This window comes from Talpa europaea (genome assembly GCF_964194135.1).
Source record: "Talpa europaea genome assembly, chromosome: 10".
NCBI classification, from domain to species: Eukaryota; Metazoa; Chordata; class Mammalia; order Eulipotyphla; family Talpidae; genus Talpa; species Talpa europaea.
Window position 1 is genome coordinate 26,664,504 of NC_140077.1, and position 144,179 is coordinate 26,808,682.

Sequence of the window (144,179 nt, forward strand, 5' to 3'; positions counted from 1 at the left end):
TTAGTACAGACAAACCCAGTTTAACCTGGAATGGCATCTGTTAAAGTGCTGAAAAACAGGTAATATTTAGAAAACACTGTACATTATTAAAGCTTTATCAAGTCAGAATGTTAAGCTTCTTTCACATTTTTTTATCCTTTTGTCACAGGCTTGTAGACAAGGTGATTTTTCCCAGAAAAGAAGTAAAACTTAAGAGGTCATCAGCTGCTTAGATGATTTTATGTTCAGTGGAGTTAGTTTCCTAAAACATTTATCCATCGACCATACCTTCAGGCCTCACAATCTGGTAAGTAATTAAATATTCAGGATAAGCCTGGAAGAGAAAGATTAAGTCAAATGTTAATAATTTTTTTGAAAGGTTTTCCATAAAGATTCCTAATCTTTAGGGAGAGGTTCTAATTTAAGTGTTATGGATCAGAATCATCTAGGGGCATCCAAACATCCTTACCTTGATACCAGCCCCTTAGATTCTGAATCAACAGGTCTACCATGAGTTCTGTTTGTCTTTTTTAATAACAGAGGGATTCTGATACATATCCTTAGTTAAGAATCCTACTCTAGAGATGCTTTTGACTGGGTCTTTGTCATTAGAGGCGGTATACTTTTATTTTTTTTGCTACAGCTAGATTAACTATTAAATATAGGATTCTTTTATTTTTTAATTTATTTATGCATACAAGAACCGGGGTGTAGGCCAGAGATGTTGGGGGAGAGAGGATTCACCAGAGACAGAGTGGGGAGCAGAATAGGCAGATCCACTGAAATACACTGCTGAGGGAGCACTGGGTGAGACAGGAGAAGGTTGCTGTGCCATGTGGGTTAGTTTCCTGGCTGGGGAGCGAACTCATGTTGCAGTGGCTGCCAAAAGCTTGATAATACTGACACTTAACTCCTTGCGCCATCAGGAAGACCCTAAATATAGGATTCTAATGAATTATATTTTTCAGTTAAAAAAAAAGATTTAGTATAATTAGCAAAATTTGAAAAAGGCCTGTAGGTTTTATATAATATTAATATTTTCCTTTTGGTAATTTTTTTTCTCCTAAAGTTTTTATTATTTATTTTTTGATTTTGATAATTTTAAGAAAATGTCTTTTTCAGAAAATACATATTGAAGTGTTTAGGGTTAAAGGAACATGCCTGTAAGTTGCTCTCAACCAGTTCAGAAAAAAATGTGCTGTGGGGATGGGGAGGAATGAGAGGAAGAGAATGATAAGAGACTGATAAAATGTTAACATTTGGAAAACACGGATAAACGTTTCCCAGGAAAACTTGCAAATTCTTTTTACTATTTTTGCAACTCCTCTAAGTCTGAAATTATTTAAAGTTAAAAGGAAAGAAAATCTAGTTCTTAAGCCAATATACTCTGCCAATTTAACCGATTCATTAAAAAAAGATTAAAATACCGCTCTTCAGCATTTTTGAAGATGAACAAATAAAACTGAAATACCTGTTCTCCTCTGTAAATAACATATTCAGCTAATGCTAGGCCATTTACGCTGGGTCGCCCAGTGACTGAATGATGTCCTGGAGGAGAATGTGCCATTTTCATTGCACTGAACTGCAGGAAAGACTTTCCCAGGGTTACTCGGCAAAAGAGCAGCTGCCTATTACATGAAAAGGAAAAGATCTCTCTGAAGACGGGCAGTTTATGGCTATTTGTGAATACTGTGTAAGTTTTTAAATGCACTTAAACATAAACACTTAAAATTGTTTTTATCACTTCACCCTTAACAGAACTTAGTAAGAATGTTTTCTAATCTTATTAATGAAAAAATTTACCACTTCAATGATATTTTCTAAATTCTGAAAAAAATCTTATATATTTGAAATCCATTCACTTCTAATTCTACTGCCACCATTAAGTCCAAATCACCAAAAATTATACCTGACTTAAAAGAATGGCCTCTGAACTAGTCGTCTTGTCTTTCTTCTAATTCCTGCCCAAATTATTTATTATCCAAGCAACCAGTGATTTAGGAAGAAAACAAAAAACAACCCCCGCCACCAATTGGACTCTGTCACTTTTTTGCTTAAAATCTTTTAGAGGATGTTCCCTGTACTTATCAATACAATGAGGTGGAGCTTAGGAATGTGCATTTTAATAAGCTCTCTAGGTGATTCTGAAGCTTGGTAATGTTTGATAAGTAATGAAGTGCCCAACTATAGAATAAATTTAATTAATCTTACTTGATTTTTCAAGTGGGGAAATATAATTCACCTAAGGATTTTATCAATTAGGGCCAAGTTATTTGAATGATTTTTAACAACTAATTTATAACCACAGTAAGTAAGAGTGGAAAGTAGTTACTTGATAATAATGTGATTTCTTTTTTTTTTTTAAAGAAATGCAGATTTTACAAATTGCGGTATCCTTTCTTTTTTTTCCCTTAAAGAATTATTTATTTATTTATACAAGCACTGGGTGCAGTCAGAAGCGCGGGAGGGTGAGAGAATTCACCAGAGCCGGAGCAGGGAGCAGAGCAGGCAGAAGGACCGAAGTACACTGCTGAGGGGAGCAGCAGGCGGCAGGAGAGGTCTGCGCGCCATGTGGGACCCTCCTCCGGTGGTCGGGAGCAGCTGGGGATCAAACCGGCACTGCAGAGGCTGCGGGCAGCCTCGCAACCTAGTGCTCAACCGCTGCGCCACCGGGGAGGCCCGATAATAATGTGATTTCTAAAGGGATTGATGTGGTTTATTCTAACTCCTGGAGTAGTAGTATCACAAACTGAAGAATAGAATCATATCACAGAGGAAGAAAGACTCCCTCATGCAGTGCCATGAAATGATTAATTTTCTTGGCCAGTAATGCCAAGATACTGTAATATTCAAGGGTTATAAGAAAGTCTGTTTCCTGTGCAATGGTATTTTCTACTCATTAAGTTTTAAAGCACCAACTGTTCTAATGACTGAGTTAAATAGGTCAAGTGCTTAGAACTGTGGTTGGCCTACACAAATCAATTAATAAATATTAGCTATTAGTACAACTGGTGAGAGGGCCAAAAGCAACCTGAAACATGTCTAGCCTGGATTTTTAAGTTGTACAAGGCAATGCCTTGCTCCCCAAATTTCTCAAAAAACCAGTTTTACTTAGTCTTACCAAAATAAATGAGACCAAGTAATCTCTTACCTGTGGCAAATGTAACAAGATCTGTCTTTGTGAACCGGACACCCAGTACCTCCTCCAATTCCATATACATACTGATTGCTTTTGGAAGAGTTTTCAGCAAAATAAATTCCAGCCCCAAACATGCCACCTATGTAGGCATGCCTTTCATCGAAGCCTTTATGGATAATTGCATTCACAAAGGGAGACCCTAAAATACATATAGGTGGGTAACAACAATTCAAAATTAGCAAAGAAGAAAAAAAATAAAAACTAAGAACTTTCAAAAACTAAATTCTTAAACTTAAAAACCATCACAATAAAGTAAAAAAACAAGATTAACATGCTAACAGTCAGCTCACTACTTTAAAATAAAGAACAATTTTAGAAGAATTGTTAATATCAATTAATGTTTCTATTGGATGGTAGTTTAGATGCCAAAATAAGGACACAGATTCAACTAGAGAAACAAGAAGATAACTTGACCAATGCTGCAGTTTGAAATTCTATACTTCAAATCTATACAAACCCAGAACCAAGAGTTTCATAATGATGTCTATTTACTTTTTCACAATCAGGAAAATACAATGAATTCCACTTTACAGAAATAGTGAAGAACAGACTTATTTATTTGCATTAATTTTGAAAAATCCAAGCCTTCTTTATTGTAAAACAGAAAAATCACTCATTATAACCATCAAGTTAATACATAAATATATATTATGCTTTGTGCCAAATTATTACTAATATCCAGGGTTTTGGAATGAGAAGTTTATTCAGATATTACACACCATTTCAGTCTACTATAGCCACTGTTTCACAGGATTGTGATAATTTTCTGCTATCAAGGACAAATGAAGGTATAGACTGGAGCTGTTTATCTTTGCTATAAACTTTATGGTAAACCTATTTATAAATCATCCATTGTAAAACATACACATCCAGGAAGCTAAAAATATGATTATGAATGTAAAATTTGCAAGAATCAGGTTTATAAAAAAAAATGCCTTGAAGAATGCATAAATACATTAATGTTTCATACCTAATCAAAAACTATCCTAATGTGGAGGAGGTGGTGGTGGGGTATGGAATCTTACCATGAAATAGCATTCTTTCATTTGCATGGTTGTGGTTTTCTTCTGAAACTTCTTTTCTTCTGTGAGTATATCTTTCCCACAGTTTCTTGTTACAAACTTTCTGAATCTATAAACAATAGCACCCAAGAAACAAAACAACCAAAAAGTCAAATCTTCAGGTCATAATATTTACTTGTTCACTTAAACCAAAAATGGACCACATACTTAGTAATAAAAAGGCAAAACTTTTCCTTGAGATGTAAACTGTGTTATTTTAATCAACTAAAAATACTTTGTCTAACCATAGAGAAATGTAAGTAACATTTTGGAAATCAAAAATTTCAAAGGATAAATAAAACTATGTAAGGGGCCTCCCAGGTGGCGTAGCGGTTGAGTGCTGGGTTGCGAAGCTGCCCGCAGCCTCTGCAGCGCTGGTTCGATTCCTGGCTGCTCCCCGGCCACCGGAGGAGGGTCCCACATGGCATGCAGACCTCTCCTGCCGCCCACTGCTCCCCTCAGCAGTGTACTTGGGTCCTTCTGCCTGCTCTGCTCCCCGCTCTGGCTCTAGTGAATTCTCTCACCCTCCCGCACTTCTGACTGTACCCAGTGCTTGCATAAATAAATAAATAAATCTAAAAAACCAAAAACAAAAACAAAAAAACAAAAACAAAAAAAAAAAAAAACACCAAAAAAAAAAAAAAAAACCCCACAAACAACTATGTAAGGCCACATGTGAAGGTCAAGAAAGATTTTAAAATACTTCTATTTTCATTTATTTAGAATTATTACTAAAATACCTCTAAGTCAGACATGCTACGTACTGTATTTGAAAGAGGAGTGTATTCTCCTCCTCCCATTAACTATAGTAATTACAGAAATATGACCTAGAGTTAGAACTAAAATGTGGTGTTTGAAGGTGTTATTGCCCCCTGCTGGTCCAACAGCACATCTGGAAACTAGTGGTGTCAATCTTTGCTCAAAATATTGCCACAGAAGTAATCAAGAAGCACAACTGGCATAAATAGATCTCATTTATGTTAAAAACAAACAAACAAAAAAAAACAACAAAAAGAGAAACTTTAAACATTGAAATATTTTTCATTATTAAAAATTATTATATATATTTCCATGAGTGGAAACCTCAAGATGTCATTCTTATGACATACTATGATATAAAGTAATAAAAATGAGGCTCCCAGAGCTTGAAACTTTCCTGAACATGTACTTGTTTTAAATCATGTAATTTCTAATAGTATAAGCATAGCAATCTCAATAAAGTTTTAGTATTCATTAACTCTCAATTATGACATCTAATATTACATTCATGATAGCATATTATTGTGAAATAGTGATACAGAACAGCTGAAAGATTTGATACTGTTGACTTTGGAGTTTAAAATTTAGGTATTAGGGGACTCCCTGGTGGCACAGGTGTTAAGGTCTTAGCATTATCCAGCTATCGCCAGCCACTGCGGCATGAGTTCGACCCCCCGGCCAGAGAGCCAACCCACATGGCACAGCAGACCTCTCCTGTCTCACCTGCTGCTCCCCTCAGCAGTGTATTTCAGTAGATTTGCCTGTTTTGCTCCCCACTCGGTCTCTGGTGAATAGTCTCACCCCCTGTCCCTCTGGCCTAGACCCCAGTTTTGTATGTATTAAATAATAAAAAAAAATTTAGGTATTAGACATTTGCCACATTTTAACTCTAGGTCATACTTTTATAATTATTATAGTTAATGCAAAATCATTATACATCTCAAGCAGTATATGCAAATTTTCTTGCTAAAGCTCAAGAAAAACATAGCAAAACAGGAAAAGCTCCCGAGAACAGTATCTAATACCAATAAAGTGTTAGGACTGACTAGAATGACTTAAAACAGGGGCCTCCCTGGTGGCGCAAGGGGTTATGTCTCAGCACTAACTTATTACCTTGAGGATGTTATATCTGTTGAAGATTCCACCTGCATGACCGCCATCCCTGTGTTCTCGGACTGTACTTTGCATCTGATGGGAAAACAATTTAAAATATGTGAACGTAAACTTTTATGTCGTTTCTGACTCCTGATCCTAAGATTCTACTCTTGAGAATACAAAATGAATTTTTACTATTTATGCTGTTTAAAGAATGAGTTCTATGAAAATATAGGTAAAACACTACAAGACATACATCTCAAAAACATCTTTAAAGACTCATCACCCAAAGCAGTGATAGTGAAGGCAAAGATAAACACTTGGGATTACATCAAACTGAAAAGCTTCTGTATAGCCAAAGAGACATTAACCAAAACAGAGAGACACCCCACTGATTAGGAAAAAGTCTTTGCACTCCATTCAACTGATAAGGGACTGATCACAAAGGTATACAAAGAACTCACAGGGCTCAACAAAAACAAAATAAACAATCCAGTCAAGAAATGGGCAGAAGAACTCAAAAGACATTTCTCCAAAGAGGAAATGAAAATGGCTAACAGGCATATGAAAAAATGTTCAACATCCCTTATCATCAGGGAAATGCAAATCAAAACCACACTGAGATACTACCTTACACCAGTAAGAATGGCACATATCAAAAAAAACAAGCAACAACATATGTTGGCGAGGATTCAGTGAAAAAGAAACTCTCCTACATTGCTGGTGGGAGTGCAAAGTAGTCCAGCCACGGTGGAAAGCTGTCTGGAGGGTCCTCAGTCTACTAAAAATGGAGCTACCTTACGATCTGGCAATTCCACTACTAGGGATCTACCCAAAGGACACAAAAACAGTGATTCAAAAGAGCACTTGTACACGTATGTTTATTGCAGCACTATTTACAATAGATAAAACCTGGAAACAACCCAAATGCCCAAAAATAAATGACTGGATCAAGAAGATGTGGTACACAATGGAATATTATTCAGCAATCAAAAAAGATAAACTCATGCCATTTGCAGCAACACGGATGGAGCTAGCAGGAATTATGCTCAGTGAAATAAGCCAGAAGGAAAAAGAATATAGGGGAACCAAATAAGACATCAGTGTAAAAAAAATAATAATTAACAGTACAAAACACAATAAAGCAAAAACAGACAATTATAAACCAGAGACATCCTGCAGGGGAAGAGGAGGGAGAGGGGTGAGAGGGAGGGAGGGAGGAGCACAGGGGACTGTGGTGATGGTGCACGGGTGCCTTGGGGAAGGAAATTCTAGGGGGACTCAATCTGATGGGGTGGGGGGAGCAAATATCTAAAAAAATGTAAAAAAAAAAGATAAATGTTAAAATTAAATAAATAAATAAATAAATAAAAGAGAATGAGTTCTGTAAGTTTATGAGTACTGTTTTCTAGAGTACAGTCAACCCAAAAACATTTATAGGTGAACTATATAATGCAAACTTAAGAAAAAGAATCAAATGAATGCACAGGTGACCGAAACATACCAAGCTAACCACTTGGCACAATAAAAAAAACAAACAATAATTTACTTGTTCCCATTGTTTTTGTCCAATAAAACACAATTTGTATTTCATTGACAGTTGGTTTCCTAAGCTCTAGAAGTCTCACTCAACTTTGTATTTCTGTGCTGAACTCACACACATAGGGTAGATGGTCTTTAAAGTGCCAGCACTATTCAAAGATTTCAGTGGATCCAAGTATGCAAGGCAAGCTGTAAGAAAAATTTCCTAGTAACATATTCTCTGTCTTGTCTGAGGTTAATGGGTTTTGCAACTGCCTTCATGACAGAAGGGAACATCAGGCATTTTGTTAGAAATCTGTTAGTATTAATTGTAGTATTGAATCAGGTCACTAAAATTAATATTTACCGAGGGAAGATACCTTAAAAGTATTGATTTTTAGAATGTTGATTTAGAACATTTTCAATCAGGAAAGAGTTATGGACAATTAAAAGTTATGTTCAAGTGGATCTGGAAATTTAGTTATTGAACCAACATTATTCTTAGGTATAAGAACATACCTCTTCCTCCACAGATTGAAATTCTTTATCATCAGGAGACAGATCTATGAGAATTGTTCCACTACCAGAGGTGTTCAGAGTTAAGTATGGGTTAAGACCTATCAAATGAAATTTGAAGGTAAAAACACATTGCCAATAAAACATTATCAACTGAAAATATTCACCTCATTTATCTGATGCTTGGTACCAATTTGTAAAAACTTTACTTTGGAATGATTTAGATTTATAGGAAAGTTGAGATATAGTACAAAGAGCTTCAGTGTATTTTCCCTCAACTTCCCACAGTACATCTGCCATAACTTATTAATTAAATCAAAGATGTTATTTGGATTTCACCAGTTTTTCCCACTAATTAATATCCTTTTTCAGTTCAGGATGCAAATCATAACACTGCATTTAGACTACTAATTTTTGACCCAACAAGTCTTAAGGGTTGTGTGGGGAAAATTCAGAAAATTTTTCTATTCTTTATCTCCTGTAATTGAATTTATCACATATTTTCTTCTTCAAATTATTTCCTCACTACACATGCCTCTTAGCATCTGGTCCCTTTCTTTTTTCTTTTCTTTTTTTTTGTGGGACCCTCGCTGGTGGCCGGGGATCGAACTGGAGCTGCAGAGGCTGCAGGCAGCCTTGCAACCCAGCGCTCAACTGCAGCGCTCAACCGCTGCGCCACCAGGGGAGGCCCTCCCTTTATTTTTTCTAAGTATATGGAAGAATAATGGCAGGTACTTATACAGCCTCAGGCAATTTAAATCAATCCTAGACTGTCAGTAAAGTTTATTAACTACTAAATGCTTATTCTAACCCATAATAAATTATTTAATTCAGCAATGAATTTGCTGTATTTTCTAAATGTTAATGGTCAAGAGTCATATTTTTGTATGTTCACTCTCACAAAGCTTTTTAAACAGAATTTCTTCATATATTTGTAACGCAATTTTCAAAACTTGCTGTTTTCTAGGTAGGGAGTCAATGCATAGTAGTTTGCCTCTGGAGATTATGAGCACTACTCTAGTTTTGATTTCTGATGAGTAACTCCTGCTAACATGCCAAACTCTGGTAACTTTTAAAAGAAAGTCTGCATTACAAAGTCTATGGGAATTAAAGAGCCCAGATAGAGGAGAATATTTTACAGAAAAAGGACTTAAAAAAAAAATAAGGACCAAGGCATTTTCAGACCACCCCATGAAGAGGTTTATCAGTGCTGAAAGATTAGGACAAATCACCTGTTGACTTCACTGAATAAAGGTTAACCCTTTGCACTCCGAACCACTCGACATAGGCTACCAATGTCCCCTGAGAGGGGACAGTGGAATGCAAAGGGTTAAGACTGCAAGGGAGCAATAATCTTTCCAATGAAGAAGGTGTTAACTTTATGCAAGAAAGTGACCCTTCTGTTCTCATCAGACACAGACTCTGTGATGATGTTTCTCTTCCATAAAGGAATGAATGTTCCTACCCAACTGTAGCTAGATGTATCAGAATGAGTACAGAAGCAGTTGTGGCATGGAGGTATCTCTGTCACTTGGAGGCAGTGCATTTGTATTCTAAGCTTTTGAGCACATCTTACTAACTGCATGTCAGATTCTATGGTATGTTTATTGAATAACACTGCCTCTTTCGTAAATAACCCTTGTTATTCACTACTCTATTGTAACTGCTATTCTATCTACTAGACTGGTCCACAACTGAGGGTTCTAGTTCCTTTTTATTTTTGATGCTATTTATACTGTATACTAACGTTCCTTGGAGTCACGGATTTTCCCTCCTCTGTATCTTATAAAAAAACCTCATTATCTATACTAGACACACCCAAGATTATTTTACATTTTAAGTATTTGGCTCTAATCCTTACCAGGCAATTAAAGCACATCTACCTTTAATTGGTCCAATCTCAAAATTCCAGTTTAAGCATCCTTTAGCTTGAACAATCTAACTTTTAGAGGTACTGTGTATTCGTTGCCAACAAATGGGCCCTACTCTGGCTAGTATACATTCTTCCCTGAAATTCTCTTGATTTTTGTTAGTGGAGGTTTCTTTTCAAACCCAGTTGTAAAGCCAGGATTTCAATTAAACAAGCTTCTCATCACAGGGTAAATCACTCCTTCAGTTTAATGATGAATGTAAAAACAAAAAAAAATTTTAACCTAGGACCCGGTACATATGAATTATAAACATCTGCTGGCTGAATGCAATTTGCATCTTCCTTAAATATGAACATTTAGGAGAAAAAAAGGTCATTTTTGTTTTTTAAATTTCTTCAGTTGCAACATTGTTTCCCAAGTATTTTCACCTCAAATATTTAGAATTTAGCTATTACACCAAGAGAGATTTACATTATTTATGTGCTGGCCTGAAATATAGTCTTTTAATATTTAAACAATCTATGGTTCAGATCTTTTGGAATCGTACAATTTTAGAGCTGCAATAATTTAAAAAATAGTTGAACAGAAATAACAACTGAAGCAATTCCAAATTTTTGAACAGTCCAGCTATTTTACTTAGGTGCACAGCTAACAACTGCAGTTCAGGAAGTTTAACAGTAGCACAATTAAGACTTAATTCTAGGTGTTCTTCCTAGTAAGCAGACTCTTACAGATTTTTAACTTATCAATTTGCAAGTTGAGGGGTACCTTTATGCAAACCGCTAAACTGGCAATAGCAATGATTCAAAAATTAAATACCTTGTTGTCCAGAGATAAGTCTTTCAACTCCTTTAATTAGTTTGTGTCTATGTCCATAAGCATTGATTCCAATCTCTTTCAGCTCCTTGTGCCCCATCTCAACTAATACATCCAAAGTGATCTTACAAAAGAGAATAAAGCTATTTAGAAGACTCACTTATTTGGTAGACATTCACATATTGGTGTCCTCACAATGTACAAGAGTTTACAAGAGTCCTACATTTACTTCAAATTATTTTGAACAGTTTAGAAATATAAGCAAACCAGTTATTAAAGGAAAATAAACTGAAAATGACAAGTTGCAGCTAATTAAACAGAATGCTGACTCATATGAACTACCAAGCGTACATTATTTTCATTTAGCACAATAAGAATCAAAATTGCATACCAAATGCACCATATTCGGGGCATATTATTTTTCCTTTTTCATTATCTCTTTATCTAAACTACTTACAGCTTCTTTGGACTCTAACCCCATGCTGATTCTTCTGACCACTGTATAAACTAACTCTTTTACCTCAAATATATTATTCCCATTTTGCGAAACTAAAGACATCTTTTTAACCCTGTTTTATTTACACATCTTACATCAAGTTTTCCCTGGACCATTTAGTTTACAGTAATCTTTTCTTTCTCTGAATTTATAAAACCTATGTCAAAAACTTAACTCTTGTTATGTTCTTATTGAAGATTACAATTACACTGATAATTCCTTAGGGGTACAAGACTGAAGTAACTTATTTTCTGAAGCTCCCCGCCCCCAACTCAAAAAAAAAAAAATCAGTAAATCTATTTCAGCAGAGCACATTCAACTTTTCCTTGAAGCTCCATAAAACACCAAACCAAGCAAAACAATTTACTCACCTGTTCTCTCTCAAATATATCCATCAGGTGCTCAAGCCCAAGATTCCTTACAAATTGAGTTATGCTAAAATCTACTCCTGGAACTGGAAAATTGCCAAAAAAAAAATTCACATCAGTATAATGTATATTAACATTATAACAAAGTTTTGTGATATTACTATATATAGGGAGGCTGTAAAGATGAAGCAAAATATAAATAGCTGCATGGGAAATAGTACTGAATAAAAACTGAAAAAAGGTATAAAATTCCAACAACATTAGAAGAGTTAATGGGGTACTCTCAGATTAAAAAAGAATAAATCTTCACTAAAATTTTTTTTAGCTGTATCCTTAAAGTAAAATTTCTAAGGGACCTCCCTGGTGGCACAGGGGTTAAGGTCTCCATGCTATCAAGCTATCACCAGTCATTGCAACACGAGTTCAATTCCTGGTCAGGGAGATAACCCACATGGTGCAACAGACCCCTCCTGCCTCACTTGCTGCTCCCCTAAGCAGTGTATTTCAGTTGATCCACCTGTTTTGCTCCCCCCTCAACCCCGCACACTTCTGGCCTACACCCCAGTTCTTGTATACATACATAAAAATAAATTTAAAAATCTTAAAAAAATTTTTTTTTCATATACAGAAACTAACATTTTATTGTATATCAATTACATATCAGTTGGAAAAAAAAAGCGTTTATCTTTGAGGCTGTAAGTTACTTCACAAAAAAGTTTATGAAAGTAAGTTCCACAATGTTGTACAGGATATATTGAATTCTGATTGATAAAAGGTAGAGAACAGCTTTATGAAGATTGCAGGCATATTGCCTTCCTTTTTAAAGAAGTTGGATATTTTGGGGTAAAACATTTACACGCGGTTAAAAAAAGCATTTCACAACTAAAAATACATTGAAAGTGGTAAAGAAAGGCATAATTAATTACTCAACAAAAGAGACTTCTAAATTTTAAAAAAAGCATAATTATATCTAAAGCTTTCAAAAAGCATAATGAGTTGGTTAACAGCATAAGACTCAAGTCTAAACTTGGAACGAGAGTGTTTGGGAGTTCTATTAGTAACGCTGAGACTACAATAAAAGGCTAAGACTTTAGGCTATACTAATTAATCTGTTACTAATAGCTGTATCAAAGGTTAAAAATGCCTTTTTAGCATTCCAAATGACAAATATGTAGTTACACTACCAATTAAAAAGTTATTTATGCATAATGTCTCACCCTCTTTTTTCTCCAAACTGGAAGCACCTTCTGTTCCACCTGAGCTAACCATGGAAGATAGCTCAGAAAAACTTCCAGATAAATTGTCGAGACTGCTGGCAGCGGAAAGACTTGATGGGCTGGATGGACCTGAAGACAGGGCATCTGTGGTGGGTCCTGGGCTTCTCACACCATTGAGCACTTGTGGTTTATAACATGAAGGCAATGCAGAAGGGGGCATGGCTGCTGTCAGGAGAGCACTGACGTCATCTGCCTAGGATAGATGTTAGAGAGAGTTGAAATCTGCCAAAAACCAGAGTTTTCAAATTTACCCCACTCAATAAAATGCATTTGAAATTATGATAAAACCCCAGCATATATGCACTAGAAATGATTAGGCAGTATTCAGCTAAAGTTATTAAATGTAAAAGAAGTTAGAACATCTCTTCTAAGACACAAAGAATCAAAACAAAACTATTAAATGTGGCAAAGTATGAAAAAAAAATTGATACCATGACTGAAAATACTGAAAATGAATTACAGAAATATTTAAAAAGCTAAGCGCTTTTAACACTGTTGCAATTGCATTGAAAGAAGTAATTCAACCCACATGGAACTTCAGCACACAGAATGACTTATATTTCTCAGGAAATACTCTGATATATTTGTTCCTCAAAGCTGAACATTTTTTTGAGGGGGCTAGGGGTAACAAAGATAATTATTTAAATCAAATCTACTAGAATGGAAAAAAAACCAAAATTTATTGGTAATCAATCTGTTTAATTAGCAACATATACCTTTCCTAAATCATACTTGCTTTCATTTTTAATCATTTACACTGACTGTTCCAGTCCTCACCCTTTTCTTCCCTGTCTGAGAACTCTTATGACATTCATAGTTTGCACATAACATTTGTTTATAATATTAATACGACTTACTGGGTACTTTTTAATGTAGCTTATACCATGCTAAGGATTAAGTACATTACCTTGTTTATTTCTCATTTTAACCGAATATATTTTATCCCCATTTATAAATGAGGTAACTGAGGCTTAGGGGTTAGGTAACTTGCAAGACCATACTACAAGAGGTAGAGACAGAATCCCAAGGCAGGCCGGTTTTGACTCTAAAGGTTCTCAAGAGCATGTTGCTTCACTGAGACTTAACAGTATCTTGTGATCAAACATATAGTTCAAAATTTCACTTCTAAGGTAGTCTGGAACTGAAAAGACATTTCCCTGAAGAAATAATGTTGCTAACATAGCTGGGTTGTCAGCCTGCTGAGAAATCTACTTAACCTCAATATAACTGAATTCTATCAGCTTCTCAATGTAACCAGAACAATGGTCTCTCTCTCAGTGGAAAGCAGTCTATATAAAAGGCCCCCGCCATTTCCCACTTCAAAAGGAATTCTCCTTTTCTCTTTACTGCTTTGATCAATGTCCTTAGTGGAAGAGGAAGCAAAATACGAACTTCTATAGAGAGCAAAATACGAACTTCTATAGAGAACTGGAGGAACAAATTTGTTTCATAAACAGTTTTAATGGGGTAAGCACAGGAGGAAGGGCAGTCTGTACTTGTAGTAGGCTTTGTGACTGCAGCCTAAAGGCAACATTCCCAGTTGGCGAAATTCACCAAAACTCATGGTATATTATTTTGCACCTTAAATACTATAACAGCACTCACTGAAGGCCTACTGTTTTGTTTCCCAATTAATGTAAAGCAATTACATTGCATACTTCTTTTTCTTATTTCTGTAAGTACTTGGCATTGATAACTGTTCCTTAATCTACATTTACTTATTATGTTCTAAACACAAAGATGTCCTAAATTTAAATTAGGCTAAAGAACAAATTTTGCCACATTCACCATGAAGACATTTTATATACACCAAGCATTGAGAGTTTTCAAAGAGCCCATCACTTACTGAAACTAAATCTAAAGGTGTTTGTCCTTCCTGATTTTTAAGAGTAGGATCAGCTCCATGGGCCAATAATAAAGCACAAAGCTGTGTTCGTCCCTTTTGAGCTGCTTCGTGCAAAGGTGTGAAAGCCCATTTGTCCGTGGCATTGACACATGCATTATACTTTATTAGTAAAGCTGCTACATCTACATGCTGTAAAAGAAAATACTCCTGTTACAGTCTGAAATATTTCTTTATCACACTTTTAGTTCTTAAGAAGCACCTAGCTATATACCTACTTTTTCCATTTTCAAACTTACTCTGAAAATGAAAAACTGTGCTTTTCCCCAACATCATAAAAGGACTGTTGATTAGAAAATTATGGCAGGCATTTCAGTAACTTGAGAAACTAGAAAATAGTTAAGAATTCTGTGCAGGAGGGGAACTAAATTGATTTTGACAATTTTTCATTTGTTCAAGTAATGTAACTGCTGAACATCAAGCAAGCAACCTTCTCAATTATTCAAGCAATGATACTAAAGATGGTCAATACTAGTTGTAACATTTAGGGCCATTATAAGTGAAAAACAATGCATCCACACATTCCTATGAATCCTAAGCGATTTTCTGGGTACCAACAAATAAATCACTTACATCTCAGAGAGTAAGAGAGAGGTGATACGGAAGATAATAAAATGAATGTGCAGCACATCACACACAAATTATAACAGATTCAGAATTGAAACCTTGAAGTTATTTATTTAATCTCTTTAACTCTCATTTACTTTTCTTGAAATGAGAAAGTCAAACTAAATTTCCTTTGAATTGCAATACTGATTTCCACTTTGTCAATTTCATAGTTTTTCTGAAGGTACATGAAAGAACTTACCCCATAAGATGCTGCATTATGTAAAGGAATAAGTCCTCCTTTGTCTTGGGCATTCACATCAGCTCCATGTTGTAACAAATACTCTGCAACTTCTAAATTATTATAGCCAGCTAATTTAGGAAAGAAGTGAAATCACTTTTACTTGTTAACATAAAAAGTTACATATATGTATCTATCTATGAACTATAGACATTTTTTAAAAAAGGAGATTTTATATAAATCAAAAATTGAAATTCTCCCCTGGAATCTATTAAAAATTTATCTTATGAAAAAAGTTGCCCACTGGCCTCAAGTATGAAGCTTGCAGTGATGACATTCATTTTATAGACTCTCAAAGCTATATTAAATTTGCTTGTATATTTCCTTTTAAAACATTCCTGCTAGAGTCCTAGCTTTGATGGTGTTATATAAAACTTCCTGATCTCATGTGCCGGGTTTCAAGGGTATAGAAGCCAATTTTGGAACACAAATGGCTGGCATAGCAGGACATGACATACCAGTGTTGGCCTCCCCAGAAAGCCACTAAAACATACTTTTTTTGCCAGAGAGAACTTAGAGGTAAACATCTCTGTAAGACTGGCAGCAGAGCCTGTTCTGTTCCCCACTCTGTCTCTGGTGAATCCTCTCAACCCCCACACCTCTGCCTGTACGCCAGTTCTTGTATGCACAAATAAATAAATCAATCTTAAAAAAAAAAAAAAAAAAAGACTGGCAGCAGAATCTATGTGTTGCTAAAGCCATGAAGTAAAACTTAGTTTTTTTAAAAAATAATGTGCCAAAACCTCTCAGCTGTTGTCCTGGAAACTGTCAGCTATCTCAGTACATACACTTACAGTAAAGTATATTTTGACATAAACTCACAGACTGAAAGCAAATCTGCAACTTAACTTGGCCAACATAAAACCAGTTATCACTTGAAACTTTATAATAGCTCAAAATATTTATTTACATTTATTTTCATTGTACTTTTTGTTTTTACTGAAGGACCTAAAGCAAAAAAAATTTTTTTATTAAGAAAATCAAAACTACCGTAGCAAAGTATTACACTTAAAAAAAAGTCTTTCCCAATCTCAAGGTATAATATGACATGAGTGGACAGAAATACTTTGAGAATACAACATATGTGCCACTTACAAAGACAACAGAGACTTAAACAGTATTGTTAATGTTCTAGGTTCCAAAGCTACCACAAAGATTTAAAGAGTCAATATAAATAACTATCCATGGTACAAGTCAAATCAGACATCAGGTCACACCCTATCTTACAAGGACTTGAACACATGATTATCAGTAGAAGTAGAAAAGCCTTTTTTCATCAAATTAGCATTTGTGGCTTATCACTTCCAAAATGTTTTAAAAAACACAAATGGAGTAGTGCCATTCTTTGGACAGTGGGGGGAGTCAAACATACAGCAGCTGGGAATTTAAAGATAAAAATCACTAAAATGATTTCTTGATCCCTGGAAACACACTCAGTTACTAACACTTTGAGACTAAAAAGAACTGAGAGAATAGACTTTCACTTTCCATATTACAGAAAGAAAACTGCATTTTTTTTCTCTTTTAAATCGTGTATGTAGATAAACTAAAGTCAAATGTGCCTAGAATGCAGAGCCACTGAAATAGTAACTGTAGTTCAGTTATTTTTTTTTTTGGGGGGGGGTTATTTTACTTATTTTTAAAGATTTATTTTATATACTTATGTATACAAGAGCTGGGATGTAGGCCAGAGGTGCAGGAGTGTGAGGATTCACCAGAGACAGAGTAGGGAGCAGAAGAGGCAGATCCACTGAAATACACTGCTGAGGGGAGCAGCAGGTAAAGACAACAGAGGTCTGCTGCGCCATGTGGGTCACCTCCCTGGCCGGGGATTGAACTCATGCTGCAGTGGCTGCCAACAGTTTCACAGTGCTAACACTTAACCCCTTGTGCCACCAGGGAGGCCCAGCTCAGTTATTTTAATGGCTCATCTTCAATTTAACATCTTCAATTGTAGCGTGATAAAGACTTAAGAAAAACTCAGGGACTACTAGATTATTCTTAGGATTCTGCATTAACTCTTTAATGTTCTTGTTATAAATAAAAAGTATAGTTATTACAAATTTAGTTAACATCTTATGATTAAACATGTATATTGCTTAGAATAAATGTAATCAATGTAAACATAAATATGATCTGGTATTTTGCTTTTATTTTGAAATGGGAAGTTTCTTGTTTTCAAGGTCCCATTTCAAATTAAAAGTTAACTGAACAAACCAACCACAAACCTGTTCTGAAACCCCAATGTTGTATATCTGCACTAAAAACAAAGGTACACTAACAATTCTGAGGAAAGACTTAGAACCAAAGTAATGTATACATTTAGAACCAAATCCTATGTTGAAGCCCTAAGCTCCAGCAACTTAGAATATGACTGTATTTGAAGATAAGGTCTTTAAGGAAGTAATTAAGTGTAGCCCATTAGAGTAGGCCCTGATCCAAGCTCATTGGTGTCCTTAGGAGAAAAGGAGATTAGGACAGAGAGGGAAACTGGGGATGTGCACACAACAATGATGAGGCCATGTTAGGACACAATGGGTGTTCATTATGAGCCAAGGAGAGATGCCTCAGGGAAAAACAATCTGACCAATATCTTCATCTCCAAAACTCTGAAAAAAATATTTCTATTACTTAAGACACCTGGTCTGTGCTATTTTGTTAAAGCAGGCCTAGCAAAGCAATACAACAAATAACTTGGGCAAGAAATTTATGTAACTTCTTAAATTCTTTTAAGATTACTTTTTTTCTGCTTGTGCTTAAACAGCTATCATCCCAAGAATGGGAAGCTTTTAGTTTCCTATGAGGAAAGGCTGGTTCAAGGAGGTATATTTTCAAGTTTCTGTAGCCAAAACTCACTTGCCAAAAATGATTCAAACAATACAGTGACCTGGAATAAAGGTTCCAAAGTACAGGGTGAGTGGCAGAGTGTCTTCCAATTGTTCTTTACATAATGTAACATACTAATACTAAAATGAACACAAAGATTAAGCATGGTTGTTCTAACAAATACACCAGTGTATAATTCATGGTGAAGATATTTTAAATTTTTAGATTTCTTACTCAGGTAAAATGAATCTTAGATGTCACCAGTCTAAACCTGTGAAAGTTCAATTGCTTACCTGCTAAATGTAAGGGTGTTGAATGTCGGCCCTGAGTATCACGGCAATTTACATTATCAGGTGAAGACAACTTCTTTACTCTGGCTAAACAACCCTTCTTGGCAGCATCTAATAAAGCTGCATCTCCCCTAAGTAAATCTTGGATATCTGTATCTCCATCTTTAACAAGATCCAAAGGAGTATTTCCATCCCTGTTTTTCTTTGTAGGGTCTGCACCATGCTGGGTATGTGAAAATGGAAAGGGTAGAATTGGTTTAAGTTTGCCCTTGAGAATGAGAAAACATGGAACTACACCAAAGAAAAATATTTTAATTCACAGAATGTAACAGAGGCAATTAAATGTTAATGTATTATTGTAATGAGTCAAAATTTTCAACATAAGGTATTTCATTAAAAATGAATTTTCATATTATTTGTAGTTTTCATAAACATTGAAATGCAGAATATATTTAACTATATTCATGTTCTGGCTAAAATATCTCCACTAGTATCTATATTAAACTAGAACTATCAATTTTATTTGTGATAATTGAATATGGCTTATAAATTACATACTCCGTCAACTATTTTGAGGTAAAGAATTAAAACAGGAAAAATAATCAGTATCACAAAAACCGACATTATTACAACAATAAACCTACAACAGTAAACATAAGTGCAGAAAAAAATATGAAATAGTGGGGCCTCCCCTGGTGGCGCAGCAGTTGAGCACTGGGCTGCGAGGCTGCCCGCAGTCTCTGCAGCGCCGGTTCGTTCCCCGGCCACTGGTCAGGGTCCCACAAAAAAAAAAAAAGTGTTTATGACATTTATTCTGAAATACAGGTAGAGAGTAAGATACTTTTGCTTGCCAACCCCTTACTAGCTTGTGTTCTCAATAATTATTAGAAATATTACAAACATAGTCTACATAATATACTGTCAACGATAGTACTTAAATATACCTGGAGAAGAAGTTTGCAAATTTCATATTTTCCTTTTGCTGCAGCTTCATGTAAAGGTGTAAATTTCCATAAATCAGCTACATTAACAACTGCTCCATGTTTAACAAGAAGTTCTGCAACTTCATAATGTCCATAAGAGCATGCATTGTGCAAAGGTACAAGGCCTCTGAAATAAACAGTTATATACAGATGATACATTTTTTGAGTTGCATAAAGGACTTCATTGTATTTCAGAGAACTTACATTTATAGAAAACATAAACGGAATTATTTGGGAGGGCAGGGAGGTAATATATTTTTAAATTGCACAAAATATAATGAACATCTATATTATTTAATATCTAGAATCAAGAATGACATTTTATTTTTTCTAGGTTTATTTATTCATGCATATAAGAATGGAGGTACAGGCCAGATATGCGGGAGGGTGAGAGGATTCACCAGAGACAGCAGGAAACAGAACAGGCAGACTGACTAAAATACACTGCTGAAGGGAGCAGTGGGTGAGACAGGAGAGGTCTGCCGTGCCCTGTGGGATTCTCGCTGGCCGGCCCGGATCGAACCCACGCAGCAGAGGCTGTGGACAGCTTCACAGCGCTGCGCTCAACTGCTTGTGCCACCAGGGGAGGCCGAAAATGACATATTAAAAAAAATAATTTTAAGATAAAAAGGAGGCATTCAAATATCCTCAATGTAATCTAAAAAATTTATGACATCAAAAATATCACATTAATATAATATAATCTCCTTGGTCTTTTTTTTTTTTAAAGATGCATTTATTTATTTATTTATTTATTTATTTAAAAAAAAAAAAAAAAACCCAAGAGACAATTCTGCTTTTTTTTTTTTTAAGATTTATTCATTTATACAAGCACTGGGTACAGTCAGAAGCGCGGGAGGGTGAGAGAATTCACCAGAGCCAGAACAGGGAGCAGAGCAGGCAGAAGGACAAGCACACTGCTGAGGGGAGCAGTGGGCGGCAGGAGAGGTCTGCACGCCATGTGGGACCCTCCTCCGGTGGCCGGGGAGCAGCTGGGGATCGTACCGGTGCTGCAGAGGCTGTGGGCAGCTTCGCAACCCAGCGCTCAACCGCTGAGCCACCGGGGAGGCCCAAAGATGTATTTATTTTTATAAGGGAACTGGGGTATAGGCCAGAGGTGCGGGAGGGTAAGAGGATTCACCAGAGACAGAGCGGGGAACAGAATAGGCAGACTGAGCGAAGCACACTGCTGAGGGGAGCAGCAGGTGAGATAGGAGAGGTCTGCCATGCCATGTGGGTTTCTCCCTAGCTGGCCGGGAATTGAACTGGTGCTGCAGAGGCTGTGGACAGCTTTGCAGTGATGCGCTCAACCTGCTGTGCCACTGGGGAGGCCCCTCCTTGGTCATTTTAAAATTATAAGGCATTGGGCCTCCCCAGTGGTGCAGTGGTTGAGTGCTGGGTTGCAAAACTGCCCTCAGCCACTGCAGCGCCAGTTCGATCCCCGGCACCCGGGTGAGGGTCCCACATGGCGCGCAGACCTCTCCTGCCGCCCGCTGCTCCCCTCAGCAGTGTACTTCGGTCCTTCTGCCTGCTCTGCTCCCCGCTCTGGCTCTGGTGAATTCTCTCACCCTCCTGCACTTCTGACTGTACCCAGTGCTTGTATAAATAAATAAATAAATCTTTAAAAAAATAAATAAAATAAAATAAAATTATAAGGCATTATGCAAGTAAGTCTTTAAATAAATGCTAACATTTATTTAATGAACTGAAATTAAGCCAATGGTAGGGAATAGAATTCTCTGAAAAATGAAAGAGCTATTATCATAAAAATATTTTCAGATTTTCCTAAAAAAGTCAGATAATGGAAAAAGGAAGTATGCAACTGTACTTGCCCTTTATCTTTGGCATGCACATCAGCTCCATGTTGCAACAAATATTCCACCACAGACACCCGATTATAGCCTGCTGCAAAATGGAGTGGTGTAGACTGGCGTCCTTCAATGTCTCTGCAGTTGACGCTCTGAATAGTACACAATTTCTGTAGGATGGAACACAGAACACATACAGTGGGACTTGTTTATATTCATTTAGTACAACTTTCAAATATCTGACTTATATACTTCAAATAAGTATTGTCAGAAACAATTTGCTATTTATTTTTATTTCATGTCATCATTTTTAGGAAGTCCTCTGGTCCTCTCATCTATGTATCATCTTTTGCAAAGCCAGTCAGTAAATTTTATCATAAACACTACTACCATTTCCACAATAGTAACCTACGTACCAATTATCATTAATAGTAATTTCCATTTTGTGGAAAATACATATGGAGGTACACTGGACCATTGGGGAAAGGAGCGTGCAGTCACACATGGGCACAGAACGCTCCCTACATACCCCTCTTGGGACTTAGAGAACAAAGTAACTGCAGTTGGGGTCCTCCTGGGCTCAGTCTTGAGCCCAACAGCTGAGGGAAGAACTGGTGAGAGAGAGATCTCACTATTACCTTGAAAAGGGTCAAAAAGGTTGTGTACTCAGTGCTTGCAGATTGGGTCTCTCATGTGTGGGCAGGCAATGGTGGTGGCAGTCACTGTCTACTGCCATTGCTGGGTGACAGGGCACACAGCCTGTTCAGATGCTCCATGCCTATCAGGGTCAACTGAGTCCTGAATATTGAGCTCTACAGACTATGCCTAGCCCCCCTCAACAGGAGATGCAAGTTTGGTGGGACAGTGACCTGCAGAACAGATCAGCAAGGAAGTGGGTGGAAAGTTAGAACAACTGAACCTCTGAACAGAGCTTACTATGGAGCAAGAACAGATAGCAGAGGTGACCACACTCACTGGATAAGACTGAGACCAAGTATTTAAACCTTAGCCTCCCTTCCTGCCCCTACCTACTCCAAGATAAAGGGAAACAGAACAAAACCTTCAGTGCCCCAAATCCAAAAAGGTGAATAAGGAAACATACATGCCTAGGCAGCAAGGAACATCAGAACACAAGAAAAAAGAGAAGAATGAAAGTTCTGGGATATATCTATATGTAGAAATGATAAAAAAAAAATAGAGCAAGTAGAAAATAAAAACTTTAAAGCAACATTATTAAAAATGCTAAATAAGCTACTGGAAGGTCAAAGACAGCTAGGCAAATGCAAGATCTTAAAAAGGAAATCCAGGAACAAATTACCAAAGTGATTGAAAATATTAAAAGAACACTAAAAGAGGGCCTCCCTGGTGGTGCAACAGGTTGAGCGCAGTACTGTGAAGCTGTCCGCAGCCTCTGCAGCATGGGTTCAATTCCCAGCCAGCCAGGGAGATATCCACATGGCGCAGCAGACCCTTCCTGTCTCACCCACTGCTCTCTTCAGCAGTGTTTTCGGTCCGTCTGTCTGTTCTGTTCCATGCTCTGTCTCTGGTGAATTCTCTCACCCTCCCACGCATCTGGCCTGTACCCCAGTTTTTTGTATAAAGAAATAACTCTTAAAAAAATATTATAAAACAACACTAAAAGAGACTGAATGAAATGTAGACAAATATGGAAAACACTTTAAGTAGAATTAAACTAACAAAAGAGAGAATTTCAGAAATGGAAGACACAGATATCCAAGTAGAAAATCACCCAGGTAGGAAGAGACTTAGGAAAAATGAGGAAACTCTATGAGAAACATCATGCTGAATGAGAAGAGGAAACATAAGGATAATGGGTAGGGCCTCTCTGGTGGCGCAAGGGGTTAAGATGCAATCTCTGAAGCAATCCGCAGCCTGTACCTCAGTTCTTATATGCATTTAAAAAAAAAAAAAAAAAAGGATAATGGGCATTCCAGATGAAGAGAGAGAGACGGGAGCAGAGACCCAATTCAAAGAAATAATAGCTGAGAATGAAATAAGCATGGCTGTTCAGTCAGCAGAGAGGAACAATAATGCACACAGAAATGCAGAAACTATTATTCTCAAATCTAATAAAGTAGACGTTCAGCCAAAAAAGGTAAACAGGGACAACAACGGACACTACATAATGATCAAGGAAAAATTTATTAAAATGTCATTACTATATTATAATGCACCTAAAACAGGAGAACCTATTTATATAAAGCAACTATTAATTAATAGACCTAAAACAACCTACTGACAAAAATACAGTTATTGCGAGAGAAGTTGTCACACCACTAAACAGAAAATTAACAAGGAAATAAATGAAGTGTTGGATGAGATAGACTTAGCAGACATTTACAGAGCTTTCCATCCCAAAAGAATTGAATACTTTCTTCTCAAGTGTACATGGAACATTCTCAAGAACTGGCCACAAAATATGTCTAAGAAAATTCATGAGAACCAAAATACCAGGCATCTTTCCAGATCATAACAGTATAAAACTAGACATTAACCACAAGAAGAATCTCAGAATAAACCAAAACATGTGAAAATTAAACGAAATGCTTCTGAATAATTCTGGGGTCAATGAAAAAAAAAAATCAACAAAATTAAAAAGTATCTGGAGATTCATAAAAATGGAGAGAGATGCTACCAGATACCACAGGATGCTCTAAAAGCAGTGGTAGGAGGGAAATTCATAGCCAATATAGGCTCACTCATATTTTGCTCTAAAAAAATCTAAAATTGACTGTGTGAGGTGGGTCCTTCTTAGGATTGAGAATATGTAGATACAGCAACATTGCTTCAAGTGGCTACTCCTGCCATGATCCAAATCAATAAACTTAGCTTTTTATAGAACTGTAACTGTCAGTTGCCCCCTCAAAGAAAAGTAGCACTATTGTGAAAAAGTTTTGGGGGCATGGGAGAGGAACAAGACTTTCCTTCCCTATTAATTTTAAGAATTAAAATAACATTACTATATACTGAAAAATTATTTAATTCATTAAACATGCTGATTTAATTCCTACTAGTTGAACTGAGGTAAACTTGCCCTTTCACGTAGGTAAGAAAAATATCTGGTATAGGCATTAAAATATTACATACAACTCTACAGAAAAAGAAATATACAACCAAGGAAAGGGTAATCTAGGGAACACTTGTAGAAGATGGGGAATTTAGGAGCTGAAGTTCGCTGCTCTGAGGAAATATATTTCAGATATTTAAGATTATTGGGGGTCAGTGGTCCTAAGAAGAGGCAACACCATATTACTGTATTCAAACACTGTCCTCACAAAAGTAGAGATGGCAGCAAATGAAGAAACTACAAGAAATGTGCAGTGACACTTGTTTTTTTCCCTTTGTTTTGTGTCATGTAAACAATAATTTGATATACCTTATTCTTTTAAAGGAAGATGAATAGGTTCTTTGAACAAAAATTGCTTTCTATAGACATGCAATTTATTTAAATTGTGATTCGTATATATTTACTGAGACATATGTGAAGCTAAAGTCTCTCATTACTTAATGATTCTTGTTTGTAGAAAAAAATCATTTACCTTCAAAAACAAGGCACATATAAAAAGCCTCTTCAGTATAACAATACAAATTCATTAAACAGTCTCAATAAAAGCCTTAAATTAAGAAAAACGTATTTTATCTTACCTTTACGGTTTCTACATCTCCAGCCTTTGCAGCTTCCAGCAACTGTCTGTCTGCCTCTGAATTACCTAATGGGATTCCCTCTAAAAGAAGTAAAGAGTGATTAATTTCTATTTATCAGGTGGGAGTAAGCTTTAAGGAAGAAATCTTAACTGAACGTTTTTTATAGTTTGGTAGATTTGTAGGAAATCTCCATAGTAATAGTGGGAAAAACAATTAAGGTTTCCTTTAATCAGTTTTGAACAAATTACATAAACATGTAAAATGTATGTTAACATGAATAAGTATAAAGCGATGAAGCAATATAAAGGAACACAAGATATATGATGGATGGCCTACTTCATACTAAGTCATGCCGAGTAGTGAAAAAGGGTAACAGTGGCAGAGATCTATGTTTTCCCATTAACTAGTTAATCTGAACTGATTAAGTCACTTGAACTCAAGACAGTTTTAGTTCTAAAAAGAGAGAAACCGGACTAGAACATCTGTAAAGACACCTAAATTCTGAAATTCTATGCTTATAGCTCATTTAAAATCTCATAGGGGGCTTCCCCGGTGGCCTAGGGGTTAAGTCTCAGCACTACCTCTGCGAAGGCCCACTACGATGGCCTGGGTTAGAGCACCAGCCAGGGAGCTAAGCCACACAAGGCAGAGCAGACCTCTCCTGACTCACCCAATGTTCCCTGTAGCAGTATATTTCAGTAGATCTGCTTGCTCTGCTTCCCAGTCTGTCTCTGGTGAACCTCTCAACCCACCGCCCCCATCCCGTACCCACCACATCTCTGGCTGACACCCTAGTACTTTTACACAAAGGCAAATAAATCTCAAAAAAAACAAACAAACAAACAAAAACAAACAAACAAACAAAAAAACTAATAGGAAAGAGAAAAATCAACCTTATATCTTAGAACAAAAGAAACTCCAAATAAACAAGTATAAAAAACTTCAAATGTATTATAAGAAAGTATAGGTGAAATTTTTTTTTGTTTTAAGAGCTACGGTCGACAGAATCAGATTTATTTATTTATTTAAAAGATTTATTTATTTATGCATTTGAGAACTGGAGTACAGACCAGAGGTGCAGGGGGTGAGAAGAGTCTCCAGAGACAGAGTGGGGAACAGAATAGGCAGATCGACTGAAATACACTGCTGAGGGGAGCAGCGGGAGAGTCAGGAGAAGTCTGCAGTGCCATGTGGGTAGCTCCCTGGCAGGGGATCGAACTCGTGCTGCAGTGGCTAAGGATAGCTTCACAGTGCTGCATCTTAACCCCTTGCGCCACAGGGAGGCCCCATAGGTGAATATTTTTTATCTTGTAGTAGGAAAGTATCTTAGAGTAGTATATCAAAGGTAGAACCAAAAATGATTAGAAAATGTCAGGTAGTAACAGAGCACTAAACAAAGTAAAAAGGCAAAGAATAAAATTCAAACATTGCAACATACATCTTAAAATGCAAATTCAAATGAGATTCTTTTTTTCATTTATTGGTGGGCAAAGAAGAAATGGAAGTATGTCTAAAAGCTGAATTTAAAAAAGCATCTACTACTTCTGTCATTCATCTACTTCTGTCATTCATCTACTATTTCTGTACACACACATTCATCCAAGGAAAATATAAAGAATCATAATACCTAATGCTGACTAAGTAGGAATGTGAAATGGTACATAATCTTTGTAGAAAATTTTTTAATGGTTACATATTATTCTTTGACCTGGAAGTTCCACTGTGATAATTTATTCTAAGACACTGCTTGGAAAAGAAAGAGCACTTAGCACAAAACTGGCCAGACTGTAAAATGCCCATCACTAGGCAACTTAATAGCATTAGTGTTATTGCCCCCCAAAATGACACTGAAAGGAATGCATAGTATATGGGGAAGTATAGGGCATCTTGAATGCAGTCTTAAGAGTTCATTCAGCTGGAGCAGCTCCTAGGTTTTATCAATCTGCCCCATCAATTCAAACAATATTATTCAAAATGGGGTTCCAGATCATATAGGATCACCAAGAGTCACTGTTTTAAGATACAAAAGGTTCAATCTGTTACATTTCTTTTCATTTGAGCTTTGAGATATCAAAGGCACTCCATTAAATTTTGTAAAATGTAAAAATACAGGCACAGGCTTTTTAAAATTTATTGGGCCTTATTTTTAAGCCGAAATGTTTAATCTATGCCAAGTGTGTAGATCTTTGATCAAAATATTTTGAAATGTAATGAATGAGTGCACAATAGTTACGTTTTTGTAAGTTAAATAACTGGTTTCCTTGTTAAAATTCTACAGCCCTTATTTTGGATCTAAAAAAAGGTAAAGAGGCAGGGCCAGTCTTGAATATATTAATTACCATGATTACTCTACCAAAGAGTCAGCTATACCTTTTTAAGATTTCCTTTCTTTAAAAACAAGCAGCAGGAGAGGGGGCGGAGCAACATGGCGGCGAGGAGACACTGCGAGTAAGATCTCCCATTAAAAAAAAGTTAATAGGGAGGAAAAGCGGCAGGTCCCAGTGAGAACTGGGACACGGAAGATAAACGGGTGACTCCAGCAAACTACCCAAAGAAGAAAGTGGCCATAAAAGAGGACTAGAAGGGAGGGAAGCGCAGAACCCTGCTCCCCTCCCCCGCCCACAGAGGCGGCACTCTCCGACCGGCAGAGAGGAGGAAAACAACAAACCAAAACGGCCAACAAGAACAAACGACGCAGCAAGCAGGACTGTGAGTGGAAAGGAACTATTGCAGCCACCACACCCCGTGAACGGGAGCTGAGGCGAACCCTGCAGGATTCGCCACGGCGGTGAGCGAACTGCTCCAGGCACCATTAGAGAAGAACAAAGACCCCGGGAGACACGCACACAGCCCGGGCTGCTGGTAAGCTTGCGTGGAAAAGCGGCGCGCTGGGCGCGCTTGAAAAGCAAGTGCAGACCGGGATCGCGGCTGCCCAGGTCCCCGCGCCTGCGACCTAGGCTTGCGGGGAGACGCGGAGGTCCTCACTGAGGTGAAGGTCCCTCCCTGAGTAAGCAGGAACCAGGTGCCCAGGCACGGGAGCGGTGCAAAAGGCGCCCTTCCCGCGCCACTGAACTGGGCTACAGCCCGCGTCCTGGAACTGAGGGCTTTGAACTGAGACCCGGGGCACGAAAATTCAGGGTGTGGGTTCTCCACGACGGTGGGGCACAAGGCAGACACAGCACCCCAAAGCTGTTGAGGTGTACCCTACCATTCCCGCTCTGTTCCCTGTCCCACGGGGTGGGGGGAGGCGAAAAACAGCCCCCCAAGGACAATAGGAGAGATCTCTGGCGCCACCTAGCGACCAGAAAAAGTCACTAACACCCCATAGAACAGGAAATTTCTTAAGACTGCTTGAAAAGGGCAGAAGGCTTCTGGAGGACCCAGTGGCCAGCCGGGAAGTTAGCCCACGCCAGGCCCCTTCCGACCAGCAGTCTGAGCCCACAGAGGGAGCAGGCACCCACGTCCGGGGCAGACCGGGTGCGCAGAAGAGTGTGCCTGAAACCGGAGGCGCAGGGACTGCATCCCGCTTCGCCATTTTAGAACAGGGACATTTCTTCAGTATAAACTGCCTAAAACCAGCAAAAAGCTCCCCCAGAAGACAGAGATGGCTCCTGGAAGAGCCAGAGGGGAGCGGAGAAGTTCACCCAAGATGCCAGTCAGTCCGAGCAACACAGTGTCCCAACGCATACGACAAATTAGAAAACAGACAGTAGGGAGTAGAAGAACCACACGCAACCTAACAACTCCTCAGGAAAGAAGCACACCACAAAAAGAAAACCACTCCCCAGATTGCAACGACAGCAACTTGGAAGAACTTCTGAGCCTTCCAGAAAGAGAATTTAAAATTGCCACGATTAAAAAAGTGATAGATCAGAAGAAGGAAATTGAGTCCCTAAAGAGGGAAGTAAAAGAAATGCAGGAGATCAAAGAATTAATGGAGGAACTAAAGAACTCTGGGAAAAGCAATGAAAGCAGAATAGGTGAAATGGAAGAGCGAATAAGTACTCTTGAAGACACAGAAATAAAAAGAACCAAAACAGAAAAGGAAAGATAAGTACGAAGGAAAAAGAATGAAGAAAGACTTCGGGAACTATCTGACTCCATGAGGAAAGGAAATATAAGAGTTATAGGAATTCCAGAAGGAGAGGAGAGAGATGTAGGAACAGAGAAAATATTCATGGATATAATTGAAGAGAACTTCCCAAATGCGAAGGAGCTGAAAATTGATATACAAGAAGCAAGAAGAACACCAAACTTCCACGACGAAAGGAAAAACACAGCAAGACACATAATAGTAAAGCTCCCAAGAATCCAGGACAAGGAAAAAATAATGAAGCTGACAAGAGGGAAGAAACAGATAACATTCAAAGGAAAACCAATCAGGCTGACATCAGACTTCTCTGAAGAAACACTATGGGCAAGGAGAGAGTGGAGGGACATAGTCAACAGACTCCAAGAAAACAGATGCCAACCAAGAATACTCTATCCCGCAAAGCTCTCTTTCCTCCATGAAGAAAGAATATGGACCTTCCCAGACAAAGAGAAACTCCGGAATTTCATTACGACTAAACCCCCACTCCAAAAAATACTACAAGGAATCCTAAAGCCAGAACCTCAGAGGGACGAATAACAACGAAAGAAGACCAAAAAAAAAAAAAAAAAAAAAAAAAAAAAAAAAAAAAAAGTTATTAAAAGAATAAATAAATAAAATCAAAGGAAAGACAAACATAATGGCAAATACAGATGCTAACATAACAATATTAACTCTAAATGTAAATGGACTAAACTCTTCAATAAAAAGACACAGAGTTGCAGCCTGGATTAAGAAACAAAACCCAACCTTTTGCTGTCTCCAGGAAACACATTTAGCTACAAAAGATAAAAATAGGCTCAAAGTCAAAGGATGGAAAACAATCCTACAAACAAATGGGCCAAAAAAGAAAGCAGGAACAGCTATACTTATATCAGATAAAACAGACTTCAAACTCAAAAAAATAAAAAGAGACCCCAATGGTCACTACATTATGATTAAGGGGACAATACTTCAAGAAGAAATAACACTCATTAACATATACTCACCAAACGAAAGAGCACCAAAATATATCAGACAACTATTGGCATCTCTGAAAACAGACATCAGAGAAAACACATACGTAGTGGGAGACTTCAACACACCACTATCAACAATGGATAGATCAACAAGACAAAAAATAAGTAAAGAAACTAAAGCTCTAAATAAGGACCTAGAGCATTTGGGCTTAACAGACATCTATAGAACACTAAACCCAAAAAAAAAACGGAGTACACATTTTTCTCAAGCGCACACGGATCATTCTCCAGGATCGATCACATACTGGGGCACAAGACAAACATCAACAGATACACCAAGATTGAAATCATACCAACCATCTTTTCTGACCACGAAGGCATCAAACTAGAAATAAATCATAAAAAGAAGGCAAGGAACTATCCTACCTCATGGAGATTAAAAGCCACACTACTGGAAGACCACTGGACTAACAAGGAGATCAAAGAAGAAATTAAAAAATTCTTTGAATTGAATGACAAGGAGGACACCAAAATCCTAAATGTATGGGATGCAGCAAAAGCAGTAATAAGAGGAAAATATATAGCAATAGAAGCTCACATCAAAAAACAAGAAAGAACTCAAAGAAACAACCTAATATCGAAGCTCAAAGATCTAGAAAAAGAACAACAAAAAAACCCCAAAACCAGTAGAAGAAAAGAAATAATAAAAACCAAAGCAGAAATAAATGAAATTGAAACTAAAAAAACAATCCAAAAGATCAATGAAACCAAGAGCTGGTTCTTTGAAAAAATAAATAAAATAGACAAACCCCTAGCCAGGCTCACAAAGGAAAAAAGGGAGAAAGCACAAATACACAGCATCATAAATGAAAGAGGAGAAATCACAACGGACACAGCAGAAATCAAAAGAATAATCAGTAACTACTATGAACAGTTATATGGAAACAAGTTCAACAATTTAGAGGAGATGGACAAAATCCTACAACTCTACAATCACCCAAAGCTAGATAAAGAAGAAATAGAACACCTAAACAGACCAATTACAAGCAGCGAAATTGAAATGGTAATCAAAAACCTCCCCAAAAACAAAAGCCCAGGACCTGATGGATTTACAAATGAATTCTACCAAACATTCAGAGACGAATTAGTGCCTATCCTTCACAAACTCTTCCAAAAAATTGAGAAGGGACAATACCAAAAACGTTCTATGAAGCCAATATTACACTAATACCAAAACCGAATAAGGACAACAAAAAAAGGAAAGCTATAGGCCAATCTCCCTAATGAACACTGATGCAAAAATCCTCAATAAAATTTTAGCTATCAGAATCCAACAATGTATCCATAAGATAATTCACCACGACCAAGTTGGATTCATTCCAGGGGCACAAGGATGGTTTAACATCCGAAAATCAATCAACGTTATCCAACACATCAACAAAAAGAAATATAAAAACCATATGATAATATCAATAGATGCTGAGAAAGCTTTCGACAAAGTGCAACAACCATTCATGATAAAAGCCCTTGAAATTCTTGGGATACAAGGAACATACCTCAACATCATAAAGGCCATCTATGACAAGCCAACAGCCAGTATCATTCTCAATGGTGAAAAGCTGAAAGCAATTCCATTAAGATCTGGAACAAGACAAGGATGTCCACTCTCACCACTGCTTTTCAATATAATACTGGAAGTCCTAGCCAGAGCAATAAGACAAGAGAAAGACATCCAAGGAATCCAAATAGGAAAAGAAGAAGTCAAACTATCACTATTTGCAGATGATATGATAATATACATAGAGAACCCCAAAATCTCCACAGAAAAACTAATTCAACTCATCAATCAATTCAGTAAAGTGGCAGGATACAAAATCAACACGCAAAAGTCAGTAGCCTTCCTATACACAAACAATAAATATGAAGAAGAAAAAATCAAAAAAACCATCCCTTTTATTATCGAAACAAAAAAAATCAAATATTTGGGAATAAATCTAACAAAAGAGGTAAAGGACCTATACAAAGAAAACTATAAAACACTGTTAAAAGAAATAGAAGAAGACACAAAGAAATGGAAAGACATCCCCTGTTCATGGATTGGAAGAATAAACATTATTAAAATGGCCATCCTACCAAAAGCAATATACAGATTCAATGCTATTCCAATCAAAATCTCAATGGCATTCTTCAAAGAAATAGAACAATTATTGATGAAATTCATATGGAATCACCAAAAACCCTGAATAGCCAAAGCTCTACTGAAAAAAAAAGAAGGAAATGGAGGCATCACACTCCCAGACTTCAAACTATACTACAAAGCCATAATCATCAAAACTGCATGGTATTGGAACAAGAACAGACATACAGACCAATGGAATCGAACAGAAAATCCAGAAATAAACCCACAGATTTATGGTCAACTAATCTTTGACAAAGGAGCAAAGACTATGCATTGGAGCAAAGAAAGTTTGTTCAATAAATGGTGCTGGGAAAACTGGGTCGCTACATGCAAAAGAATGAAGCTTGACCACTACCTCACACCATACACAAAAATCAACTCAAAATGGATTAAAGAACTAGACATAAGACCTGAAACCATAAAATACATAGAAGGAAATATAGGCGAAACACTACATGATTTGCACATCAAAGACATCTTTACAGACACATCACCCAAAGCAGTGATAGTGAAGACAAAGATAAACAGCTGGGACTACATCAAATTAAAGAGCTTCTGCACAGCAAAAGAGACAATAACAAAAACAAAGAGAAACCCCACCAACTGGGAGAACATTTTTGCACCCAACACTAATGATAAAGGACTGATCACAAAAATCTGCAAAGAGCTGATGAGACTCAGCAACAACAAAGAAAATAATCCAGTCAAAAAATGGGCAGAAGAGCTAAAAAGAAACTTCTCTGAAGAGGAAATGCAAATGGCCAACAGACATATGAAAAAATGTTCAACATCACTTGTAATCAGGGAAATGCAAATCAAAACTACCATGAGATACCATCTTACACCAGTGAGAATGGCACATATTAAAAAAACTAGCAACAACAAATGTTGGCGAGGGTGTGGAGAAAAAGGAACTCTTCTGCACTGTTGGTGGGAGTGCAAACTGGTCCAACCACTATGGAGAGCTGTGTGGAGATTTCTGGACCTACTAAACATAGAGCTTCCATATGATCCAGCAATTCCACTCCTAGGTATTTACCCAGAGGACACAGAAACATCAATTCCAAAGAGCACCTGCACCCCTATGTTTATAGCAGCACTATTTACAATAGCTAAGCTTTGGAAACAACCCAAATGCCCAAAAATAGATGACTGGATCAAGAAGATGTGGTACATATATACCATGGAATATTACTCAGCATTCAAAAAAGATAAACACATGCAATTTGCAGCAACATGGATGGCGCTGGAAGGGATCATGCTCAGCGAAATAAGCCAAAAAGAAAAAGAAAAATACCGGATGGTCTCACTCATAGCAGGTATCTAGAAAACTTAAATAAGGGACCAGGAAAATGAATATAAGAAAGTGAAAATCAAAATCAACTATGAACCAGAGACACTTTTTGGGGGGTGGGGGGCGGGAGGGGAAGGATTGGGGTCAGAATGGGGCGTTTGCAATTGTATGGGGGAATATAAAAATAAAATTTATTATTTAAAAAAAATAAAATAAAAACAAGCAGCAACAATTGTACCTTACTACATTTAAAGCTTTCTAGAGAAAAACTTAAGAGCTATTTACTTAGAGAAATTGTGCAGGAAATGCCTCTGGAACAAAATCATAATTAAGACCTAACAACATCTGGGCACTAATTATCATAAGCTGATGAAAGAAGTGAAAAAATTCAGTTTTTTTTGTAGTATGAATTTCCACGTGATGTGTGAAAAACTTTAAAGGTTAAAGTAATTTCTTGGATGCATTTAGTACCTTGGAGAAGTTGCTGCACATTTTCATTTCCCATTTGTAAAGCAGTAAAACCCTGAAGGGATATGATGTTAGGATCACACCCATAGCTGAGGAGTAGGCGGCAGGTTTGTAGATGACCACAATGTGCAGCTCTGTGCAGAGAAGTCTGACCGAGATTATCCAGAGCATTAACCTTAACAATGCAGAAAAAGCTGTTATTAGCCTGTATTGCAACATTTAAAACCATTCAATCATGTACTTAACACTTGCTACTAATTAAAAAAGTCTAAGTTATTCTCTTAGGAAGCCTATTATCCAGCATCAAACCAAGTATTTTTGCTCAGATTGAGCATAAATTCACCAACATAAGATCCAATTATGCAGAAGTATGAGATGCTGATTAACAGTTGTGTTTAGCATATGGTATTCATAGATCCACCTCATTTAGAACTAGACACTGCCTGAGAATGTCTAATCCATGTACTTTTATGGTTTTCTGAGGTCCAGAAAAGTGGAAACCCAAGATAAATTGTAACAAAGCCAGAGTTAAATTGGCATTAAAACACATTTCTATTAGCGTAATCTATCTCATTTATCATGTAAAATATAATCTGTATGTATAAACACTATGGTATATTCAGCCAAGGAAATAGTTCTCAGAGATAAAATGGAACAACCTATTTTCTCAGACGGGGGCAGCATGCCATGCCACCATCCCTGTGATAGAAGTGAACTTGAAAAAAAAAAGGAACAAACTGTTGATATCGCCGAATTTCCAAAAAATAAGGAAAAAACCTTACACTAGAGTATATGTTGTATGACTCCACAGGCACCTAGGCGGCCTAGGAACTGGCTAATCTAATTTACGTTGGAAAAAGATTGCTACTTTTAGGGGGTGGAGATTGTCTTGGATGGGCGTTGTCTCTGTCATGAGATAAAAGTGTTCCATCTTGAAGAATTCTAATTACACTGGTGTATATACGCATTACTCAAAATTTAGTAAATATACATTTAAAAATGTGCATTTCATTGCATGTAAATTTTATATGCAAAAAAAGGGGTAAACAAATATTGGCTTCCAGTTAACGCCTGTGTGGAAACATTTAAAAAGAAGTAATTTAATGTAAAAATAAAGAGAATTAATTTGCAAATTACTTTGAAATTTATCAAAAGAAATGTTAATGTTGATGGATAGAGAAACTGACATGTAATAAAAAATATTAAATTGTTAGTGACAGAATCTAGGTAGTGGGTATATAGTTATTCTTTATAAAATTCTTTCAACTTTGTTGTATTTTTGAAAATTTTCATAATAAAAACAATCACTTGTAAGACTCCCAGTTCATCCTCAGCCACTCCTAATTGAGAAATTAAGCTCCTCAGTAATCAATACCATGGCCACTAGTGTATTGAGACAGTGCCCAGTGCATTCATGGAACTGGGGACTATCTGAAAAGGAATAGAATTAAGATTTTCCTAATGACTCCAAAAACTGGACTATAAAAAGCAAGTTTCCATACTTAACAGAATCCAAAAACGGACTTAAAATGCTATGGGCACTTAATCTATTTATTCACAAACCAAAACTCACCCAAATGTGAAATACATCCATTTGAAAACTTTGAGTATACCCAACTCTGTGTTTAGATTAGGGTGATCAACTTGTCCTGGTTTATCTGGATTTCCCAGATTTTTAGCTCCTGTGCTCTTGGAAATCCCTTCAGTGATGGATAAACCTGGGTGGTTGGTCACCCTAGTCAAGATTGTTTCACAACTCAAATTTAGTAAGTAATGCACTACATGTACGAAAAAAGCAATCAATTAAAAGTTACAGAACAGAGAGACAAATGAGATATGCCAAGCAGTCCAGCAGAAATAAACTTTATTTTATTCAATAAATTACATCAGGAAATATTGATATTATACATGATCAAGAATTCCCCCATATCAGAGAGAAGTTAAGACACTGAGAGGCAACACAAAAGAAATAGAATTCTATGTAGTTCCTTGAGTTGAAACCCTGGGAAGAATAGATCAGAAAACTATTCTGCAAGGCACATTTAGGGAAGGGCCTCAAGGGCCACCCCAGGGGTCTGAGACCTCTATTCCTGTCTTCTCACTTCATTCAGAGCAGCTTCAGTCTTTCTGCTTTATAATGAATTTATACTAATGATGTTTGCAGAAGGCAAGAATCTGTTGAATTAAGTGATGGTCATCTATTTCAATCTGAGATGCTATGTGTAACGGTTACTGAGTATTTTTAAAAGTCCCTGGGTAAGAAATAATGATTTCAAGCCTCGATAAAAGCATGATTATCTATGAATAAAATGCTTTATATAGAAGCACCAAGTAAAGAAAAGTAACTTCTCAATGTAGGGAGCTTATAAAGATTTCGGTCCAATTATTTAAGTAATGCAGTTCCTTCTGTGACAAGTTTATAGACTTAAGTCACTGAAATAACAAAGGGGAAGCACTTTGGCCAACAAAATTAATAAGCGCTATCATGGTAACTAAGGAACAGAAGGTACAACTGAGAAAAAGGTAACAAGTCAGAAAGAGTATGTCTCTAGTTGAGGATATGTTGACGAGTGTAATATTAGAAAAAGATCTTAAGGATAACCCGACCAATGGGCTGTGGTTAAAAGGAATGGAAAAGTAAAGATATATAGGAATACTGTATTTTTGAGTAAAATCATAGGCTTTCTAGCAAAAACTTAGATATAAAAAGTGTATCTGGCAGGATTAATATTGAATACAGATTATGAAGGAAAAAAGTATAACTTATAAGAGAGTAAACAGTTCAGGAAGTCGGGCATTTCTTGTACTAAATAGAAAGTAACTCATTTTACTACCAAAGATTACCAAAAAGGAAGTATACCTTTGCTTCATGTTTCACCACTACTTCGACAACATCATTATGCGCTTTCTCAGATGCCACGTGCAGAGGAGTCAAGAATCTTAAAGAAAAGCCAGACAATGAATGTATTTTTCAAAAAATAATATGTCAATAATTTTTAATTATTGAGATTATACTTACTCTTTAGTCTTTTCATTGATGTTTGCTCCTTTTCTTAGCAACAGTTCACATATTTGCTTTCTTTTGGGATATGGAGATGCCGCGGCACAATGCTAGATAATTTAAATTGTAGCATTAATCAAGGACTATACATAATTGATTTTTTTTAAAAGAAAAAGTTTATTAAGGAGAAAAGGAACAAAGATAAAGTGGGACTCCCAGGCCAGTAGAAGCCATAACTGATTTTTAAGAACATTTGTGTTTTCAATCAAGAACAGTCAAGATGTTAACTTTATCTTGTGTCATTTTGGACCCAACTTTGCTCTTCAAAGACCTTCTATAGGACAGAATGTGCAACGATTACCAAATTCATACAGGGCCTGAAACTCCTATCTTCTAAGAGAGAACTGCAATTAAAAATTCCTATCAAGGGCCTCCCCGGTGGCACAGCGGTTGAGTGCTGGGTTGCGAAGCTGCCCACAGCCTCTGCAGCGCCGGTTCGATCCCCGGCCACTGGCAAGGGTCCCACAAGGTGCGCAGACACCTCCTGCCTCCGGCTGCTCCCCTCAGCAGTGTATTTCGTCAGTCTGTCTGTTGTGCTCCCCGCTCTGACTCTGGTGAATTCTTTCACCCTCCCGCGCTTCTGACTGTACCCAGTGCTTGCATAAATTTAAAAAAAAAAAAAATTCCTATCAAGCTATAGTTGCCATTTATCTTTGAAAAAGTGAATGCTGATGTGATGGAAAACTTTATGACCAAAAATTTAGTAACGAACACTCTTTTTCAAAACTGCTGCCAGATATAGCATGGTATTTATGTTGTTTTTTAAAGGTTAATGAAATACCCCAAAGGTTGGGTTTCCTTACATGGAGATAACAGAGCACCCATGAGCTCTGGACTCTGCTTAGTAATAGTACTGCTGGAATAGCTGACCAGCTGAGTAGTATTCATTTCCCTCTGAACTATTTGCTCCAAAGAATAGAGGATGGACTGATTTTGGCAAAATCAGTGGTAGACAATGATACACTCTGAGTTGGATACTGCAGCATCTATGTCTCTGAAGTATCAGGGAGGAAAGGAGACAGGAAGTAGCAATTTGAGAGTTATAAACTTAGTATCTTATGGTGATGTCTCAAATCCTTTTATCCCCAACATCCCAGGGTGATACTCATACACAACAGGTGTTCATAAATGTCAGAATGAGTGAATGACGAACTCAATTCATATTATGGTAAGTTAAAACTGAACCCTGAGAATTCTTGGAATAAAAATTTTGGCTAACTGTTAAGTTGCTCTATATATCTAAATATACAGCACACATAAATCAGTCCTGATTTTAACCTATTATTAATTATAAAGTCTATCTGACTTTGATTCAGATTCATTCATTCTTTGGTGCTATTGCTGTACTGTCACCAAAATCACTCCTTTACTCTTAGTAAAACCATTTCTAATTGAACATAGTTCCTTTGAGATATATATATATATATATATATATATATATATATGGCTTTTATTGCAGAACATCTAGTAGGATAGCAGAGAGAATAGAAATAGTCATTTCTAAGAATTCTTGATCACATTCATTTCAAACTGCACCTACCCCTATTCCTCCGCTCTAGGAATCTCTGGACACTTGGGAGACACTGTCCCTGCACCACAACTATCCACCAATACTCAAGTATGTTTTAAGGTTATTGAAGAAAATAAGTGAATAGTAGAATATTTAGGGGAAAACAATATGTAATACTAGTTTTTCAGACCAGAAACTTCTCCATGTCAATCTCGCCAAGTTTCTCTATACTATTTTGATGCACTTAGGATTTTAATTGCACAATAGCATTACTGACTAGTCTGAAGCTTTTCTATTTTTTTAATTGAATATTTTTTACAAGTAGCAAAAAGATCTAAAATGTTTGAAAGGTAGATTTCTACTTAAAGTTCACAAAGTTTATATCATGGCACAAGGGAGTGAAAAAACTGCAAAAAATATTGGGCGAGTAAACCTGCCCCTAAACACATTCATTTACTTAGTGTCAACTTTCCTTACCCAAAAAGCACGTTCTGCATTCATACAGCAGGACTTAACATTTTTCCTTTTAAACTTCTACTTAAAAGATAGCCTCTTAGCATATCATTCCCCTCTCCTAACTTTCATCACTTACCGCTGCTAGTTTCCATTCTGGTCTGAATGCTTTCCTGCAGGCTGCCAGATTCTCATGTACTTTCTTATAGCCCCACAGAGCTGTTAGTACCTCTATTAGGGAAGCAGCCACTACCCACCAGATACTTTATTCACATATTATAGAAGGAATATATATAGACCTTAGATCGAACTGTGAAAAAAATTCGAATACCAAGTGGTTTTTATCATGATGTCAAGGTTTTCTTTTTCATTATTCCACTGGGTTCCAAATTTTCAATCATCATTTATAATTTTTATAATTAAAAAAAGGTAAATTACAAATATCATTTATGATAAAAAGTGACATAAATATATGCCAATGTATGAATAAAATTATTTTTGGAAGTGTATTCAAATGAGTAATGTCTTAAAGAGAGGTTGAGGTTGTCTATTTTTCAGTATTGTTTAACATTTTTTCCTTATATATGTGCAATGCTATTACTAAAAGTAGGGTATTATTCTGTATCAGCAAAATAAATACAATAGTGTGATTAATTTAGCATGTTTTTTTACCGTATTTAAGGAATGGAAATCTGAAACATTACCAATGCTGTCTCATGAGTCTGAGGATGCTTGAAATTCACCATTTCTAGAGAGAGATGTTTTTTAATTCGTGTAACATCAGCTTCCCGTGCAGCCTGCAGCAGTGAGTGGCCTTTAAATTCATCTAGGTAAAGACAAAGCATTTGAATCTGCATGAGAATTATCAAATCAACAGGACTTTCCTAGTAAAAGACTACGTGTATTTTTTTTAACTTATTTTCAAAATTATCTAACTGATTAATGTGTTAAAGAAGGACTCCAAATATAACCTCTGAAAAGGGAGACAGTGGTATTCCAGTTCCCCACAGTTAGGACTCAGCTTATCCCCAAGTGCACATACAGCAAGTGTAACTCATGGCTAATTTAAGGCTTATGTTGGTCTGGAAGTATCTACTACTGTAATATATTCCAGATCAGAGTTCTGAGAATTTTCTAGGAAAATTTCCATAGAAGAAAGTTTCCACAGAACTTTTCTCAGTAAAGAAATAAAACAAAGGGTGGTCATAGCCCTTGCACTAGCATTATGGTAGTAGCAGTTGGTTTGCTCAAACATATCAGAGAATTGGAGACGACTACACAAGTTGGATACTTCCAAGAGCCACCCACTAATGAATGTATGAGAATATTCTCTCAAGAGTCCTTTCTTTTTTTCATTAAACTTGTGAAACCAACCGCTATCCTTTATTATTCCAAAATAGTACAAATTTCCTATTTGTGGATAGTAATACCATACCTGAGTTAGGTGGCTATTTTTCACATTTATTTCAGTCATGGACATAAAACCACAAACCTACCTAGGTACCATCGTATGTTAGGATGGTAAAATGTGGGGAGACTATGTTTATAAGACAATGCTACAATAAAACTTTAATTTCACAGATTAATTAAAATGTCAAATCAAAGATAAGAACAAACCCCAAATACTTTTTTAAAAAAACCTATCATTTCTAAGACATACATGTACACAGACACACACATATGCATACATAAACATTAAAGCATATAACTTGACTTGGGAAAAAAAGAGTATAAATACATGTTCTTTTCATAGCATAGAGAATAAGTAGCAACCTCCAAATGATTACATATGCTAACCTGAATAATAACCACAGACACCCATGGCTAAGGAAAAAAATTCTATTATTTAAACAATTATGAAACAAAAATTTTATTTTATTTATGGGTATAGATGGTAGCTAAACAATAATTTTGTACTCACATGCTAATCTTTCTTTTAACTGTGGTGTGGGTGCCAAGTCTATAGCACTTTTGTTGTGACAATTCAGTAATGTTGGATCTGCACCATAACTTAGGAGAAGAGAACACACTTCAACCCTGTTCTTAGAAGCTGCCTCATGAAGAGGAGTAAATTGCCACAAGTCCATTGCATTTACGCAGGCACCATGCTGGTGGGGGAAGGGAGGAAACACACATATTTAGTGTTCAATTTTCAAGAGAATTTAGAATTATTAGTACTGTGTAATTTAACATCATGCAAGCTTAAACAGGCAATATCCCCAAAGTTCACTTTTTAAACCCATTATTTCAGAGAGGTTTTTTTTTTCCCTCTACATGGAAAAACATTAACTGGTTGCTATGTCAAGGGCCTACTTAATTCTTTTACTGCTAAAAAGCAGGTATGAACAAAGCTTTAGATTTAGCCTACAAATTTTTCCAAAAATTTTTCCGTTTTGAGGTATAACTTATATATGGTAAAATGCAGCTAAGTTAGATGAGGTTTTTTTTTTTTTTAAGATTTTTTTTTTTTTTTTGAGAAGAACTGGGGTGTAGGCCAGAGGTACAGGGGAGAGGGTGTAGAGGATTTACCAAAGACAGAGTGGGGCACAGAACAGGCAGATTTGAATGAAATACACTGCTGTGGGGAGCAGCGGGCAACACAAAAGAGGTCTGCTGCACCATGCAGGTTAGCTCCCTAGCTGGGGAAAGAACTCAGGCCACAGTGGTGGGCCTTTGCAGTGGTAGCGCTGAGACTTTACCACTAGGTCACCAGGGAGGCCCCTTAGTTTGATGAGTTTTGACAAATGTTTTTATTCATATACCATTATCTAAATCAAGATATAGAACACTTTCAAAAAGCCAGAATGTTCCCTCATGCTTCCTTTACAAACAATTTCTGCCCCTTTCTGGCCATTAGCGCCATATATTGTTAGGCTGTGCCTGTTCATGAATTTCAGGAAAATGGAATAACAGTATATACTTCTGTGTCTAGCTCCTTTCACAATGTTCTGTGAGATTCATTCATGATGTTTTATTAATATTTTTTGTTAAGTGGCATTATATTGCATAGATTATACAGAAATGTCATCATCCTACTATCTGACATTTTAGTTTTCTTAAATGTCTGTATTATCTTTGCATTGTCATCATCAATGTCTGAGTTCTGAAGCTCCATATCCTTGGCTAAAACTTAGTATTGTCAATCTTTTCAACTGTAGCTACTAATAAATATTACAGTTAATCACACAAGCTGAATTAGTTCAACTTTCCATCAACAGAAATTCCTCTCACAGCATTCCTGTAAATAGAACTAGTTTTGTAGAACATTCAACAATGGGAAACTATCAACAAACATGGCTTTTTATAATTATCAGGTAATTCTTGTTTTTAGGACGTTCTCTTCTATTTAAATTAAATGTGTACTTTTAACGTCGATCTATTGGTCTTTGGAGCAAAAGTGATCAGTATTCTTTGTGTATTTGAAGGCAACATGTTTTTCTTTTTGAGTCTAACTACCTTCAGATCCTTCACTCATCCTTCGTATCAGATGATTTCTAGACTACTTGTCATCCCACTGTCCCTAACTATTTTGGTTTAAAAGAGTAATTAAAAAAATACTGACAGCCTAGAATAACAACATATTCCCAAGGCAGTTTGAACAAAATCACAGTTGCTCTTGTCTCTGTACTATTACTGGAATAAAATCATGTTAGTTTTTTACCCTCACAATTTGTACAGAGTTCTGATCATGGAAAACGGTTACCATAGTTTGCTGTCAAATGTCACACTCTGCCATCAGACCCTTTAGCAAGTGTTCAAGTGCTGTCACCTGGCTTGGTGCTGCCTCAGCATCCTGCCTGTATTCTCAGTCCCTATCTACTTGCTTTATCCTGACTCTCCAAAACTTGATTACTCTGATAACTGCACCCTCACCTCTGCTAAGTTCCTCTCTATGCATAAACTCTAGGCAGCCTCCCACTCTTAGCGAACACTAGGCCTTAGGAAAAAACCAGTCAGTATTAAGTCCCAAAGAAATCTGTCTGATGGTTCAATCTCATCCACAATAACATTCCAAATTTTCTATTTTTAGCTCTAAAAACTTATGGTTTCTCAGATGCAAAACAAGCAGGTGCTAATTGATCAATTACCTACATTTTATAATGATTATAAATACGCCTTCAATAGCCACTGAGAACTAAAAATATATAGAAACATTAAAGTTATTAGGCTATGTATTTCAAATATATATGCTATGTATTTCAAGTAGTTTTACACTGTTGTAAGAAAAGTAGAAAAGAACTAACCTTGACCAGAAGTTCAGTTACTTCATAATGACCATAAGAACAGGCATTGTGTAATGGCACCAGATCACTACGATATGAGCAGCGAGGAAAAGTATGTTATTAGATTCCTTAGGCCTATTAATTTTAGGTAACTTTATACTTAAATTTAAACAGTAAATGGCTTATGTAACCTAATAAAAATATAAAATTAAATAATACCCCCTTGAATCCCAATTCCCAACACTTATAACTCCCAAAAGTCGTTTTTTAAAAAAAAAAATTTATTTTTATTTATGTATGCATACAAGAATTGGGGTACAGGGCCTCCCCGGTGGCGCAGTGGTTGAGTGCTGGGTTGCGAAGCTGCCCGCAGCCTCTGCAGTGCCGGTTCGATCCCCGGCTGCTCCCCGGCCACCAGAGGAGGGTCCCACATGGCGCGCTAGACCTCTCCTGCCGCCCGCTGCTCCCCTAGGCAGTGTACTTCAGTCCTTCTGCCTGTTCTGCATCCTGCTCTGACTCTGGTGAATTCTCTCACCCTCCTGCGCTTCTGACTATACCCAGTGCTTGCATAAATAAATAAATAAATATTAAAGGAAAAAAAAAATTAAAAAAAAAAAAATTGGGGTACAGGCCAGAGGTGGGGGGCGGGGGTGGTGAGAGGATTCACCAGAGACAGAGTGGGAACCAGAACAGGCAGATCTATTAAAATACACCGCTGAAGGGAGCAGCTGGCAAGACAGGAGAGGTTTGCTGCACCATGTGGGTTTATCCCTGGCTGGGGATTGAACTCATGCTGTAGTGGCTGGCAATAGCCTGACAGTGCGGAGACTTAACCCCTTGTGCCACCAGGGAGGCCCCCAAAAGTCTTTTCAATCAATCATCCCCCCCCTTAGTTTGGGCCTGTGTTATTACTCCCTGTACTACTGAAATAGGACCCCCACTTCAATTTATCCTCTACATGTCATTAGATTATTCTAAATGGTAAATACGATGCTATTATTCCTTTTTTAAATCCCCTTCACTGGTTCTTCCTTGATTTCAAAAGACAGTTCCAACTGCTTTGCCTGAAATACCCTAAGTGCCTTTCTACCCTTACCCTTCAGTGACACTATACTAAAACAACTGCAATTCTCCATATGCTTCCACACATAAAATCCCGTGCTTGAGGTATAGTTTTCCCTCCCTCTTGCAGCCTTGCTCACTTCTATACATCTTCCTGAAGTCAGAGTTCAATCACTATCCCTCTTTTGGGGGGGGGGGGAAATTTTTTTTTTTTGAGATCCTGTAAGGTAAAACTGCTATATTTCTTAAAAAACTAAAACTCAATTCCTTCATGATGGCAACAGAAGAAAAACTTTCTTCTGAAGTTACAGTGGAATCTTAAAATCTTTTTATCTTTAAGATTCTTTTATCTTTACGATATCTTTGGGTTGTTCCTTCTTGGGGTTACTTACTAAAAGTGAAATCAATGTTTTACTTCAAAATAATTTTCCCTCCTGGATTAGTGTATCACTATGTCTCTCACTCATTTGGCTTTAGAATTTGAAATGTACTCATCTTTTTATTCCTGTCACTCTCATCACTTCCAATAGTCAATAAATATTACCCATTGCTACATTTTTACTATTTCTCACACTTAAGTCTTATCATTTCCCATTCCCTTGCACTACTAATGATCTTCATTAAGCCTGAACCCCTGGAACATTTACTCTCCTAACTGCTTTTTCATTTTTTTTTGCCTCTAGTGTTACTCTTCAATCTATTCTACACAATATTGCCAGAAGGTGCCTCCTAACACACCCTTTTTAAAAGACTCACTCCCCTTAAAATTTTTCAGTGGCTATCACGACTCACACAATGAAGTCGAAATTCCTTTCTAATATACCAATCCTAGCCTTACCAACCCTAGCCTTCATTCTCCCTTATGTAAAACATCTACATCAGTCAAGCTGGTCTAGTCATTGTTTCTTTAAAAAGCTGTAAAACGTACGTTAGTTTCTTTACATGCTGTGTATATCCTTTAGTTCTAAAATGTGTTCTCTGCTTTCCTACATTGAGTCCAGGTCAAGTATCACCTGTTCTTGAAGCATTCCCCAACCACTCCAATCATTACTTAGCATTAGTTCCCTCCTAGGAACTCCTCTAGTACTATCCCTCTCTATTTATCACCTCACACTTACTGGAGAACTTGATAGTTGTCTCCTCATGACCCCTAAAAGGCAGAGTAAGCCTTATGAATAGTGTACTTAGTTCCCTGTGACCTCAGAGTAATATGTATATTGTAAAAGTAGTATGTATATTGTAAAGAAACATCATTTTTTTAAGATTACAGAGATTATTATAAGAACAGTAACATTTAAGAAATGCTCAGTGTTGATTAAATGCTTACTTACCCTTTATCTTTAGCATGGACATCAGCTCCATGTTGCAAAAGCAGTTGCACAATTTTTACTCTGTTATATCCTGCTGCCAAATGCAATGGAGTTGACTGAAATATTAACCAGACAAATTAATGAAATTTAAATGACTTTAAAAAAAGGTGCGCAAAAAAAGGTAAAAATCCAAACATAAAAAAACACACCACCTGGAAAAAAACTTTGTAATTTCATTGTCTAAATAGTTACAAGTTTGGTTTTACAAAATTCAATATATATAATGGAGGTATGGCATGAAAGTTTAGTGGTTCAATATCATAAATAGGAAGTAAATACTTAAATATTACTATCAATGAAGTTACACTAAAGTTTAGAATTAATCCAAATTACTGCTTACAGAAAATATCAGTATTCTCATCAAATGTTTTAACTTGTAAGATAAACACATTTTCATGTCACCAGGAAATGAACACAAACTTAATTGCAAAGTTAATACCTTTCTGCCATCACTTGCGTGACAATTGACATTTAAAGGTGTAAGTAGAGCCATCATTTTTTCCTCATTGCCACTCCTAGTGCACAAAAAAATTGTATTATAAATTTGCATTCTTTACTGGATCTTATTTGAAGACATGTAATGACCATTAAAAAAATTTCACTCTTGGGCCTCCCCTGGTGGTACAGCAGTTGAGCGTTGGGTAGCGAAGCTGCCCGCAGCCTCTGCAACGCCGGTTCGATCCCCGGCTGCTACCTGGCCACCAGAGGAGGGTCCCACATGGCGTGCAGACCTCGCCTGCTGCCCAGACCTCTCCTGCCATCCACTGTTCCCCTCAGCAGTGTACTTTGGTCCTTCTGCCTGCTCTGCTCCCTGCTCTGGCTCTGGTGAATTCTCTCACCCTCCATGCTTCTGACTGTACCCAGTGCTTGTATAAATAAATAAAAATAAATCTTGGGAAAAAAAAAAAATTTCACTCTTGAAATGTCAGAAGAAAAAAGAAAAATATCGAATTGTTTCACTTATAGGAGGAATATAGGGGAACCAAATAAGGGATCAGGGAAAAAAATAGTAACAAAAAATAAATTTGGCAGGCAACTATAAATCAGAGACATTTTGTGGGGGAGAGGGAGGGAGAAGGATCAGAACAGGGGAGGAAAGAGCACAGGGGACTATGGAGATGGTGCGTGGGTGAATTGGTGGTGGGAATTCTATGGGGACTACATATGAAAGGAGAAAGCAAACATTGTACAAAAATGAACAATGATGTAAAATATACATAAATAAATTGCAATAAAAAATTTCACTCTTCAAGTTTAATTACTGTAATAAATAAATGGTGACATATTCATGGTAATACTTAATAATTGTTAATACTAGTACACACCTGGCACTTTCCAAGAGTTCATCTTTCTTATATTCACCTGGGAATTAGGAAAAAAAAAGTAGAAATTAAAAAAATTTCTTTATACATTGACAATTTTATGCATAAAGTTGCTCACTAAACTACATTTAAAGTATGCAAATGTGGAAGAAATCTCCAATAAAAGGAAAATGTTTAATCAACAGATTCCAGTACAGTTAAAAAATAATTTTGTGAAGAACATGGAACACTTCATATAATGAAGTGTTACTCCAACTATTAGAACACAATGTGCACAAAAAAGTAAAGCCAAGAAAGAAATATACCAACATTATAACAAAGTTTATCTTGGGTGATGGTTATAGGTGAGCTTTTCCTTTTCTTTTCTTCTCAAATTTTCTAAAATCAGTATATTATATTTATAATAGACAAAATGTATCCCCAACTTCATTCAAAATGAAAACAACACCCATTACATCCATACTGCAGAAATGACATTCTATAACATATCAACTTAACAAAATCATTATTAAACATTTTTATAAATGTGGAAAATTTTCAAACCTAATTTATGCTACTTCAAATACATACAAATAAAAATAGGATTAAAATAAAAATTTTTATGTTTATAGCTCTTATATTTACAAATTAATGCAAACTATAACTTAAATGCAACTTAAATTAACATAATTTAACATATGGCTCATTGATTTGCTGAAAGGATACCCAAACCTACTTCCCACAATACAAATCATGTACTGATTAGTAGTGCAAAATTTCTTTTGAGCTCGAAGATATTTTTAGAATGGTGAAAGCAAAAAATGGCATGGAAAAATGAAGGAAGAAATGAACATAGAATCATGGTTATAGTAATAGTTCACTTTTCTGGAATCTACGACACTAGCAAAAAGTCCAAGCAAAAAAGCTCACGGCAGAACCCTTCAGGATCTTGACTATTAGATTAGACATAATTCTAATAGTGATCACATACCAGATAAAAATCCAGAAAATAATATGGCGGAGAGTTGATGCTTAAGAGGAAACACTTAAAGGAGAAAATATGGCAAGTAAATATTACAACTCAAAAAGTTTGACAGTCTAAAATGAACCTAGCAACCACAACCTTATAATTCTTAATAGGTTTCAAGGAAATGAAAGTGTTATAGTAGAGTACAATAATTGGCACATTTCATGGTACCAAAACTGGTGTGCTCAGAATTCTCTGTTTAGAAAAATAATAGAATGGCTAAAGATTTTTGAAAGGATTTCATTTAAAAAAAAAAAGTTAAAATACATTTTAAAACGAGGATAATAAACAAATGGATAAACACAAGTTATCTGAAAAATTCAAATATCAAAAGAAAGTCCTGAATACATGAGAGTAACACAAAATTATCTACCACCTTGTCCCCACTAAGAAGGTAATCACAAATTTGCACAATTTAAAAGGGGAGGGGGAGAGGAAAAAAGCTTTACCTTTACCTTTCCTAGTTAAGAATTAAATACCAATTGTCCAGATGTAGGAAAGGAAAACAACTGAACTGATACTTATAAAAAGCTGGCTGAGGTCATTAACTGCAGGATGGGATCTGTCTACCTAGCAAACTTGTACTTTATATTCTTCATCGAATACCCAAAGAGAGTACGCAGACTTACCAGTCAGCACTGCTTTGGCAGATGGGTCTGCTAAATCCAATGCTGTCCTTCCATCTGTATTTCGGATGGTCGGCTCAGCTCCATGTTGCAAGAGCACTGCAAAATAGCAACACTACCTTTCCAAATGGTAATCATGACAATTTGATTTTTGCAAATCATTTTTTCAAAAGTTCTGGTTCAGAAGTTTCAGTTATTTCAAGACCTTTCATATCCTACTAGCATAGCAAATGCATTTTTAAGATAATCATATATATAAAACATGCCATTATTGAATATATTAGATTGATCCATAAAATTTATAAAGATTTGGATTGCCCTGGAATAGGGACCTATTCACATACACACACACAAGTCACAAAGGTAAATTCTTGAAAGAAATAAAAGAGAATATTCTCTATGGGGTTAATTAGCCACAAATAAAAGCTGCCACGTTACAAACCCAAAGCTCACAAAAAGAGACAACTTGTGCTATGCTCTGCATAAAGACAGTTTAGCATACTCTATAAATAAGGAGCTATGGGAAGAAGCTATGGGAAGACAGAAAGCAAGTCCAGTTCCAGTTCTTTGATAGTGTTCATGTTCATCCCACTCTATTCCTATTTGTAACAGTTCTGTTGACTAGAAATAAAATGTGAGTCACATAGGTAATTTAAAATTTTCTAGTAGCCACATTAAAAAAATAGGTTAAATTAACTTTAATAGCTTTTATTTAATACAATATACACAAAATATTGTCATTCAACATTTAGATTTATATCATAATTAATACAAAGTTAATAAGATAATTTGCATGCCTTTTCTCATACTGTCTTTGAAATCTGGTTCATATTTTCCCCGTATAGCATCTCAATTTGGACTAGTTACAATTCCTTAGTTACCATAACAGGCAGTGCAGATCTTTATATCTGGAAAACCCCACATTATTAAAGCTAATTATTTTTATGTCTGACACTCAGGTATCAATGAGGGCAGGGTTATCAACAAAGGGCAGTAGCAATGTAAGATAACACAAAGGAAAAGAGACTTGGAAAGCAAGCAGTCTTACCAATGCAAACATCAATCTTTCCTTTAATTGCAGCTTCATGGAGAGGAGTATAATTCCAATTATCACGAGCATTTGGGTCTGCACCATGTCGCAAAAGGAGATTGACTACTTCAGCATGACCAAAAGAACACGCATTATGAAGAGGAATAAGCCCTCCATCATCACGTGCTTGGACATTTGCACCATTCTGAAGCAAATATTCAACTACATCTTTCCGCCCAAAACCTGGAAGAAAACAAATTATCCGCATTTAAATTCTCTCAAATTATAGAAGTCATACTACAAAGTTTTGGGATGGGGAAAAAAACCAACAATTCATTGATGGAACGGTGGTCTTAATTATAATACTAATATTAATGAAAAAATCAATGGGTTTCTCAAATGCATTTGGGGGTATTACTAACCTTAAAGAAAGTTATGAAATAAGTGCCTGAAAGTTGAAAGTTCAAATGTTTGATGCTCTACAATAGCATTTTAAATTGCAAATAGAAAATTCCAGATAGTGTACATACATTTTCATTTGTTTAAAAAACATAATATATGAAAATGTATTTAAATCACTATCTTAAGAAATAGTGATAGGGCCTCCCTGGTGGTGCAAGGGGTTGAAATGCAACCTATGAAGCTGTCCACAGCCACTGCAAGCACGAGTTTGATCCCAGGCCAGGGAGCTGCCCACATGGTGCAGCAGACCTTTTCTGACTCGCCTGCTGCTCCCCTCAGCAGTGTATTGCAGTCAGTCCACCTGTTCTGCTCCCCACTCTGTCTATAGTGGGTCCACTTGCCCCCCCCCCCCGACCAGCACTTCTGGCCTGTACCCTAGTTCTTGTGTGCATAAATAAACAAATCTTTTAAAAAAATAGATGGCTGAAAATATTAACTGAACTCTTTATTAGTTTATTTTAATATTGCTAGGCTTGTGTCACAAAGACAAACATCTTGATTCTCTCTACTAAAGAGCTCACAATTTAAGATGTGAAGAAACAAATAAGAACCAACTGACACAATATAATTGTTGTAATAAAGAAATGTGTGAAATGCTAGAAGAGGTCAAAGAAGAGAAGACCTAAACTGGGTGAAAGCAGAAAGGAGGAAGGATTACCCCAGAGATTCTAGTGATGACACCTGAACTGAAAGTTTATTAAAAAAGGGATCATTAGGAGAATGAGGAAAGCGGGTGGGGAAAGACCTGAGCAAGGAACAGTACTGACACCCCCAGCATGAAACAGTCTATCATTTATAAGTCAGGACCCAGAATGCGTAAGTAGGCACTTGCCAGATCAGGGAGAACCCTATATATCCTGCTAAGGTGGCATCAGGACTTTATCCTATAGACCAGTGTTTTACAAACTATTTTCAAACAGCTGATTTTAAAGAAGTTTTATATAAAATTCCAATTTGCCATATTCACTGCTAAATACCCAATGCCTGGTTTGTAGATGACACTCATAGTTGCAAATTAACTGAATCTGATTTAATGAAATAAAACTATTCATGATGAATTCTTCTCACCCTCAAAAGTCCTCTTTATCCCCAAGACACCTTTTAGAAACAGTATGAAAAATACTGCTAAAAGTTATCAATAGTTGGGGGGCCTTCCTGGTGGCACAGGGGTTAATTAAAGACAGTGCTATCAGGCTATTGCCAGCCAGTGCAAGAATTGGCACTTTGGGGGGAGGGGGGAGTTATCAACAGTTAATGAAGGACAGTCAAATACCTACTAAAACTGCCACTGAAAAAAAACAAACACTGCTCTGCATCTTCTTCTAAAAAGGTCCAATAAGGGCCTCCCTGGTGGTGCAGATGATTTGGCGCAGTGCTGTGAAGTTGTCCGCAGCCTCTGCAGCGCGGGTTCAATCCCGGCTAGCCAGGGAGATGCCCACATGGTGCAGGAGACCTCTACTGTCTCGCCCGCTGCTCCCCTCAGCAGTGTATTTTAGTCAGTCTGCCTGTTCTGTTTCCTGCTGTCTCTGGTGAGTCCTCTCACCCTCCTGCACATCTGGCCTGTGCCCCAGTTCTTGTATGTGTGAATAAATGAATCTTAAGAAAAAAAAAGAAGGGGGGAAAAAAAAGTCAAACAAACCTTACGGTTAGGTTTTTCTGAATCTTTAGTTACCCAGAGTAAATACAGAGAGACAGAGAGAAGAGAAAACTAATAGTATCTTGCAACTTCTTTAATTTGGGGAAAGGAGAGAAAAGGGGATAACTATCAGATCTCTGAGATACAAAATAACATAGGAGGTTTTGTGGGAGAATATCTGTTTTCGGAACTGCTTAGTTTGAGGTACTTGTGGGACAAATAGTAAGGAGATGGTTCTGTGGATCTTGACTCAGGACAACAGCTTGAGCTGGAGACTGACATTTTGAAGTCATAACCATAAAGATGTTATTTGAAGTCATGCACAAAAATGAAGTTGTTTAATGAGAACCAGTTTTCTACCTATTTTGATCAAAGTGTACTTCTTACCAAAAAGCAGTCCCATCTCATCATGTCTCTCTGTAAGAGAAAAGAAAGGACTAGAAATCTTCCTCACCTTTTCAAGGTAGTGTTTGCCACTCCCCTTATATCTCCCTCTGTACCAGATCATTCCTATCAGCATGTAAACATGTTCCAGTATGTTCCATTTTATAAAAAATATTCTCCCAGAACCCACATTCCCATTTCTTTGCTTCCATGCATAACCAAAATTCTATGAGTTGTTGTGGTCAACTCTTTCACCTTCTATCCACTCTTCCAAATTCAATCTAGTTTCTTGCTTCCAACTGCTTTCATCAAGGTACATAAAATTTCCATGTTGTCAAATCCAAAGGACACATGACTGCTCCCATTTGAATAGACCTCTCAGCAACAACTGATTCCTGAAACACTCTTTAAAGTTTCTATAACATCACACTCTCCTGGTTTTCTTTCTTCCTCATCCAGCAATTTAACAAATAAATGATCAGGGAATATTTACTATGTGACAAACATATTTCTGAGTGAGACATACCAGTGAACAAAATAGAACAGATCTCTGCCTTTGTGAAGGTTCTATTTTATGGAGAGAGGGAAGATGAGCAATGCAAAAAATAAGTGTATTAGAAGGCAATTAGGAAAAGCAGAATAAGCACTGATCAGGGTGTGTGTATGGGGGGGCAGTGATGGAGGGGAGTTATAAAGGTGAGTAGGGAAGTGAACACAGGTCTTGCTGAGATGGTGACAGCTGATCAGAGGCTTCAAAGAAAGGGAGTTGGTTTTACTGGCCAATCATTCTGCTATGGCCGGAAAGGTCTGCTGTTTGAGTGGGCCTTTCTCTACTTCTCTAACTTCACTTCATACTATTCCCCTTTTTCAAGCTATGATCCACTTTCTTTTGAGTTCATCAACTCTGGCAATGTTTTCCAGTGACTGGGTACATGCTACCTCTCTACCTGAACTGTCCTCCCTTGCTTTTTGCATTCCTCACTTTTACTCACTGCCTAAGCTGTTTGAAAGTCTCCACCTTAGGAAGTTATCCTGACCACCCTATCAAAGGCAGCTCACTCTGCCCATCCAATTATTTCCTACCTTAACCCTACTCTGTATGTTTGGTCCTCCCTCTCTTACTACAGTGGAATGTAAAGTTCCAGAAAAATAGGGATTTGTCTTTGTTCACAGCAGTATCCCCTGGCACTTAATAAAATTGGCAATTACTATTTGCTTATTCCCCGGAGTCTTACTTTCCGTAACGGATGAGCTATGTCTATCTTAGTTCATTATTACCTCTCCCAGCACCCTTTACAGTGCATGGTATACACCAATTTATTGGTAACAGCTACCAGCTGAATTAATCATCATGGTATGAGAAAAAGAGACTGAGAAGTAAAACTAAGAAAGCATGACACTGAAGAAGTCAGGTTGGAAAATTTCAGAGAGAAAAAAAGACAATCTGTTGCCACTACACTCTGACTGCAGTCTTCCTGGGCACCATTAATCACACTATCCTTCCCAAGTGCACCATCTACAGTTGCCCCAAAAACAGATTCTGCTATCCCAGCTGTTCACCCACCTGGAGGAAGTATTTTTATACAAGACTTCTTAAATTGGAAAGAGAAAAGGAATCAGAATAAAGAAAAGTTAGTAAAGGTACCACCCACTATGTCAAGTTATTTGACATATCCAAGCATTTCTAGAAGGATCACTATTTTTTCAGTGGTGATCAACGTATGTGAAGTAATCAAAACAGGTTAATGTCCCAAAAAAGGGTGGGCATAGAGATTGTTAGAGTAGAGCTTTCAGTTGTTAATAAGAGCCAGTGTCAACTAGTAAGGTATCTCCAAAGTTGGTGATCTAGCAGCACAAAAGACTAGTCGCCTTTTGTCAAAATATCATTAGGTAAAGAAGAAGGTTGCTTTAAACCAGAGTTAGGGAGAGCTAGATTCAGTACTAACATGTATGACTAAATACTGAAATTGAAGTATCTGAGGAGATGTGGGTAGCAAGGTCAAGTGATTATATCTATATAGCTACCAGCAGTTCAAGACACAGATGACTTCTACTTCAACAACTTTGTATCAACACGGTTAGTCAGATGTCTGAAACCTATGTGGATACTGAAGTCAGAGATCAGCAGTTTTCAAAGTCACATTGTAAGCCGAGGTCATGAAAAGTCTGAGATTTAAATGTCTGAAGCCATTTTTTGGCACGAAAGGAAATTCTTTAGAGGGGGATTATGTCTAATTTTTAAAATCTTCCACCTTTGGGATTTGGTGAAACCTTCAGATTTAAGATGCTTCCCAAACTCTGAGAGTTAATCCCTGATGAAATCGCCATTCTTATGCTCTCAAGATTAGTTCAAAGCACTTTTGTTAAGTACTCATTTCTCGAAGAAAAAATAGTTTTGTGGGCATATTCTGATCATGTTCTCACTGGCCAGGTAAAAGGAGAATAGGCATATCCTTAGTTTTAATGCCAATCTTCATATCTTAAGGATTTCTTTACAAAGGAACAAGAGGCCTTAAGGATGGCCTCAGGATACACAGTGGTTTACTTTGTAATTATGGAACAGCCCTCCTCTGTAAACAATGTATGTGTGAAAACTTTAATGAAACCATACACTGAGTGAATCCATTATAAAGCTCTGACAGTGAAACAAAGCAAGTTTATTTGGGAAAAGTGTGCTGCTCAATAAAGTGTACATCACTGAATGGTAGGTACTGCATCCTGTCCATTTCTCTTCATCAGCCAAGGCAGTATCTAGCATATCACGGCACTTGATAAGAATTTGTTTAATGCACGTCTAATTCTCTGCTGGCATAGTAAATAAATGACTCTCATAGAGAATATGGAGTTGATTTGTGGGCACTAACAAAAGCAGTCTATTTAATTTCTCTCTTGTCAAACTGTACTACCTACATACCATGAGTTTTAGCAGTTCAGGAACTATCTTTCCAAACATGACTATTGTTAACGTATCATATTTTGTGTTATATTGGAAACATGCTTTCATCTGAAATGAATGGCTTCCAAGAATCAGCCAGGGGATAAAACAAATTAGGTTCTTAGAAGTTTCACTGAGTTACTTTTTTTACTCATGTAGCCCTCCTTTTTATAATAATCCCAAAGTGGGATGAACTATTGGTCCAATGTGAAATGATGGTGATGTCCTGCCAACCTGGTACAACAAGTGGTTTGTCAGAAGAAGTTCATAAAGAGAAAATGCCATGAAACAGAGAACTCCTCTGTTCTGGAAGATGGCAATATATAACCAAACAGCCTATAGCTTTCACTTACACGGCAGGACTCTTGTTACATTTTTTCTGAGGTATGTCATTTTAAATTTCTCATTTATTAACTTCAGTCTACTAAGATCCAGACAAGGTACTTCTCACACATATTTCTTTAGAATGAAGAATACCCAGGAGAATGTTTTGCCCACAGGAGAATGTTTTGCCCAGGTCAGACTATTTGATGACCAGGAGAAACATGAAAAAGAATGTCATGGCCTCTGAGGTCATGAAATTCTAACACTCTGAATGGGGAAGTACTGAAACAAGCACTCCAAACTAGTTGTTACTGATTTTTTTTTTAAAGATTTATTTATTTATTTGTTTGTTTGTTTGTACATACAAGCACTGGGTACAGTCAGAAGCGTGGGAGGGTGAGAGAATTCACCAGAGCCAGAGCGGGGAGCAGAGCAGGCAGAAGGACCGAAGTACACTGCTGAGGGTAGCAGCGGGTGGCAGGAGAGGTCTGCGCGCCATGCGGGACCCTCCTCCAGTGGCCAGGGAACAGCCGGGGATCCCAGCGCTCAACCACTGCGCCACCGGGGAGGCCCACTGTTACTGATTTAAATTGCCGACTCCTAAGTCAGCAAGAGAAGAGGGAAAAGTACGTGTAGCTCTAGTCTTAATGATAAACTGTGAGATCTGATGAATCAAGATTCTGTATTTTTAAAGACTTGTCTTTACCTGGTATCAAGGTTTTCTGCTGATGTAGAATTTAATCATCTCCCACAGCAAAACTAATCCTGGAAACAATAATCTACAATTCTAGTCCTAGGTAAGGAATATGGATGCATTTTGTTCACCCGCATAATTATGAATTGGTCTACACCCAAAAGAAGGGAATGCCATTGAAAGGTTCAAGGAGGTCTTCAACAGCACCATCTGGATATGAAAGTAACCACAAAAGTATTATCTTTTGTAGCTGAGCTGTTAAAATCTTCAACTGGAGGAATCATTCCACTTTCTTAAACCAGTCAGATTTGGACCTGTTGGTCCAATTGCCCACTCTATGCAGAATTTCTTTCTACAACCTCTATGAAAGATGCCAATCCAGACACTCTTTGGACATCTGTAGTCAATTCCGTGGTTGCACAGAATGCTAAAGGTAGTGTAATGCTGAGCAACCTTCTACCTACTAGCCCTAGTTTTGACTTCGGAAATACACAAGTAACATTCACTTAGTTTTCTATATGACTGACTGTGAAGACGGTAACATTACTCAACTTTAGTCTTCTCTCACCTCTAGAATAAGAAACTCTGGTTTTCCTATGTTTGTATGGTAAATTTCAGATGCTCTAATTCCACTCCCCCCACCTATAATTAAAAAAAAAAATGCAGTTTACCCAACTGATAATTTTAAATGACCTTTAGTCTGTTTGGTTCAGTGTACCTGGCTGAGTAACACACCACAAATACATGGCTATAACACACAACACATTACAAATATGAAACAAGTGTTACCTTATGTAGTCGGAACTCTCCAATTTGAGGGTGTGTGTGTATGTAAATCTCTTTCCACTCTTTTTCACCCAAATTTCTTGAACCTAATAAATGATTTTATTATTTTTTTTCTCTAGTAAATGGTAACTCTCTGTGCACCTCAAACTTAAGATTCCCCAGGCATGGAATTCTATTCTCTCCTAGGTTCTTCGTTCTCTGATTCTAGAGAATGCTATGTATTTCTTTTATTGGCTATGATAGACATCAAGATGATTTTCTCCCAAATTTTCTGTCACTTACTGTTCAGAAATAAATTCAGAGAAACAATCTCCTCTACTGAAATTTGTTGTTTTCCTAGGGGTTACACTGTCAAGAATTTCAGATGCTACTGCTTTAGAAAAATTAAGAGTTGCAGCCTCCCTACCACCAACTTGCCTCTACAAGTTCTGTGATGTGTCACAAAAAAAAAAAAATCACAGTTTTGCACTGTGTGTGAGGGGGTTGGGTGGGGGAGGGAGGGGGGGAGGTGGGTGGATTAAAGAGGAAACAATTTTTCTCCTAAGAAATGACTTAACCATACTTACTGAGAAGAAATATAATCTAGTGCAATAAGAAAAAACACTTAATAAAGTTGCTGTTTATGCTAATTACATTTTTCATTAACAGAAGTTAACTCCTTTGGGACTAGCGAAAGATAATTCTTTTAACTGAATTAAGATTTTTATATGAAAAAAAGACCAATTTTTTTTCTGAACTGTTGTTCTACCATGATTTATTTTCATTGATCTGCACATATCTTTCATTTTTGTTCCTTGAAAATTAAACTAATGGGCTATGGTGACTTGGTGGTGGGTCCACTATGGTGGCAATACCAGATGGGGAAATCCAAATACTATCTCAATTAAAGATAAATTAAAAAAATCAAAACTGAAAGACAAAAACATGCCCGCCCCATAAAACTCCAAACTTTTATTGGCTTTTTACATACTTTATATTGTAGCTTACTCTGTGATACAAACACAAGAACTTTTGCTTGGTCTGGCAGTTACATAGGACCAATACCTATAACGAGCTTCCAAAGGCAAGCATACATGCACATTAACATATCTGGTAATTCACTATGTACAAAAGAGATTATGAAATCTATTCTCCATATATTAAATGTAAATGCAATTGGATGCATTTATTTCTAAGTAAGGAAAACAGGTCCTTTTTCATTAATCTAATAATACAGACTAAATTTACATAGCTAATAAAGAAGTTTCTTATATACCTGGATTTAAATTCGGGGCTTTAAAAACTCTGGTTTAATGAAGACATTACTAATTTTTACTTTATTACCCCTTTTATACCTTAAGTCTTTAAGGTATAAACTCATAAGATTAATTTTATAATCTGTGCCGGATAACTGGGTAAACTGGTTCCAAAAGTTTTCCACTAGGAAATCTATGCAAAAGGTAGTTTGAAATGGAGGGACAAAACTGATTATGTGATGGTGGGGGAGGAACAAGGTAAATAAGCTAATCCCATAACCTTAAACCTCTAAATATTACTATTTTCAGATGTGGACTCACTAATACAACAAATTCTTGAAAGGTAGCAACTAAGATCTTCCTTGGTTATTTTTATCCCACAGATCAAGTGAATAGAATCTAGGTAACACTACCCTTTGGATTATGTATCAGTTGGTTAAGAGGGTTTGCCAAATCACTTGTTTAATGTTGACTACATGGTCAAACAGGGAAATCTAAATCAACTAATGAAAGGCAGCAGTGATCACCAAATTTTTAGGCAAAATGGTGAGATCTGACTTTAGTATTCTTCTACCTTTCCTTTCCTCTGCCCACAGGTATATATTTCTAGTTCTACCAAGGGACTCCCCAAACTTTCTCCCTTAAAGACTCTCCAAATTGGAAACCAAAGAAGTTACAACTGATCAAGACAGCATACCAACTATTAGTATTTACATTTTGAAACGTAAATACTGGTTAATGCAACTGGTTAAAGCAAACAAATCTCCAATTGGTAGAAAGTGTAAAAGCAATGCCTGCAAACAAGAAAATCTTCTCGTGCATTCTTTCTGCTCACCATTCCCACTTTAAAAAAAAACCAGGAGAGTTTTTTAAATACTTTAAAATGTGTTCTCCTTTTCTTGCTTTTTCAAAAAAAATTACTTGAAAAATCATGTCATACACGAAATTAAAAACCAGGACTATCTTAAGCATGAAAACCTATTCCCATTTTCAGGAAAAAATGGCTCACTTGAGGTTAGAGGCAGTCACGATCTTTCCTCAAAATTAAAAGTATAAAGGAAGTCTCTAGTTTCTAAAAAACCTTCAATTTAACATGTTTTAATCATGAACCTCGTATATATTTAAACTCATTCATTCTAAATCTCAGAATGAAACCAAGTTAGTTGCAATTTAAATGTTAGATCCAAGCTGCACCAGTTTTCCTCTTATCTTACCACTTCCCATCCCAACTTCTGTGCATGGTGGAGACTACCGCCTGCACCCAGCCTAAGCCAGATTTCAGTTCTCCCAGAAACCTGCTAATAATGACTGCCGACCCTGATAAACCAAATCAACACGGATGCGTAGGTGGCCAATTAAGTTACTCTCAAACCACATCCCTGCATTTTACAAAGGCCTTTAAGACCTTAGTCCAAAGAACTGATAAGAGGATTGAAAGAGGACTTCTGCAAAAGGATAGAGTCTGGAGATAGCTGCCCTTTCAAATCCCAAGTCTACCGAATCTCCTACTCTTCCTGGCACGAAGAGGCCTTTCAGGTAGCAAGGCCGGAAGGGGCTACAAGCACAGTTGGTGCAAAACAAAGCAAACAACAACCACCTCCCTCCAGCGAGCCAGCGAGTGCGGAACGCTCTCCCCCCGGCCCAACCCCCTCCGTTCCCACTCAACGCCAGACAGGAGACTGCGACGGGAGCCCGAGGGGGTAAGGCAGTGGGCGGAGGAGCAGCGCCCGGTTTCCGGCCCGCGAGCCCCGGGTGGGCAGGTGGGGTGGCCGGCGACTCGCTCCGGCCTCGGTTACCTGCGGCGAAGTGGAGTGGGGTGGATTTCCTGCCCGCGGTGTCGCGGCTGTTCACCTTCTCCGGCGTCACCAGCCTCTTGACTCGCTCCACGTCCCCGTTGCGGCACGCCTCGAACAGTTCGCGGGCGGCAGGCTCCACGGCGTCGGCCGCCGCGCCCGCGCAGGCCGCGCCCCCACCGGCGCAGCGGCGGCCCGACATGATCCTGGCCGCCGCCGCCGCCAGGAGCAGCGCCAGCAGCGGCAGCAGGAGCCCCGGCCCCGCGAGCAGGAGGGCGAGGCCCCCCGAGGCAGACGTGCTCAGGGCCCGGGCCGTTCGGCTCCCTGCTGTCACCGGGCTCGGCGCAGTCCCATGGCCGCGCCGCTGCGAGCTCCCCGCACGGCCCCGCGGCCCCCGGCTGCCCCGCGGTGGCGGCGGAGGCAACGCGAACGCGCCGGCCGAGCCCCGAAGCGACGCGGCGGCGGAAGCTGGCAAGGCCCCTCCTGCCAGCTCCGCGGAGCCCGGGTGCGCACGTGACGTCGCGTCGCGCGTGCGCACTGGTCGCGGGCTGGCTGGGCTGGTCTCGGCGAGCGGCGCCTCGCGCAGGGGTTTGTGGGAAATGTGAGACGGGAGGCTTTGGCGGTGGGAGGAGAAGGCGGAGGGGTTGCCTCGTCTCGCCGCCATCTTTGCGGTGGGGTTTGCTGGAGTGCAAGGACTTAACGTGTTGTTATTTTTTAAGGCAGGGCTTTTCTAAACTGTATTTCCTTGCTGTTGTTACACTGCAAAAGACACTTTGAAAGTTTTTCACCCTCCCCCCAATCCCCTCGCAATCTTGCATATTGTTTTGGAATTCTTAGTGTGGAAATTTTACATTTTTTCACTTTCCATGATCTAGCTCCTGGGGGATTTCTTTTCTGTGTGGTGTTTTTTTTTGTTTTTTTTTTCTTTTCTCTCTCACTCTCTCGCTTCCCTTCCTCAAAACTGCTATTTTGTTTTCCTCTAAGTTACTTCTCGGAAATGAATAGATTGCTTTCTACTTGATGGGAAATTTGGATGAGTTTCCAGAAGATGATTTAAAGGAAAGCAAAGAAAGTTTATCTCAATTCAAAATTAACAGTCATTGCGAGGGATGGTTTTGATAACTCTTTCCATAACTGGGTCTTTAGCTCAGAACTAACTAAAAGGGCCCATCTGTCAATCAGTAAGATACTAACTTGGTTAAGGTGTATAAACACTGTATACACATCACCAACAAAGTTTGTGAGCTGTGTTTTTTCTGTCACCAATGAAGCAAGAAAAGGACAAAATCCTCAAGCTTAAGGTTGTGTGCACATTGATGTAGCTGTTTGTGAACATTCCCTACTTTGTCCCCTAGCCTCAAACCCTTTTAAAGGGTCACAAAAGGATGAATACTGACCTTTGGCATGTTGACAAGTGTTCCCCCTGTTCTCTTAACTTTTAACCTGTTTTTCAGGAAATTCAGTTTTTGTTTGGGAATGTTGAGTCACTACTGTGTTAAAAGATAAGAGGATGTTTGTACACTTTGAGAAGTATTTTTATAAGTATGTAAATCGTGCAGCTATAGCTACAATAATATCTATTGTATAAATTTATATTGCATTTTTATTAATATAATGAATATCTTGAACCCACCTAAGAACTAGAACATGACCAATAATACTATTGTGTCTATCATATTTCTTCCTTATTACATCCACTCGTGAAAGGCACTCGTAAATTTTATTATTTCTTATTTGCTAATTTCTTATTAATCCCTTCTCATGTGTGTTATCCCTTAACAACATATTTTTCAGTTTTACTTGGTTTTGACCTTTATAAAAATACCAGTCTTTATGATCATTGTTATGGAAATGTTTATGAAACTCATGCATTCATTTTTATTGCTTTAAAGAGTTGTCTTGTGGGAATATACCACAAATTTACAATTCTGGACATTTGATTTTTTCCCCCAATTTCTTTGTTATTATGGAAAACAGTGCTATGAACATGCCTATATATTTTCCTGTTGCACATGTGCGAGTAAACTTTTTGACCACTACTCACGGTATGAGAAATGCAATTAGTGTTGTGAACCAGTTAATACTCACATACATAAAACAAAAGTTTCACAAAGTAATAAGGCAATATTCACCTCTCTGATGTTCAAAAAAAATTCTAATTATGTCATGAACACATAAGTGGTGACCCAAGGTTTGAAAAACTGTGGGAATGGACTACCTAGGAATGGAGTTGCTGAATTACGCCTAAGGAATGGGAATGTTCACTTTACAACTTAGTGCCAAATTGTTTTTCAAAGAAATTGTTACATTAATATAATGCCCATCAGCAGCATGTAGGAGTTTTATTTTTCATTTCTTTCTTTTTTTTTTAAAAGATTTATTTATTTATTCATACAAGAACTGGGTACAGTCAGAAGCACGGGAGGGTGAGAGAATTCACCAGAGCCAGAGCGGGGAGCAGAGCAGGCAGAAGGACCGAAGTACACTGCTGAGGGGAGCAGCGGGCGGCAGGAGAGGTCTGCGAGCCATGTGGGACCCTCCTCCGGTGGCCGGGGAGCAGCCGGGGATCCAACCAGCGCTGCAGAGGCTGCGGGCAGTTTCGCAACCCAGCACTCAACCACTGCGCCACTGGGGAGGCCCTTATTTTTCATTTCTGACCCTATCAACTCTTGCTACTATCAAAAATATTTTCCAATATAGAGGGTATAAGTGGTATTTCAGTTTTTAACCTTCATTTTTAAAATCAGCAAATCATCATTGGAGAAATGCAACTTCTCCACAATGAGATTTCTGGGTATCTATTAAGATGACTGTTATCGATTAAAAAAAAAAAAAAAAACAACCAAAACCCAAAATAAGTGTTGATGAAGATTTGGGGAAACTGGAATACTTCTGCATTGCTGGTGGAATTGTATGATGGTACAACTACCATGGAAATCAGCATTCCTCAAAAAATTTAAAATAGAACTACCATTTGATCCAATAATTCCAGTTCTGGGTATATAGACAAAAGAATTGAAAGCAGGGTCTTGAATACTTATTTGCACACCCATGCTTACAGCAGCATTATTTACATTAGCCAACAGGTGTAAGCAAACTAATGTCCATGAATAGATGAAAGGGTAAACAAAATCTGATGTGTATATATACACAATAGAATTATTATTTGGTTTAAAAAAAAGAAGGAAATTCTGTCATGCCACAATAAGGAAGAATCTTGAGGACATTAACTAAGTGCAATAAGCTAGTCACAAAAAGACAAATACTGGGGCCTCCCTGGTGGTGCAAGGGGTTAAGATGCAACCTATGAAGCTATCTGTAGCTATTGCAGCACGAGTTCGATCCCTGGCCAGGGAACTACCCACATGGCACAGCCAATCTCTCCTGTCTCACCCATTGCTCCTCTCAACAGTGTATCTCAATCAATCTGCCTGTTCCGTTCCCCATTCTTTTTCTGGCGAATCCTCTCACCCCTCACAACCCTGGCCTGTACCTCAGTTCTTATATGTATAAATAAATATATCTTTCCAACAAAAGGATGCTATATAATTCAACTTACATGTTGTGCACTAGTGTTAGGGCTACCATCATAAAATACCACACAATGGAGGAGGGGGAGAAGTCCTCAAGCAACAGAAATTTATTTTCTTAGGTTTTGGAGGCTAGAAGTCCAAGATAAGGTGTTGGCAAATTTAATTTTTCCTGAGGCACCTCTCTTTGACTTGCAAATGGTTGTCTTCTTGCTGCCTTTCCTCTGTTCATGTGCATCCCTGGTGCCTATGTCCAAATTACTTCTTATTAAAGAACACAAATCAGATTGATGTAGGGCCCATCCATATCGACTCTTTTAACCTGAATTTCCTCTCTAAAGGTTCTATATTCAAATAGTTCATACTAGAGATGTTAGAAATTAAGGCTGCAAAATACAAATGGGGGAGGGGCACAATTTGGCTGATAACATGGTCTGTTTAATGTAGCTATATAGAAACAGAAGGTAGAATGGTGGTTACCAGGGGCTGAGGAGAAGAGGAAGTGGACAGTTGTTAATTTGGTATAGAGTTTCAGTTTTGCAAGATGAAAATGTTCTGGAGTTCTTTGGCGCTACTATGTGAATATACTTCACTACTGAACTATACATTTAAAAATGGCTAATGTGGTTTAAAAAAAAGCAAATAAAGATAAGCATTTTTTCATATTTATCATCTATATGCTTTTCCTCCTTAGTAAAATGCCCGTTAATGCCTTTTACCCATTTTTTAAAAGATTTATTTATTTATCTACATAAAGAACTGGGGTACAGGCCAGAGGTGTGGGGGGTGAGAGGATTCACCAGAGACAGAGTGGGGAACAACAGGCAGATTGACTGAAAAACACTGCTGAGGGGAATAGCAGGTGAGTCAGGAGAGGTCTGCTGCGCCATGTGGGTAGCTCCCTGGCTGGGGATCGAACTCATGCTGCGGTGGCTGCGGATAGCTTCATAGGCTGTGTCTTAACCCCTTGCACCATCAGGGAGGCCCCTTTAGCCCATTTTGATCTAGAGTTGTGTTTTTGTGTTTGAGGAACTAAGTGGTAAAGATTTTCTTTATTTTTTTCTAAAAGTTAAAACTTTTGCCTTTTAAATTTTAGTTCTTTACTTCATTTTGAAGTATGGTATGAGATAGAAGTTCTATTTCTTTTTTTTCCATGTGAGCAATAAATTATCTTAGTACTGGTTTCTTTTTCTTTTCTTTTTTTTTTAAGAACTCTTTCCTTTCAGCAGAGAACTGCAGTAGCACATCAAGCTTGTCTATGTTCATGAGTCTGATTCTGGACTCTATTTCATTGCATTGATTTGCATTTCTCCAATACATTTTAATACACTCTCAAATACTATCTTTGTACAACTTTGTATTACCTGGTAGGGCAAATCTCACACCTTAATTTTTCTTGCTTATCTCAACGGTTGTTTCTTCCACATACATTTTTTTTTTTAATAGAGGCATGTTTTTATTTATTTATTTATTTGTTTATTTGTTTGTTTGTTTATACATGCACTGGGTACAGTCAGAAGCGCGGGAGGGTGAGAGAATTCACCAGAGCCAGAGCGGGGAGCAGAGCAGGCAGAAGGACCGAAGTACACTGCTGAGGGGAGCAGCGGGCGGCAGGAGAGGTCTGCACGCCATGTGGGACCCTCCTCCCATGGCCAGGGAGCAGCCGGGGATCGAACCGGCGCCACAGAGGCCGCGGGCAGCTTCACAACCCAGCGCTCAACCGCTGCGCCACTGGGGAGGCCCATTCCACATACATTTTGGAATCAGAGTCTCCATTTCCTTGAAACCTCATTGGAATTTTGATGAAACTTGCAATGAATTTATAGATCACTTTGGGGAGATTTGCTACATTAATGAAATTGAACATAATATATATATATATCCAGGACTTTTTAAATCATATATTGATGAAGTTTTGTAGTTTCCTTCATATAATTCTTACACATCCTAGTTTCATTCTTACCTGTTTTTTAATGTGTGGCTTATTGTATTTCAGTAGATCTGCCTATTCTGCTCCCCACTCTATCTCTGGTAATCCTCTCTCCCCCACTTCCTGCACCACTGATCTAAACCCCAGTTCTTGTATGCACAAATAAACAAAACAAATCTTTAAAATGTATTTAAATTTCTCTAGATAACTATGGCTAGTATATTTTGCCTTTTCAATTTCTAGGGTAATTCAACTCATGACAAAAATCAGTACATTTGCTAAAGCTGATGAAAATACATTCTCATCTTATTTTTAAAATACTTTATTTTTTAAAAAAGATTTATTTATTTATGCATACAGGAACTGAGGCACAGGCCAGAGGTGCAGGGTGGGTGAGAGGACTCACCAGCTACAGAGTGGGGAGCAGAACAGGCAGATCTACTGAAATACACTGGTGAGGGGAGCAGCAGCCAAGCCAGGAGAGGTCAGCTCCCTGGTCGGTGACCTAATTCACGCTGCAGTGATTGCCTACAGCCTCACAGTGCTGTGACTCAGCCTCTTGCGCCAACAGGGAGGCCCCCTTTCATATTTTTTATTCCATAAAAAGTTTCTCCTTGAAAGTTTGAAAAAATAGGGGCCTTCCTGGTGGCTCAAGGCGTTAAGCACTGCACTATGAAGTAATTTGCAGCCTCTGCTGCAAAAGTTTGATCCCCAGCCAGCCAGGGAGCAACCCACATCGCGCAACAGACCTCTCCTGTCTCACCCACTGCTCCCCTCAGCAGTGTATTTCTGTTAGTCTGCCTGTTCTGTTCCTCACTCTGTCTCTGGCGAATCCTCTCACCGTTCTCCCTGGCCCCCTCCTGCCCCCCCCCATCTCTGGCCTCTGCCCCAGCTCTTGTATGCATAAATAAATAAATCTTAAAAAAAAAAAAGAAAGTTTGAAAAAAAAAGGTCGGTGAAAGTGAAGATATGTTAATACACATAAGTTAGTGTTCATGTCACAGCTTGGTTCTCTGGAAAGCTGATGATGAGCAGGAGACTAATATGCAGGACATTTATTAGGAAGTGAGATTGGGATCAACACTTGTGGAAGGAAGGGGAAGGAGGCAGGATTACGTAGAGGGAGAATTTGAACTGAGATGCAGCCCTAATCAACCAACCTAACGGTTGGTTCTGGATTGGGGATGGATCTTCAATATTGTCCAAAATTTGGAATGAACAAATAATCTTTTTAAAAATAGAACCCAAAGAATGTGCTAATCATAAAGAAAAAAAAAGATAAATTGGATTTTGTTCATCAGATATCATTAAGAGACTAAAAAGTGAAGCCCAAAGTGGCGGTATAGATAGTTACAATATATTTCTGACCCTCTCAGATGTATCAAGAACTCCTACAAGTTGATATAAAAAGTGATACAGAAGACTACAGAAAATTAACAAGACTGGGAAATTCATCTTTTGTCTTGCAGTTCAGTGACATTTTTCTTTTTCTTTTTATTCAGGTAATAACATTAGTTTACAACACTACATAGATTTCAAATGTATAGTTTCTCACTTCAACCACTGTATATTTTCACCCTACACTTATCACCAAATTACCAAGTCTGGTAAATTCTTAACCAGTAAGCATACAAATAATTTCATTTGTCTTCAAGGAAGTTCAATAAACCCACAATGAGATAGCTGCATATACTCATCAAAACGGCCATATTAAAAAAAAAAAAAAGACTAACAATAACAAACTGGTGGTGGGAGGATAGAACAATGGAACTCTTTTTTTTTTTTTAAGATTTATTAATTTACACATACAAGAACTGGGGTGTAAGCCAGAGGTGAGGGAGGTGAGAGGATTCACCAGAGACAGAGCAGGGAGCAGAACAGACAGATGGACTGAAGTACACTGCTGAGGGGAGCAGTGGGCGAGACAGGAGAGGTCTGTTGTTCCATGTGGGTTGCTCCCTGGCCTGCCAGGGATCGAACTAGTGCTGTAGTGGCTGGTACAGTAGCCTGATAGCGCTGTCTTTAACCCCTGCCCCACCAGGGAGGCCCAATGGAACTGTTATATCCTTCAGGTGGGAATGTCGTTTGGTAAAACTATTTCAGGAAATTGGTGGTACCTACCGCTTCTAGGTCTATACCAACCCCAAGAAATGCATACACATTTTAATTAAAGGTATATATAAGGATCATAAAACAATATTCACCGGTGTTCTGGCGGCCCAGTCGTGGGCGGGGCCTGACGGGCTACACGGACTGCTTTGTTTGCTGTCCGGTTGCTGGAGGAGAGGGGGCTGGACTGTGCCGTGTTACTGCAGAAAATAAAGTCCAACTTGTGTTATGGGAAAAAATTTTTTAAAAAAGCCATATTCATAATAGCTCCAAACAGGAAACTACACAAATGTCCATTAATAATAGGATGAATAAAGAATTGTGATATACAGCAGTGAAAACAACCTGCATGAGTCGCACAATCACGATGAAAAGCAAAAAAAAAAAAAAAGTGAGATGATTCATATTAGCTTCAAAAACAGGCAAAAGTCATCTATGGTATTAGAAGTCAAGATAATGGTCATCACTGTGGGGAGGTTAGAAGAGGGTGTCTGAATGGGCTTCCTGATCTAGGTGCTGGTTACTTGGGTGTGACCAAGTGGCAAAGAAAATTTAAAAAGAGAAAATCTATAATTACACAAAATGTTAATATTCATTTTATGTTAAGAACGTTTATTGAGCATCTGCTCATGATGCGTGCACCTTTTTAGTTCAATAAAAAGTTTACAGAAAAAACTATCAACCAATTCTCCTCAAATACGGTGCTCAATTATCCCTACTGATCAAATAACAAAGCATCAAATATGAAAAAATAAAAAAGCAAGTGAGGGGAAGAAACGATCTAATTGATGACTAGAGTAGAAATTGTAGCATATGACAAATTTTACTAACTACATTACATTTTAACTTAAAAATAGCTTCATCATCTGGAGAAAATATGCAAACCACATGCTAACTATAAATAGCAATAGCAATTTTTTCTCCCAAATATGAACACACTTTTCATAATCAAGTACATTTAAACTTGACAATATAGACAAAATTACAGAGACAGGTTTTAATATGTCTATTAGTCTTCTGAATGAAACTTATTATTTCTTTTAAGAAATAAATAAGTTGAAACCTGAAACAAACAAAAAAATTCTATTAAAAAAAAAAGCTTTTTATCTACTTATTTATGCATAGAAGAACTGGTGTGTAGGCCAGAGGTGTGTGTGTGTGATGGGGGTGGGGGTGAAAGGAGTTACCAGAGACAGAGTGGGGAGCAGAACAGGCAAATCTACTTAAATGCATGTCTAAGGGGAGCAGTGGATGAGACAGGAGAGGTCTGCTGCACCCTGTGTGGATTAGCTAACTCAGGCTATAGAGGTGATAGTGTTACGATGTAACTCCTAGGCAACCAGGGTGGCCCCTCTGTCCTATTTTTTCAAAGCAGATTAAATGTTAACATTCATTGACTCTTTCCCATTGTGAGGGCTAAACAAATGGAGTCATTTTTAAAGTACTAGCATATAGGCTTATCTCAGTAAAAGGTAAGCTGTAATAGTTACAATTTGTCCTAAGCTGGCATAGCTCTTACAGTTCTTGGTAAAGACAGCCATCTAGTGGAAAGAGTTCTAATGATTTTTAAAGATTGGCAATTGGAATGAATAGAAACCTCAGCCTAATTACAAACTGCAATGTTGGTTTAAGGCTTAAAAAGAAGAATATAAATATTAGACAGTTTTCAGATGTTTCCTTACCTTATGTCCAGGTCTGGCAGTTGGGGGCTTGGTGGGAAGTTTGTAGAGTAGGGAGAAAAATGGGTGCTTTTTCGTAGTTGAAAGATTAGCACGCCTTTCAAATAGAGCTCTGTATGCAAATATGTATTACTTTGGTCAGGATTCTTGCTTTTTCACAGTGGCAGGAAGAAGACAGTTTTGTAGCATAGCAGGAAGTTTTGCAGTGAAAGGTGAACAATCAGTGCCGTGTAAGAAGTTAATTTATTGGTCATCAAAACAGAGTTGAGGGTCATCAACACAGAGTTCCAGGATAAGTATTCCTTTAAGTTGATGGTTTAAATAACAAAGCTTTGTTATATAGCTTTTAAAAAACAGGCTATGACAGTAATAAAAAGGAGAGTAAACAAAATACTATTCTTTGAGCTAGTTAGACACATACAAATCATCATAATAAAAACAGTGTAGTACTGATACAAGAATACAGTCAAAGACCATAAGAGAGCTTAGAGAGAGACCCATGTATACTGAGAATTTAATACACAATGATGGTGACACCATGAATCAATGGAAAATGGATGAATTTTATTGGGGAAAATGGTTCCATATGGGAAGAAAAATAAAACTGTATCCTTACTTAACCTCACATTCAAGTTGTATTCCAGAGGGTTGAAAGGTTGAAATTATAAACTATAATGCTAATTTAAGAAAATTTAAGAGAATATCTTTCATGACCCAGATCCAAGGAAAGACTTGTTAAAACTCCAAAACTATAAGATAAAAACATTATATCAAAATTAAGAATTTCTACAAAGGGTACTATAGACAAAATTAATAGAGGACATAATAAGAATATATGTGTATATATATATATATATATATTTTAAAGATTTATTTATTTATGCATACAAGAGATGGGGTGTAGGCCGGAGGAATGGAGAGTGAGAGGATTCACCAGAGACAGAGTGGGGAGCAGAACAGGCTGACTGACTGAAATACACTGCTGAGGGGAGCAGTGTGCATGTCAGGATGCCATGTGAGTCACCTCCCTAGCGGGGGACTGAATTCATGCTGCAATGGCTACAGATTGCTTCATAGTGGTGAGGCTTAACCCCTTGTTCCACCAGGGAGGCCCCAAGAACATATTTTCAATATTTAAAGCTGACAAGGGGGCCTCCCCTGTGGCGCAGCGGTTGAGCGCTGGGTTGCGAAGCTGCCCGCAGCCTCTGCAGCGCCGGTTCAATCCCCGGCTGCTCCCTGGCCATGGGAGGAGGGTCCCACATGGCGTGCAGACCTCTCCTGCCGCCCGCTGCTCCCCTCAGCAGTGTACTTCGGTCCTTCTGCCTGCTCTGCTCCCCGCTCTGGCTCTGGTGAATTCTCTCACCCTCCCGCACTAACAGACAAACAAACAAACAAATAAATAATATTAAAAAAAATAAAAAAAAATAATAAAGCTGACAAGGAAATAATATCCAGTATATTCAAGGAACTCCTACAAATCAAGAAAAGGACATATAGGAAGTACACGAAAGTGTGCAAAAGATATGAACATAAAATACCTAGTTTACATATAGGAAACTCCAAAAGCAAATGAAAAGAAGCTCAGTTGACTCAATGATCAGAAATATGTAAATTAAAATAATGAGATATCAGTTTCCATTAATTAGGAAGCTGTAATTTGTCAAGTTGAACTTATGGGAACTCTCAGTGCTGTGTAATCGTAGAGTACTTAAAATGAAAATTTTATATACCCTAGGATATAGTAGTTCTACTGCTAAGAAATTTCACGCAGGTCCATGTGTAAACGCAGCATTATTTGTGATGGTGGGTGGTTGGAGTTTCTCTTTAAAGTGTCTTGTAGTGATTGCACAGTATGGGAACATGACAAGAATTAAAAATAGTTAACTAGACTTACACATAGCAATGTGTAAATAAAAGAATGAAAAGAATAAAAGAAATGAAAAAATATAGGAAAGGTGATTTAAATAAATTAAAATTAGCTTTATGCAAAATAATATATTTACTAGTATGTTTACACACAAAAATACCCACTCAACTCATTTGCATTCCCCTCCTGGGGACATGAAGTAGAAAGCCAAGAGGCATAGGAATTAAAGAAATAAATATATACAATAAGGGAGCGGCTTTGCACAGACCAGTGATGATAATGGGCCATGAAGTGAAGAATAGGATTAAATCAACTCCGAGCACACCTGGGGCATTCACCCAACCCTCCCCACCTCCACAAAAAAAAACAAAAAAATAAATAAATAAAGACCTAACTTAAAATAAACTCCTGCAGTCTTTCATCATGTATTTGCTTTGCATGTATATCTAATCTCTTTAGATAAAGTTGTTCCAAGCAAGTTTGGGCATACCTGACTTAAAAAATCTTGCTTTTGTGTTTGCCTTTGAAAAAGAACTGTGAAGGACTGATTTATAAGAGATTTTCTATTTTTTCAAAACCACAATAATAAGAAAGTCCCAAATGGATTAAGAAATAGAATGAGGTATATTATATAATTCATCATATAAATTAAAATTACATGTATACAAAACAATATATTATGCAAAAATACCTATAAAGACTGATGTTTAACTCATTTTTTTTAGGGCAATCGAAGAGATGCTTGCATGCAACCTTATTAATAGTAGGAGTGCAAATTCAGAGATGGGGACATTTAAGGAAATTCACTAGAGTCTAGGCCCCTTAGACATTTCATATATATTCTTTCACTTATTCTGACAACAGCCTTGTAAGGTGACTTAAACTTTACAAATAAGCAAACTGAAATCAGAAATGTTTATCATTTTTCTAATGTCACATAATTCTTGAGTGGTAGATCTGGGAATCAAATCTTGGTTAATTTTAGGAAAAACTAATAAAATCATTAATAAAATTAATAATAATAAACTTGAATCTGTTCGGCCTAGTCCTCATGCTAGACAAGCAATGCTTAAATAATATAGAGTGGAAGTTATTATTTCTGTAGCTCAATGTATCATATTATATCCTTTGGAGAATCAAGCCCAGAATCAAGGAAGAAATCAAGCCCAGAATATGAGAATAACTTAACCTGTAATTAGAAGCATTTATTTTTTCAAATTCCCCAGCTATGTGGTATTTTTCCACGACCTTTACAAACATATTTGTTACTCTTTAACTATGTTAAAAATAGAAAAGCCAGTGGTCTAGTTTGTACATATCATGCTGCAATCATACTGAGAGCTTACTTTCCAGCTAGTTACTCATTAAGTGGAGTGCATAATAATCAGAGATTTGACATTGGGACTGATAAAAGTTGAAGCTGGAGCTCTGGATTACCCATTAAACTCACGTCACTGAATGCAGTAGAAAAGAATTTATAGTAGTTCAAGTCTATAATCTTATCACAATGTGATATTGGTATAGTGTGAGCATACTGCCTTCCAAATTAAAAGTTTTCTGAGGAAAAACTCTTCATTTCTCCTTAAAGACACTTTATAATGAACACTATTCATATCCAGTCATAATATACAGAAATTAATATCTCAGTTTTAGATTAGCAAAAATTCAGCTTAGTTTTTCTTCTTAAAGATTTATTTATGCATACAAGAATTGGGGTACAGGCCAGAGATGCGGGGGGTGAGAGGATTCACCAGAGACAGAGTGGGGAACAGAACAGGTAGACCAACTGAAATACACTGCTGAGGGGAGCAGCGGGCATGACAGGAGAGGTCTGCAGCGACATGTGGGTTTCTCCCTGGCTGGGACTCAAACTTGTGCTGCAGTGGCTGTGGGTAGCTTCATAGGTTGCGTCTTAACCCCTGGTGGTACCAGGGAGGCCCTCAGCTTAGTTTTAATAATTTCTGTTGTTTAGCTAGAAGGCAGGAAAAACAATCAATCCAGGGGATGGAAAAGGGATAGTGGAGAATGCTGTAGTTACTGATGGCCAAAAAAATTCTTCTAATTGAGAAGAAGGGAAAAAAATAGGCAAACTAGAAAAGCAAAAATATGAATTTTTCAATTGGTAAGGGGACAGAAGGGAGTAAGCTTTTGATTCTTGCTTTGTTAAAAAAAAAAAGCCTTTTAAAAATGAAGTGTCTTGATGAGTGTATGGTTGCAAACTGAGAAATACTTAAAAGCTTGGCTCTTTATTTGGATGACATTTTCAAGACTGCAAGTCCATCCTGGAAAAGTTTACTCCTTATGTTCTCTGCTAAAGACATCAGCTAATGATGCAATAAAGGAACTCGGCAGTGTCAGCATTTGGAAAAGAATATGGTCTTCCTTTTACATCATGGACTGACACCCTTTTAAAATTAGGGTGAAAAGTTTCCTCTTCCCCTTCCTTTGGTGTGGTAGAAGTGGTTCATGGAGCGCTTCTTTGACCTTGATTTCCAAACAGGGAGGGGGCGGGATAACCCACTAATTTTGAAGTGGAGGAAGAAGCAGGCTGGCTGCCATCTTTGTCACTAAGGTACGTAGCAGATTGTCATAGGCAACAAAGAGGCGGGCATAATGGAGATCAATTTCAGAATGGCATAAATATTTTTGGTTGCCAATATATATTCTGATTTAAAACATGTATTTTTGATTTAGTGATAGGAGTAGTAGCAGTGCTGGGTGAAGGGGGATGGTGGTGTGGGTAGGGATGGTTAATGTTAATGTTTGATAAAATGATTTCTTGTGTGTTCTACCCTTTTCTGTTAGGAAAGACTTTGTGAGGAACAATTGGTTAAAATTTGTGGGTTGCTGCACAAAGTCCCAAAGGAGGATTTGTCTCTTCATTTATTGATGCTAGGTATAGTATCCTATTTTACAACTTAATCCAGGATTTATCCTTAGTCTGATAGATTACTGATAACTCTTTTTTTAATTTTTTTTTTATTTATGCATACAAGAACTGGGGTGTAGGCTAGATATGCAGGTGTGAGAGGATTCACCAGAGACTGAGTAGGAAGCAGAACAGGCAAATCTACTGAAATACACTGCTGAAGGGAGCAGTGGGAGAGACAGGAGAGGCCTGCTGTGCCATGTGGGTAGCTTCCTGGCTGGCCGGGGTCAAACTAGTGTTGCAGTGGCTAGCAGTAGCTTGATAGCACTGTCTTTAACTCCTGCATCACCAAGGAGGCCAGGATTGCTGATAACTCTTGAAATATAAAGCATTTATATTCAAATACTCATGTGCACATTGGTCATGTAAACTTGCTAGTCTGTAGTCTGTACTCTTCATCAAGTATTCATTGCGTTATCACTCTGTTAGTTGCATTGTGGGATATTAAAAAAATAAATACAATTTACTTATGAGTAGAAAATTTTGAGCCTAATGAGAGAGAATAACTATAGTTCATCTAGAGCAGCTTCCAACACAAAATATATATACACATACCTATCTTCTACTCTTTTCTGATCTAATGTCCACATAAAGGAAAAATACAACTGTGCTCACAAACATATTCACAAAAAAAATAACTGAATCAGGATTTGATTGTTAATAAAGGAAAAATTAGCACAGCTTAAACCATACAAACACTCGTTGTTTACTTAATAGGAATGATGGAAGTAGGCAGTTCCAGGTTTATTCACTGGCTTAATGATGTCATCAAGGACATAGGGTTTTTCTGTCTTTCCATTCTGCTATCCTCACTGAGCTGACTTTTAGCCTTCATCTAGGTCATATCATCTCATGGTTGCAAGATAATTGCCACATCACTGAACATTATACTTCCACACCTTCCTTTTAAGAAGGAAGGACGTGATAGGTGCAGAACATTAGCTACTTCTAAGAATCTGCCATTAATTTGAGAAAGGAAAACTTTTAGCTCGTTTTCCCTTTGACAAAATCAGATCCATGTCTATTGTTTAGCAATCTGGCAAAGTAGAGAGGGATCACCATGACCGGTTTAAGCCAACCATGATTCATCACTTGGAACAGGGATAGATCAATGGCTCTGTGCTTACTGGAACAAATTGGGCTTTGATTATCATGTGTGTGGGATATGAAGCTTAAATGATGGGTGGACAATGAACCATGTCTATCATAGCTATTAACTTAGGAAAAGTATTAATGGAAGAAATGGTAAAAACTGGTAATATAGTGTCACACAAGTCTGGGCAGAAGTCTATGAGAAGTTTATTAACTCAACAAATACAGTTATTGAGCTTTGATTACATTGCCTGTTGAGGCCTTCTGGTTCCTACTTGGTGTTTTAAGCCCTATTTCAGCTTTGGAGTTGCAGAGCATGCATTACCCAATTGATTGATTTCTGGATACTTTCAAGGCTGTTCTGTAAAAGTCAGCCAACTATGCAGAAAATTAGATACTCCTGTTTTATGTAACCGTTGCATTTTTTTATTCTGAAATTTTGTTAACACATGTAGTACTGACACTGTCCTTAAAGGCCTCATATTTATGTGATTGTGTCTTGGTATATTTTATTAGCTTACTGGACAAGTTTCTATGCATTAATATTTCCTTTCAGTATTGTTCTTTTTTTTTTTCTTGTATGTTTATACTTGCAGTTAAATTTCAGCTCAGTCAAATTGAAGAGAAGTCCTATTTGCATTTTTAGTTTTTTTTTTTTTATTTTTATTTTTCTAGAGGCATGTCTTATTTATTTATTTATTTATTTATTTATTATTTGTTTGTTTGTTTGGTTTATACATGCACTGGGTACAGTCAGAAGCGCGGGAGGGTGAGAGAATTCACCAGAGCCAGAGCGGGGAGCAGAGCAGGCAGAAGGACCGAAGTACACTGCTGAGGGGAGCAGCGGGTGGCAGGAGAGGTCTGCTCACCATGTGGGACCCTCCTCCGGTGGCCGGGGAGCAGCCGGGGATCGAACTGGCGCCGCAGAGGCCGCCGGCAGCTTCGTAACCCAGTGCTCAACCGCTGCGCCACCGGGGAGGCCCCTATTTGCATTTTTATAGTCATTGTGTTGTTTTGGTTTAATTTTTGAACAATTGACATTTAACCACCAACCCTTCCCATTCTGGAAATGTGAAACATCTTTCCATTTTCCAAGTCTCATTTATTCCTCTCAGAAAAGACTTACCATTTTCTCCATTTTAGATCTACGTATTTATTTAAAATGTATTCTTAAATATTTTTATAAAACACTGGTATTTGTGAAAAACATTTTCATCTTTTGTAACGAACTACCTACTTAGTGAAATTTCTTCCACTAGACTTTCATTTGCTTTATTTTTAAATGTTATAGTTGAAAACCAGTGCATTTACAAATGACATTTGTGTTACCTCATTTCAGTATTTACATCTCTTTTTAATTTATTTATTTAATTCTATTTGCTCGACATGTCAGATTAATTAAAAAAACAGTCAAGTTTGTCATGGTGGGTATTCTTCTCGTTAACGAGAAAAATCTAGTATTTTGCCATTAATGTGCCTTTGGAGATCAATTTGAGTTTCTATTTTTAAAATTTTATGAAATTCCTTTCAAGTTAAAAAAATCAGAATTTTAAAATCAGAATTAAAATGGAAAAAATTTAAATTTCAAAAATTTTAATTTTCATATTAATAATTTTCCAATATTATAGAAACTTTGCATTCATTTCACTCAGCTTACATGATTAAAATATTTCAAAATATATGGGGACTACACCTGAGAGGAGAAATCAAACATTGTACAAAAATAAACAATGATGTAAAAAAATATATATAAAAATATAAATAAATAAATATTTAAAAAATTTCAAAATATATTGCTGGATTAATTATATTTTTTAGGATTTTTAAAGGATCATATATAAGGTACAGCTGATATACACTAAACTGCACCTGTTTTGGCCACAATCAGGCCCAAATGTTTCCTCATTCCTGTTTGTCATCCTTCTGTCCCTCCCCCCTGAGTATTTGTACATAATTCCTCACAACTCATTTCCAGGCAACTACTGTTCCACTTCTGTCACAGTGAATTAGTTTTTATTTACTAGAATTTATATAAATGGAATCATACTGTCTGAATTTTGTTTTGTTTTGTTTTTAAAGATTTATTTATTTATGCAGGCAAGAACTGGCGTACAGGCCAGAGGTGCGGGGGAGGGGGCGGTGAGAGGAATCACCAGAGACAGAGTGGGGAGCAGAACAGTCAGACAAGCCGAAAACACTGCTGAGGGGAGGAGTGGGTGAGCCAGGAGAGGTCTGCCGTACCATTTGGGTAGCTCCTTGGCCAGCCAGGGATCAAACTCATGCTGCAGAGGCTGCAGATAGCTTCATGGTGCTGTGTTTAACCACTTGCGCCACCAGGGAGACCCAGTCTGATTTTTTTTGGTCTTTTTTCATAGGGCATAATTATTTTGAGCTCATCTATATTGTAGGTATTGATAATTCACTCTTTTTTTAAAGTTGCTGAATAGTATTTCATTATATGGATACGCCACTTTTTGTTTATCCTTATCATTCATTCTTGCTGGACTTCTGGGCTGTTTACAATCTTTTGTTATTACAACTAAAGCTACTTTGAGCATTTGTGTGCAAGCTTTGTGTGGACATATGTTTTCATTTCTGTTGGGTGGACACTTATGAGTGGAATGACTGGTTTCTACGTAGGTGTGTGTCTTACCTCCCTGTTTTCTTTTTTTCGCATTTTGTTTTGAAATATTTTAAACGTGTTGAAATTGAAGAGATTCCATTGAATTCTATTTTGTCTAATATTAGTGTAGTGGGGAGTCGCAGTTGAGTCTCAAATTTGTTTCAGACAGTTTTAAATGAGTTTGGCCAACCTGTGATGTCAGGTAATTTCTCCTGCCGCAGTGCCTCCTGCTGTGTGGCTGGCACCCTCCTTTGATTTTCAACAGTGATAGAAATGCTTCCTTTTCTACTTGCTTGAATATTGAGTGAGGATTGGCAAATGGCAAATGCTCTGAATCCATCTTGGCAGACCAGAAACCTCTGCCTCCAGGCTTGACTTTTTTTTGTGTGTAATCAATCTTCCAGATGGATCCTCAGGCATCTTTTTAAAATGATCCTGTCTCTCCCAGAGATTGCACCACTCATGAGCACTAAGCCTCAGAGGTACTCCAGCTACTCTGAATGCACAGTCCTTTCTTGATGCCTCACCTTTGCACTGACTCTTTTCCCCTCTGGAATGCCTTTTGGTCTTTTTTTCATCTCAAAGAACAAAGCTTTCCTAACTACTACTCATTTTCCATCCATTTGATTCTCAGATATATCCTGACAAGCAACCTCCCCACTTCCTTCAGGCACAGAAAGTTTCTTCCTTTTCTATTCTCATGCCTCTGCAGTAGTGGTTAAGATGGAGGGCTCAGGAATTAGACTCTTCTTAAACTAGCTTTTGTGAATTACCCTTGATGAAACCCCACTTTATAGGGTGTTGTGGGACTAAATAAGATAATGCATGTAAAGGCTTATACAGTGTCCAGTATGTAGTAGACCCCTGGTAAATCTTTTTTTTTAAGATTTATTTATTTATTTATTTATTTATTTATACAAGAACCGGGGTACAGGCCAGATGCGCTGGAGGGTGAGAGGATTCACCAGAGACAGAGCAGGGAACAGAACAGGCAGACTGACGAAATACACTGCTGAGGGGAGCAGCGGGCGCGACATAAGTCTGCCGCACCATGTGGGACCCTCGCTGGCAGGCCAGGATTGAACCGGTGCTGCAGAGGCTGCAGACAGCTTCACAGCGCGACGCTCAACTGCCTACGCCACCATACCCCTGGTAAATCTTTACCTCACTCTTATTCTGAATTTTCCTTATTTTTGGAGAACAGAAAAGGTGGATTTATTGAAGTAAACTGCTAGGAGAAGCAGCTAGTGAGTTAGCAGATGTCTGTTGCACTTCAATTTTCTTCTTTGTTCTTGTATTTCTATGTTCTTCACCATCCTGTGAGTCCCTCCAAGGTAGAGGATATCTTATTCATCTTTACATCCTCCAAAGCCTGCCACAGTGCCTTAACAATCATTGGTTAAATGAATGATTACTCCCCTACATACTACACGTCTGTGTTTGGGGAGGGAATCATTCATCACATAAACTCCCACTCTCTCCTAATTATCCTTCAGTGAATGTTCAAGTTTTGATTAAGCAAGAGTTGACATTGATTTAAAAAGTATTGTAGCATGCTTAAAAGATCTACAACTTTTCCAGAAGTCAGCAGTTTAAATTTAGATATGCTATCCTCAGAACAGCTGGAAATGTTTATTTTCCATCTTAAACATGTAATTTATGGTAAAATGCACAATTAAATACTTGGAAAAATGCAACATGGCTTATTTAATTATTGGCATGAATAGATCTGTCACTTTGTAATAATATAGCAACAGTATAGATGATAGCTTTTTGATGAAAAGCAATCTTCTGATACAAACTATAAATAAATATGAAGTTCTTTCTACACAAAGATGATACTACTGAGTATTTGGTTTGGCTGATATTTAAAACAGTGGTAATGGGTTTAGGATAAGCAGTCCATATACTTTTACAATATTAAATAATAATGAAGATGACTGCAATAGAAACAATAGCTCCTACATACAGTGTGCCTACTGTGTACCAGAAATGGAGCTGGTATTTTGCATTTGTTAATTTTTATTATCAAAATAGTAAGGCATATGTTGTTATTTCTGTTTTAACAGATGAGGACATGGAGGAATGACCAGTGTATTAGTTCATTTTAACTAGTGTAACAAATTACTACAAAGTTGTGACTTTAACAATGGAGATTTATTCTCTTCCGGTTCTAAAAGCCAGAAGTCAACAATAAAGATGTCAGCAGAGCTGGTTCCTTTGGGAGGCTGTAGGTGAGCACTGTTCCTGGCCTCTTCCTCATTTTGGTGGCTGTTGCATTCTTTAGCTTTGGCATTGCTTCACTCTCTGTCTCCATCTTCATATTGTTTTCTCCTCAATTTGTGGGGTATCCTATCTCGCTCTTTCTCTTTCTCATATAACCAGGATAATTTCCTTAGTTAAAGATGCTTAATTAATCACACCTGCAAAAACTTTACCGTGAAAGGTGAGCTTCATAGGTTCCATGTATTGGGAGATGAGCATATTATAAGAGCCATTATCAACCTACCACCATAGCAGGATTAAGTAATCAGACAAAAACCCCTAATTAGTAAGTGGTAGTTTTGAGTTGAACTCTGCCCTATTTGACTTCAGAGTTGTACTGTGCACTATTTCACAAAGGAGGCACTTGCAAGATAGCTGTCTTGTTGGGAAATGTTGGTAGTGAGGCAGAGACAGAAGAGTTCAGAGGTGGAGATTCACACCAGCAGGAAGGAGGGCAGTGTAACAATGATCTCAGCCTTAGTCTCTTCATTTAAAATCTTGATTCTCAAAATAAGGTGGGTGATATGGATATTTAGTGCAGGTGACTGCAGCACAGAAAAAGGTCCAGGTCTTCTGGGGGAGATCCATTGGTCAAATACCATTAAAGAGGAGAGTGGCATAAAGTCTGGGCAGGACTCTCCATTTTGGCAGGCAGGCAAGCAGGCAGGCAAGTTGAGAATCTAGAGAAGCACTTGTGATTGTGGTAGCTAGAATGATTCTACAACTTTGACTATTTTTCTTTCTGCTCACATTTTTTCTTTCCTATGGAGAGTAACAGTTGACCCTGAGGTTGGAGGGCTTCATAGACCTGAACAAAAATTCTGTGACAAAGACTATTATTGTCCCCTGATATCTGGTTTGGATTATGAATTAAGTCAGTGTCCATGAAACAGAATTTTTTTTTTTTTGGCTGCAATTCAGGTTACACAGAATCTAAAGGGTATCTTATGGTTGCCATCTTGCTTTGTCCAGCAGAGCTGGTTTTATAAAACCTACAAATTTAGGTTGCTTTTAATGTCTTAAAGTAACCACAGTCACAGCTGCCAGGAGAAGTAGTTAAAAAAACCCACACTGTGAAGAAAATGAAAATATGTCACATTATATTAAGCACCATGTAGACAGAAATATTTGAAGGGAAAGAACATAACTTGAAAAGTCACTGCTGTCAACTTAGATGCCAACTTTAAATAGTGGAATGTTTAAAAAAAGCCTGGAAAAAGGCACATACATTGTATATAAAATAATAGTGCCACAGAAAACATCCACCACTTCTTCCCTCACAGGAATGGAAAAGTCACAATTAAATGGAAATTCACTGTGTAGCTACACAGACTTTCCAGGGGAGAAAAGCAGGGAGGAAATTTTTCTTCTTGCTATTGCCCAGTATGAATTGTTATATATAAATCATCCCTGTTCAGGGTGATTTTAATGCACAAACCTAAGGACATTTCACAAAATTTGATACCGAATTTTTACCATTTGAAGGTTATGTCAAAAAACATAAAAAAGAAAAACTTGGGGGCAATTTATAAACTTTTAATATTTAAACCTTTATATAATAGTTAAAGCCTTTGATATTACTTATAGATATATTCTCTTCCCCAATATTTTATTATGAAAACTTTAAAACATACAGAAAAGTTGAAAGAATCATATAGTGAACATATACCCACATATAGTGGGTATATGGATGTTTTAAATCAGGGATTTAGTAAACTACAGTCCATGGGCTAAACCCAGTTGCTTGCTTCTTTTTGTTAATAAAGTTTTATTGGAATACAGCTATGTCCATCAATTCATGTATTGATTCTGATTGCTTTTGCACTGTAACAGCAGAATTGTGTAGTTGTAATGAAGATTGCAAAGTCTAAAGTACTTACTATCTGACTCCTTAGAGAATAAGTTTGCCAACTTCTGATTTAAATGATGTAGCTGTTAACATGGTGCTATATTTGGCTTATCACATAACTATCCATTTATGATTCCATTATAAACTTCTTATTAACAGGAAAAATTGCAAGTAGTCATTGGTGGCCAGATTCACTTCCTTAATAATTAAAGACAATTACTATGAGTTCCAAAGGAAAAAAGTAATTCAAAAAGGAAAAAGAGAAACACGAAGCTTTGCTAGTTGGCATTATAATTAAGCTTATTTTCAGCCATGATGCAGATACAATTTATATGCAGATATCAGATTAATTAAAAATTTAATTTTTTACTCTATTTCTGCTTGAATCATACTTATTTAGGTTTTGATGCCTCAAATCTAGCTCTTGCTATTTTTTATCAGGAATTATTTACTTTTTAACAGACAAACTTCCTCAATATAGTTGAGTAAATGTTAATTTTTCACTCTTTACCAGTAGAAAATTATATTGTTGATTGTGAAACCATTTGTGCATTAAAGCCTCCAAGAACTATTTACTGAGTACTTTCTGTATCTTAGAATTACTGTTCAAGGTATTTTGGGGGAGGTGGCGATGAATCAGTGATTCTGTTCTCCCAGCACGTATTTGAATATGGAGATCAGCCACTGGCTATGGGCACAACTACTGTAAGAGCGTGGGAAGTGGTGGATGTTGTAAGAGTACAGTACGTGCTGTGGAGAAGAAGAGGAGGGTGAGATCTGGCATGGTTTCATGGGATCTTGAAAGAAACAGCATTTGATTTGGGTCTTTTGGGATTGATGATATTTGGAAATATAGAAAAGAAAATGAAAGGTAGACTTTGAAAAGCAGCATAGGGAGGTTGTATGAAAGCACCAAATTGAATTTGGTTTCCTAGTGGGATATGAAAGTTTGTGAACTTTAAGCATACTTGTAAAACTCATAGAGTTATTGTTATCATTGGCTCCTAACGACTTGTAATCAAGGGATGACTTTTATTAAAACAAACAATAATCTTATGAAATTGTAGTTTAGTGAAGGGTAATAGTGCTAATCTTTCTCTTCTTGTTAGTGCCTTAGCCAGTTAGATTCTTGGCAGTGACACAATTTAAACAATCACTTCCTATGTAGTACATCAGCTTAAATGAGTTAATGCAACTCCCCAGTAAAAATATGTCTATTAATATATCTTAAGACAATAAAAAAATGTGGACAAATATTTAAACATGATGCTAATCATCATTGTACTATTTACATAAAACAATGGGGGAAATGTCCATGTTCAATATAGAGTAATTTAAAATAAATGTTGATAGTGCAATGAATTTTTATGCATGTTTTAAAATTATTTTTCAATCATTTTTTAACTACACAGAAAATATCAATTATGTAGTGTTTCAAGACAAAAGTCATTTACCAAAAAGGCAGTTTATAAAATTTTATATACAATATGAGCCCAATTTGGGATCTACTGCTTACTTTTAACGAAGGAATCTCAACTGGGGGAAATGAACCAAAGTGATTAGGGAAATGGAAGCACCATTTTCTGATAAGAATTTTGCCAAGGTAATTTATGTTTTTCATTTTATAGGATAACTTATAAAAATATTTTTTCCTGGGTTCTAAGGATGGGTAATTTGCAAGATTAGTATGGGTGAGGTGATGGATATTACTTCACCTTCAGAATCTATTATTTATTTATTTTTGAGAGATATTTTTTCACTTTGCAAAATATCCTAACTACTGAATAATGATAATAATAAAAATACCCAGGTCTTGTTGAATATTTACTACATTGTAGGCACTGTGGCATTTTATGTACATGATTTCATCTCGTCCTTATAACCCTCTGAATTAGTTTCCAGTATTCCTACTACAGAGATGAAGAAATTAAGACTCAACTGGGCCAGTTCTCAGAACAGAGAGCTCTTTCCAGGCTTACAACTGATCCGTAGTATGTGGTGAGTTGGTCTTAATCACCCAGATTAGTGTGCCTTCTTCTGTTTTCTGGTTCAGCCATGTTAGTGGGAGAACTCAACAGCAAATTCCTTTTTTTGGTAAGTGGCAGTTTATTTTAAAATTAAATTATTTTTATTGAGGTAATATTAGTTTACACCACTACATCTGTTTTAATGTTATGGATTCACACTTCTTCAAGTACATATTGTCTCCTCAGGCCCACCCCAGTTTGTTTTGATCTGTGGATTCCTTTGTGAACAATTATATATCTAAGAAATTGGCACAAATACATTGAATACAATGAATTTAAGGGCCCTGAAAGGTGCAATTTTTAGATTCTTATCTGAAGAGACTTATATTAACAAAGCAGTGTGGTCTTTAATTCTTTAGCTTTTTAGAGTTAGATAATTGAACATGTAACTTTAAGAAGAAAATAAACAAATCCTCTACTCATTAAAAATTATGTTTTTAAACAAAGTTGTAAATCAATGTTACCTCAGTAAAAAAAATACTGTGTTTTTTTTTTTTGGTTCTGTCATTCCTCAATGAGATTTGCCCTCATTTTAAAGTTTCTTTCCTTGAGTGACAGGCTAGGGAAAGTGTATCCTCATGGATACAGAAGTGTTCTGCCAGAGAACTTTTCTTTTTTCCCAGTGATGTCAATTCTCTGAATTGGATCAGCCTGATTCATTAGACTGAACTCAAAAGAATCTCTGAAGGACCAGGGTACAAAAGTAACCCATTTGGACAACTTCAGGCATAGTTAATCCTCCAAGAACTATCTCAATGTGAAACATAGCAAACAAAAACAAACAAGTAAAAAAGAAGTGAGAGTTTTCCTGAAACAATTATTGGTCATAATTTTTTTTCACTTAATAATACACACACACACACATATACACAATCTATTCACACTGTCAGTACTGCCACTTGCTGTCCAGATGCCGGGCATTTATCTATCAGTGAGCCAAAGACTCTGCCCTTAGAGAGATCACAATGTAATTGGGACAGACAGAAAAGATGCAGGAGTAGGAAAGTGTATAGAATGTTAAAATGTAACAAGTGGTATGGAGCAAAGCAACAGCACTGAATGGGGAGAAATCACTCTTTTATATAGGGTGCTCAGGAAATGCCTCACTGGTCTGGCAAAGACCAGAAGAAAGTGAGGGAGCAGATTCCAAGTGGAGGGAACAAGGGTAGAAACTGAATACAGAACCTACAATGGTTTTTAAAAAATCAAAGACTATAGACATGATTGTAATGAAAAGTAATGGATCCTTCTCTTACCCTTTCCTCTTACAGCCCTATTGTCCAAGGACAATCATCTTATATCCTTTTAATTTTCTGTTTTTAATTCTGTTAGTTACTTCAGGTTTCTAACTTGTATACTCATGTAATTCCATCCTGACTGATCAACTTTAAGTGTTACCAACTTCCTGCATTAGATGAGGATTTAGCTCACACTATCCCATGTTCTCTTTTTTGTTCCTCCCAATATATGATAGAGATACATGATTTTTTAGTCATGACATTAATAACTGCTACAAGTTTAATATACTTAAACCTCTATTTACAGTTCCACTGATTTTGGGAAAGAAGAGCTGGAATAAGGAAGTGCAGACAGATCCATGAGGTTGGGCAAAGGTCAGAATTCTGATATGGACACAAAGTTCAGATTCTTTAAAGAGGCACAGGGAGTTTAAAACCGGTCAGAGTCTAGATCAGCCCCCAAGGACAAAGATGATGAAATGTAAGAACCATTGGTCAAAGTGCAAACAGAGATTAAGAGTGGGAAGTCCGAGTGGGTTTGGAGTCTGTGCGAAGGACTTACTTAAGGGGACACTAGAATTTAAGGGCAAGAAATTTGAGCATGTGGAGAGATAGAGGCATTGGGCTCTCTTCTATGAACACAGAAATACTGCTTTTGGGGCAAAATTCTCATTCTTTGCTGGTGCACTGTGCTTCTCATTAGCTTATTTGACCTGAAAGCCCATATTTACTTCCTCTGCTCTGCTCTGAGTCTCAGGAGGCCTGTTCCTGCACACTGCATTTCTTAAGCTTCCTTGCCAACTAGTTTCTGTCTACATCTTGGAAAATAAAGAAACCACACAAAGGACAATGAGATAAACCACAGATCTGCAGCAGCAGGAAGTTACCATACCATATTATCAAAACCCAGAATCCAGAATAACAGAGCACTGGGAGGAGGATTGGAGAAAAGAAAGGAAAGGCAAAGTCATCTCTTCTCTCTCTGCTTCAGGGAGTGTCTTGAGATTCCAATCTCTGCCCTGTTATTCTGGATTCTGGGTTTTCATAATATGGTATGGTGACTTCCTGCTGTTGCAGATCTGTGGTTTATCTCATTGTCCTTTGTGTAGTTTCTTTATTTTCCAGTGCTTTCATACTTGCTTCTTGGTATTAACTTATCTCCATGAATTACCTTGCATGGGCTCTATTGTTGTGAATAATATAAGCTGTTAACGCTGAAGCCACTTTCCTACTGAATGAATTCATTGACTCCTGACTAAATAAATAATGATAGCGCTGGATTTTAGGAAGACTTCATATTATTAATTTTTTTGGCATAGAAGAACTGAGGGGTAGGCCAGAGGTACGTGGGGGTAAGAGGATTCACCAGAAACAGAGTGGGAAGCAGAACAGGCAGATTTACTGAAACACACTGCTGAGGGGAGCAAGAGGTGAGACAGGCGAAATCTGCTGCACCATATGTGGGTTAGCACCCTGGCTGGGCATTGAAGTGAGGCCATAGTGGTGATAGGGCTGAGATTTAACCCCTAGGCCACCAGGGAGGCCCTATTATTAGTGTTTTTAAACTTAAATTGGACTTTCCTTTCTTTCAGTCATGTTTATTTCACATGCAATTGTTGTCTAATGTCTTTAAGGCCCTCGCAAATGGTGCCTCTGACAATATACTTGACCCTTAAATTACTTTCGGTAGAAGTTTAGCCATATGGAGTATGTCAAATAATGAAATATGCACAAAATGTTCTGGAAAAGTGACAGTTTAGAGGTAAAGAAACCATTTGAGCATGTGGCATCCACCCAGCTGTTTTAGGAGGAAAACCTATAGAACTATTGGTTAAAATATGAACCCTAAAATTAGTAAAAGTTATCAGATAGTAAAGGTTACCAGTTATGTTAGATTAGCAACTCATATCTATTTGGAAGTTCCTGAGATGACCATGTGAATTGCAGGTGCTCAGTTAACCACATTGTAATTCTTGGTAATATGGTAGAATCAAGGATTAAAGTATAGGGTTAGTAAGCATAAGCATAAAATATAGTCCATTGTGCAAAGGTATTTATTTATTATTTATTATTTTTTAAAAAAGACTTATTTATTTATTTATACAAGCACTGGGTACAGTCAGAAGCGCGGGAGGGCGAGAGAATTCACCAGAGCCAGAGCAGAGAGCAGAACAGGCAGACTGACAAAGTATACTGCTGAGGGGAGCAGTGGGCGGCAGGAGAGGTCTGCACGACATGTGGGACCCTCACCCAGTGGCCGGGGATTGAACTGGAGCTGCAGAGCTTGCGGGCAGCTTCGCAGCCCAGCGCTCAACCACTGTGCCACCAGGGGAGGCCCTGTGCAAAGGTATTTAGTACAGGGCTTTGCACATTAAGCAAACAAGTATAAAGTGTTAGTCATATGTATTTTGAAGGGGTAATATGTGAATGATCATATATGAACCAGTGAATAAAATTTATTTAGACATTCAAAAAATCTTTGCCATAAAGCAATGAGATATTATTTCCCCCTTTTCAAATTGGAAAACATTTTTAAAAATTATGATGTCTGATACTGGAGAGAAAAATAGGCCCTTTGATAGGCTAGATCAGTACAATATTTCTGGAAGGTAATTTAGGTAACATTCTGTTCCTGTCTCAGCCGTTCACTGCTAGGAATTTACTCTATGGAAATAGTCAGGGACATATGCTTTGATTTTTCATTATGGTTTATTGCAGTCTAATTTGTAACTGAAAGGAAAAAACATTTTCATCAAATGGGACTTGGTTAAGTAAATTAAGATACATCTATACAATAGTTACAATAAGTAGTCATAAAAATGATCTGTAAGAACAATAGATATGTGGGAAAATGCCTGTGATTTCCAAATTATAAAGTAGTTTGATCTCATTAAACAGGCATACATAGAAAGGCACCAAAGTGTTAATAAAATGAGATTAGATAATTTTCTTTTTTTCTGTGTGCTTGCTTCAAATTATCTAGATTAAGTATTTTAGAACATAGGTGAACACAAATATTACAATGCTTGCTTTGGGTTATGTTTTTCCAAAGCCAGCAGCTGATTTTTTTTGGAACTGTTAATTATGGAATAAAAGACACATTTTATCTTGGTAATGCACTTCATTAGAGACTTAAAACACCCGTATTATTTTATTTTACTCTACTGGGAAGCGAAAGGTACATTAAAAAATTATCCTACTGTGGATAGAAGTTTAAAATCTCATTAAGTGTATCTTCCACATAATTTTATAGAAAACTTGAAAAACTAGATATGTCAGTTCCATTACTCACAAACCATTGTGATCAGCATCTTCTTGAAATATATTCTGGCCCTTTGCCCCTTTTAAGAGCATGAAAGTTATAATGCAACTTTGTATTGTATCTCTTCTCTTTATATTATATTGTGAGCAAGTCCCTATTGTTATTGAGCTCATCAAATATAAGGACTGTGTAGTATTCCACCATGGAGACAGTTGCAGAGTATTAATTTGGTGTTGGGATTCTTTCTCAGGGTTCAGTGCTAGGATGACGAGATAATTCACTGACATTCCTCAGTGACATGGAAGATATTCTCATTTCTGTTTCCACTGATTGCATGGGGTTGTATGAATAAAGGGAGATCCACTGAAGGGTGTCTGGGCAATAGCATGGGGACTGAGCATCAACATGGACCTGAGACTCAGTTCATAATGTGGGTTTTGTGACCCAAGGCACTTTGCCATACAAGAGGGAGGCTGCTCATTTCTCCCCTCTGTCGCATAGGCCTTTCTCCCATGCATTTATCCTTTAACACCCACATTCTCTGCCTGGAACATCTTCTCCTCTCTGCCTTCTTGGCTAGTCATGTTCACTTTTTTTAAAAAAATGATTTCTTTATGCATGCAAGAACTGGGGTACAGGCCAGAGGTGTGGGGGTGAGAGGACCCACCAGAGACAGAGTTGGGAGCAGAACAGGCAGATGTACTGAAGTACACTGCTGAGGGGAGCAGCGGGTGAGACAGGAGAGGTCTGCTGCACCATGTGAGTCACCTCCCTGACAGGGGTTCTAACTTGTGCTTCAGTGGCGGCCGATAGCTTCATAATGCTGTGTCTTAACCCCTTGTGCCACCAGGGAAGCCCATCTTCATATTTCTTAAAGTGTGACATCAGGATACCATCAAAACCATCACCACAGTACATGCCAGGATATCCCAGGAAAGCCCAGGCAGACCTGGGACATGTCTCAAGCTCTCAGAAATCATAAGCAGAGTTTCTTGTGGCTGCTCCAAGGTCAACTGGCAAGTGGATCTGGTGAGGGACCTCAGGCCCTCCATGGCTGTGTTGGGCTCACAGAGTATTCTCTAAGGTAGGTGTGTGTTCAAAACCAAGCAGATCAGTTAGCCTGGCAAGTGGGAGGCCAACCCATTTCTAGAAAACAGATCCCACTTTGTTGTGAAAGTGGAAAGTATCTGGCTGTTTAGGTACAGATAGTGGGAGAGGTGGAAAAAGCTGACCACAGCCTGGAACCTGGCCACTGCAGGCCCTTTAGCAAACCTGGAGGGACATAGAGTGGGTGTGGGGGAAGCACCTGCTCTGGAACATGTCAACCCAATTTCAGGGCAGCAGGAACCTACATATGGTTGGTCTTTAAAAAGGATCAAAGGTGGACTGAAGAAATAATTTCTCCTAAGTAGAGTGAAATAGTTAAAACTGTCACTCCTAAAGAGATCCAGAATATGTTGTTGAGTGAAAATGTGACATGCAAGACATGTAAAATCGTCTAAAAGAGCAAAGGAATCAGAGGGCAAAATAGACTATGGGCTAGAAAACAAGCCAAAAGCAGAGTCCTATCGATTTGTCTGACATTTGTTGAGCATTGTCATGGGCGCAGTTTAGCACTAGCTCGAAACTGGAGCATGTACTGAGATGCCACTATTCAGAAATCAGCAGCCATTTAGAAATGGGGTGACCCATTTCCTCTCCTTGGGAAATATGTCCAGGGGCAGAAGAGGTATTTGGAGGTCAGCCTCCCAGGTGTGGGTCTCATGAATGGAGGCTCCTGGAAGACTGTTGTTATCACCTAAGAAAATGTCTGTGAAGAAGCCTTGCGAACTAGGAAACCCAAGCAGAAGGAAGGCATTATTAATGATGGGTCCATCCTGCTGGGGCAAGCACCCGGCTGTGGCCTTACTGGGCCTGCAGGGGCAGGCAGGAAAAGGGCTGGTCTTGCCAAGGAGTGGCATGTGGGCAGATTCTGGCAAAGTGAATTGGCAACAAGATTGAGTTTCCTACCATTTTTGACCACCCCTCTCAAGAATGACCTAATGTGGTTGGAAAAAATTCAGGGGAGAAGAACTAAGTGGTGAAGGGAAAGGAGTCACTTCTGGGAGAAGATTCGATATAAGGATTCCCTGCAACAGAAAGGTAAAAACTGAGAGATTATGGGCAAATTCACAACAAATTTATAACCTAGCAAGAGAATCAAGTAGTAAATAGGTTAAGTTCAAGAAGAACTTAGATATTTATGGATGATACAATGGAAATAAATTATTGAGCAGCTTTGGGATGTTTTTGATAAATCACCACCATGAAGTCAGTCACTACCATGAAGGACTTCCCTTAAAATAACCCTTTTTTTTGAACCTCTCATGAGACCATTTATTAAATCTGATAACTATTTTCAAATTTTCTTTTTTTTAATTTAAAAAAAATTTAAAAAAAGATTTATTTATGCATACAAAAACTGGGGTACAGGAAGCCAGACATGCAGGGGGTGAGAGGATTCACCAGAGAGAGAGTGGGGAACAGAACAGACAGACTGACTGAAATACACTGCTGAGGGGAGCAGCAGGTGAATCAGGAGAGGTCTGCTGTGCCATATGGGTAGCTCCCTGGCTGGGGATTGAACTCATGCTGTAATGGCTGCGGATAGCTTCATAGTGCTGTGCTTAACTCCTTGCATCACCAGAGAGGGCCCAAATTTTCTTTCTTTCTTTTTTTTAAAAACAACTTTATTGAGGCATACTTTACATATAAAATATTTTCAAATTTTCTTTGTTGAAGAATTGAGTGGAGACATAATGGAGATAATGGAGATGCTTTTTTTTTTTTTTTTGCTAACTTGTCTTTGCGGCACTCAGTTCACCTGTAACTCCTAGTGTAATTCATTTCCTCTGCGTGGAAAGCTCTGTGAGGACAGAATAGTCAGACTTACAGCTGCATTGCAGAGTGCCCAACATACATTGGTGATAATCAGTATTGTAAACTGAGTGCAATTTCCCAAGAGGGATTGATGGGATCCTTGTCCGGAGGAACTGCCCCTGTAGGACCTTGGCCTGAGACAATGGAATCATTTTAGAATTTCACACAGAGATGACAGGCTTGGAATCTGGACCCTATATGGTTTATCTTGAACAATCCACACACTCAGGTGGGCCTGCCTCTGACTGTTCCACATCTAACTTTCATTGTCCTACAGTTTCTGTTTTCTGTCCTACTGTTTCTGTTTTCTTCTGCCCTGTTTGTGATTATCAAGTCTCTGTTTACTGCTTGCAAACTTGGGTAAATCTCTAAGTTGATGGCCTATCTCCTTTGGTTCCTTTCTTAGTTATCTGATATCTCAGACTGGCCATTTGCAAATTTCTCCTTTGGGAAATCCTAGTATTTGCAGCTTCAAGCCCAGATCTTGGGGTGCTATCTTTTTTTTTTTTTTGGTGTTGAGAAGTAAGGGGTTAGAATTGGACATTATTCCAAAGATCCATGGTCCCACTGACACCTGCATTAGTGAGCAGAGAAATAAACTCAGTACTTTTTTTTGCCTGAAGAAGGAGCTGTTCTAGGGGCAAATAGTACTTAATGAGGCAGTAAGGGGCTTCTAGGGGATGGACCCCTATTCTGCTTCAAGTTATGTTGTTCCTGAAGTATAGCTACAGCCGCGTACAACCTTCTCCTGCCACTCAGTCACCAGCCCAATTTGTCTGGATCCCTGTAAGAACTGAAAATTGTTATGGGCCTTTGGGCCACCATTGTCCTGGGAGACTGAGAGCAGAGCTTCCTAGTGTTGGTTCTTATAGGGACTCCCACATGTGAAAGCTAGACTGGGCTCCTGGCCAACATTATCCCACAACAGCCTGACTGTGGCAGAGTGTAGGAGGGGGCACAAACTTGGGCAGGGTTACTTCATGATCTGAAAGCCTCAAGGTAGCTAGGCCTGGCCCATGGCCTAGCACTTGGCCTGAAGCAAAGCTAGACCTTGCTAAGTTTCGTGAAGCCTCTCAGAGATTCTGGGATGAGCTGGCTTGGACCCAGAGTTTCTGGTGGGAAAGGAAGTAGGACACTGTTTGCATTTACTCATCTGTTCTCACACCAACGCTGCCCCAACTGAAGCCCTAATCAGCCATCTCTTATAGTCAGTTTAAGCTACTGTCACTAAATACTACCAACTGGGTGGCTTAAAGAACAAACATTTATTTCTTACAGTTCCGGAGACAGGGACGTCTAAGATCAAGATGCTAGCAGATCTGCATTTGAGGGCTCACTTTCTAGTTACAGATGGCTACTTCCTGTGTCCTCACAGGACACCGAAGGAAGAACAGAAGGAAGAACAAACTCACCTGTCTCTTCATTATAAGGGCACTAATCCCATTCTTGAGGGCTGTAAACTCCAACCTAATTAGTTTCCAAATACCCCAACTCCTTTTTTTTTTTTTAGATAATAAATTTTATTGTTATAGTCCCCATACAATTGCAGCCCCCCCATTCTGACCCCAATCCCTCCCCTCCCGCCCCCACCCCCCTAAAAGTGTCTCTGGTTCATAGTTTTTGTTGATTTTGATTTTCACTTATAGTTATTCATTTTCCTGGTCCCTTATTTAAGTTTTCTAGATTCCTGCTATGAGTGAGACCATCTGGTATTTTTCTTTTTCTTTTTGGCTTATTTCACTGAGCATGATCCCTTCCAGCGCCATCCATGTTGCTGCAAATTGCATGTGTTTATCTTTTTTGAATGCTGAGTAATATTCCATGGTATATATGTACCACATCTTCTTGATCCAGTCATCTATTTTTGGGCATTTGGGTTGTTTCCAAAGCTTAGCTCAAATACCCCAACTCCTAATACCATCATATAGGAGGGTTAGGATTTTCACAAGGGAATTTTGGGGGTACATAAACATTCACCCATAACAAGCTTTCAGCCAAGGCCTGGGACCCAGTTTATTTACCTGTATTCCTGCAGCAGGAAAACTCGATGACTCTGGGCCTCCATAAGCCGCAGTCTGAGGGACTTGAGGGGTCCAAGTAAATCACTTTGAATATAAGGTTGGTGGCAGCCCAGTCTTGGTAAAAGAAAGCAATAAATGGAGTGTGGAAACAAGTTTCATTTACTATAATGAGCTTCTTGGTGAGCACAGTCTTGGGTCTTGAGTTGTATCTCATTTTATTCTCTGAGCTCCTATTTTTCAAAATTACCTGACCAATCCATACCTTAGTCCTTTTTCTGCTTATGATTTCCAAACTCACTGACTTTGCTGTTCATGTCACTGTTATATCTTTGTCTTAGACCTTAGTTCTATTGAATATTACCAGCATTGCTAATCCCAATGCAGAATACTCTCTTGTCCATTTTTAGCTCTCACATCTGGCTATGCATTCACAGGTTTCTCTGGTTTAACCAGGTCCTTGGACCCATCCAATATGTATACTTCCCTGTGGATGCTCATTCATTGCATCCTGAACTTATGGGTAGTACATGAAGAGAATCTCTCCCCGGAACACCAGAGTTATCTTATCTTTGTCCTTGCCTTTTAAGAGTAGGCTTCTCTACCAACACCTGCATTTTCTAGCATCTCTGGCTAGGAGGTGCTGATGCTTTCTACCTGTAGCCTTCATCTCTTAGCTCAGTGTGAAATTAATTTTCCTGTCATGTGTATAGATGAAACCCAAGGCATCTGGATGGACACTGAGTCAAAAAGCTCCCTATATTATGTTTTAGTCCATTAACTATCTTTCCAGATCCCTACTGACATTAGAATTCAAAAGAGATGACAGAATGCTATCTATGATTTATAACATGTATTGAGTTCCATGTGTATAATAGGTATCTGATGTCATAAGTAGAAACATTTATTTATTTCACTAAGCCATAAATACTGACTACCCTGTAAGATGAAGAGATGGTTCTGCAAAGAAATAATTGTTCTAAGAGACAAAAAATTCTGTAAATAACTTAAATAAGGCAGAAAGACAAAAGTCCTATAAGAAAGTAAGAGTCCTATAGGAATTCGGATTACTTCAAACTTGGGTGATCTAGGATAGTGTCATGGAGGAGGTGACAGGTGAGCTGAGCCTTAAGGGAAAAAAATGCAGGAAGCAAAGATTCAGGAAAGCAGAAAGATTTGCTTGAGTAAAAAGGCAAAATTTGATCTGATTAGAGTGAAGGAAGATGGGAGGTAAACCTGGAAATGGCAGTTTGACCACATAGGGCAAAACTTTAAACAAAAACATCAGGATTTACCACAAACATCTTTTACTGATGTTTAATAATACAAAAAATACAAACAAACAAACTCTGATAATCAAAAGTATCATAAAAATGGAGAAACTAGCCTAGACTTGGTTTATTAATTAGATCATTAACCTAAATGTTAATTTAAATGATTTATCAGACCAGGTAAGAAATGCTAGAAACACACAGTGCCAGAAAGATGAGAAAGACATTCCAATTTCTGTGCTCACTGTATCACCCAGGATATTTTTTAAAATTTTTTATTTTATTATTATTATTTTTTAAAGATTTGTTTGTTTGTTTGTTTGTTTATTTATTTATACAAGCATTGGGTACAGTCAGAAGTGCAGGAGGGTGAGAGAATTCACCAGAGCCAGAGCGGGGAGCAGAGCAGGCAGAAGGACCGAAGCACACTGCTGAGGGGAGCAGCGGGCAGCAGGAGAGGTCTGCGCGCCCACATGGGACCCTCCTCTGGTGGCCGGGGAGCAGCCGGGGAGCAGCCGGGAATCGAACCGGCACTGCAGAGGCTGCGGGCAGCTTTGCAACCCAGCGCTCAACTGCTGTGCCACCGGGGAGGCCCTTATTATTATTTTTAAACAATATTTGCATCTCCCTACCCCCTCAGGTTGAGTTCCTGTAGAATTTCCTTCCCCAACGCACCCGTGTACCATCACCACAGTCTCCTGTTCTCCTCCCTCCCTCCCTCTCACTCCTCTCTCTCCTCCTCCCCTGCAGTATGTCTCTGATTTATAATTGTCTGTTTTTGCTTTGTTGTATTTTGTACTGTTTTTTTTTTTTACACTGATGTCTTATTTGGTTCCCCTATATTCCTGTTATAAGTGAAACTATCCGATTTTTTTTTTCCTTCTGGCTTGTTTCACTGAGCATAATTCCTTCTAGCTCCATCCACATTGCTGCGAATGGCATGAGTTTATCTTTTTTGATAGCTGAATAATATTCCATTGTGTATATATGCCACATCTTCTTGATCTAGTTATCTATTTTTGGGCATTTGTCACCCAAGATATTTTAAAAATACAAATATATAAAACATTAAATTGTCCTCTATGATGCTAAAGAAAATACTATAAAAGGAGTGGCTGATGAATAGAATTTTTCACTTAATTATCCACTTTCCCACTTCTGGGAACTAGAGAAGGAGGTTAATCTTTCATTCATATAATTGTTTGTTTTTGTCTTTATTTGACTAAATGAAAAGTCATAAATATGAAAATTAGGTGATTTGATATCATTCATTCATTCATTAACTAAGAGAATGTTTATTGAGTGTTGACAATGTGCCAGGTCCTGCTTATAAAATGGGGGTTCAGATGACTAAAAAGAGGTTACCTCCTACTGGAGAGCACAGACCAAGAGCTGGTAAAAAGATAATAATACAAATCATAGTAAAGTGTGGATGAGCCAAATAAAGGATTGATACAGAGATGAATGGGGGGAACTTACTTTGATGAGGAGATCAGGGTCTTGAGGTGCAGAAAGGTGAAGGGGTTTGCCCTGCCTCACCAATCATCAGCGAGAACCCATTCTCCTAAATTTGGGGCTTTTTGACAATGTTATGTGTTGTCTGTTTTGACATAGAATCTGCCTTCAGGTCTTTGGCAAGCTGTATGAATACCTGGCAGGTTTCCAAGCTAAGGATGAGTAGTGGGGGGAGGGAAGGTTCATCACTGGAGGCTTGCTACGTGCTGCTACATGTTTTGAAAACTCACAGAGAAGAGACACAAACTTTTGGAGGTCATTGGCTTGTCCTGGAGAAGACCTATAGTCTGATGTAATTCTTAGCAAAACAATATGAGGGTGGGTGTACAGAAGGTAGGGTGTGGGGGTTTGTGGTCTTTTCTCCCACTTCCATGAAAACTATCTTGAAATCAACTTCTGCTGTTTCCTTTCTGCTTATATAGGCATCGCTGCTTGTCAGCTTTCAGATGGAGTATCAGGTAAAATCACAGTGAATGTGGCTTCTAGTTCAAGGAAAGTACTGTTATGAATAGAAGGATTGGACTACTAAATGTAAAATTTCACTGCTGTAATAGTTTGTGGAAGAATGGAAATTGTGCTTTTAATATAGAAGGCTAGACAGGTATTTTTCTTACCGCGGGGTTTCCATTAATGAATATTAAGACTTTGCAAATGATAATTTAAAAAATTCAGTAATTGGGGCCTCCCTGGTGGCGCAAGGGGTTAAGACGCAACCTATGAAGCTAACCGCAGCCACTGCAGCACGAGTTCAATCCCCCGGCCAGGGAGCAACCCACATGGCTCAGCAGACCTCTCCCGACTTGCCCGCTGCTCCCCTCAGCAGTGTATTTCACTCAATCTTCCTGTTGCATTCCCCACTCTGTCTCCATTCACCACTCTGAGAGGTGGAGAATCCTCTCACCACCACACCTCTGGCCTATACCCCAGCTCTTGTATGCATAAAAAGAAAATAAATATTGAAAAATAAATAAATAAATAAATAAATAAAAAGTTTAGTGACTAAGTCCAACCCTTCTGGGATTTCTGGTCCCAGGTAGACATAAGTTCAAGGACAAGACAGGGAGGCAAGAATAGTTTCACTGATTCCTATTATCACTCTGAAAAGTCAGTTGAACTGTTCTGATTTAGCAATCAGAGACTGGGTTACAGTGCTCTCTTCCCTAGATAGAATCCCCAGCACTTTGTAAAAAAAACCCAAAGAACAAAAACATGATCATTAAACATAGTACCGTGATAGGGGAGTTTCCCCACCTGGCTCTGGGGAGAAGGGACATCAGTTTGTCTGAGGCTTTTGATTTCTTAGTTCTTTCTGTCCGTCTAATGGACACTTCCAGCTGGGCCTCATTACAGTACGGTTCATAAGCATCAGACCACCTAGAATTACCCTTACACCATAACACAGCACATTATTTGGGATAATCTATTATTATAGATGACTTTTTAAGTACTTGAACAACTGCAGGCATGGCTGAAGTTCAAGTGAAATTTCAAAATGCAATTTCAAAATGCAAATTTCAAAATGCATTTTAAACATGATGCAATATTAACACAAACTAAGAAAACAAACAAACAAACAGGAAAACCACAATCTCCCCCACACCCCCAAATAAAACAATATAACCAGTGGCAATCATTTTCTCAAGATAGGTACTGGAAATATCTGGAATGCAGCTTTGCTCTTCTTATCAAAAGGCTGAATACCACTGGTTTTCTCGGCCCTTTTTTGCTCTGGTTCATTTTGTGAATGCAGCAGTGGAGATTCAGAGATACCCCAGTCAATGTCTAGGGTTAGCAACAGACTTGCAAGGTGAGGTGTCTGGGATTCTATGGTGTTATCTGAACAGAATAAACAAAGATGATTGAAGCTCCCAAGATAGAGGTTCCTAATTATTCCCAATTCCTCCTTTACAATTCTAAATGGCTCCCTGTTATGGCATTAAACCTCCATGCACTTTGCTACATGACTCTGTTGACACTGTGGAAGGTATATTCCCCACTCTGTGGACTGTGGTCTTGGCCATATGACTTTCTTTGGCCAATGGGATATTAGCATTTGTGATATGCCCATATAACATCTTATCTCTATAAACTTGCTTGCATAATTTGGCTTGACCTCTTGTGCTCCACCATGAGAACAGCATGTACCGTGTAGCTTCTGGTCCCAAGAAAATGTGTAGAGCAAACCTGAAACCCACAGCCTGCAACCTGCAGTCATGCTAGTCAAACTGCTGGCCTGAGCAGATACCCTGAGTGAGAAAAATAGTTATTCTTGGAGTGTGTGTGTGTTAGGCAGTGTTGTTACAGCAATAATTAGTAATTAATATAGTATGCTATTGCATATCATATAATATACATAATTAATATAGTAAATACTAGCAAATATGGTAAAGAATAGTCTACAGATATCAAATGGGGCAATTGCTGACACAGAGGCTGATATTTGGATCACATCAAGTAGGAGTTTTTTCAGCAAAGGAGAAAAAGGCATTCCAAAGGGAACAGAGCAAAGGCAGGGCCTCCATTGTATTCATGAAATAGATAGTAGCTCAGTGTGACTAGGGAGAAGGGAGTGGGGACCATAAGGCCAAAGAGTTGGCCTTATAAGTTCACACTAATAAAGGATAGTGTGAACTTTATTTAGTAGCTTCAGCTTGTGGACTTTTGTGGGGAATGCTGAGATTTTTAAGCAATGGGTAATGCAATAAAATCCATACTTTAGAATTGTGATCTGAAGGATGTGTTCTCAGGATCAGCAGGAGCAGCAGCATTGAGAAATTGTTGAAAATGCAAATTCCAGACTGTAAACTCTGGGGGGAGGAGCCAGCAATCTGTTTTACCGAGCACTCCAGGTGATTCTGGTGCATGGTAAAGTTTGAGATTCATCATTTAGCACAATCCCCTTTTAGTGTCAGAGATTGAAATGAGGAATTCATGCAGGGAAGAGTTTTGGAAGCACCCCAGTAGATTCAGGAGGCTCCTACTTCAAGGGTAAGGGAAGAGATTCTTATCATTCAACTGACTCCAGAACAATAGATCAAGGCCGTCACGCAGCAGGCGGTCAGCGCATAGGCAGGCAGGCAGGCAGGCATTCATTCATTCATTCATTCATGTCATTCATTTGCTCAACCAGTCTTTCTGGGCAATGGCTAAGAGCAGGCACTGCTCTGGGACAGAAATCTGGAGAAGAGGATATTGCTGCCCTGTGAAATACACCTAGTGGCTTCAGTCTCATTCTGAATGAGTCTCAATCTCTTGCAAGATTCCAAAAGCTCTTTCTCTTTAGAGGTTAATGAGCAAAAGTGTGATTAATCAAGGACTCTGATGATTAGGATGATGATAATAGCTGTGGTTAATTGAACCATAACTGTGTGTCAGATTTTGTTCTAAGCTATTTACCTCAAGGTATGTCCTATGATTACCCACATTTTCACGATAAGTGAATCAAAGTTCGGCAAGAATAAACATCCTGCTTAATTTCACACAAATCTGAGCTAAGACAGCCGCAGTGCTGGTGACATCTTTCAACCTGCTGGGCTAGAAGAATATAGAGAACTCCTGGGGAAACTAGACAAACATTTCATTTGTAAGAGCAGACTGCAGAGTGTACAAGGAGAAAACAACTTATTTCTTTTCCCCACCACCTGCTGGAACTTGTTTTGGAGTTAGTTCCCTTCTGCTTCTGGATATGTCTGGGGAAGTGTTCCCTGACTTTTCTGGTTATCCAAAAATAATGAAAGGTTTTTTAGTTACTTGTTCTTGCAAAGATGATGTCATTTCAGTAATAAAAGTTACCTAGTCATAGTCAAAACTCTGAACACCATTTAAAGTTCTTTCTGGCAGTTCCAGCCTCTACCAGACCTGGAAGCCTTTGTGGGTAAGGGGTGGTTGGCTTCTTAGAAGCAGATTTTTTTTCTGAAGTATTTGAGGATAATTAAAAGGATAGAGAACAAAGAATCAGATGGGCAGCATCCCTCACAATGGGATGGTGGCCCTACCATGCTTGCACATGCTGGCATGTCTCTGATCATGGCCCCCTGTTGGGGATGAACACACGATGGCCCTGATGGGAATGTAATCTGTTGCTTACAGTCCCCAAGAAGGATGCCAAGCCAGTAGGAGTCAGAGTAAGGAAGGGCATGTTCTAAATACCCTGGAAATGCTCTAAATAGCTGGAAATGCTCTAAATACCCTGCACAAGGGTGTGGATGTACAAGTCCACATTTGTCCTTTGGCCCTTGCTGACTTGGTTCTGAAGGCAAGACCGTATCAGAAGGAGTTAGGGCAGTTCTTGGGCCCGCCTATGACTATGCAGGTGCCTCTCTTTTTCTTTTTCCTTTCCCTACTAAACCTGTCCTTTTAAAATGTAAAAAAAAAAAACCAAAAAACCAAAAACCAAAAAACAACAGAGTTGAAAAACAAACAGTTCTTTATTTTTTAAGGGCATTTATTAAGCATTCCAGGTAGTCCCTCCAAATTTTCAAGCATTATGAGTCACACAGTAGCTCCTTAACACCTATCAATTCATTAAACCAAATAATAGGAAGTTTGCTCCAAGGTGGAAGATGATAAAGGTCAGATGACTCTAGGGGGATTGACTTGATGCTGTGTGCCTGCTGCCTCCCTCTTTCCTTTGCTCAGTGCTCTCTGCTTGGTTAGTCACGCCCTGCTGGTGCCTAGAGTCTGCTGGCAAATACGTGCTCCTCTCCACAAAATCCCTCTGCAAAATGAAACTTGCCTCACAGCACTCGTGACGTCACCATTCACTTTACCAGCCATACTGTACCGGAGTGATGTGTGTGCACCTGTTGCGCCTGTTCTGGGCTCTCATGATACTTTCATCTCTGGGGTTAGCACAGTGCCTTTCCAAGGAGGGCCAGTGGACCAGCTTTGAGGGAAAAAACCTACTGCCCATCTATCAAACTCTAATTGTACACAGTGTTCCCTCTAGGATTCTCCAGGCTCTATTTCAAACAAATTTCCCAAATTAGCTGCCAGCTTTTAAGAGTGGCCTTCTCATTTTGAAGGTAAGTCAGAGCTCACATTAGGCAACACCTACCTTGCACCTTGGCTGAGTGCTGGGCACTGTCCCTCGTCCTGGGACAGCCAGAGCCCTTGGGGACCTGGACAAGGCCAGGTCTTCGGTACAGAGGAGTGCTCTTGCTCCTCAATGTGGAAGCTTGGCACTGAGGAGCCGACATGACTAAGTGAAGGGCAAACCTGCAGCATAGAAGGCACCCACATAGGGGGCCTCTGAAACCCTTGCCCAGAACAGACCTCCGTTTTAGTGAAGGGCAGATCCTTGGGAAGCACACAGGCTGTTCTTAACAAGATCCGAGGCCATTTAGAGATCTGAGTTTCTTCCCATTCGTTTTTAGGCTCCTGGGCTACTGAAAAGTGGTGGAACTCCAAGTGTTTCCATGCTAAAAGGTAAATGCTTGTAACCTATGAAGTTGCAAGGTGATTGCGCTATTACCAAGGATTTGTTTTAAAAAATGATCACTTTAGGGTAGAGTGGTTAAGTATGGGGACTCTAGCTCAGGCAGCCTGAGATGAAATCTTGGCCCAGAAACTAGGAGCTGTTTGATCCTGGGACATGTTATTAATGCTTTCTATACCTTAGTTTCTAATGTAAAAAACAGGCATAATAGAGTTTCTTAATGCAAATCTTAGAAAAGTGCCTCAACTCTTAGAATGTCAGTTATTACTGCTGTTATTATTTTAATACACTCCAAGTAGTATCATCTGATAAGAGGGTGCTAATTTAAGGTTGTGTCTTGAATATCACATTCTTTCATTCTTGTCAGAGTATCTCAGTGACTGTAAATATAATTCCTTTTGCAGATAATTTCAAGATTCTAAATTTGAGTTCTTTGTGAACTGAGGCCTGGGTCAGATGGTCTCTTGGCACCCCCTTTGAAATAGGATACTGGCCCCTTCTTCTGAGAATGTCAGGGACTCCATGTAAAGCCTTCCTGCCAAGGCCACGTGCCTACCCAACACCAGTGGTACACTGAACCTTAGGTCTAGAGTTGGGACTGGGCTTCCATGATGCCAATTTAATGACCAAAGGTGGGAAGATGAGAGTGACCACCCCAAAAGATGCAAAGATACCGATTATTGCATTCAATCAATTTTTGACTGACCACCAGCATGTGGCTCTTCCTTTCCCTTTAAATATCAAGCGCAGTTCTCTCTCTGGCTAAAGTTAAAAGTGATTATGTTTCCAGTTGGCATGGAACAAGTTCTACATTGCTAATAGGCTCCCTGGCACAATGCAAAGAGCCCCTGTGCCAGTACTTGCAGTACCCACAGAGGGGCTGTGCTAATCTCCTTTCCTAAATATAGTGGCAACTTTCACCATCCAACTTATGGGTGATGTGCAGCCACCACCTGCATACCTTACAGGATTTGAATGTTACCTAACAACTCCCTGTTGCTGCCCTAGCACAAGGTTGGTATACAGGCAGGAAAAGTAGCGTGACATTCAAGTAGCATGGAAGCAGGGCACAGGCAGGCATCCAGACCTCTGAGATCCTGTTGACCTGGGTGTCGACCTTGGCACCTCCCCCCATCCTGAGTCAGAGCTCAAATGTTGGTACCGATGCCCTGGGCTTGGATGCCTGCTCTGCCAAATCTGGGCTCTGCTCCAGCTCCACCAATTATCTCTCGCCTGGCAGCACTGAGGTGGCAGTCACAACGCAGAGGTGTGGGGGTGGCTGCTGTGTGCTTCCGAGCTTGTGCTGCCGGGGAGCTCTGCTGCAAATACTTGCCACCCTCCACCCAGCAGTAGGGGAAGTGGCACCTTGGGAGCTTAAAGGCATGAAGTGCAAATGAGAGGAAGTTTATTTTCAGCTAAACATTCCGAATCATTCTGATGACTGTGAGTGGACTTTTTACCAAAACCTTTTGGGGCACTGCTGTGCACCATTAGCTGCTAGCAAGCATGCCAGTACCTTGTAACTAGTAGGTTTGGGCACCTGACAGGGTTTGGGTGTAGGATACCTATCAGTTGAGTTATTTCTAGGGCAAGTGTTTCCCTCCTTTCTCTTCCTGCCAGGGAAAATCACCCACCAGTAGCATGTTTGAGTTGTTAGGGGGAAATGATGTCCTGATCTAATCCCATACAGGCTTTGTGGCCCCCACCCCCACTCCAGACTAAAGCCATCAAGACATTGGGAAAGACAAATCCCGTCACCACCAAAGGGAGGGTGGCTGGGACCTGAGGGTGGAGTTGGACAGCCAGGTTGGATATAAAAACCAAACACGTGGGCCTTGGGGGGGCTCGCTTTCGCTCGCCTCCTGGTTTCATGGCTCCTGGCTTGCAGCCAGCTCTCAAAGCGCCATTTGAGATTTCAGGTTGGCGAATCGGGTAAAACTCATTTAAAACTTTGTCTCCCACTTTTCTCCCTGAGCTGTACATTTCCTCATTTCCCCTTCCCTTATAAATAAACCTTTCATTAACCTTTCACATGTGCCTACAGTAGAACATTAATAAGTCCTTTTAAGCGCGTGGGTAAGGACCCACAGTCAGATACCCCATTTTATATCGGGGTTGCTCTACAACAGAGTGACTTCCATTTCTTTTTCTTTTTCTTTTCTTTTTTTTTTAAAGATTTATTTATTTATGCATACAAGTATGCTTTTTAAATCAGATGATCATTTTCCCCTTCTGGGATCTGATGCTCCACCCAGTATATGCTGGGGGGAAGGGATATCCTGAAAGGAACTCCACAAACATAGGTTTTATGGACTCCACCCGCCCCCCGCCCCCAAGACTGAAGAGATCCAGGCTACCAAGGACTAAAAATCCCATAATGTCATCACCACCAAAGGGAGGATAGGATATTAGGTTTCCTTTTCTCATTTGACTTGATATCGGCCAGTACTTTTCAAAAGATTTATAACTTGTTGAATCATTTATCATTCATATGAGATGCTTCCCTGCTACATGTTGCCAACCCCTTGATTTATATCATGGATCTTATATTCTGAAGTGGGGAAGATGAAATTAATAAGGTGATAAACAAGCAAATGGAAATCAGGGGGGAAATACAGCCATTATACCTATCAAAGTCTTGTATACGGAGAATGTGTCTTGTGGGAATTTTTTTCCTGTGGCATACCCTTGAGTCTAAATGATGTTAGACAAAGAATTTTCTAGATCATAAAAGTGAAGATTTGAACTGGGGAGGCAGTCTGACAGATTTTACTCTTGGAGAATTGTTCCAACAAACACAAATTTGAATTTAGTTTATATAGATAGGAACAGTGAGTTGTTGATAAAAAATGTGATTGTTCTTGGGGGCTGGGGTTTCTTTTTTTTTTTTTCTTTTTTATATAAATTATTTTATTTTATATAATTCTTACATCATTTTTGCATAATGTATGCATTTTCCTTTTGGTTATATTCCCCATACAATTCCTACCCCCTTATTCTGACCCTAATCCCTCTTCCCCTCCCCCCCTCCCCCCACTGTAGTGTGTCTCTGGTCTATAGTTGCTTGTTGATTTTGATTTTTACTTTACTGTGATTAGTCTTTTTCCTGGTCCCTTATTTAGGTTTTCTAAATTCCTGCCATGAATGAGGCCATTCGGTATTTTTTTTTTTCTTTCTGGCTTATTTCGCTGAGCAAGATCCCTTGCAGCTTGGGAGCTGGGGTTTCTCGTTCTAAATTGTTTTGACGTAAAAGAGTTAAGATAAGCAGATGCTATCTATGCACAGAAGAAGGCATTTACTCTCTCCTTTCGGAAAAAAGGTCCTGTAGAGATACAATGGCTGGGTACCCATTGTTAAATCTTTTTTTTGGTTTCTTGGTGTTAGTGGGGATTGAAAGACTGACTTTACCTGCAGGCAGCAGATTTTGCATAAATGTTTCAGATTTCAATTCTATGCAGATGACTTTGCTCTCTTGTCTCCAAGAGCAGGGAGGCTTTTTGTTTTCAGAACATTTTATATTACACTTACATCTTCATTTATCAAATGATTATTGATTTTCCTTTCTCTGATGCACACTGGGAAGAATAGCCTGTCATTATAGCTGTTGAGAATATATACTAGAGCACATTTCCCTAGTTTTTTGATTGGGGCTTAACCCAAACGTAGTATCAGAAATACCTTGTAATTAGGTAAGTGTAGCAGGTATAATTAGTTTCAGTTATGTATAACAGAAACCTTCAACACAAGGCTGGCTTAAACAAGATTTATTTCTCTCTGAGGTAAAAGAACTCTGGAGGTTACCTGACACCTTGTACTTCATAATGCTGAGAACCTGGGTATGTTAATAACTTCTAATCCCTTCCAATATCTGTGAACTAAAAATAATGTTATCACAGGACTTTTGTGAAGGTCTAAAGTGATGACTAAACCCTGATGTGGCACATAGTCAATACTCAGTAAATGTTAGGAAAAATTAGTATCTATAATTTTACTATTACTGTGACTCATTTGCTTCACTAGTTCCTCTTTGGGTTGCTGTTTTTAGTAGAATTGTAACAGGGTGGTCCCAGGAAAGGGGGAGGTTCCAATTTCCTGCCCCAACCAAAAGAAGGGTGTTGCTGAGAGAGAAGAAGCTGAAGAGACTGAGGAAGGAAGGAAGCAGGATGGAGAGCTAGAAGGAGACCTGGAGGAGGCACCTGGAGCCGAGAGACACAGGAAGAAACTGCGCTTGCCTTTTGGTCTTGGACTGGGTGACACAGATGTGGGTGAGACTCGTGGGGAGGTGACAATGGCGGTTTTTGTCTTGATTTTGATTTTACTCTTTTCCGTCCAGACTTGTCTGGTTGTTTCTGATCCTTTTCTGTGGGTCCCCACTCTAAGATGCTTTAGATTTGTGACAGGCTTTGGGGCTTTGCTCTGGGCCAATCCCATTTGGATGGAGTTTTACCCATGAGGGGACGGGTCACTTTGGGTGCTTGATTTAGAAACTAGATTCTTTGCCTTTCCTGTATTGTTTCCTAATTGTATTAAACTTCCTTCCCATTAAAGTCTCATATGTTTTGTGTTGATGCTGCGGATGGCAGAACCCATTTAGTGTAGGCAAGTTTGTGGGGTCCGGGGTGCCCCACTCCCTGCCCTGTAACAGAATTGATAAATTTCCAAAGGTTTGTTTAATTTTTCAGACATTAGCTGCAGGTATGCCTGTGCCAATATTTATTGTAAACATTTATTTTAAGCATTCTGAGATGAACCCTGACACAAAGATATCACATTCTTCTGTCCTCAGAAGGCTGTGCTTCTTCCGAAGCAATAAGATGATTGCAGGGTGAGGGAGTCTCTGGTGGTGCAGGGGTTAAAGATAGCATTATCAAGCTATAGCCAGTGCTGGAGCCAGGGAGCAACCCCCATGGTGCAGCAGAGCCTCCTGCCTTGCTGCCCTCAGCAGTGTATTTCTGTATATCTGCCTCTTCTCTTTATTCTCTCTGGTGAATCCTCTCACCGCCACCCCCACCTCCCCCACACCTCAAGCCTCTGGCTTACGCACCAGTTCTTGTATGTATAAATAAATAAATCTTAAAAAAAAAAAGATGATTGCAAGGTTAGGATGGGGCTGAGCTGCCTTGGGATCACAATCCCAGGGCTTATACAAATAACTACCATTGGTAACAAAAGTGATGGATTATGTGATTCTGGCAGATGGCATCCACCGTTGCTTTTAATTTAGCAATCAAAATATGATGGTCCAGTGGGTAATATTTATCTAGAGAATATTTTTAGATTGTTTATATTCTCTTAATCTGGGTTCTCCAGAAAAAAGTAACCTGTAATACAAGACTTCAGTGCTATTTCTTAGGAATTGTGAGCCTAGAGAGGAGGGTTGAGAGACAAAGAAAATGAGGCAGGAAGAGGGGTAGAGCCAATAGAAGGGCATGTTACTGAATTAATCACTGCTAATTGTTTGACCCAATGGGACCATCAAGACTGTCATCCAAAAACTCACGTCAATTCTAATTCTGAATAGTTTATGAGAGAAGGAGGAAGAATTTTTTTTTATTTAAAGGTTTATTTATTTATGCATAGAAGAACTGGGGTACAGGCCAAAAGTGCAGGGGAGAGGGGTGAGAGGATTCACCAGAGACAGAGTGGGGAGCAGAACAGACACATCAACTGAAATACACTGCTGAGGGGAGCAGCAGGCAAGACAGGAGAGGTCTGCTATGCCATGTGGGTTAGCTCGTGCTGTATTGACTGGAAATAACTTGATAGTGCTGGGCTTAATCCCTTGTGCCATCAGGAAGGCCCTAGGGAGGCCCTAGATATTTTCTTTATGCACCATTTTCTACCTATCTGAGATTCAGCTTCCTTGGATAGCAACAGTAGGTGTAAATAAATTTCATCTGGTGAAACATTGACCTAGTTAAGATAATTTTAGATTTGAGTTTCAAAGGGATAGTCTTCTCTCCCATCTTGCATATTCTGTGTAATTCGAAGAATCACAATTCTTCTGAAAATAGACATCAGTTATAAATTAATTTTTAAATAGTCTCTGTAAAGAATCCCCATTGTTGGACAACTTTAGAATCTTCAACTAGTATCTGTGTTATCTGGGAGCTTGTTAGAAATGCAGAAGCTCAGACTCTGGCTCAAGTGTACTGAATGGAAATGTGCTTTCAAAAAGATATTCTGGTGATTCATATGTACATAAACATTTGAGAAACATGGGTTTAGGAGACCTTTCAGCAATAGTTACAACTATCGGATACTCATTATCTCTCACTTATCTACCAAAGTTGCTAAGAAAGTTTGGCTTGGGAAGACTCAGAGAATGCCAATATTCATCTGTTAAAATCTGTGACATTCATAGTGATTCTATCATAGTGATAAAGTTACCATACTTATGGTCTTCACAACAACCCTACTGAGAAAGGATTATTATTATTATTTTTTAAGATTTATTTTTATTTATTTATACAAGCACTGGGTACAGTCAGAAGCGCAGGAGGGTGAGAGAATTCACCAGAGCCAGAGCGGGGAGCAGAGCAGGCAGAAGGACCGAAGTACACTGCTGAGGGGAGCAGCGGGCGGCAGGAGAGGTCTGTGCACCATGTGGGACCCTCCTCTGGTGGCCGGGGAGCAGCCGGGGATTGAACCAGCGCTGCAGAGGCTGCAGGTAGCTTCGCAACCCAGCGCTCAACTGCTGCGCCACCGGGGAGGCCCCTGAGAAAGGATTATTAACCTCAGTCTATAAAAGAGAAAACTGGCTCTGAGAGATTTAGTCACTTGCCCAGTTAGTAATTAGTTAATGATTGAGATAGAATTAAAATCAGGTCTATCTATTCTCCAAAACACTTACCTTAATACTTTTTCTTCCTTCCTTTCTTCAGTCCTTTCCACCAAAGTCATTTTTCCCTCTCATAATCTCTTTTCTTTTTCAAAGTCACACATACACACACACACAACAACAACAAAAAAAAAATCAAAAACTATATATCAAATGTTGTGAAGAAAAAATTACATTAACAAAATAAAAAACTTGGAACAAATATGTATTTTGCCTATGTACTTGTAACATGATAAAAATGTTAATAACCACAATATGTAAAGAACTTTTATAAATCAAAAACAGCCCTGCAATAGAAAAAAAGAAAAAATAGACAAAGAACCAATTAATATGAAAAAGTGCAACCTCACTAGGAATAAAAAAAAAACAAAACTTTTCATTACCCAAATTACCAAAGTCTTAAATGAAAAGATAAAATCCAGTGAAGGGGAGAATCCAGCATCTTCCTTCTCACTTCATTCATCTCTCTTCAACCTCATATATTTGGAGATCTTCATTCATAACACCAACAAAGAGAAACTTTCTTCCAAACTCTTTTATATCTGTTTATTCTACTTTACATTTTTTCATAGCATTCATCTTCATTTTTGCCTGATTGATATAATGGAAAATTTACATTTAATTGTTTATCCTCCTACTGTCCCTCAAGGTCCTTTGTGCCTGCATGACTATGGGTGGAACTAAATCATTACAGCTGATAAATTAATTAGTGCCACTCTAGAATTAATGATCTAATACAAGTTTTTACTCAAATTTCTAATGGGTATATGAATTTCTGGACAATAGAATTCTGAATCTTTGTCTTGAAATGAGACTTCCTTGCCATTAAGCCTGTCCACCCCCACAAAGCATGCTTCCTTTAGCATCTCCTACATAGCTTCCAGATTGCCTGAGCCTGTCTAATGAGCAAACTTATACCAATTTTCCAGTCCATTGTTGGATAGCCCAGTTGTTATAAAGTTTTCTCTTACAGTGAAACAAAATTTATAACTTTATCACTATGATAGAATCACTGCGAATGTCACAGATTTTAACAGATGAATATTATGCATTTTCTGAGTCTTCCCAAGGCAAACTTTCTTAGCAATGTTGATAGATAGCACATGGAACAATCTTGTCTTCTTAGATTTCTGGTTTAGCAATAACCCTCCTAAAATGTAGTGAGCAGAATATACTAGTACCACACTTCATTATAACATCATTTTACTAGTCCACCTTGCTATAGATGCTTTCTTTGAATCATCTCATTTAATCCTCATAACAGTCCCTTGCAGAATGTTCTTATGACTTTATTTTATAGATTAGGACTCTGTAGCTTAAATGAGTTGTCATTAATGGACTCAAGTTTATAGAACAGTAAAGAGTAGAGCTGAGCCTAATGGCTTCCAAAACTTACAAGCCTCTACCACTGTGATTGTTTTTATCACTTAACAATCTAGTTACAACAAACAGAAATCTATTTCCCTTTTTTCTGTTTGTCAATGTGCATAGTCCTTGTGTTTAATGTGATTCAGAAAGTCTGATAGCTGGGAGACAACTTGCTCTACTCTGCCTGGAGGGTCCAGTAGTGTATGTAGTCTGAGCAAATGCTAATGACCCATTTCACTCTCCATCACTTGCAGAGTTCCTTGATGGTATGCTGTGGGTATTCTGGTGCTCATTTGTTAAGTATATTGCAAGTGCTTACTTGGAGCAAGAACTGTTAGGGAATGACTGTGGGGGAAAAATGGGCAGGTACGTTGACAGTGAATCAGACTCTGGTTGCACTTATAGTCTATTATAAAAAAGATGAAGCATGTTAAGCAGCAGTAACATGAAGCAGAGGGTGGTGACACTATTGCGGAAGCATCACATTCTCAAATTTCAGAAAAAGGAAGAATCATTTACAAATGTATGGGTCCCCTCTGGTAACCAGTATATTTTTTATAAAGTGTAAGAATTATTCTTGCTTGTTTTCTTTGCTTATTTATAGTCTTTTTTTTTTTTTTTTTTTTTTGGCTTTGAAGAACTGAGGTTTAGGCCAGAGGTGTAGGGGTGGGGTGATAGGAGTCACCAGAGACAGAGTAGGGAGCAGAAGAGGTGGATTCTGCTGAAATACACTGCTGAGGGGAAAAACAGGAGAGATAGGAGAGGTCTGCTGCACCATGTGGGTCAGCTCCCTGGTGGAAGATCAAACTTAGGCTTTTAGGGTGATGGCACTGAGGCTTAATCCCTAGGCCACCAGGGAGGCCCTGATTATTTATGTTCTCCAAATAACTCACTTTCTGAGTTATTTTATTTGTTATATAATTACCTCAATATGTATCCATCTTGTCCCCAAAGACACTACTTTATCATTTTAAAAAGCTTATATTTTATAATTTTTTATCTAGTTATTTGTTGATGGGTATTTAAGTTGGTTACATGTCTTGGCTATTGTGAAAAATGCTGCAACAAACATAGGCATGCATAATTCTTTTTGTATTTGTGTTTTCATATGTTTTGGGTAAATGCCTAGAAGTGGCATTTCGGATCATACAGTATTTCTATTTTTATTTTTTGAGGATTTTCCATACAGTTTTCCATAAAGCGCACACCAAATTGTACAAATATTTTCCTATTAACACTCTATTAGATTGAGAACAAAGGCTCTATTTTCACAGTATTTCTGACCCTGAATACAGTGGACTCCATAGTAGAGTCTAATAAATATTAATTCACCAATTAAATACTTAATACCCAATTTATAAAATTTATCTTTGTATTTGATTAGAATAGGTATTACTAATTTTAGGTGTGAACTTGACAGTTTTTTTTAACCTTATTTTTTTCTTTTCTTTTAATTTTTTTATATTGCTCATTTTTGTACAGTATTTGATTTCTTCCCTCAGGTGTAATCCCCGTAAATATCCCACCACCACATCATCTGTGAACCATCACCATGGTCCCTTCTGCTCTTCCCACTCCTGTTTTGATCCTTTTTCCTCCCCCAACCCTGCTTTAAGCCTCAAATCTATAGTTGCTCACAAGTTTTTCTTTTTTCTTTTTTGACCCTTTGTTTGGTTTCCCTATATTCCTCCTGTAAGCGATATCATCTGTTATTTTTCTTTTTCCTTCTGACTTATTTCACTGAGGATAATCCCTTCCAGCTCCATCCATGTTGCTGCAAATGAGTTTATCTTTTTTGACTGTTGAGTGATATTCCATTGTGTGTATACACCACATCTTCTGGATCCAGTCATCTATTTTTGGGCATTTAGGTTGTTTCCATATCTTAGCTGTTGTAAATATTGCTGCAATTAACATAGGAGTGCAGGTTTCCTTTGGAATTACTGTTTTTGTGTCCTTTGGGTAGACTCCTAGGAGTGGAATTGCTGGGTGGATCAATAAAACTGCAAGGGTGTTTCCGCAATCATCTCTTGAGCATCTACAATGTTTTATTTTTTTAAAAAGATTTATTTATTTATGCATACAAGAACTGGGTACAGGCCAGAGGTGTGTGTGTGGGGGTGGGGGTGAGAGGATTCATCAGAGACAGAGTTGGGAACAGAACAGGCAGATTGATTGAGATACACTGCTGAGGGCAGCTGTGGGCAAGTCAGGAGAGGTCTGCTGCGCCATGTGGGTTGCTCCCTGGCCTGGGATCAAACTTGTGCTACAGTGGCTGTAGATTGCTTCATAGGTTGCATCTCAACCCCTTGCGCCACCAGAGAGGCCCCATCTACAATATTTTAGGCATCAATAAGTGCAGGGAAACAGAGTTCTCAGGAGTTCATTGTCTAATAGAGGAGACAGTAAATTAAACAAATAAATATCAAACTGTTTATAGACGTTATTCTAGCTGTCTAAGCAAGTTTGTCTCAGGAGCACAGAACAGAGAACAGGGCATTCTGTTTTTGTCTCTAGGGATGGGGGAAGTTTAACATTGGATACTTGAGCTGAAACTTGAAGGATGGATAAGGTGTGATGGGGGAAAGGCTTCCAGGCAACAGGAACAGTGGGAACAAACAGGCAATGTGACACATTAAGGCAGGGACTTATGTGAACCATGTGCTTTCCACAAGTAGAGATATACAATAGTTCACAGAAGTTTCCAGGAGGTTTTGAAGTTAGTGGTAATCTTATGCAAACAACATAGTGAGGGACAAAATCAAGGAGACCTTGGAAGGCTGAAGAAGAAGGAAATATTTGGAAGCCTATGAAGAGAAGGGGAAGCTGGACAACAACCATGATTAATAAGGGAGAACCAAAGGATGATGAATGGTTTTATAGATGTCAAAGCAATTCTTGATGAATTATTGCTTTTAAAAACTCGTCTACATCCATTTTTGTCCTAGTGTCTGACTTGTGATCTGAAAACAAATCTGCCATGTCCTAGGACAACCTGTGCTTTTGCCGAGTCTCCTAAGTCTGGGGCATTGGGTGGTTGGTTGGCACTGCTCAATGGTACTTTTGAAATAACTTTTTACTCCTGACTGCCAACTTAATAGTACACTATCTTCATTTAGAATTTTTGTAATTGCTCTTCTCCAGACTGTTTCTTAAAGCAACTTTTGACAACTTGCTTTTTTGTCACTGACAGATTCACCAATATTGTTTCAATGTCATCTTTTAATTTTCTCTATTTGTGCAGGTCTGATGTCAATAACCCTTTCCTTTCTTCTTTTTTAAAATATTTATTTTATTTATTTAAGCATACAAGAGCTGGGGTGTAGGCCAGAGGTGTGGGGGGTGAGAAGATTCACCAGAGACAGAGTGGGGAACAGAACAGGCGTATCTACTGAAATACGCTGCTGAGGGGAGCAGCAAGCAAGATAGGTGAGGTCTGCTGCATCCTGTGGGTCAGCTCCCTGGCTGGGGATCGAACTCATGCTGCAGTGGCTGGTGAGAGCTTGATAGCACTGAGACTTTTACCCCTGTGCCACCAGAGAAGCCCCATAATGTTTTTTCTTAATTAATATTTCAAATTTGTGCCAGGTATTGTGTCAAGTGCTGGAAATATACAGATGAATGATACTGTTTTTGCTCTTGAGGAGCTTATGGTCTAGCTGAGGAGATAGATACCAAACAGAGTTTTATGTTACTAAGAGACTAGATCTTAATTTCCTCACCACAAAAAAGAAATGATAATTATATGACATGAGATTTTAGCTAAGGTAAGTGCTAATCATATTGCAATGATAAATATTTTAGCATGCTGTATACCTTAAACATATACATTGTCATGTGCCAATTTTATCTCAACACTAATAAATTAAAAAGAAAATTAATTACATTAAAAAAAGAATAAAGACAATGTCAACCTTTTTAGATATTTTGCACTTGGACACAAAGTTTCTTATGTTTTTAAAATCTCCCAAAACGTTTTTCCTCTAAGTAAATATTCCTCTTTTAAAAAAAATTGTGAGATCTGGTGCTTTTTTCATTTCAAAATAGCCATCAGTGTACCCATTATCTCATGCTTTCTTGGTCTTATATAGACTTATCTGTGATAAGCAGCATTTATAGCTAAGATGAATAAATAGAAATTGAGCTATTTCATCATTTCACTATATATATTTTTACAGAATGAGATACTTTCTTTTTTTGATTCTTAAACAATAAGCAATTGTTACTATCCTAAGAATAATAATCATTAAAAAATATGGAAGCAATAGATGAAATTTCCTGAGGCAGGCTGGAGAGGAGTGCATGGAGAGTATCTTGGGGAGATGATACCTGTGCTGAACCTCAAAAGTGGAATGGACATTCATCTAACAAGGTGAATAGAGGGCAGGCACCCCAGCAGAGGGGCAGTGTATGAGTACAGACAGGGCTTGGGAGTGACAAATGTGGATGAAGTTGGTGAGTTGAGCAGGGATCATGGAGGGCAGTGAATGTCAGTAGTTTATTTTGGGGGGCAGATTTCAATTATGGGCAGTCATTGTAAGATTTTGTGATCAGAGCTATGTATGGATGTCTTGTTGGTTTTGAGAAAGATGCATTTGAATGACACAATATATGGGTGGGAAATGCTGCTTAGAAGGCTATTACGACAATCCAAATGAGAGGCTGAGTGGCAAAGGAGTGGAGAAGAGCACATGGATTTTGAGAAATACTGAGAAGGCAGAATTTGGTGACAGATTAAATATGGGAATGAGGAAGAGAAAAGTGTCCAACAAGGTGTTAGAGTTCAGACCCTAGTTTAATACCTGTGAATGAAGCTGCTAGGTACCCAGAGTAAGGTGTCACACCTGAGGTTAGGCCTGGGCTCCCTGACTCCATCACTTTCTATTTTCAAAACATACACTATCATCATTCAGCCTTATTGAGTCTTAGTTTCTCCAGCTGCAAGATAGAATAGTAAGAGTGGCTTCACAAGGTTTTAGTGAAGACTGAAAAAAAATACAGAATGTGAAGGCATTTGTTAAATGGGAAGGAATAATCACATGCAAAATGGTTTTTTTCAAATGCTGTCTCTATAATCTTTGACAATCAAATACTGCATTTCTGTTTACAGTTTGCAAAATAAGAACCTCTTCCAATACTAAGCACCAAGCAGACAAATTCCATAAATAGCATAAAAACTTTGGAGTTGGGGGGCCTCCCTGGTGGTACAAGGGGTTAATACATAACCTATGAAGGGATTTGCAGCCACTGCAGCATGAGTTCGATCCCGGGCCAGGTTGCAACCCACATGGCGCAGCAGACCTCTCCTGACTCACCCACTGCTCCTCTCAGCAATGTGTTTCAATCTGCCTGTTCTGTTCCCCACTCTGTCTCTGGTGAGTCCTCTCACCTCTCACACCTCTGGCCTGTACCCCAGTTCTTGTATGCATAAATAAATAAATCTTTAAAAAAAATAAACTTAGGAGTTGGGGGTGGACCAGGGTAGAAGCAAGACAAGAGAAGGTGACACTTAACCATCTGTCCTGTTTTAAGCAACAGTTTTCTGTTCTTTTAATTTAATAACATTTAATTTTAAAAAAGCATTATATTGAAGTAATATTGTAGCCAGTGATTGTGTTATTAAATATGTGAAAAGACTAATAGAGTTGATATATGTTTTTTCTTAATATTAATTTTCTTTCTTCCATCCTTTCTTCAGAAAGATTAACTCCTTTAACCACTAATTGTTTTAGTTCAAAAACTCTGTAACAATGAAAGCTCAATAAGGTATACAAGGTCTAGTGCTTTTTTGCACTGTAGTATTATTTTTTAGTACAGAAGTTTTTTTTTTTAACAGGAGAATTGAGAGAATTTTGAAGCATTTTGCCTTCCTATTGGTGATCTCAAATGACTGCAAGCTTTACTCAGTTATTTAAAAGTTTAATAGTTGTTCATTAAAAAAATTAAAACTTACTTAAAGAGAATAAACAAAGCTTGGAGAAAGTTGGCTTTGGAATGTGGTTTTTAAAGTTGTGGCTGACATTCTAGAGATTTTACTACACTTTAGACAAAATATTATAGTCCTAGTGAAAATAGTTGACATAGTAAGTTCTGGGAAATTGTTTCCCCCTCCCCAGTTTCTCCAGTTTGGAAATTTCACCACTTCTTGAGCATGTAGCAACTAAACACAAAATAGTTCTCTGACAGAAACAAAGCTCTGACTCATACCAGATCTGCTTTTACTTTCCATGGTTAAGGGAGAGAATACAGCATTCTAGTTTAAATGAAGAGCATGAACGGTGTTGAATACTTACTGGAACAAGTAGTTATTAACGGTCATATTCAGAGTTGGGGGTAGGGTGATGTGATGTGTTTGTGTGATTTTGTGGGAGAGAGGACTAGTAGAGGAGAAATTTAATTTTGTCAAACAAGAAAGAAATGTGGGCCTCCCCTGGTGGCGCAGTGGTTGAGCACTGGGTTGCGAGGCTGCCCGCAGCCTCTGCAGCGCCAGTTCCATCCCCGGCCACCTGCGAAGGTCCCACCAAAAAAAAAAAAAAAAGGATTTAAAAAAAAAAAGAAAGAAAATGTGTGGTGACTTATAAAAGGGGGCCTGTTTTCAGTTTGGTTTCCTTCTGACAAAGGTGCTTTAAAACTCCTCCAATAACCACAGCTCAAGAAACCAGGTTACAGAACAGAAAAATACCTGCCTCTGGACAGAATGAACCTGGTGAGTAAAAGGTGCTTAGAGAGGGAGTCACTGTATCTCATATGCCTCTGAGTTTGCAAACAAAGAATCAGAACACAAAGTCCTAATGATTCAGAATGCTAAGAGTTAGTCAAACATGGGACTGAGACCAGAGGTGTGTCCTTGGCCCAGAGGTGTGTACTTGGCCCAGACAGAGGATGAGAATATCATTCAGCTGGTACAGACAAACTCAATCACACACACACACACACACACACACACATTTTCTCCAGATAGGAAGAACAGAATTTAGGAGATGCATTGTATCACTTCTCTCTTGAGTGGATTTAGTCTTTGCTGCGCTACGTTTGGTCTTTCCAGCGCTGCTTTTGGTCTTTCCCATAAACCTGGAGTTAAAAAGACAACTCATCAAGTCACTAAGTTTCCAGTGAGCAAGTTGAACCAGATCCCCTTGCAGAATTGCCTCCTGAGGTGACTTATAAGCAGATGTGGCTGTGTTGTCAAAGTGTCCCTCCATGGAGGCATGAACTGAAAATAATGTCTTATCTACATCCTTCGATTTTTCTGCCCCCAAATGAATGGGTAACTGGCTACCCAATTATTTAAAATTCATTTTCCTCTCCCCCCTTATTAAACAGGGCCATGTATATCATATATTAACTTCTTATATGCAAGTAGGTCTGAATATCACTGATCTGATTCTTATTCATGCACTCAGTACCATTAAAAAAAAGCTCTATAAGCTATCTTCCAGAATATTCATACTAATGCCTTTTTTAAAAGCCCACTTATAGTAGTTTAAGGTTTTCTTCATAGGTCCTTTCTAACTTTTCTTCACCCTGATCTTTCAGTGAATATGGAGAAAACTGCAGCAACTTGGAGATGTAACTATCAACATCAGAAAATGATTTCTCCTCTATAGTCAGATTATTTTTTTAAAGATTTATTTATTTATACAAGAACTGGGGTACAGGTCAGAGGTGGTGTGTGTGTGAGAGGATTCACCAGAGACAGAGTGGGGAACAGAACAGGCAGGGTGATTGAAATAAATTGCTGAGGGGAGCAGCAGGAGAGGCAGGAGAGGTCTGCTGTGCCATGTGGGTAGCTCTCTGGGGATCAAACACATGCTTCAGAGGCTGCGGATAGCTTCACAGTGCTGTGCTTAACCCCTTGCACCACCAGGGAGGCCCCAATATAGTCAGATTATTATTTCATTTTTTTGTTCATTTATTTTGTGAACTGAATATTTTCTGCTCAAAGCAGAAATCTCAGTCCTTTGAATCAAAGTGAGCAGCTCCACCTCACTGACTATACTGGGGCGGGGGGTGGGGGTCGGTTAAAATCAGCTATGAGATACACCATAACCCTGGTTAACGTATGGAAACTTTAGTAGCGGCACTCACTATTTAGGCACTTTCATGGCTGGGCACTGAAAAAAAAGGTGAGGTCACAGAAAAGAAATTGGTAACCTGGGAGGGAACTCCCCAGTGTGTTTTTTCCACAAGGGCATATCTCCAACAAGGTATTGGGTAAATGCTATAAGAGACCCACTTGCATAAGCCACAACCATCAATCCCTTTCTTCATGGCATCTTAGATTTTTCCCTGGAGATTTCAGGAGTTTAAATTTGATTTTTTGTACTAAAGATTGCAGCATCCTGAAGGCAAAGGGCTGTTTCTTCCAAGTCCTTGTGGTTCCTGGCATGGCTGGAGATGCTGCCCAGTTGAAGACGCCCTTGTTGATAGATTTATTGTTAAGGTGGATAAGACAAAATGCTGTTGGAAAGCTGCCAAAGTACACTTGGAGGAAATCTACCAATAATAATAAAACTACCTCTAATTCCTAATTCACATCTTCACTGGTGCAAATCTTATCCAAGAACACTGATCCCATCCCAGTTCCTCTCACCCCATAATGAAGGGTAGTAAAAGCCAGGAAAGAGCCAGTGAAAGTGATTATGCCAAGTGGAAGAAGTCAGACAGCAAAAGACAAATATTGCATGATATCACTTAAATGTGGAATCCATAAGAGCTGAATTCATAGAAACAGAGAGTAGAATGGTGGAAAACAGGGGATGGGTGGGAGTGGAGGTGGGCAAATACTGGTCAAAGAGTATAAACTCCTAGGGATCTATAATACAATTTGGTGAGTAATACTGTAGTTATGCAGTAATACAGTTAACTCTCGAACAACGAGAGAATTAGAAGTGCTGACCCTCATGAAAATCTGGGTATAATGTTCAACTTCCTCAAAACTTAACTACTTAACTCTTGGTATCCATAGGGACTGGTTTCAGGATCCATCTTGAATATCAAAATCTACCAGTATTCAAGTTCCTTATAGTCAGCCTCCCTCCCATCCATGGGTTCCATATTCGAAGATTCAACCAACTAATTAACATCTATGGTTGGTTGAGTCTGTGAATGTGGAACTTGAAGGTATGGGGGCCAATTGTATTGACTGAAAAATATTCATGTGTAAGGGCCCATGCATTTCAAATCCAAATTGTTGTTCAGGGGTCAGCTGTACTTGAAAATTGCTAAGAGAGTAATTCTTAAATTTCCTTACCACAAAAAAGAAAGAGTAAATATATGCCCTGATGTGAGAGTTAGCTAATGGTACAGTGGTAATCATTTTGCAACAGAGAAGTGTATCAATACAGTTGCATACCTTAAACTTACATTGTGTTATATGTCACTTATCTCTCAATAAAACTGAAAAAAAAAAAAGAGAAGTCAAGAGCCTCGATCATTCAATGTAGAGATTTATTGAGTATTAACTATAATGAGACAACTCTCTTTTCCTGAATCTAGTTGTTGGGAGAGTGGCTTTTATGGCATCAGTCAGCACCAGGGGGCAGGAGAGAAAGCAGCATGAATAGAAACTAGCGCAAACACAAAAGAACTTTGTGAGTAAATTAGAAGTGTGTGAAAGCCTCCAACACAGTTCTTGGTCTACCTAGAAGGTAGGCTAAACATGTTTCATTGTATCTGAAAGCTTTAAAAGCCTTTAAAAATGATTTCTCAATTACATTGTTCTACAATGTTCATTGTGGAAAAATTAAAAAATACAGAAAAGCAAAATGACAAATTTTTAAATTACTCATAATCTCACCATTTCAAAAGAAGCTCTGTTCACATTTTGACATAGCGTATTTTTTTTTAATTAACACTGCAGTAAACATTATCTAGGCTTCAGGTGTTCATTGTTGAGAATCAGCATGTACATATACTACATTAAGTTCACTTCTAAATGTCCACATCTACCCTCACCATTGTCCCTTTTCTTCCAACTTTTCCCTCCCTAAAAATATTCTGTTTTCCTGCAAATGGCCAACAGGCATATGAAAAAATGTTCAACATCACTTGCAATCAGGGAAATGCAAATCAAAACTACCATGAGATACCATCTTACACCAGTCTGAATGGCACATATTAAAAAAACTAGCAACAGCAAATGTTGGCGAGGGTGTGGAGAAAAAGGAACTCTCCTGCACTGTTGGTGGGAGTGCAAACTGGTCCAACCACTATGGAGAGCTGTGTGGAGATTTCTGGACCTACTAAACATAGAGCTTCCATATGATCCAGCAATTCCACTCCTAGGTATTTACCCAAAGGACACAGAAACATCAATTCCAATGAGCACCTGCACCCCTATATTTATAACAGCACAATTTACAATAGCTAAGCTTTGGAAACAACCCAAATGCCCAAAAATAGATGACTGGATCAAGAAGATGTGGTACATATACACCATTCAAAAAAGATAAACACATGCAATTTGCAGCAACATGGATGGCGCTGGAAGGGATCCTGCTCAGCGAAATAAGTCAGAAAGAAAAAGAAAAATACCCAATGGTCTCACTCATAGCAGGAATCTAGAAAACTTAAATAAGGGACCAGGAAAAAGAATAACTATAAGAAAGAAAATATCAAAATCAACAAACAACTATGAACCAGAGACACTCTATGGGGGTGGGGGCGGGGAAAGGAGGGCTTGGGGTCAAAATAAGGGGGTTGTAATTATATGGGGAATATAAAAAATAAAATTTAAATAAAAAATTCTATTTTCCATGTACAATCATATTTTCTTCTAAATGGGATCACAATACATTGTTATTATTTTGTTTTCAAAACTTTAATTGGTAATACCCACTTTTTAGCTCAACATATGATCATGCACGGAGTTAAAAATGACCCGGTAGTCTAATTTTGACTCTAACCTCACTAGTCCCTGGCAAGCAGCTCAGCTTCTCTGAGCTCTAGATTCCTCATCTGTGAAATGAAAGCTTAGAAGCCAATGATACCTAAGGTAACTTCCACCACTATCACTCTAATTGTGGATGGGTTGTTAAAGGAAGACAGTAAGGTACAATAATTGTTGCTCTGTCTGGTACCAGCTATGTTCTAAGCCCAGTTCTACCTGTGATCCCACATACATCTGCACCTCTCAGTGCCTTGGTTTCCTTATTTCTAAGATGGGGTTAGTAATAGTACACACCACCTAGGGTTGTTGTGGGAATGAGTGGATGAAACATATAAAAACCTTAAAACAGTGTTTGACATGTAGCAAAATTTCAATAGCACTAGCTGTTATCTATATCTTAGCTTAGGCAACTGCCTTGGCTGATATTAAAGTGAAAAAATATACTGAGGGATAGGGCACTGACTTGGGAACTACTGGGTTAAACAAATGTGCTGGGCTCTGTGTTGATCTTTCTCATTTAATCATTATGAGAAACATTATCCCCATGTTACATGTGAAGAAATTGAGGCTAGAACTTTCCTAGAGTCACATAGCTAGTGTCAATTCCAAAGGCTACAACCTTCAGAATCTTGGAAGAGCTATAGTTGGATGTTTCATTTCAAAAATCAAGCATAGCATTAATTATCTTCTCCGTGATACTTAGCATGAGTTTCTTTTTTCTCTAATAATTCCACTACAGCAATTCTACTGTTTGAGAGCAATTAAAAAAAAACAATAGGGGTTGGTTTTTTTTTTTTTTTTGTACATCTCAATTGAGCAGAACTTGGACGTGGGTTAATAAAAGTAATTTATACTCGACTTAAAATATTTACTTTTATAGTTGTAACCGATGCCTAAAAATTCCCCAAACCAAACAAAACAATGAAACCTCAGCAAAAGTAACTGGCTTGAGAGAAACATGAAACCTAGTGTGATTTTTTTTTTAAGATTTATTTATGCATACAAGAACTGGGGTACAGGCCAGAGGTGGGGAGAGGGTGAGAGGATTCACCAGAGACAGATTGGGGAACAGAACAGGCAGATCTACTGAAATACACTGCTGAGGGGAGCAGCGGACAAGTCAGGAGAGGTCTGCTGTGCCATGTGGGTAGCTCCCTGGCCGGGGATTGAACTCCTGCTGCAGTGGCTGCGGATAGCTTCATAGATTGCATCTTAACCCCTTGAGCCACCAGGGAGGCCCTAGTGTGATATTTTAATAGTCTGATGACCACATTGGTGCTGAAGGACGTCAGAACCCATTCAAGGGATTTGGGTCGACCATGTGCTCTTTGGCTGAGCCGTCACGAGAACAAAAAAAGGCCACATCATTTCTGACTTTAGTTTTCTTCTCCAGGGAGCAAAGTGAAAGGAGATACAAAATGCCTTTTAATCCAATTACCTCGTTGTTTTATCGCAGTTGGTAATTCCTGGCAGTCATCCTCTACTCTGTGGTGCGTTTGCGGATTCACCTTAACCAAAAAACCTGCAGCCACATTCTGATTGCTCACACTAAGCTAAGGCAGAAGATGCGCCCCTGCACCAGTGAGCAAAACAAACATTTCAAACAAGAATAATTACATTTGGGACAAATCACAGCTTTCTATGCTCAGATTTAATTGTGCACAGCCTTCTTGAGACGTAAAAGGCATCTTCTCCCGGGCAGCCCAAGCTGGCGCCCCGCCTGGCTGAGGTTTGTAGCTTTGCTCTGCAGTCCAGCACCCGCTACGTGCGTTACGGGGCAGCCTCCACGCCCCACCCCCGCCCCCTCGCTGAGGGCTGGCGTGGCGCTGCTGGGTCCAGCTGGCCTTGGAGTCCCTGAGCTCCGCAAGTCCAGTATCACCGCGGTCACGTTCCCGGGCGAGGGCTCGCGCCCCAGCTGGGCGCTGGTTGGCCAAGCCGTGGGGCCCATGGTCTGGCGATTGGTCCGAAGGGTTGGTTCACGTGGTCGGGAGCAGATAAGTGGCATCTCGGGCGCCGCACCCGCTATGGGTCCCGTTTACCACCGAGCCTTGAAGGCTGCGAGCGGGGTGCTAACTTGTGCAGGTAGCGGAGTGCCGGCTGTCACGGTCCGCCGCCACATCTCTGCCAAATGAGCTGCACCAGGTAGGTTGACTGCAGACTCTCTACCTGGGGCAGAGAGGAGAGCGCAGCTGTGGGGAGGTTGGGCTGCAATTTTCCTATGTTATCACTGCAAGCAGAAAGGCAAGTTCACTGATGAGTTGAAGCTGACCCGGGATGCCTCGGAGGTGTGGAGATTTGCTGGGTGCTAGTTAGGCAGAGCTTATTTTGGGAAACAGCATCCTGAACCAGAACAGTTTTAATGTGAGTGGGCTTTAGTTCTGATTCCTTCATGGATTCCGACTATCTCCTTTTCCTGCAAAACTGTCCCAAGGACTTGGGCGGCTTACGTTATGGACACAGTACTTGGGCATTGCTGGTTTGGTAGTTTAGCTTGGGGGATGGGTAGTACAGGACAAGGTTTGCATTTATTCGTTCTCCTTCAAGCTTACCAAGGTTTGCCATTGTAAAACTAAGTCTCAGAGTTTGAACAAAGGATTATTTTTTGGCTGTTGGCTGCTAGGATTTAAGATTCCAGGGACACCACCAAACCCTAAAATGGTCTTTCTATAAGTGAAAAAGTAAAAACAAGACAAAACAAACCCCAAAACAAAAAAATCCTCCCACAAACTACTTTAAATAACTTCTCCAGACATAACTTAGCAAAAGAGTTCCTTAGAAATTCTGTTAACTATTATTAGACTCACAAATATAGCTTTAGCTTTCATTTGTTTGTTCTAAGTTTGTACAACTCCCAGAAAAATCTCAATGCTCAATTCTGTGACTGTTCTTTTATTATTCTTTTTATGGTAATGACCACTTGCGTGTGTGCTTGGAGCCGTGTGTGAAGAGTTGCTAAAAGCAGATTAAGAAATGTTATGTACAGTAGTATATACGCACACTTCTTAACTATAAGCCTAGGAGAGGGCAAAAATACCACCATAGTCTTGGCAAAATAGATATTGAAGGCTAAAGGCCAGAAAAATACCTTTTGCTGGACACTTCTTGATTTAGTATTGCCAAGCATAGTTATGTCAGAAGATGTTTAAATAGCTTTAATTTTTAATTGTAAAAATTCATTGCCAAAACATTAGAAAATACAAAAAAAAGTGGAATGATGAAAATACATCACCTATTATCCTAACCCTCAAAAATCGCTGATTTCTTGATGTATTTCCTGCTGAGTTTTTCAGTATTTATAGGTTTATATATACATATCTTGAATACAGTTCAAATTTCAGATAACCAACTCTTTTAGACTTGTCATGGACATCTTTCTATATGAAATAGAGATTAAGTGAAACTTCTTTAAGGGTGTGAATTGCTGACTTGACTTCAGGGGGTTATTTGTGAAAGATGAGGAAGAGCATGATTATTAAAGTGCAGAAGATAATCCTCTGACTTCACTCCTTCCAGCCATCTTACTCTCAAAGCTATTCCATCAGAATTTTTATTGCTTTTTTCCCCCCCTTTTCAAGTGGATTACATTTCCAGAGAAGTGTAATCAATTCAACAGCAGAATCAGCAGAACAGCCAGAGGGAGCACAGAGTCTGGAACCAGAACCTGGTTAGATGGTTCCAGAACCTGTCTGATCTTTAGAATCACCCTGGAAGCTTAAGACCTTCTCCCTTCTTGTCTCCACCTTGAGAGATTCTGCCTCAATGGCTCTAAGTCCCAGGAGTCTGCCTTAAAGGAAAAAAAACCTGAGGCCACAGTGATCAGATAAGTTTGAGAACCACTGGCTCAAAACACATCCAACCCTTTTATTAATCAGATGGGGAAACTGAGACCCTCAAGTGTTGCAAGCAGTTAACCCATGGCCTTGTAGCCAGTCAAGGGTGGAGCCAAACATAGAATGCAGATTTGGTCATTTAACCCTCTTTTCTTTTACTACATAGGATTGTAGCTCCCTGATACTTACTGTACTGACTATAACTTAGTTAATACAAAAATAGTGTATATATTTATATACGCACACATACACACAGAGTATATATACATACAATAGTGTATATACATAAAAATAGTGTACACACACACACACACACATATATACACACATATAAATATGCATACTCATATACAAGTATTTGGAGCCAGGAGAAGAGTATTGCAGATCCAGGTGATAACCCTTCTTTTCTTTTTTGTGTTCCAGAATGATCCAGGTTTTAGACCCACGGCCTTTGACAAGTTCAGTCATGCCAGTGGATGTGGCCATGAGGCTCTGCTTGGCTCATTCACCACCCCTGAAGAGTTTCCTGGGCCCTTACAACGACTTGCATCGAAGAAATTTTGTGAACAAATTAAAACCTCTGAAACCATGTCTCAATATAAAACAGGAAGCCAAATCACAGAGTGACTGGAAGCGCTCCCACAGTCAGGCCAAGAAGCGCGTAGTGTTTGCTGACTCCAAGGGCCTGTCTCTTACCGCCATCCATGTCTTCTCTGACCTCCCAGAAGAACCAGTCTGGGACCTCCAGTTTGATCTCTTGGACATTAATGATATGTCCTCTGGCCTAAAACTCCACGAAGAGAAAAACTTGATTTTAGATTTCCCTCAACCTTCTGCTGATTACCTAAGTTTTCGGAACCATTTTCAGAAGAACTTTGTTTGCCTGGAGAACTGCTCTTTGCAGGAGCGAACAGTTACAGGGACCGTGAAAGTGAAAAATGTGAGCTATGAGAAGAAGGTTCAGATCCGCATCACATTCGATAGTTGGAAAAGCTACACCGATGTGGACTGTGTCTACATGAAAAATGTGTACGGTGGCTCGGAGAGCGACACCTTCTCCTTTGCCGTTGATTTACCTGCTGTCATTCCAACTGAGGAGAAAATTGAATTCTGCATTGCTTACCATGCTAATGGGCAGGTCTTCTGGGACAACAACGAGGGTCAGAATTACAGAATTGTCCACGTGCAATGGAAACCAGATGGGGTGCAGACACAGAGGGTGTCCCAGGATTATGCATTCTATCAGGTGCCCCCTAAGACCGAGTTAGAGCCAACTATCTTTGGCAGTCCCAGGCTGGCCAGTGGGCTCTTCCCAGAATGGCAGAGCTGGGGGAGGATGGACAACTTGGCCTCTTATCGATGAATGAAGCCACCTGGTGACTGCTCTTCACCTGTCATATTCTCCATGTAGTTCTAGGTCTGTATTGCTCAGTATTAGGAAGCCTGTGCTACGTGCCTCCAGTAGGTGTAGGTTTGAGCTTTTGAGACCTGGCTACAAAAAGATAGTCACTTGACAATTTAGTTCTGGGATCTGTATGGATGATGCTGCCCAGTTTTGCTTTGGAGGATCAAGTCACAGCCTGGAACCCTGTTTTTATAAGTCATGCTTTTGCAGTGCCCGGTCTCCACCCCTCCCAGTTCACTAGCTTTCACATTGGGCAAGGAAAGGTTGAGGAAGGATGATTGATGGTGACGGAAAGCTGTGCTAATGGTATGAGGGAAGTCTGAAAAGTGTACACAGGGCCTTAGCAGCTCGAGTCAGCAGGAGTGGGAGGTCTGATATTTAACTGGTGGTGAGAAAATGGAAGGTTACTTTGTGTTTTAAAGTTGGTTTTACAGTGCTCTCCTGGGGAAATAATTTTTAGAGAGGAGAACAAGATCCATTCTGTGTATTCTTGTGAAGAATAAACAAACACTTTAGGGCTGTTGGGTGGGATTGGGGAAAGGTGCATCATAACTCTGCAGAATCAAGATGTGAAGTGAAGCCTTTCTGTTCAGATGTGATTTGTCAAAAACTATGATTTGGGGGAACATTTAAGCAAATCTGACTTGGCAGTTCTAATGTTATAAGTGACCTTGTTGGTCATCAAGGCAGCATGCCAGGTTCTCAGTTTGGAATGCTGCCTGACCAAAAATCCATGCCATTATTGGTGGCTAACCACTTCTGGGGACTCCATGTGATGTCAAGGATGGCTCTTTGCAAGTGCCTTGATTCAACCAGAACACTGTAGTCTCTTAACCCAAATATCTGAACGGCCATCTGATAACTCATGAGTGTTTGGCCCGATAAGAAGGTCCACTCTGTATACTGGCATTCCTTCTGCAATACCATTGTATCTCGAGAGTGTTGTTGGTGTATACAACTCACATCCTTCATATTGAAGGCGACTCATTTTTCCACCACACTTTTTTCTATGTGATGTTGAAAGTGAGGACTGACACTGATTCTCGATTCAAGAATCCAGTACCTTGCACATAAAAGAAGCAGTCTATTTCTTGCATATATTTCTCTTGCTGTTTTCAGTTTTTCTACCTAATTTACTTTGCAGTAAAAATATTTTTTGTTAGAAACGTGGATGTGACTTGTTTTGGACGTGTGGTAGTATACTTGTTCAGAGGTGTGTGTAAATCCATTCTGTAAGATCTTAAGGACAGGAGTCCCCGAATGTTTGCTTCTATCATTGTGCACGTTACCAAGAGGTGTTCAGAGAATGCAGTTAATTTTAACACGTGTGATCTGCTATGCTGGAAAAATACTATTGGAATAACACTGCTGTGACTGTATTTGAGGTTTGGCTAGCACCCACCATTTTTCTGCTCTAAGTATTTCACTCTCCTTTAGCTATCCTTTGTGAACTTCTCACTTTAAGAATAAATGTGTTTGATATATAAGAGTATGTTTCCTTTCTCAGAGTCACAGTCAAATAAGAAACCATCAACCAAGAGTCCCCTGTTTTGGTTAAGAACAAGTGAGCATAGTTGGGACCAGGAATTGGATCCACCTGAGTGGAAGGTACCAGCCATTAGTGAACACACTTCCAAACTTTTGGCCAATGGAACTGGGTCCCAAGGGATGTGGCTTGGAGCTGCTGCAATTGTTTCCTCAGTACTCCTGTCTGTGCTTACTGGTCATCATACACATGGCCTGCTGGGTCAAGGTTACCTTGGGGACCACTTCTTAGCTTTAAAATGGGGAGGGGGTAGTGTGGGAAGGATGCAATGGCTCCCTTAATCTCCTGCAGCCCTCCCTATCCCCAAAGGATCCAAGTTCCTAGTTGCACATAGGGAGAGGGCTATGGGCATCAGTGCCACAATGGTGGGGGAGGCTCAGCTTCTTGGGGTGAGAGTCACAACACAAGTTGCAGTTCCAGTTTTTGCCTAAAAATCCAGAAAGGTCTTCTGCATTTGTATCTTGAACTTAAAGGGAAATAATGACCAGCATCTTGGCAAGACCCAATTATGAAGCGTCAACTTATAACATCATTTATCAGAAGAAGTTTTCAACTTCTGGCTTGCAGTATCTGTCTGCAGATATATTTTGGTTTATGCAGGGTTTTGTTAGTTTTTTATAAGAGAATTTACTGACAACATCCAACAATCAACAGACTACATAAAAATCTATATTTCTTTTTTTTCCCTCCAAAAATTGCAAGATTGTTCTTATGGCAACATGTACTTGGAGTTGAATAGCAGCTGCCTACTTTATATTCATTTTGGAGGATCAAGTCACAGCCTGGAACCCTGTTTTTATAAAAATAATACTTTTTCAGTGCCCTTGCTCCTTCCCTCCCCATTCATTAGCTTTGACATTTCGCGAGGAGAGGTTGAGGAAGGATGTATGAGGGTGTATAGGGTATACAGCCTTAGGTAGTCAGTCCCCACCCACTGCTTCATCCGCAAGCTGCCTAACCTCTCTAGCTGTTGAAGTTCATTATTCCCAGGGTGCCCTCTTCCCATGGGTTGAAACATCAAATTTAGGTTAAACAGGACCTTGAAGAACATGGGACTCAAATGCCTAACTTTATGAAAGAAACTAAGATCCAGAGAGGCGAATTGGCTAGCTCAGGTCTTGTGCCAGATTGAGTTGGTTCCAGGCTAGAGAGTGAATTTTTGCCTAGTGTTCTCCCTCTGCTTCACTCTTCCTCCTGAAGTTTCCCATGAGATCCTTTTTGTCTAGTTTTCTTCTTTCTTAAAGAAGAGCAGTTTGCAGCAAGTCTGACTCTGGCCAGCTCTTGTTGGTCTCCTGTGCCAGCTTGACCCAATGTCGGCTCGTCCTTGGGCTGCATGGGAAGGTCGGAAGGAGAGCCCTTTTGAAGGATGCCTGTCTTTGCAAATGGAATCATCCACATCACATCCTGATATGTCACCCAAGAGCAGAAGCATCACTGCTTTTAAATTTTCACATGGGCAAACGGCCTGATGTTCTATTCAAAAAAAGATTTAGTTATTAAAGAAAGGACTCTGCTTTTCCCCTAAATTTATGGCCCCTTTTAGTTTATTCCCAAAGTGAAAAGTTGGCAATCCCTCGTGTGTTTAGGGGCAGGTGGTGCATCTTCATCAATGTGAATCTGCACGTCCTGCACATGTTCAGGACGTTCATTTGCAAAGAACGTCTCAAGTCTCAACTCAGTTTTCAACCCTGCTTCAGCATAGAGGTTTTTCTTTTTCTTTCTAGCAACTGGTGGGAGCTTTGGCCTAAAGAAACACTCTTGTTAGCTACTGGGAGCTTCAGCCTGAAGAAACACTCTTGATTCGAATGCAGAGAGCAGATCCTCTGGCGTAGGTTGCTGACGCCTCCCCTCCTGACCTGTCCCTCTTTGTGCTGGTGATGTTTGCCCCCTCCTGGGTTTACTGGGTCCCTGAAAGCCCATGGTCCTGATTCTTGGCTGCATGTTGGATTCACCAGGAGAGCCTTAAAAACTACTGATGCCTAAACTTCCTCACCCTCTCCATTTTCTGATTTAATTGGTCTGAATTGTGGCCTGCCTGGGTATTGGAACATTTTGAGAGCTCCCTCGGTATTTCCAATATGCACCAAGGTTGAGGACCTCTGCTTTAAGCTGTGTAAAGTGTTTTCAACTGCTTCATTTCAGAGAACAGAATCATACAAGGTTCAGAGGATTCCTCCAGCCACTTCTTTTTACAAATGATAAAATGAAGAACCAGAGTGGTTCAAACCCTTTTAAGATACAAAAATAGTATAACCTGGTCTTCTGATCTCTACTCGCAACACCCCACCTCTACCAAAATCATCTCCAGCTAAACATACCTGAAAGAGGACTTCTCAGTTTTACCAATCTAACCTCTCTCTGCTTTTATTTTTTGTATATAGGTGTATACTAATAAGAATACCTTTGGGTGCAAGTGACCTGATTCCCTTACTCAACTAGACTGGACAGTAAAGAAAAGCCATGATCTTACAATAGAAGTCCCAACATAGGACATTTTCAAAGTTGATTAATTCATTAGTTTTAAACTCAGGTTATTGCCATTTCTTGTTCTCTCATCCTTATTACTTTGTCTCTGTGTTAACCTGCTTCCTGATTACAAGATGGCTGCCACAGTTGTGAGGCATCCCATATAGACACAACATTATCTAGTAGAAGAAGTCCATTTCCTTGTACCACATTTTTATGGGTGAATAGCCCTTTCATTAGAAGTCTGTTCCTCTACCAAAGACTAATTTCTCACCTCTCATTCCTAAAATTTTACAAAAGCAAAACCAAGCAAATGGGATTATATGAAACTGAAAAGCTTCTCCATAGAGAAAGAAGCTACCATTATGATGAAAAGATCCCCTCTCAAGTGAGAATCTTCTAGCCCTGGTCAAGCTTTCACATGACTATACTCCCAGCAGACATTTTGATTACAACCCTATGACAGACCCTGAGCTACAATTTCCCAGCTATGTTTCTTCTGAATTTTTTATTTAAATAAGCTGTAAGGTGATGTTTATGAGTTTAGGCCACTAGGTTTAGGGTAATTTGTTAATCAGCAATAGAGGCCACTAGTAAGGTCTCCATCCAAATGTGAACTTAGTATTTTTATATAAGCAATAAGCAGAATAAGTAATTTCTTAAAAATGGAATATTTTAGAATAGCAATAATATAAAAATTCTTTGGAATAGATATGGCAAAAGTTTTATAAGATGTTCATGGAGAAAATGACAAAAATATATTGAACTAAAAATATAATAGAGAGGTCTATGAAAAACTTCCATATTTATGGTTAGGAAAACTTAATATCATGAAAATATTTACCTACTATTTTGTGCAATACTAATCAAAACCAAGATAGCAATAGGTTTTTTTTTTTTAAAGTAACTCAACAAATTGCTTCTAAAATTTGTGTGGAAATGGAAAGAGTCCCAAGAAGAATCAATAATTTCAAGAAAAAGTACATCATGGAAAACTTGCTAGAGCCAGTACCAAGATTTCTAATAAAATTATAGTAACTGATACAATGGTATATAACCTCAGGGATGGATAAATTTCCAGTAGAACAAAATAGAGAACCTAGAAGCCAGCCCACACATCTCTGGAGACTTGGTTTATTACAGAGCTGGGAATGACACTAAGTGGGAAGAGAATGGACTTCGTAATAACTGAAGCTGGAATAAATGGTTATCCACAGGCAAAAAAAACCCAAAAAAACAAAAAAAACCAATTCCCCTCCACATGAACTTGCACAAAAAGCAGTTCCAGAGGGCTAAATAATTGAAGGGAAAATCTCTTAAAACTTTTTGAAGAAAATACAGAAGATCTTTAAGACCTTGGAGTTGGACAGGATTTCTAAGCTAAAGGTAAAAACACAAACTAATAGGAAACAACTGATACAATGAACCACATTAAATTTTAGATACTTTAAAAAATTAAAAGACAGTAAAAAAATTCGTTACAAACAAGGAGAAACTATATTTGACAGAGGACTGGCATCCAGGATACGTAAAGATTTCTGATACCTTATAAAGAGAAAAAAAACCTATAGAAAAACTGGAAAAAGACTTGAATAGGCATTTCACAGAAGAGGAAATATGAATGGCTTATAAGCATATGAAAAGATTCTCAAGTTCATTAATAGCTGAGGAAATGCAAATCAAACTACAAGGAGATACTATTTCATATCCACTGAAATAGCAAAATTGAAACATCTGCAAATAGCAAGTGTTGGTGAGCTTGTCCACAGTGGGGCTTAGAACCATGTAGTGAGAGTGTAAATGTGTGACCACGTGGGAAACAGTTTAATGCTGTAAAGTCTAAGATGCATAAAAATTCTACTCTTCAGAGTGTCTTTACAGTCTCTCGAGTACATATATATTGGGAGATATTTAAGTATGTTTATAACAATATCTATAAAAGTAAAAATTGAAACTGACACAAATGGCCATTGAAGGTAGACTTGATAATTAAATTCTATTACATTGCCATAGATTACAACCCATAAGTGGAAATGAGTGACAACTACTCATCAACATGACTGTATCTCATAACTATAAAATTAAGCAAGCTTAATTTTCTCATTCTTCTTCATAAACAGTAATTGTTTTGAGGTTGTCTAACCTTGTAGAAGCTGGGAATTTAGATTATAAGAAATTGTACCACAAAATTTTTCTGCAAAAAGTAATAATTATCTACATAAAAGAAGATGTGATTTAGCTGCTCCTTGCAAGGAGGAGGTGGGAGGGCATGAAGGAATGCTGCTGGAGAAGTGGGATAGAATGAGGAACAGGGAGGAGTCTCTGGCTTCAGAAGCCAGCAGATTATGCAAATTTGTTCCTCATTTAAAATAGACAACTGAATAGAATCTAGTTTGTTCCTCTTTTCTCTCCTTTAGCAACCCCTCATTAAATATATGTAGGTACCAAGTTTTGTGTTGGAAACAAAGGTAAATAGAATAAATTCCTATCCTCAAAGGAATCAAGAATTTACTGGGGAAGAGAGTCATGGAAACAAATTGTTATACTTCTGAGGTAAGTGTTAGTTATGGGAATAGGGGCAAAATATGGGAATGTAGAAGTATTTCCTTCACCTGAGAGTTTAAGGAAAGGGATCCCAGAGGAAGTGGCATAAGAAGGAAACAAAAAAAAGCAAAAAAAGAAAAATGTCAGCAAAAAAGCCAGTTATAAGGAATACATACAGTATAATTCATTTACATAAGATTCAAAATATCTACGCTAAGAATCTGTCAAATCAGGGGAGAGAGAGATTGCCCCTGTCTTGGGGTAGGTCTCAACTACTTTAAAACAATGGTCATGCCCTAATTATGCTAAAAACTTGCCATTATAACAACAAAATATATAGATTCTACATATCACAGAAGGAACCAGTTATAAAACATAGCCCAAGGGGATCCTGACTATTTGCTGTGTACTATTTGCCCCAGAGGACCTGGTGAATCACATGCCTATAGCTACTTCTCCAGCAGATCTTTCGTGCCAGCCTTTTAGAATGCTGACCAAATTCAAAGTAACTAAAAATGACAATAACCAGAGACACATAAAGGCTCAAATGCCCAACTGCTATATACACTGTTGGATGATGCAGTCTTCAAAATTAATCTTATATATCCTAGTTAATAGTCTATAAACTACTCGTTCATTTGTCTACCTTCAGATATAGGATACATTCCCTTCCTTGTGGAAGCTGACACCCTGGCTGTGAACATTTAGGTCATGTGGAATCAGACCTAGCATCTAGTCAGAATCTGGATTTTATTGCTACTGAAGTCCTGGCTTACAACTTTAAAGACTGGAAAAAAAACCAAAGCAACCGCCTTGGTAGCAAATAAAAAATACTCCATGTGCACATTTAAACTATTATCTTGTGGATGTTCACAAAATTGTTAGTGGATCTTACAGCATTTTGTTGGAAGTGCATACATGAAATGCCATCTGAATTGTCGTGTATGTGAGTCTGCTGGGTGTCTACTGCCACTGGATGCCTTTGAGTTAAGATGATTGGTGAGTGAAGTCTCTCTCTCTCTCTTTTTAAAAAACATTTATTCATTTATTTATGCATACAAGAACTGAGGTGTAGGTTAGATGTGTGTGTGTGTGTGTGTGTGTGTGTGTGTGTGTGAGAAGATTCACCAGAGACAGAGTGGAGAGCAGAACAGGCAGATGCATTGAAATGCACTGCTGAGGGGAGCAGTTGGGTCAGTCAGGAGAGGACTGCTGCACCATATGTGGGTTAACTCCCTGGCCAGGAATCAAACTTGGGCTTTAGTGGTGATAAGGCTGAGACTTAACCCCTAGGCCACCAGGGAGGCCCTTGATTCTCTTATTTCTCAGAAGTGGAGACTACTTTTTGTTTTTCCAATTTCTCAAGTCTAACCTTCCATCACAGTTTTAATTTTACACACACACACACACACACACACATACACACACACATTTAGATTGTAGCTAAAGGAACTCAGACAGAGAGATAAGCTGGGTGTTTGGGAGGGTATGGGAGGCAGAGAGGAAGGTGATTCCATTGTCTTAGCTTGGAACATGGTAAGATGACGGTATCACTGGCTGAAATGGGGACGTTTGTGAGAATGATTGTATTTTTGTATACATATTGACTTAGAGGTGACTGTGTGGTATCCACAGATGGTCATTCTATGGCTAACTGGAAAGAGCAAGAAAAGAAAGCTCTGGGGAGGCCATTCTGTGCATGAGAGACTCCCTGAGTTGTCAGAACTTGGGATCTATATGGGTCTTAGGGTTGAGGTTTGAGAACAAAAGAACAAACTTCATTGGCTGCTGAAGCAAGGAAGATGGGGTTGGCCAAAGTCCATTTTTCCATTCAGAATGCTCTGTTTATTATTGCTAATCATGAGCATCAATTAGCTGCTCTTTGGTGGTCGTGCGTGGGGCCTCTGTGTGTGCGTCTGCCCACTGCTCCAGTGTGAATGAGTCTGATCTCAGGGCCTGTAATTCCCTTCTTCTGTGACAGTCAGGGGGCTCGATAAGCTGTAAAGACAGCTCAGAAATACATAGGTTGGGGCAAAATTAGTAAGAAAAACAATGGGCCAAGGACATTTATGGCAGCAAGTGTCCAGGTCTGGAGTCATCAGATTTGCTTAATCCTTCATTTATCGAGTTAACCCATGGGAACAGCAAAGTTCTGTCCTGGGACATATGTGTGTCATAGCCTTGCAGACCTGGGTTCAAACCTCAGCACTGACACTCTCCAATTAGGATCCTAGTCAAATAACAACATCAGAGCTTCCCTTCCCTCAGCAGCAAACAGCCAGGTGGCCCACTCAGAATTGTTGTGGAACTGAAATGAGATTATCCATGTAAAGCATTCAGCATGCTGTCTGGAATAGGGCAAATACTTAGTAGATAGCAGCTCTGATTATTAGGGTGTGCAAACAATATTTTAAGGTTTACATGACCTGAGTCATAGGCAAATTTTTTGAGTGGCATGAATTGAAGCTGGTAATGTTAAGGTTAGAAACTTGGAGTGTGTGGTGTGTGGAGGGTGCATGTGGCTGGGTGTGTGAGACTGTGAGGAGAATTTTATGGGGCCCTCAAGGTATGTGAAATAGGAAAAGAGAAGGGCTTTGCAAACCACAAAGTGAGGAACAGTGAGGATTTGTATACTTACAACCAAACCATTGCAAGAATTAATTATGGGCCTATGGCAAGCTCAGGGAAGCGAAGAGTCTTTATACCCAGGAGATTGTGTGTGTGTGTGTGTGTGTGTGTGTGTGTGTGTGTGTGTGTGTATGAGAGAGAGAGAGAGAGAGAGAGAGAGAGAGAGAGAGAGAGAGAGAGAGAGAGAGAAATTTCAATTCTTTCCTGGGTTTCCATGTAAGACACACACTAGTTTTCTCTTTTATCCTCTTCTCTCCTTTATCTCCCTGCCGTCTTAGTGCCACCTCTTCTGTCTGGACACCTTGTCTGACCTTGATCTATCACATATTGCCTCTATCAGGGAGAACTGAGTCCTGGCAGACACCACACTGAAAATAATTCACTATGAAAGTGGGGTTGTTCTCTTCAAAGTGTGAGTGCAGCAGGCTAAAGAGAAGAGAGACCTTTCTACCCACCTCACCCCCCCCCCCCCCCCCGCACCTCTACTCCCTCATCAAGTCCTCTCTTGAAAACTATCCTCCCCTCCCTGGGATGTTCTCTGTGCTGAATGAAATGGGAGAAACAGAATGTCAAGACTTGTTTCCTTTCCAAGTAGAAAGACCAACACACTGAAGTGCATTTTAAATGCTGTCTGGCAAGGGATGGGGGGTGGAGGGAAAAGGCTGGCTTGCCCTCTCTTTGTTAGTTTTCTTGGAACTGAGCCCATCCCCGCTTTCTCCAGGAAACACTGAAGGTCCGTGTATCACTATGCAGTTTTCCCAGAGAGAAACCCAGCCCTTCTTAGGTCTTCTTCATTTGGAAGCTCAATTGTGTTCATTGAACTTGTTGGTATTGTGGTGGTGTTAGAGGTGGTAGTCACACAGAAATAGAATTTATCACTGTGTTTGGTGATGGAGGGTGACTCACTGTGATCATTTTGCAATATGTGCATATATCACATGATTACAGTGTACACCTAATAGGAATCATGTCATATTTCAATTCTACCTCAGTAAAAGAATATTGTCAGTGCCAGTTAAATCACATACCCAGCTTAAATAGCCTGCAGGCGCCCTCTGTGAGAACAATTAAAAGCAATGAAGAAACAACTAAGAAGTTGTTACTAATTGCAGTTTTGTTTCATCCCTCCTGGCTTTTTTATTCTGAATTTTAGTTTCTTTAAATTTTTCTCGGCCTTTATACATTTATTTATTTATTTATTTATTTTTAAAGATTTATTTATTTATGCATACAAGAACTGGGGTACAGGCCAGAGGTGTGTGGGGGGGTGAGAGGATGCGCCAGAGACAGAGTGGGGAACAGAACAGGCAGACTGACTGAAATATACTGCTGAGGGGAGCAGCGGGCAAGACAGCAGAGGTCTGCTGCGCCATGTGGGCAGCTCCTTGGCCTGCAGATAACTTCATAGTGCTGTGCTTAACCCCTTGCGCCACCAGGGAGGCCCTTGGCCTTTACACATTTATTTATTTTTTTTAAGATTTATTTATTTATGCATACAAGAACTGGGGCACAGGGAAGCAGCGGGTGAGTCAGGAGAGGTCTGCCGCGCCATGTGTGTAGTTCCCTGGCCTGGGATCAAACTCGTGCTGCAGTGGCTGTGGACAGCTTCACAGGCAGCGTCCCAACCCCCTGCGCCACCAGGGAGGCCCCCTTTATACATTTAATAGTAGTGGCAAAGGGGTTTGTTACAGCTATGAGCAGATCTAAGCCCCCACAAACCATACCCCTGTTATCTCCTTTCACTCCCTTCGCTTTCTCTTTTCTTGGTCTTTTCTGCTGCACAGCTGGTCTCTCTTGGTGGATGAGGAAAAGGGACTGTGAATTCAGTTCAATATTTTTATCTGTGGTGAAGATGATGGTATAAAAGGAGTCTCCAGTTGAAGGTATTTGCTGGATGAGTTGAGTGACTCTTAAGAAGAGGGGCTCAAAACCCCAAAAATAATTGTCAGCCATGTACCACTGGTGTTTTGAGAGCCCTGGTGTGTGCTGTAGGCCTTGGGGATGAATGGGAAACAAGAGACCCAGACTGTCCTCTCCAGGGCTTGTTATCTGTTCAGGTGTCAGTCATGGGCAGTCCTGAGAAGATGGGAACTAGAAGACAAGTCTCTAGCAAGCTCTCTCTACCTGAAGGCAGGAAGAGAAGCACTCTTCCTGGGGAAGAAAAAATTCATGGGGCCCATGCAAGAAGCTTACAGAAAGCAGTCCTATGTTGGGGAGGCAAGCCAGCTGAGGGCAAGGAATCAGGTAGACGTGTATTTCAATGCGTGCCCTGTCTTTATGTCATGGTCATGGATATGCTGTTGACCCTTCTGAGCTCATTTTCCTCATCTATCAAATGGAGGTGATAATGTGTACCTGTGCTATCAGGTTGTTGTGAAAAATTAATGGTATATTGCATATAAAGTGCTTATGTCAGGACTTGGCCCTCAATAATCAGTATGTGGTCAGATCCTGTCTAGCAGAGAAAAGCCAGCATTTTTGTTTCTCTTACTATATGAGGTTAGAAGTCAGAAGACTGAATTGAGGCATAAATGAGTCATGACACTCAGGGAAATTGACAATCAACATTGAAGAAACTCTTTCTCTAAATTCCTAAAACTTTTGTCCTATGGATCAACTAATAAGCAAAATGCAGATGTCTCAAAGGGTAAGAGTAAACATCATTATTCCTTTTTCCAGAGAAAGCTTTCTTTCTGAAATCGATTATTTCAACCCATGTGATAGCACCGGGCTACTGGATAACTCTGCTTCAAGTTGTATTTGCCTTAGGCAATCCAGAATTACAGGGGAATTGATGTCTCTTAGTAGATTATTTGCTGTAGTTGGAGAACAAAAGAAATCTTTGCTAGTGGAGCTCACAGCTACGTTTATGATTTTTTTTAACTGTTACCAGCCCCAAAAGCTGAACTTATTGGTTTTCAAGTGAGTTTATTTTCACAAAATCAATGCATGTGATGGGATTCGATAAGGCCTTCCTGTGGAAAGAAACAACATTCTGAAGTCGGACTTGCTTTTAGAAATCTTTGGCCCTAAATCAAAGTTGGGGGCATATTTTTATTTGGGGTTAAAAAAAAAAAAACAACTGAGACTTGGTAAACAAGAAAGTGAACATGGAATTGAACCCTCAGGAGAAGAATTGCAGCTTTGATAAAGGGCAACACGATTTGGAAAAGAGATGACTTTATTTAAACACCCTCATAGCCAAGTGGCCTGGGATGAAGGTTTTGCAGTAAGTTCCTAAGCAGACCACCAAAGCAGTGCTCTGAATTGCAATGGATTCTTTCATTTCCCACTAAATTTAATCCCTTATCAAAACAATGCCAGCTTCTGAAAGAAGGTTTTCATATTGAAACGAGAATTTACTTGCAAGAACTTGTTAAATCCATTACATAATTCTGAAGAATTTGCTCCTTTAGATGAACATTATTGGCGTTACAACTAATCACACATTCGTTAAACATAGAAGGAATCAATTTAGTTTTATTCCTTTTTGATATGGGTTTTTTTTTAGAAGCCACAGTGTTGGAACTTGTCCCACATTTCTAATTTAAATATGTGATTTATCTTCTATACCTTGCAGGTAACAGTACAACCTTGTACAACTGACATTCATTAGGATTATAAACAGCTGTTTGTGCTCATTGTGGCTCTAAAGTGGGAATGAGGTGAAATGGATAAACACAAAGTATGCAGGTTTGGCAGTCTTCTTGTTTGTCATTTATTAATCAAGGGGAGACTGGTTTTCTGCTTGGAATCACAGCTGGTTCTCCAGCTTCTGTGTGTGGTGATGACTGAGAGCTGTAGGTGATCACCTAGTACTTACCTAACAGTTACTGAGTGTTGAAGACTGCATCAGGTACAAGGATAGATCCCAGAGATTCCAGGCTCAGTCTAATAAAGAGTCCAGAAATAAATCCATGCATCTATGGTAGACTAATCTTTGACAGGAGTGCTGAGAATGCACAATGAGGGAAAGAGAGTCTCTTTAACAATTGATGTTGGGAGAACTATTCCACAAGCCAAAGAAGGAAATTGCACCCTTATCTTATACCACACACATAGATTAGCACAAAATGAAAGCTTATGTTTAAGACATGAAACCATAAAATTCCTGGATGAAAATATAAGGTCTTGGCAATGATTTTTTGGATATGACGTCAAAAAGGCAGGCAACAAAAGCACAGATAAATAAGACTACATCAAACAGAAAGCTTCTGTACAGCAAAAGAAGCAATCAACACCATGAAAAAGCAACTTATAGAATGGGAGAAAATATTTGCAAACAATTTATCTGATAAGGGGTTAATATCCAAACATAAAGGAATTTATACAACTCAATAGCAAAAAAAAAAAAAACAACAAACAAAAACCAACAAACCAGATAATCAGATTTAAAAATAGGCAAAGGGCCTGAATAAACATTTTTCCAAAGAAGACTTACATATGGCCAACAGGTATACAAAAAGGTGTTCAACATCATGAATCATCAGGGATGTGCAAATGAAAACATACATGCATGATCATCTCACACTTCTCAGAAGCTGTTATCAAAAATATGAGACAGCAAGTGTTGGTGATGGTGTGGAGAAAAGGGAATACTTGTAAACAGCTGGTGGGAATGCAAATTTGTAAGTCATTATAGAAAACAATTCATTGAAAGGAGAAATCAAGTTACCTAAAAAATTTAAAACGTGTAAAAATAGAGTTACTATATAATCCGGCATTCTCACTTCTGGGAAATATTTTCAACAACATGACTATAAATATTTGTATGTATACTTAAAATTTGCTAAGAGTAGGACTTCTCTAAAAGTAAGCATTCTTTTTTAAAAAATTTCTATTTATATGTACTTTTACATTGTTCATTTTTGTACATTGTTTGATTTCTCCTCTCAGGTGTAATCCCCATAAAATTACCACCACCAAGACACCTGTGAATCATGACCATCATCACTAAAAGTAAGTATTCTTAGCACATGTAAAAATATGGTCATTATGTGAGGTGTTTAATATGTCGATTAATCTGATTGTGGTAATCATTTCACAGTGTGTACACATATGTCAAATTATCATGATGTATACCTTAATGAAAAACTAGGTACAGTCCTTGTCCTCAAGAAACTCATAATCTAGTGGGCGATTCACATAGTACTAGGACATTCTCATTATAAAACTATTCAATTATAAGCTGATGTTAAGTGTTATGAAGGAAAAGCAATAGATGTTTGGAGAGTTATGAAGGGAAACCTGACCTAGTCTGTGGGTCATGGAAAATTGACACTCACCAAGTGAAAGGGGAAAGGGAGTGGGGATATTTCAGGCAGAAGGAGTAGCATGAAAACAGGAGCACTCACTCTACATTAATAATGGGAACAACTTTATTATTCATGGGAGGAACTCAGCTTAAAACTCTTGTTGTATTCAGGGCCTCCCCGGTGGCTCAGCGGTTGAGCGCTGGGTTGCGAAGCTGCCCGCGGCCTCTGCGGCGCCGGTTCGATCCCCGGCTGCTCCCCGGCCACCAGAGGAGGGTCCCACATGGCGCGCAGACCTCTCCTGCCACCCGCTGCTCCCCTCAGCAGTGTACTTCGGTCCTTCTGCCTGCTCTGCTCCCCGCTCTGGCTCTGGTGAATTCTCTCACCCTCCCACGCTTCTGACTGTACCCAGTGCATGTATAAACAAAACAAACAAATAAATAAAGCATGCCTCTATAAAAAAAAAAAAAAAACAACAAAAAACTCTTGTTGTATTCAAAGATCATTTCAAAAGTTGCCTCCTTTATGGGCCTCCCCGGTGGCGCAGCGGTTGAGCACTGGGTTGCGAAGCTGCCTGCAGCCTATGCAGTGCCGGTTCGATTCCCGGCTGCTCCCCGGCCACCGGAGGAGGGTCCCACATGGCGCGCCCCCTCAGCAGTGTACCTCGGTCCTTCTGCCTGCTCTGCTCCCCGCTCTGGCTCTGGTGAATTCTCTCACCCTCCCGCGCTTCTGACTGTACCCAGTGCTTTTATAAATAAATAAAATAAATCTAAAAAAAAAAAATGCTTACTCCCTTTAAAAAAAAAAAAGTTGCCTCCTTTATGAAGCTTTCTTCAAACCCTACAGTCAGTAGAATTATATTGATGTTTGAGATTCTCCTATACATGTGATAGAGCACTGTGAAGACTCTATGCTTTGAATCAGAGTAGTATTATATAGCTATGGAGCCAGGCTTTCTGACTTCAGATCCTGATACAACTAATTATTTTCTCTATGATTTTGGACAAGTTGCTTAACATTTCTGTTTGTCGTTTTTGCCATTAGTAAAATGGAGATATTAATAATACCATTTTCATAGATTTGATGGGAGAGTTGGAAGAGTTACACATACAGAGTCTAGTATAGTGCCTGGTACACAGTGAAACCTCACCAGTGTCACCTATTTCAGTTAGTTAGTTCTGAGTGTCTCTATTTCCTTATTAATTTTGCCCAAGTACTCAGAGTTGGTGGAATCTAATCAGAAACTCCACTTGTATCTCTTAATACCTCATCTAGTATTAATGCTGGAATTTTAGGCTACTTTATCAGAGTGCCTGTCAAAAAGTGAGAAATAAGTGAAAAATCCCATTAAAATGCAGATTCTGATTCATTTGTCCGAGGTGGGGTCTGATCTTGTGTGTTTAATAAGCTCTGTGGTAATGCCCAGACCTCTGGTCTATGGGCCACACTTTGAGTAGTAACTGCCTATAGTAGTTACTCAGTCATTGTGAGGTGAATGTCATCAGACCAGCATCAGTGATCCAGTTCTTCATTCAAAGAGGCTGGAAATTCAGGTAAGAGTGAAGTTTCACCTGACTAGCAGACTGGAAACTCAGGCAGGATATCTTTTCCAAGAAAATGTACCTTTGGCTTTGAGGACCTTTGCTTGATTAGATGAAGCTTACCTATATTGTAGAGGGTAATCTGCTTAACTTAAAGGCAACTAATTGCAAATGTTAATCACATCTGCAAAATGCCATCACAGCTACACTGAAGAACAGTGTTGGAACACACAGGACACCATAGCCTAGTCAAGTTGAACCATCACAAGGGCCAAAGAGTATGTCTTGTTCCATGGCTGCAGATCTCCCCACCATGTCAATGTATGAAAGAGTCCCTGAATCCCACCTCCCTTGTTGGGCAAAAATCCCATAGACCTGACCCCCTTCTTGAGGTTTGAATAGTGGCATTAGCAGTTGAGAGTTCCCTGTGACTGTGGTTTGTGCTGTTATACCCAACTTGAGTCCAACTGATGACTTTTTTGGCCTTCAAGACTAAATTTCTTAGTGAAAAACAAGCAAATTACTCCAATTCAAACAGTGTTCACCATAGAGTGCCAAGCTGGTTGAGAATTCAGATCCTGTTTACGTGGGGCTGTACCACCGTATTGTAAACAGCAGGCAGTTCCTCCCAGGGGGTCTTGGACAGCTACTAGGACCCCCGCTGTGGCCGTCATCAATTCTAGCCACGGAGCAGGGGTGAACAGTGCTCTGTAGTCCTCAGGGACATGCCCAGTGAATAAACACCATGCTGTGCATGATGGTAGTGGACAGTCAAGACTTCATGTTTACTTTTGTACAACTATCCCAATGTACTTCTCAGTCCGTGATTGCATTTCATTTTCTATATAATCTGGCAGATGGGTAAAGATTGTTGTAGGATGAATGAAGATTGCTCAAGGTTTTGTGCTGTTGGCCTCTGTGGCCATCACTTGCAGCTTTGAATGCAGGAGGCACTTAGGAGCGTGGATTCAGGGCACGCATGCCTGATGGTGGACACCTGGGTTATGGTGTGGGCATGTGTAAATGGGCACAGCTGAGCCTGGGGGCTGAGCATATAAGGGTGGCATCACAGAGGAAGGGGTGCAGCAGAGGACCATGGGGCAGAGTGCAGTAGAGACAAATTAAGAAACCGTGAGAGAACACCAGAGCCCAAAAAGAGTAAGCCTCCTGACCCCCAGATCCCTCGCCTCCCTTCCTGTGCTGCTATAAATGGTATAGAAAGATCATTAAAAGGCTGAAAAAGCCATGACTCTCCAGGACTCCACTTTGCCCGCTCTGCCCTACTGCCTGCCAGCACTACGATTGTTAACTTCGTTTTTCCCCTGAGGTGAAGTTAGGTTGGATGACCAAAAGGAGAGTGCACCACCATGAAATCTGGAGAACCTGAGTTGAAATTTATGCTCTGTCCCTTAAGAACTGAGTGACCTTAGATAAATTACTGCAGCTCTTTGAAACTTGCTTTCCATATATGTAATAAATGCCGAGTGCTTGAACTGAGGATTATTTGTACTAACGTAGCTTAGGTCCTGTCACCTTGTAGATCTTAACAAATGGCCGTGACTTTTGGGCATTATTGGAATAAGCATGACTTGGGGTGCTCTCCACATACCTTTCTCTGGCACTGCTTCTACCCACAGCATTTTGTAGGGTGCGTGGATTTGTACTATTGACCCACCCTCCACCTACAGCTAATTGGGTGAAGGAAGCTTGCCTGACCTAGGATGGAATCAGCTTCTTCTGGGATATGGAATTAAAATATTGAGGACCTTTGTGCCAGCAAGCACAGGGAAGGTTCACTATCGATTCCAGCAGATGGATAAACCAAGTCCTGCAGCTCTCAGTGCATTTTCCAGGCTTTAATATGCTCTCAGGGAATCAGGGAGGCTGGTGTGCAGGGAGGCTGGCATGCAAGGAGGCAGGCATGAGCAAGACAGGCAACCAAGCCTCCCAGCCCCCCATGAATATTTATTCTTTCTCTGGGCTCTCTCTGGTGTCCTCTCATAGCTGTCCTTAGAGCCTTGAACTCTAGGCTCAGGTGTGAACACTTATGCACTCCCCAACCCATGCTCCAGGTGTCCATAATCAGGCACACGTGCCCCGTGTCCTCACTCCAAGCGCCTTTTG

The 144,179-nt window shown here is 38.8% G+C and overlaps 2 protein-coding genes across 2 annotated transcripts; one reads left to right on the top strand and one right to left on the bottom strand.

Moving 5' to 3' along the window:
• Positions 1-250: 250 nt before the first annotated feature.
• TNKS2 (tankyrase 2) lies at positions 251-60,385 on the bottom strand (the record flags this gene model as incomplete). Its single annotated transcript, XM_084245113.1, has 27 exons — positions 251-313; positions 1,451-1,607; positions 3,131-3,317; positions 4,204-4,309; positions 6,112-6,186; positions 8,134-8,231; positions 10,821-10,941; positions 11,685-11,767; positions 12,899-13,151; positions 14,805-14,993; positions 15,670-15,779; positions 18,828-19,047; positions 19,769-19,934; positions 21,640-21,785; positions 25,282-25,361; positions 34,275-34,446; positions 37,132-37,210; positions 37,291-37,382; positions 40,000-40,121; positions 41,217-41,403; positions 43,540-43,606; positions 45,912-46,006; positions 46,390-46,465; positions 47,276-47,312; positions 48,908-49,003; positions 49,953-50,177; positions 60,187-60,385. The coding sequence occupies 27 exons, from the start codon at positions 60,383-60,385 to the stop codon at positions 251-253; spliced, it is 3,501 nt and encodes a 1,166-aa protein (XP_084101239.1).
• Positions 60,386-125,100: 64,715 nt separating this feature from the next.
• On the top strand, positions 125,101-126,036 carry PPP1R3C (protein phosphatase 1 regulatory subunit 3C; the record flags this gene model as incomplete). The annotated part of the gene is made up of 1 exon (XM_084244665.1): positions 125,101-126,036. Exon 1 carries the CDS (start codon positions 125,140-125,142, stop codon positions 126,034-126,036), a length of 897 nt encoding a protein of 298 aa, XP_084100791.1. The 5' UTR covers positions 125,101-125,139.
• Positions 126,037-144,179: the final 18,143 nt, after the last annotated feature.